A 132,163-nucleotide genomic window follows, 5' to 3' on the forward strand; every position below is an offset into this window, starting at 1 on the left:
GCGTGTGGAGGATGGCTGATCAATGTTTTTCTGTCACATCAATGTTTCTCTCTCTCCCTTCCTCCCTCTAAGCATATCATCAGGTGAGGATAATAATAATAATAATAAATAGATCTGTGAATGTAAAATACAGGACAATAGGAATAGAAGCAGAGAGGAAGTCAGATGAGTAGTGGGCTCTGAAGAATTGAGAATCTGATTTACTGTGTATGTATCATAGGAAGGAGAAAAGGCACAGATCAGGCACAAAGAAAAAGACAAAATAAAACATGAAAGTGAGGGATACAGATGATGGTAGAGTGAGAAGCAGTCAAGGACACAGAAACAGATGATCATATTACCAGGAAGGTAATTAGAGCTTGCCCCCAAAGGTCAAAAGGAATGGCACCCTCTATAAATCCCTCCTGTGTGTAAACGTCTAGCTCTTATTAGCAAGAGGGTTTCTGGGATGGGTGGGGAGTGACCCAGATGGTGGCCAATTTCATTTCCCACTCCCTCCCAGCTACAAGCTGATGAGTCTTATCAAAACACTACTTTCTGAGATCAATTGCCTCAAAGCAATTGACTCAATTGCACAAAAAGAAGAAAGCTATCCCGTACAGTGGGCAATTGCTTTCTATCCACTTGACACTGTGGAACAGAAGCAAGATAAATGAACAAACATCCAAAAGAAACATTTCTTAAAATTGACATGACCTTATTTCACACCAATAAAGGAAAGAAGAAGCGAGAGCCCAGAAAAGATAAAAGGAAAAGAAGAGAGTAAAATGAAAAAGAGGAAAAAAAAGATTAGAAATTAAAAGTAGAGAAGACAGGACCACCACTCTTATGTTAATATGTTAGGATTTCAAAATGATGGCCGTTAGTCCAATATTTTTATTTTTATGTATAAATTTATTTCCATTACAAAAGTAATACATGCTATTATAAAAAGTTCAGATGTTTAAGTAAGATGTGACAAACAAAATAGATATAAAACAAATAAGTTTACTTCTTATTTTATTAATGGACATTGGTAATTCAGTTTCTTATTATTATAAAGTAGGCTTTGAGACAAATTCTATTACCTTTGTACATATAATTGTATGTTCCTGTGTGTTTTCTCTTGAATATGTAATCTTGTGTACCTGTGTGAATATTATCTGTAGGGTAAATTCCTAAGAGTAGAATTGCTATGTTAAAAGATACACATCATTGCCTGGCTGGTGTGCTCAGTGGTTGAGCACTGACCTATGAACCAGAAGGTCATGGTTCAATTTCTGGTCAGGATACATGCTGGGGTTGCAGGCTCAGTCCCTAGTAGGGGGCATGCAGGAGGCAGCCAATTAATGATTCTCTCTCATCCTTGATGTTTTTATCTCTCTCTCCTTCTCCCTCTCTGAAATCAATAAAAAAATTTTTTTTAAAAAGATACTCATCCTTAAATATTGATAAGTATTTCCCTCTAAAACATCTATACCAATTTTTCTTCCACCAGTAATTATGAATACCTGTTTCCTCATGGCCTGAAACAAGTAATGAACTGGGGGTTGAACATCAATGTCCTTAAAATATACCTTGGTCATCCTTATGTGTTGCCAACTAATGTAAAGTCCCAGCTTTCTCCATCTTGATGGATTCTCTCCTATCTCTCCCTTCAAGGCTAAGACTTGGATAATTGAGAGGGAAGGGGAAGTGTAAAGATGTTTTGTTTACTGAATGAATTCTGCGTGTCAGGCATTGTATTAGCTGAGTTGTATTTGTTTTGTTTTAAATTTTCTTTTCTTTTTCTTTTTTAAAAAAAACCATATTTTTATTGATTTCAGAGAGGAAGGGAGAGAAAGAGAGAGATAGAAACATCCATGATAAGAGAGAATCATTGATTGGCTGCTTCCTGCACGCCCCCTACTAGAGATGGAGTCTGAACCCTGGGCATGTGCTCTGACAAGGAATCGAACTGTGACCCCCTGGTTCATAGGCTGATGCTCAGCCACTGAGCCACACTGGCCAGGGGCCAATTTGTTCTCTTTTTTTTTTTTAATTAAATTTTTATTGTTCAGATTACATTTGTTCCTCTTCCCCCCCCCCCCCATAACTCCCCTCCTTCCAGTTCCTGCCCCACCCTGCACCCTCACTCCCCACCCACTGTCCTCATCCATAGGTGCACGATTTTTGTCCAGTCTCTTCCTAAATCTCCCATTCCCCTTTCCCCCCCAAGAATAGTCAGTCCATTCCCTTTCTATGTCCCTGATTCATTATAATCACCAGTTCATTCTGTACATCAGATTATTTATTCACTTGATTCTTAGATTCACTTGTTGATAGATGCATGTTTGTTGTTCACAATTTGTATCTTTACCTTTTTCTTCTTCCTCTTCTTAAAGGATACCTTTCAGCATTTCATATAATACTGGTTTAGTGGTGATGAACTCCTTTAGCTTTTCCTTATCTGTGAAGCTCTTTTTTTTTTTTTTTTAATATATTTTATTGATTTTTTACAGAGAGGAAGGGAGAGAGATAGAGAGTTAGAAACATTGATGAGAGAGGAACATCGCCCAGCTGCCTCCTGCACATCTCCCACTGGGGATGTGCCCGCAACCCAGGTACATGCCCTTGACCGGAATCGAACCTGGGACCTTTCAGTCCGCAGGCCGACGCTCCATCCACTGAGCCAAACCGGTTTTGGCATCTGTGAAGCTCTTTATCTGACCTTCAATTCTGAATGATAGCTTTGCTGGATAAAGTAATCTTGGTTGTAGGTTCTTAGTATTCAGCACTCTGAATATTTCTTGCCATTCCCTTCTGGCCTGCAAAGTTTCTGTTGAGAAATCAGCTGACGGTCGTATGGGTATTCCCTTGTAGGTAATTGAGTCTCTTTCTCTTGCTGCTTTTAAGATTCTCTCTTTGTCTTGCTCTTGGCATTTTAATTATGATGTGTCTTGGTGTGGTCCTCTTTGGATTCCTTTTGTTTGGGGTTCTCTGCGCTTCTTGGACCTGTAAGTCCATTTCTTTCACCAGGTGGGGGAAGTTTTCTGCCATTATTTCTTCAAATAGGTTTTCAATATCTTGCTGTCTCTCATCTTCTGGCACTCCTATAATTCTGATATTAGTCTGCTTGAAGCTGTCCCAGAGGCTCCTTACACTATCTTCACACTTTCAGATTCTTTTTTCATTTTGTTTTTCCAGTTGGGTGTTTTTTGCTTCTTCGGATTTCAAATCTTTGGTTTGATTCTTGTGCTTCTCTGGTCTGCTATTGGGTATAATATTCTTTATTTCAGTCCGTGTATGCTTACTTTCTAATTTCTTTATCGTAGCATCGAGGGTCTCATTAGTTTTCACGAGGCTCTCCTCAAGTTTATTGCAAGCCCTCAAAATTGCGATTTTTAGCTCCATATCCTCCATTTCTGTCATGTTTTTTTGTCTCCGCATCTCTTATGCTTTCTTGGTGCACCCCCTTGTGGTCTTTGTGCTCAGTCTTGTTCTAGTTAAGCCTTAATTGTTGTAGTTAATACTAGAGGGATTTGACCACCAGGCCGACTGGCTGTGAGAATCAGCTGTGTGGAAAACTTCTGTCCTCTGGGGAGGTGCTAATCTAGCCTTTGCCTGAGGCGATCGGCAAATGGCTCTGTGCAGGGCTTGGGCGGGGCGGGATCAACAGGGCGGGGGGAGGGAGCAGCTATGGCTGCTCTCAGTCCGTCCTTAGGGGCTCCGCCTCTCTGTCCCAGCAACCGCTGCAAACCTCGGAGGGACCGTAGCCAGACAGTCCCGCTTCTCCCGTTTGAGTCTGGGTCCCTAGAGACTCGCCCGGATCTGTAGCCCAGAGTCTGAGACTCCCTCCTGATTGAAAACGACAACCGCGCCCTCAGCCACCAGCCCGCTTTGTGCACGCACCACCGCACCACCGTACCTTTAAATTTTCCACACTGAGCCTCCTCTGAGCCTCGTAATGCTGTTGTTTTTCCTTCTAGTTGAAAAGTCTCTCCTCAGCCAGCCTTCCTGTGGTTCTGGTTGATGTCTGTTCCGTCTTTTAGTTGTATTTTTGAAGTGGTTGTTTGTGGCAGCAGTCTCCGGTGTTTACCTATGCCGCCATCTTCCCAATTTTCTGTTTTAAATTTTCAACCTTCAAAATACCAGTATGCCATAGCAAATATCCTATAAACTAGATTTTGATACAAGTGATATTATTAGAGATAGAAAGACATTTTGTAATGCAATCCGAAATTCGCATGCACCAAAAACAAAGCCTTAAAATATGTAAAGCAAAAGTTGATGGAACTAAAAAAAAAAAAAAAAAAAAAAAAAAGAAATGAACAAATTCGCAATCATAATTGGAGATTTTAACACACCTCACAGTCACTAAAAGAATAAGCAGACAAGAAATTGATAGGAATAGAGAATATATGAATCACATGATTAACCAACTTGGCCTAACAGATTAGAACACTTTCCCACCAACTACAGCATACACACTTTTCTCAAAAGCATATGGAACATTTTACCAAAATAAACCATAAGCTGAGGCAAAAAGCAAGTCTCAAAAAATTTCAAAGGATTTAAATCTTAGTATGTTTTCTGACTATAGTGGAGTAAAACTAGAAATCAATAATGGAGTAACTAGAAAATCCCCAAATGTCTGAAAATTAAGCAACACATTTCTATATAACAGATGCAAAAGAGAAAGAGAGAGAGAACTCAAAATGAAAGTTAGAAGATGATCTGACTTTGGGTGGTAGGCACACAATTCAATATACAAATCATGTATCATAGAGATGTATACTTGACACCTATATGATCTTATTAACCAATGTCACCCAAAAAATGTAATAAAAAAGAAAATATTTGGAATGAAATATAATTAAAATATGGCATATCAAAACTTACATGGTAAAGCTAAAACAATATTAGAATGAAACTTAAGAAGTACTACAGTTTTAAATAAACTGTTCCAGAGAATAGAAAAAGAGGAAACATGTCCCAACTCACTTTATGAGGCCAGTTAGCCTTAATACTAATATCTGGCAAGGACATTATAAGAATGGAAAAGTAAGACCACTATCTCACATGAACATAGGTGCAAACATACTGAACAAAATCTTTGCAATTTGAAAAAGATACAACATCATGATGAAGTGGAATTTATTCTAGAAATAAATAAAGAAGAAAAATCACACTGTCCTCTCAATAGATGCATAAAGAGCATTTGATAAAACTCACCACCTATTCATCATTTTTAAAAATGAAAATCTTGGGAAACTAGGAATAGAAGACTTTAATCTGATAAAAGTATCTACAAAATATCTCTAGATAATAGTATATTTAATGGTATAATATAGAATTCTTTTCCACCTGAAGTTGTAAACAAGAAAAAAGATATTTTCTCCATTTGTAATCAACATTTACAGGAGGTCATAGCTGGTGTAATAAGGGAAGGAAACAAAATAAAAGATATGAGATTGGAAAGGAAGAAGTAAACAAGCTATTATTCACAAATTACATAATTATTCTATATAATAAAAGCCTAATATGCTAAGTGTCCAGTTGTCTGTCGGTCATTCAGCCAATCAAAGTGTAATATGCTAATGATATGCTAAGGCCACTCAACCTCTCACTATGATGTGCACTGACCACCAGGAGGCAGACACTCTGACTGTAGGTTAGCTTGCTGCTGGGGTCCGGTCGATTGGGACTGACCGAGATGAGCCGGACATGCCCTGGAGCCCTCCTGCAGTCCCTTCCCAGCCGGCCAACCTCCTGCGTCCCTCCCTGGCCCCAATCCTGCACCAGTGGGGTCCCTCAGCCTGGTCTGTGCCCTCTCACAATCCGGGCTGAGGGACACCCCCTCCCCCAAGTGCACAAATTTCATGCACCAGAGCTCTAGTTAACATATAAAATACAAGAGAATCTACAAAATACATACTAGAAATAATAAGTGAATCTAGCAAGCTCACTAAATATAAGGTCAATACATAAAAACCTATTATATTTCTATATACCACCTATAAACAATTAGAAAATGAAATTTTATAAAAATACCACTTACAATAGCGCCAAAAACATCCCTAGAAATAAATCTAATAAAAGATGCACAAGGCTTCTACCCTGAAAACTATAAAATATGGTTGAGATTAATTAAATAAAACTTAAAATGAAGAGATATGCCATGTCCATAGATTAAAAGACTCTATTATAGAGATGTCTGTTCTCCTCAAACTGATTCAATGCAATTCTATCCAAGCCTTCAGAATTTTGGGGGGTAGAGTTTATAAGCTGGTTCTAAATGTTATATTGAAATAAAAAGGATCTAAAATAGCAAAAATAATTTTAAAGAAAAACAAATCTGGAGTGTTCACACTACCAGATATCAAGACTTACAAAGCAGCAGGAATTAAGACACTATGACACCAAGATAAGGAGTCACATAGACCATAGAACAGAACAGGGAGCCCAGAAAGACCTGAACATCTGTGGTCACATAATTCACAACAAAAGCACAACTGCAATCAGTGGAGGAAAGTGTTGTCCTTTCAATAAATGATCAGGGCCTACTGCTGTCCATAAAGGAAAACAAAACAAGACAAAAATCCTGAATTTACATAATATACACAAAAATAATTTGAGGTAGATCACAGACCTGAAAGTGAAAGGTAAAACAATAAAGCATCTAGTACAGAATATTGTATAATATCTTTATGAACTTGGGAAAGCTATCTTAAATATGACCACATAAAACATTACCCATAAAAGAAAAGATTAAATTGGACTCCATTAAAATTAAGAATCTCTGCTCATTCAAGGGTACCATTAAGGCAAGCCACACCCTTGAGAAAGATATTTGCAATACATATATCCAATAAAGGACTCAATACTAAGAATGTATAAAGAACTTCTATAAATCAATAAGATAAAGACAACCTGACTAAAAGTTGGGCAAAAAAACTTGAACAGGGCCCTAACTGGTTTGGCTCAGTGGATAGAGCATTAGCGTGAGGACTAAAGGGTCATGGGCATGTACCTTGGTTGCGGCAACATCCCCAGTAGCGGGTGTGCAGGAGTAGGAGTCAGCTGATCGATGTTTCTCTCTCTCATCAATGTTTCTAACTTTCTATCCCTCTCCCTTCCTCTCTGTAAAAAAAATCAATAAAATATATTTTTAAAAAAACTTGAACAGGGGTACTTCACAATAGAGGATATCAAAATGAAAATAAGTATATGAAAAGGTATGTAACATCTATAATAATAAAAGCATAATATGCTAATTAGACCGGACATCCTTCCGGATGACCTTCCGGACAAAGCTGTGGCAGCGGGGGCTGAGACAGAGGCCTGCAGCTGTGAGATTCTTGCACGAGTGTCATGCATCAGGCCTCTAGTTAGTTACAAAGAAAAATGTAAATTAAAACCACATACAATATGATTGCACTTGTACCAGGGCAGCTAAAATAATAAAGACTGGCAGTACCAGGTACTGGTAGAAATGTGAACAACTGGTACAATCACTTTGAAAAGAGTTTGGCAGATCAACTAAAGTTAGGCATATATACAACCTGTAACCCAGCAATTCCACTCTTGGTACATATCCAACTAAAATCAATGCTTGCACCTATGGCAGTTTTACTTATAATAGCCCAAACAGGAAATAATACACATGTTCACTAACAGGAATGGGTAAGTAAATTGTGGCATATTTTTATGATGAAGTACAATGAAAAAAATAACATATTACTGCTACCTAAAATAACATGGCTGAACTTTATGCAGAAAATGTTATGTGAAAGTAGCCAGACACAAGAAGACATACTGTATATTTCTGTTTATATGAAATACAAAAACAAATAAAATTAATGTGGCAATGGAAGTCAGAATAGTGATTACCATTTGGGGGTTTTCCCTAGAAGAAAACATAAGAGAGATCCAGCATATCTTTGGTGAAAGTTTGTCTCTCAGGGTGTTAACTGCCTTTTCCTCAAGTTTCCTCCCTGTCACCTGGCCCATCCAAACTGCCTCCAAGAAAACCAGATTCCAGGTACCATGGTGCAATGCTTTATGTGAGCAAAAGCCTCCGAGAATCTGTTTAAACTGGACTTGGGCACCAGAGATTGAGGCGCTGCCACCACAGCCTGCCCAGTGGAGGCCATGCAAAACTAGGCCCTCTCCCTGGGGAATCAGAGACACGCCTGTGGTGTTACAAGACAAAGAGACTGTGGCAGCAGCAAGGACTCTCCATTGAGCAAGCAGCAAAGGCCTAGCCAGCAGGGAAGGCCAAGCACGTAAACTGGATCCGTCACACCAGATGACCCTGTCATAGGCAACTGCGGGAGCTACAAGAGTTTAGAGCCCTCAGAAATAAAGGGTTGAGTTACAGCAACAGGCAAACAAACAACACAGATCAGCCAAAATGCTGACTAAAAGAGGGAGATTGGTGATGAAGATGAAGGAAGGAGGAAATAAATATCTATAATGGCCTTGATTCATGCTGTAGCATTAGGCACTACCATTTATTTCAATAACACTTGCTCTAGGTTTCTCAGGAGATTGCAGTTGGCCACCACCTGGAGGAGAATCTATGAATGATTGGACCTGTACTATCTCTCAAGGTATAAGTGAAACTGCTTGTACACACACACACACACACACACAAACCCAAACTCTACATTATAATATTGGAGCTAGACATGAAGGAAGGGTATGAGTGGATCTGAGCAGTTCAAGCAATGAGTTGTATTGGACTCGTCTCCTGGAACCTCCCTGGGCTTGGCTTCCTCTAATCCAGTGGTTCTCAACCTTCCTAATGCCATGACCCTTTAATACAGTTCCTCATGTTGTGGTGACACCCAACCATAAAATTATTTTCGTTGCTACTTCATAACTGCAATTTTGCTACTGTTATGAATCGTAATGTAAATATCTGATATGCAGGTGTATTTTCATTGTTCGCGACCCACAGGTTGAGAACCGCTGCCTAATCTACTGGATCCTCGGTCACTTGCTCCACCTCTATCATTACACACTCCTTGCAGGCCTGAGTGGTTCCACTGCCAGAGACCAACCAGGCATCACTGGGAATCCTTGACTCCTCGTACACCTCAGGGCATGGGATTTCTCTGTACAGTAGCTATTTGAAGGACTGGATGACCCAGCCTAGGAAGTTCAGGGGAGTTGATCACCTGTAGGATATGAGAAGGAGGCAAACACTTTCCCTTCCTCCCTCCAATGGACTGTCCCAAGGCATGGTTTCTTTGTATAGCCTGTTAGGAGACATCCCAGATGGCAGGGCAGGTGCACCAGCAGGTTGACTTGCTGGGTTTCTTCATTGTACCCCAATAGTAAGCTTAGTAACACTTTATCTTTCATTGCTTCTCAGCCTTCCCTTACTCATTTCCCCTTTCCCTCATTCTCACTGCTCTGGTATCAGACTCTCAAATCATTAACACATAAGCTTGCCTTATGTTTTTTAGGGAACCCAGGAAAGATACCTGTGGTTGGGGGTTTGAGATATTTTAGAATCTAAAATTTTTATATCATATGCATAATAAATGCATACATTTCTTGAATAAATTATTTTTATATAAAAGCATTTTAGGATCATCTGGACAACCACTTTGAAATTGAGTACATCCACTCTATTAAATGCTTCACTTTTGATTGCATAAATATTACATACTTAAGCCCAATTATTAGTGGTAAGTAATAGTTTAATTTTTATGAGCCAATGTCAATGAAAAGGGACAGACAAGTTGAAACTGATGCTTAGCATCCTGTGAAGACCAAATAAAGTGATGGGATGAAGGGCTATTTCAAGTAATCTGAATACTACAGGAAAGTGGTGAACTAATTTGAGTTTTCATCTGAAGTTTGGCAAACTTCAATGAATGTAGGTAGTAGCTGGCAGCCCATAGTTCATGTTCTGAGAGACATTTAATTTCAGTAAAATAATGGTGTTAATTTGAATTTCAGTAAAATAATGTAATTTGAATTTTATTGAGCAATAGAGGTCTGATGAGGAAACTTGAGTTTGCTTTGCACAGTGATATATAAGTTTTTATCTATTCTCACAAATAGGAAATATTCAATAATATCTATGTTGTTTGTTAATGCTTTTGGTACAAGTGGATTATCTAAGGAAGCACCAAGAAGTGCTAAGGTTATGTCAAGATCGATGAGGATAAAAATGACCACATCGAGGGATAACTGGCTATAAGACTCACACTTAATTAATAGTTATTGAATGCATAAAACAGCCAGGCCTTCCTGGGGCAGGCAGAGGTTGGAGGGTGACCTTGTGTGGGCCAGTATCCCTGGTTGGGCAATCATTTATAAGAAGTAAACATCCTTCAGTGGCTAAGCCGCTTGACACCTGTGAATCCTTCTAGGGAACCGGATGTGGTCTTCCCACCCTCTTTCCCAGCATCTGGCAAAGGTGAGGGCAAGGCTAATGATCCTCTCAAATAAAATATTTAAAGTACACAAAATTTAAGACTAAGGCATTGTTCCTCATATTGGAGACAAATGAAAAAGTGAAACAATTTTGGGCCAAGGGGTTAAAGTCCTGTGATAAACCACCTCTGATAACTTGGGAAAATGTGTGTCTCTGTAGTCATATAAATAGGGGTAAAGAAGGATGCCTCTAGAACCAAAATTTTTCCAAGAGAATAATCACAGGGAGATGTGTAGTAATGGGGCCGTTTAAGAGTTCTGTTTTCATCTTGGTCCTGCACCTTCTGGAAGGGGCCCTGAGCAATTCACTCATTCAGCTGAATAACAACGGCTATGAAGGCATTGTCATTGCAATTGACCCCGATGTGCCGGAAGATGAAACACTCATTCAAGAAATAAAGGTAAGGTGGAAACGGTAACTACCCATGCTTTAAAAAATTTAAGTGTAATGTGTGGAAGGGCAAGCATGAGTTCTCTAATGCATCTGTGTGATATTGGCAAAGTATTTTTATGTCTAAGTCTCAGTATCTTCGGTTGCAAAATGAAAATAGAATAGTTAACCATTAGGATTCTTCTGAGGGAGAAGATAATAAATGTAATGCACTTAGCTAAAAGTTTCATACATTGTTGGTGCTTAATCAACGATTTTCCTCATTTATTGGTTGTAGATGATTCCGCTAAGGCAGAGCCAGCAGTATTTGGTAGATATTGTGAGATGTCCAGAGAATAATTCCTTTGCCTGGCTCATGTTAGATTTCTCCTTTTTTTCTTCTAATTACAACTCTTTTCTCTGTGATTTTAATAGAGAAGCCTGGGATACAAACCTCTAATTTAAGAACAACCCTGATCCTTTCAATGAGAGGAAACTCTGCATTTTACCAGCCCCGATGCAAGGGATCCTCTTAGATTGCTGAGCGGCCTTGCCTTACTTATTACTTCTTCTCTGGGGGAAGGAAGAACTATGGAGGAAGACACTTCCTGTCCAGGGCAGAGGGTCTAACTGTTGTAAGGTGGAGAGGTCATGTACAACAGCAAACAACTAAGAATAAGAGGGAAATGCCTTACAAATAACTACCCAGGGATCTGACTGTAGCACATCCAGAGGCAGTAGTGTGTAATGAGGAAAAGTACTGGTGTGAAAAATGGGGCAATAAGCTTGGCAAAGGGTATGTGGGAACTTTGTACAATTTTTGCATGTTTTATAAGTCTAAAATTATCTTGAAATATGGTAAAGAACTTTAAAAATGCATGCATAGTGTCTGGCACATAATAAGAGCTCAATTAATAGTGGGCATAACCATAATTCTTCTAGATGGAAAGGGTTCAATTTTTTAACCAAGCCAAAGTTCCTGAGTGCGAGCCCAAAAGTTAATATCACAAGAGTTCCATTGGTTGCCCCCAAATGTTCCTTGCTCTGAGCAGAAACAAACCCAGAACGATGGAGTTTGGAGAGAGAACCAGCTCTACCATCCGGAGGAGTTTGGGGCTAGAGAACCGCAGTAGTTGAGGAAGGAGGGGGATCTTATCTGTTTAACCAATCAGATACTACTGCCACTGGTGAAAGGGAAAGCTGTACCTTTTGAAATCTCTCAACAATCAGATAGCTTGGGTAAGTTTTTTATTGCATCTAACCTTAGAAATGGCATCAGCAAACATGGAAGTGCCCCTTGGAGCAACAGACAAGGAAAGTGTGGGAGAAAAATATAGCCAACAAGTTTCTGTCTCTGGCTAGACAGTCAGGAATGTGCCAGAAGAACATAAATTCCTTATCCAGAAAGGCAATGCTAATGCACATTTACATGGTGCTTTAGAGCTTCCAGATGCTTTCACCTCACCCTTTGGGGGTTTCCCTCCTGAGAAATCTACTTCTTATCACAATTATTAAATTGGTTTTCTGGTATGAGTCTTACTAAATGAGTTGGGTTTGAGATAAGTTGGTTTCCACATATTGTAAAGCATATGATTGTCTAACCACTGTGCTATATCCCTGAAACTACTACAAAATAACATTGAATGTACACTATAATTGAAAAATAAAATAAAAAAGTTAAGGGCAATAGTGTACTCAGAACCCCTTACTAAGTAGTAAATAAAAGTGAGTTCCTTGCTACTAAGGTTCAGCTCTGCAGAGTTAAGGACCCTAATTGTGAGCTTGTCTGCCCTTCCTGGCCATCGCTCACTCTGTTTTCTGAGGGGAGACTCTCCCCTGGTGCTCTTGTGGGAATAGAAGCCTTTAAGTCAGCTCTTAAATACTTGCTTCTGTTCAGGGTATTATGCTAAGTGAAATAAGCCAGTCAGAGAAAGACAAATACCATATAATTTCACTCACATGTGGAATCTAATGAACAAAATAGAAACAGATTCATAGATGCAGAGAACAGACTGACAGCTGTCAGAAGGGAGGGGGGCTGGGGGGCTGTGTGAAATAAGTGAAGAAATTAAGCAAAAAAAAAAAAAAACCCTCATAGACACAGACAACAGTAAGGTGATTACCAGAGGTAAGGGGGATGGGAGCAGAGATGTACACTTGAAACCTACATAATTTTGTTGACTAATGCAACCTCAATAAATTTAATTTTAAAAAATTGAATGACAGTCCCTAAGGTTTGTCCACCTACAAATTGCATCCACTGCAATTGCCCTGTCAGTGTGAGGTGTAGAGGCAGAGGGAGCACACTCCATAAAATGAGGGAGGGAGAGTCAGGAAGAAACACTCTCTGTGCTCTGTCCCTAAAACACACTCTCTCTCTCTCTCTCTCTCTCTCTCTCTCTCTCACACACACACACACACACACACACACACACACACACAAAATACACAATGGGAGCAGTGTATGTTGGAGGTATCCTCAGTGTATGTGAGTCCAGGAACCTCTTGTCTTGGCACTCCTGGACAATTTGCCATTTATCACAACCATTTCATTCATCTATCCATTTATTCATTCATTCATTCATCCAACAAATATTTACAAAGCTGGTACCAGAGGAAAAAGAAACCATTTCTATACTATTATGTCAGGTACCAGAAATCCAGTGGTGAACAATATACCATCCTTATCACTAAGGCATTTCCAGCCAACCCTATAAGCTGTCATCCTTGACCTCTCCAGGCCTCAAAAGTTTAAATGTCTATTTGGATATGAGGTTGCCTTCTCAAAATCAGGAACAGAGGCCAAAGCAAAAAACCATTATTGATGTTTCTGTTAAAACATGGAAGACAAGTGCACTTCATGCTGCTGCTGCTGCTTCCTAGGAGACATTGAAAATTCACATTTCACTAGTCGGATTCTAATATAATACTCTAACACAGAGAGCTTTATACCTACTTTTTAACTTTTTGGTGATTTTGACTCCGTGTTTTTATTTTTAAAATGATACATTGTTAAATCTGCCAGTGGTTAATAAAAATCTCGCTTTTTGGAGTAATGAAATGCAAGTCATCATAAGAAGCTTTTTAGAAGGAACAAGGCAACCATTTTTACTATCTGAAAAGAGGGAAACTGAAGCTCGGAAAATAATATAAATTCCCCAAGTTTATCCCCTTAGGAAGGGGTAGAGAGGGATTCACCCGGCACCAATACCCACGTGCTGCTTCCCCCTGTGAATGGGGACTGGTTCTGTGCCTCATGCCCATCTCATGTATAAGAGAAACTGCTTGTACACACACACACACACACACACTCACCCAAACTCTACATTATAATATCGGCGTCTAAGCACTCTGGTCTGCTCCAGGAAGGACTTTCCTCCTGCAATGGTCCCTTTTTTCTCTGGCTTTACCAGGGTTTTTTCCCCCCCATTATCACATGCATATGTTGTAATAGTTCCCATTAAAAAACAACAACAACAACAACAACAAAATTCCCTTGCCCTGAAGTGCTCCTTCAGCTATTGTGTCTCCATTCTTCTTTAATTTACAAAAAACAAAACAAAACAAAAACAAATCTGCTTGCGCTGTTGTCGATATTCACTGCCTCCATTTCACCTCCCATTCTCTTGAATTTACTCATATGGTGCTATCATCTCCATTCCACTAAAATGGCTCATCCACATTGCCAAATACTTTAGTCAGTTCTTATCCTCACCTTTCTTTTTTATTATTATTAAATTCATTGGGGTGACTTTGGTTAATAAGATTATATATGTTTCAAGTGTATATTTCTATGGTGCATGATCTGTATATTGTATTGTGTGCTCACCATCCAAAGTTAAATCTTCTTCTGTCACCATATACGCAGTCCCCCACGCCCTTTCCCTCTGGTAACTCCCATACTGTTGTCTCTCTATGAGTTGTTGTTCGTTTTTCCTCTCTTAATTGCTCAGCATCCTTTGACACCGATAATCACTCCCTTCTCCCTGAAACACCTTTACCCCGTGCCTGCTGATTTCCTTCCCATGCACCAGCTACTCCTGAGTCTCCTTGGCTGACTCCCCCTCTTCCTATCACTAAATGCTAAATGCCCGTGGCTCCCAGGGCTCAGTCTTCAGCCCTCCCCTTTCCTCTGTCCACACTCACTTTTGAGGGCAGTGATTTTCAGTCCCAAGCGACCCTATGCCTTTTCCAACAATAAATCTCCTTTAATACCCTCTCTACTGACTTCATAATGCATCTCAGGGGCATTCATAATTAAACTCCACAGCTCCTTCATTTTAGAGAAATAAAGTTGGGTGTAATTTGAAAATAAATTATATAATTGTGCCACTTCCTTATATCTGACAGTACTACAATAAAAATAAAAACTACCATAACATTTAGCTAGTCCTAAAATTATTGCAGGATCCAGCAGGTGAAGTCATATTCATTTTAATTTGAGTTTCTCTCCAGTATAATTTGGTGTGAGACCTTGATACTTACACACTCTAATTCTCAGTTTCTCCCTTAAAGGTTTATTGATCCTCAAAGGATCAAATGAGATGACACTCACAGCTAACATTTCACAAACATTTGTGCTAAGTAAACATGGTTCCCAGGACTTTCTTGACTTCACTTGATCCCCACAATATCTTATGAGCTAATCACCATAATATTTTCCATTTTATAAATGGGATAGATAACTGAGGCTCAGGAGGGCTCAAGGAAATTGCCAGATGATGCACAATAAGTATTGGAGCCAGGATTAGTGTCAGCCTCTGAAGTCTGCATTGTCAATCATCACACTCTGACACAGAGCATGTGATAAGTACTCAAAAAAGGTTGGCTATTATCCTATACGAGGGGCCCAGTGCATGAATTCGTGCACCTTGAAAGGAACTGTGAGCTGTGAGGCTGCGGTGGGCACAGGGGTGGGGCGGGTCTGGCCCATCCTCTGCACCCCTGCCTGGACCCTCCTGCCACAGACCCCGGTCCCCTGTCTGCTGGCAGCCCCACTCCCACCGCCATCGCTCCCAAGCACTGACAGCACTGGCCCTGCTTGTACCCGCTGATAGCGCAGAGCGATTGGGGCCGGCACAAGCAGTGGGTGTGAGCAGCAGCTGCTGCCCTGATCATCCCTCAGGAGCAGGGGAAAGTGGAGAAGCCCTCAGGGGCGATCGGGGCCAGCAGCCACTGCTCGCACCTGCTGATGGCACTGAGGGATCGGGACCAGTGCCAGGTGCCGGCAGTGGGTGTGAGCAGGGCTGTCGCTGGCAGCTGGTACAAGAGGCGGCTGCTGGCCCTGATCACCCCTCAGGAGCAGGGGGAGGTGGAGAAGCCCTGAGGGGTGATCGGGGCCAGCACCCGCTGCTTGCACCGCTGCTGGTGCCCGGCGCCGGCCCCAATCACTCGGCACCATGAGTGGGTGCGAGCAGTGGCTCCCGATCCCGCTGAGGCTGACACCCGCCTTGTTCTGTGTGCGCCCCCTGGTGGTCAGTGCATGTCATAATGACCGGTTTTTCAGTTGTTTGGTTGTTTCAACGTTCGGTCTATTTGCATATTAGGGTTTTATATATCCTATATAATAAAAGGCTAATATGCAAATAGACCGAGTGGCAGAACAACCGAACAACCGGTCGCTATGACATGCGCTGACCTCCAGGGGTGTGCATGGAACATGGTGGGCGTCGGCAGCAGGCGGCAAAGCGTGGAACATGGCAGCTGTCGGCCGAGGCAAGATGGTGGAGCAGGTGAGCGGGGGCGCCAGACCAAGGCAAGGCACCGGTTACTGTCATTGAGCAAGCCTCTGGTGGTTACTGAAAATTCTTTGCTCCCACACACTGCAGTCCTGCCTGGCACTTGCATCAGCTGCCAGCGCAGGAGCCACTGCTCTCACCTGCTGCTGGCACCCGGTGCTGGCTCCAATCACTCAGCACCATCAGTGGGTGTGAGCAGCAGCTGCTGGCCCCTATCGTCCCTCAGGGCTTCTCCATCTCCCCCTGCTCCTGAGGGGTGATCAGGGCTGGCAGCTATCTCTCGCACCCTCTGCTGGCAACAGCCCTGCTCGCATCCACTGACAACACCAGTCCCAATTGCTTGGCACCATCAGCAGTGCAAGTGGGGCTGGCACCCGTCAATGCATGGGAGTGGCAGCAGCAGGAGCGAGGCTGCTGGCAGATAGGGGACCGAGGGCCATGGTGGGAGGGCCTGGGTGGGAGTGTGGAGGGTGGGCTGAGACCTGCCCCTGTGCCCATTGCAGCCTCGTGGCCCACAGTTCCTTTCAAGGTGCACGAATTTGTGTACTGGGCCCCTGGTATCCTATATAATAAAAGCCTAATATGCTAAGTGTCCAGTCATCCAGTTGGCCATTCAAGCAATCAAAGTGTAATATCCTAATGATAGGCTAAGGCTGCTCAACTGCTCACTATGACATGCACTGACCATCAGGGGGCAGACAGTTGGCTGGTTGACCAGTGGCTATGACGTGCACTGAACACCAGGGGACAGACGCTCAGACCAGTAGGTTAGCTTGCTGCTGGGGTCCGGCCAATCGGGACTGAGCAAGACAGGCCAGACATGTCCTGGAGCCTTCTCGTAGCCCTCTCATTGCCCCTCCCTGGCTGGCCAACCTCCCATGTCCCTCCCCGGCCCCAATTGTGCACTGGTGGGGTCCCTCAACCTGGCCTGTGCCTTCTTGCAATCTGGGACCCCTTGGGGGATGTTGGAGAACCAGTTTCGGCCTGATGGCAGAATGACTGGTTGCTTTGATGCACACTGACCACCAGGGGCAGATGCTCAACACAGGAGCTTCCCCCTGGTGGTCAGTGAGCTTCCACAGGGGGAGCGCCACTCAGCCAGAAGCCGGACTCACGGCTGGCAAGCATGGCAGCGGTGGTGGGAGCCTCTCCTGCCTCAGTGGCAGCGCTAAGGATGTCCAACTGCCAGCTTAGGCCTGCTCCCATGGGCCTAAGCCATCAGTCGGACATCCCCCGAGGGCTCCTGGACTGCGAGAGGGCACAGGCTAGGCTGAGGGACCCCCCTCCCACCCCCCAGTACACGAATTTCGTGCACTGGGCCTCTAGTAGATAATAAAAGACTAATATACAAATTGACCGAATGGCAGATCAACCGGTCGCTATGACGCGCACTGACCATCTGAGGGCAGACGCTCAACACAGGAGCTGTCCCCTGGTGGTCAGTGGGCTCCCACAGGGGGAGCGCTGCTCAACCAGAAGCTGGGCTTACGGCTGGTGAGCGCACTGGTGGTGGCGGGAGCCTCTCCTGCCTTCGTGACAGTGCTAAGGATGTCCTACTGCTGGCTTAGGCAGGCTCCCCATGGACATCCCCTGAGGGCTCCAGGACTGTGAGAGGGTGAAGGCTGGGCTGAGAGACCCCCCCCCTCAAGTGCACAAATTTTGTGCACTGGCCTCTAGTTATCAATAAAAGGTATTTCTACATCTCCCCTTCCAGTCTTATAAATAACTGGTCTTTACTAACTAGTTTTTCTAATGTGAAATACAAATGTAAATTTGAATGATTGATAATTTAGTCTACAGTCCTAATTGTGCTTGCTAGATATGTTTTCTTTTTCCCCCCCAGGACATGGTGACTCAGGCATCTCCATATCTGTTTGAAGCTACAGGGAAAAGATTCTATTTCAAAAATGTTGCTATTTTGATTCCTGAGAAATGGAAGACAAAACCTGAGTATATGAGACCAAAACTGGAGACCTACAAAAATGTGAGATTATCAAGTTCTTTTTTCAAATTCAATTTCCTTCAGTGATTTAGATTTTTTTTCATCATAATATTCTAGAACCAAATGAAATTGGTTCACAATACTCCAGTGTAAATAAGGTCAATTCATTTGCTAAAATTTTGTAATGATGAAAACATTTTCTTAAATTTCAGGCTGATGTTCTCGTTGCCGAACCTAATCCTCCAGGAAACGATGAGCCCTATACTGAGCAGTTGGGAAATTGTGGAGAAAAGGGTGAAAGGATTCATTTCACTCCTGACTTCATAACAGGCAAAAAGTTGCCTCAATATGGACCACAAGGTATGGGTAGAGAAGAAACATTCCACTGTGTTCCTCATAACTTAATAATTTTATATTCAAAGTAGATCAAACTAGCATTATCTTTCCGAGTAAGCACATATAAGCCAAATAACATTACAGCATGCATTTTCACTGAAAGCAGGGGTTCAGAATAGTGTGTTTCGCAGTTAGAAATTTAATTTATTCATATTCTGCATAAATGTGTAACTATGGTGTTTTTAATTTTAAAAAGTTATTAATATCAGAAAATAGCTGTAATCGTTTATTGAAATGTTATTAGGTTTCTATGGATCTGATAAGGAGACTGCTGAACAAATTAAACCTCCTGCCTGTAATTCACATAGTAGCCACCAGATGGCGGAGACTCACAGTGCTCTCAGACTTATGCTCAAGCAAATTGAAAAGGAGGTTGTTAAATCAGATTCTGATTCAATAGGTGTGGGGTGGGACTCAACAATTTGCATTTTTAACAAGCTCCCAGGTGATGCTGATACTGCTGGACTATGGACCACACTTTAAGTAGCACAGAGAATATCCTTGCAGTTCAGCTTGCAAAAAAAAAACTGTAACTACAGAAAAACATCTTGCCGAAACCGGTTTGGCTCAGTGGATAGAGCGTCGGCCTGAGGACTGAAAGGTCCCGGGTTCGATTCCGGTCAAGGGCATGTACCTGGGTTGCGGGCACATCCCCAGTAGGAGATGTGCAGGAGGCAGCTGATCGATGTTTCTCTCTCATCGATGTTTCTAACTCTCTATCTCTCTCCCTTCCTCTCTGTAAAAAATCAATTAAAAAAAAAAAAAAGAAAGAAAAACATCCAATTTTCCTTCACAAAATAAACTCTTTACCATGCCCATGAGCTATATAGAACAATCTTTAGAAGAAAATATTAAAACAAACAATAAGGAAGTATATATAAAATATGTACGCTCCAGGTATAATCAAATGAGATTAGTATTAGCTAATTAGGTTACTTAAGAACTACTACCAGGTATCTTTATTATCTTGAAAGTATTAGAACCAGCTTGGTTTTCTTCACTTAAACAAAAGGGCCCTGGTACCTCCATGCCCCACCCCACATTCACTAGAGCACTACTGACTTATCAGAAAGATGTATCAAATATACCTCTTGTGCTTCGACAACACTCTATTTCACCTCCATAACAGAACCAGAAAATTCCCAATGTTTGGCTCAATCAATAGGTGCTGAATTGATATACTAATTGCCCCATATCACTTCTGGGCCCAATCCAGCCATCTGAGTCATCAGACAGAATGGCATTCCTTCATAATCTCTCCTTTCTGTACTGTGACTCCACTTTGTTCTCTCCCATCTTCCCTTACCTCTAAGAGGCCATCCTCTGCTCCCAGCACCTACAGAATAGGGTCCAAATCCTCAGCGTGGGATACTAGCATTTCCTCAGGTGTACCCCCTCACCTAACCCTCCAAATACAGCCTATCTGGGAATTTACATTCCAGGAAAACTGAGCTGTACATAAGTCACTAATTCCTCTAAATTTAACAAATACTCACTGAGTACCTATTAAGTTCTGGACACTATGCGCCCAGGAATGACAATGAAGAAGTCATGGAGCCTGTCCTCATGGAGACAAGCGTTTAGTGTGGGAGACGGGCAAGAAAGCAGCAACTATAATAGAACGGAAGTGCCAAATGGAATATAATGACAGAGTAAAGGAGGGATACTGGGCCTAGTCTGGGGATCTAGGTGGATATAAGCTTGATTTTGAAAGAAGAGAAGCAGCTATCCAGACAAAGCTAGGGACAGTATCCCGAGCAAAGAAAGAATACATGAAAAGAACCAGAGATGAGAAGGGGCCTCGAGTGGCTCTGGATAGTAAAAGCAGTGCAGGAATTCGTTGTGATTATAGAGTTCTGGAAGTAGGTGGAGAACAGCAAGAAATATGGGTGCAGAGAAGAGCAGAGCTGGGGTCACCAGGGACCTCATATTAAGGAGCGAACTTAACCCTGAACATCATAAGGTAGCCACTGAAGACGAGACATGGAGGGCACCTGGGTGGCTATGGCAGTAACTCGGGAGTAAGTGGCAATAAGGTTGTTAAGATGGGAATAGAGCAGCGGTGAGGTAGGCAGACCTTGGGGTTTGAGCCACTGGGGGTACTGCCTGGCTGCCCTACCAAAGCTCCAGACCCCACAACAGCATGCGCCGCCGCCCTCCATCACTGCACTTGTCCCAGTAAGGATTTTAGTTGTCTGATTGGCAGGTCATCCGCTGGACTGCATGCTATGCAAAGGACAGAGCAGTTGTTTTATCTTTGTATAAAAACTCTCTGGCACTTCCTATGTGCCTCGTATGCATTTTGTGAGCTAAAATAAGTGGTTACATTTTTCAGAAATGTGGAGTTGTCATATTAGAGTTTTCTTTCTAAGGAAGTCAAAACTTTAAAAAATTAACATAGCAAAGCATAATAAAAGTCGGGAGAATTACTTTCTCCCAGCATTAGAAAGCAATTTTGCCATTCTTACTGTGACTGGGTCTTTAAAACATTTTCTCACAGGAAGGATATTTGTCCATGAATGGGCACATCTACGATGGGGAGTATTTAATGAATACAATAAAGACCAGAAATTCTACTTATCTAATGGAAGAAACAAAGCAATAAGGTATGGATATATTGACTTGACTTTTCCCAAACTATTTTAAATCACAACCCATTTTTTCTTGATTACTTTAAAAATGTCCATTTTTTTGACTTGTTTTCTGTCTCTCATTCTCTGTTAGTGCCTCCTGTTGCAGAGTTCCACAAAACTACCACTTTTGCTTAGCTTACAAGCACTTCAATTAGTTGAGTTCTCTATTCTTCAGTTACAAACCATTTGCCTTTGTGAGTGTGCATGTACAATTATAAGAAATCCACAGGTGCTATGTTCAGTGACTCCATCTTCCTGTATCTGAGTCAGTGAAATTAACAAAGCTAATGGGGCTATTCAATCCCTTGAAAGCAGAATGATATCTGTGTGGACTTTGTCAGTATGAATGGGCCTGGGAGAGACTGTGGAACTTATCTAAAAGACAGTCCAAATATTAAAAGAAAGCAGAAAACTTCTCCCAGTTTAATTAACTATGTGATGCCAATGGAAAGCAAACTGAACACTTGGAAAGTACCCTTGGCTGCCATGATTGTATGGGTAAATTCTTGCAACCAACAGTTTCAGTGAACTGTTTTAGTACAAACATAAAAGATAGGGAACTTCACAATTTATTTAAAAGAGCTAGCACACTTCAGATACTAAAACCCGATAGAAGACATGAAAAAGACTTCTGCAGATCAGATACAACTTTCTAAAAATATTTTAAATAAAAGAACAGTAAGTTACATCTGACAGAATCAAAGAACTAACAAACACACCAAGCCCACATAAGAAGTCTTCCAGAAATCCCAAAATGCTGTGATATTAGGTAAGTAATTAATATAGTATTTTGAGTCAAGAAGACAAATAAACAATTTTTCCAATAGATTCTCAAGAGGAACTTGAACACTTATGCCCGAGTCAGAAAATAACAACTGCTTTTTAAAGAGTGGAAATTGGTACAACAGCCCTCTCCACTTTTGCTTCCAGTTTCTTGCCTGATGACCCCGTAAGGAGATGTGCTCAGCTTTGGTTTGGTTACTCTTTATTTGCTACTTGCTTCCAAGCAGAGCTCAGCCTTGGCCTCCCATTCTCCCAGAGGGACATTACTGCTCTCCACTCTTCCCTTTCTTCATTACATTCAGACTCTGTCAACTTGGTCCACTTCCATTATATTTCCCCTCATTGTTTTATCACTTCAGACATAAAGAGACTAAGTGCCACGTAGCGCCACACATAGTGTACCAGATTCCTGTAGCTGTTCCCTCTGCACTATACAAACTACAACCCAGGGCCACTTCCCTGATGTGATCATTCGTTGGATTAACCTCGCAAATCTCAGCCAATGGATGTCATTCCACATCTGACATGTACCTTTCCCACTTCTCTTTTCTAAGTTTCTATTCAGTTAGACACTGTATATGCCTTCAAGAGAAAGCATATATTAATACATATTCCTTTCTAGAGATATTCTAGAAATTTCTACATATGTAGCATATTCTTCCTTCCACAGATAACATTAGCAAATCTGGCTAATTACCATGTCCTCTGAAAAATAAATTTTATTGTAATATATTAATAATTTATTGATTATTATCTTCTAAATTAAAAAAAATTATTTTAAGGCCTAGAAGCAATCACAAAATGATAATACTGCCCACAATAGAAGGCTATTTTCTTAATATGATACAAAACATTAATTGAAAGCCAACAGCCTACATCATATTTAATAGGAAAATCCTAGAAACATTACCAGGGATAACATAGGATGGCCCCTATTAGTGCAGTTATTGAACCTTTTTTAGAAAGTTGTATCCAATGCAATAGCACATGAAACCGGGGAGGTTAAAAAATGGGAGGGTGGGGGGGAAAGCTATGAGAAAGAGAGAAAACTGCTTTTATGCAGATGATATGTAGTCCACTTAGAAAGCCCTGGGGAATAAATAGAAATTAAAGACAGGAGAAGTCAATAAGGTGACCAGATACAAAATGAAAATTCAAGTTGTCTTCCCAAATATTAACAATAACCAGTTCAAAAATATTATGGACAGAATACTCCATTGAAGATAGAAATTAAAGGTATAATGAAGTGTAAAACTCTAAAAAAGGTAGATATCATATTTTAAGAAAACTATAAAATCCTTCTAAAGGCTTTAAAAGAAAATCAAGAAAAACTGAGATATTTTCCCATTCATGAATGATTTAAATTCAACCCAAATTAATATATAGGTTCTATAAAACTAGTCAAAAGCACATCAATTTTTACCTCATTTTTTAAAAATATCAGAATTCACTCAATAGATAGTACCTAAGAACATTTTTTTAAAAAGTAGTAATAAAGGGAATTTTTACTTACTGAATTTTATATATATATAATAAAACTATATTAACTAAAGCAATGTGAATTGACAGACACATATACAATAATTTACTATTTAATACAGCTAGAATTATAGATGTATGAGAAAAAACAGAATTTCTTAAGATATCAGGACAATTTGAGATGTGTGGGGAAAATATTAACAGATCTTCTTCCAATTGAATAGACTCATTAAATATAACTATCACAGTCACAATGACAACTAAAGGAAAATTAATAAAAATCATACTCCTATGTGGTGAAGGTCTTTCTACGCATTCAAGAATTGTAGAAAGATATAACTAAAAGATTAATAAATTTGGCTATATAGTCATTAAAAATTTTGTTGTATATAAATGAAACATAAACTAAACAAAAAGGTAAAAAATAAAAAACATTATTTGCAAAAATTAATAAAAAACACCTTTTAAAAGCATAGTATTGTAACACATGAAGAACCTTTGAAAACCAGTAGGAAACCAATAACATAATAATATAGAAATAGATACAGGAGGAGAATAAATAATCCAGAGAAGAAATAAAAATGGTGAATAAACATATAAAAAATATTCAGACTTACTAGCAATCACAGTGGTGCAAATTTGACAAAGATGAGAATCGTTTATTACCTAGTAAGTAACTGCTAGTGGGTGAGAGCTCCCACAGATGGTTGTTAGAGACATAAATTGGCACAAGTATGGAAAACAATTTGGTGACACATATCAAATCTCCAAAGTATTTCCTTTTTCTTGATCCAGTAATTTCATGTTTAAAGCCCATTATAAGGAAAATGGTAGAATAAGCTGAATCAGCAATCTATAAAATATTCACACTTTTGATCTGATGATTTAGTCTGAGAACCAATCACATTGCAAACTTGGAAATAGAGTCAAAATTTTATGTGAAATTTTATTTATTCATTGAAGTTTTATTTTTAGTCCTGACAAGTTGGGGGAAATCAAATGAAATAAATTAAGCTAAATTTATTTTATAGTATGAGAACATGCAATTATTAAAATTACAGTTTGAAAGAATGTTATAAATTATAATTAGGTGTCACGTAGGACTCCCTCCACCTCCCGCATGGAGTAGGGTTCAGTATCTGAAAGAGGGGCCACACACAAATGAGAAAAAAGACACGAGATAATTTTGCAATATTGGAGGACCAGGCGGGCAAGTCCAACTCAAGGAGAGGGACTTCCACCTGAGCTCAGGCCACTCCGATCTTTTATTGAGGTCGGGGTAGCCTTAGGTAAGGAGATTTCAATGACACATGGATTAGCTCATCAGTAGACAATTTCCAGAAATAGGCAGGGTGTCTGATTAGCTCATCAGTAGATGATTTCCAGGAATAGGCAGAGTATCTGATCAACAATAATCAACAAGGATCTACACAAGTATCTAAGGAATTAAGTGAACTAAGGTGGGGATGATGCTTTAGTTAGATAACTGGGTGGTGTCTTAATTAACTAGGTGCACAGCCCTGACCTTTGCTAGGACTTTCAAGGGCTACTAGCTTTTGGGGGGTCTCTGTCTAAATTCAGCTAGTGAAGACAATGAATGGACTCCGGCAATTAGGTATTAAATTTTTAATTATACTAACATACTACGTTTTTCAAAAGCCTGAAGCAAAACTCTGTGTGCCATGTTATGCTGATACAGAGAGAGGAAATGCTTCAACATGTTGACAGTAGCTTATTTCTGATTGTGGAACATGATGGTTTTCTTTTCTTCTTTATACTTTTTTGTAATTTTCCAAATTTTCTATAGTGTTCATATATTGTTTATATACCCAAATAATAAGATGTTAGAGAAAAGCATTCCATTTATGATAGCAATAAGACTCACAAGCATATAATATAAAGGAAAATCTAAAATACTTAGGGACATATAAGAGTTATGTAAAAACTATGGCATAAACTAATGAGAAACACAAAACCCAAGCCTTTTGAGGGAAACAGAGGCCAGATTTTCCAGGAAGGAGAGGACTACATTAGGCGGTGCCTCAGGTCTGCAACCCTTGTTCATCCTAACAGCAACCATAAACCAGACTTCGCTTTTCTGCTGCAGAGAAACAATTTCTGATACTATCTGGGGACTCTTCAGATACATTCTGGCAAACAGAAATAATTTTTCTGTTTAAGGATGTATTTGTCTCTTGAATTATGAGAGGACATCGTGGACAAGGTCATCTGTAGAACTCGACCACAGAGTCTAGCCCTTTGAAATAATTATGTCACTTGAGTATCCAACCTTAATATATTTTCAGGTGTTCGGCAGATATTACTGGTAAAAATGTAGTAAAGAAGTGTCAAGGAGGCAGCTGTATGACCAAATCCTGCAAAGTCGACAGGGTAACAGGGCTGTTTGAAAAAGGATGTGAGTTCCTACCTGATCGTGAGCAGACAGAGAAGGCTTCCATAATGTTTTCACCAAGTGTTAATTCTGTGAGTATCTTTTTTTTCTCTCAACGCTATGAATTCAATGAGGTTTTTATCCCAGATGCTGCAGGAGAGGATCAAATTTTAGGAAGGCATCACTGAGCAGCTGATTCTCTGTGGGACCAGCCAAGAGTGCACAGTCAGGGTAAAATCCTGTCTCCCCTTCCTCTTCTTCAGGTTCATTCTTGCTTCTCCATCCTCTCCTTCCCACTAGCTTTTAGTTTCAGTGTTTAGAATGACTTCAAATATCCTTAAAGGCAGACAAACACAGTTTTTTCATTAAATAAGAAATTTACCCAGGGGGATTCTTTTAATTAGTTAATAAGGACAAGACCAGTAGCCTTTAATTTAATTTTCAGAGATCTCTTTTCAGCCTGTCTATTTACTTTTAGTTGTTAAGTAAAATTTTCTCTCTCTTTTGTTTGTTCTTTTTGGGGGGCTTTGTTTGTTGTTATTGTTGTTTATGAGTTTATCTGAACCACGCTGACAACATATGCAAGGGAGCAAGATCTCAACTGCTCCTGAAATTTTCTCTTTTTAAGAGTGTCGGTGCCCTTCCCGAGTTTGTACATAGTTTTAATAGCTTACAAATATTTCTTAATGGTTTTTTAATGACAAGTTGGCCATAAGATAAACTTGAAAAAATTATCCTTATTAATGCTAAATATATTCATCAATGAATTTGCACAAACTAAGATTAAGTGCTTCAGTTAACTGATTTTAGTGAGGAGTCCCTCTTATCTTCCAGTCTCTTACATAAAGTGATGTTTTCCTTTTGGAATAGAGCAGCGGTTCTCAACCTCCGGGTCGAGACCCCTTTGGCGGTCGAACGACCCTTTCACAGGGGTCGCCTCAGACCATCCTGCATATCAGATATTTACATTATGATTTGTAACAGTAGCAACATTACAGTTATGAAGTAGCAACGAAAATAATTTATGGTTGGGTCACAACATAAGGAACTGTATTTAAAGGGCCAGAAGGTTGAGAACCACTGGAATAGAGGGTGAAGTAACTTGTCAATAACATGATACACCATGGTTCCTAGGCCCATCCTTCACTCTGGTTTCGCAGTGAAGTTCCAGACTTGCTCAGGAATTCCCCAGAGGTTCCCAGAGTATATGTTCTAAATTAACCAAGCTAGAGTTGAAGTTGAAGTTGATGCTTAGTGAAGTTTGGGAACCTCTGTCTGGGGTTTTATGCAGAAGTTTTTCAGATTCCCTTACTCAAAAGTAAATAGAATGATAACATGGAAACACTACCAAAATGATCTCAAAAATGCAAAGAGAAAATTGTTTTACAGCTAATGTTTGCATTCTAAATTATAGAATCCCAGGCATTTAAGATTTTTAATTAAATGATAATACTATAAAATCACTGAGAAGGAGGACCTAAATTATACCTACTTTAGGTATACTATGCTTCCTTTTTTGATCCCCCAAATGCTAGCAATGTAAATGCTTAATAAAAGGAAAAAACACTATCACTTATTGGCTGCGTTAGTATTGACCCTATTGCATATGTTCTTATGTAATTCTTGCATAGTAACTACTACCATTTTGTAGATTAAAAAACTGATGTGCAGGGTTTTTTTTTTATATTGAGCTTTTATTACGTGTCACATACTGGACTAGGTTTTGAGGAAGCAAAATTTAATAAGACAGGTTTCTGACATAGGTGGATTTACAGCTCAGTAAATGCATTACAATGTTGCAGGGGCCTTACTAAAGTTTCTATAGGGCACTGTGAGGGCACAGGGTTGAGTGAAAATTTCGCTTTTCTTTGGTGGAAAGGTAGAAAATGAGAAACTATTTTGAAAATGAACTTTTGGCTGAAACATGAAGGTGTGGTTCACAATGCAGAGGACAGAAGAAGAGGCATCCTTTACAAATGGGGATCATGAGCCAAGTCAAGATATACAACAGCCTGATAAGGCTACCGTGGGGGGAATCAAAGACTTGGACTGCACAGCCAGAGTGAAGTGGAGAGTGAAGGAAAAATGCATTTTATAGAGATTGCTGTCTGCTATGTGACATAGTACAGACTACTTCACAATTAAGAGCCACCAAAGGGTCTTAAATACAGGAGTAAGAAGGAAGATGCCTCTGGCAGCTATGGAGTGGACCAATTGGAAGGGGAGTGAACCATGTCCAGCACAGCCAGGGGTGAGCCTGAGGAGGGGCAGTGAAGGATTAAAGAAAACAGACAAGAGAATACAGTTGGGCCCAGGTAGATCACTGCCTGGATGAGGAAACAGTGACACAGACTGTAAGCCGAAGATTTATTTTATAGTCAGATCACACAAAGCAAAACAAGGGGAGTGGTCAACATGTTTACAATGTCCTTATAAGTTTCAAATCTGTTTTGTTACTTAAGCCTTGTTTTGGCAGCACTTGCTGCACCTCCCACAGCCCATTAGCTACCTAAGAACAAGGGAGGACTATAAGGTCAAGCTTAATTGTGCTAGGAGGGCTCTGCCCTCCAAGCTGGGACTTGTATGTGGCTCTGCCACAGGTCAGTCCGAGGCTTGACCCTATAGCCGCTCCCTACAGGGGAGCCAGGGAGAAAAGTCAGATAGGAGACTGCAATAGTGTGATGAGAGACCGTGAGGGCTTGAATGATAGAGAGTCCATTGGAAAAGGAGAAAAGATGATGAACTGGAGAGACAGTGAAATTGTTATTTTGTAGGTGGGGGAAAGCTAGAAAAACTCTCAGGTTCCTGAGTTAGAAGACTGGGTGAATAGTGGTGGCATCAAGCTAGGAAATACATGAGGAGGAGGAACAAAGTTGGAGGAAAGGTGACAAGGTGACGAGTTCAATTATGAACATGTGCGGTTTGAGGAGCTGGCAGAACACCCAAGTGGATTTTGGAGAGAGCTGAATGTTGGGTGTTAAAAGTTGGAATGTGAGGTGTTGGCAAGTGATTGGGAAGGAAAGAAGTGAGTGGAAGTGAAAGGATGGAAAGATAAGATGGTACCACGAGAGAAACGTTGAAATGCAGGTGTCTTGGTGATAGTGGTGATGGCTCAAAATGGAAAAGTAGGAAGGAAGCCAAAAGCAAGCAAATGATTGCTGTGAAGCCCTAAGGTTTCCACAAGGTTGAGCGCATGTTTGGAGATAGGAATTCTAATTGTGACTGTGATTTTCTCCAGCAGTGCTCTGCAGTGATTTGGAGACTGGACCAAGATTATGAGTGAACAAAGCAGACTGGGGAGGAGGGCAAGGAATTAACATACTTTAAATTAATCAAATCATTAAAGATTTTAACCGGTAGTTTATTGTTATCTATGTCATTTTACTGACAATTTCAGGTGGTCGAATTCTGTACAGAAAAAAACCACAACAAAGAAGCCCCAAACCTGCAGAACCAAAGATGCAACCTGCGAAGCACCTGGGAAGTGATTAGTGGCTCTGAGGACTTTAAGAAAACCACTCCTATGACGACACCACCACCCAAACCCACCTTCTCATTGCTGCAGATCGGACAGAGAATTGTGTGCTTGGTCCTAGATAAGTCTGGAAGCATGAAAGTACGTGCAATGAGTCTCAGTCTCTGGATGCAGATCTCACATTTGCATACAGTATAATCTAGCCAGCCCAGAGAGTGCGATGTTACAGTGCTCACACTGCCATCAGGAATGCCTACTGCCACTTTAGTCAACAAACATTCAGCATCAAGTGTCTCATTTGCCAAATTAAATTAGCTTTCGATTTGTGAATTACACGGCCTTAACATATATGTTTCCCTGACAGTGCGCAGGTCTACAGACCTGTTTCTAAAGCCTAATGATTGAACTACAGCCTAATCTGGTTTTACCTTTTAGGGCTATTTTTACAAAGGCCCAAAAATTCTACTCCAAAATACTACTAAATATAAAGGAGGAGATTTCTCCCATAGAAGGATATGCCTTGAGTAAGCTTGCTGCCATTTACTCTCTGTTGAGACAACCCCTTCCAAATTCCCTCTGGCCTGTTCTGTTATTAGTCTGCCCACCTAAACACAACCTGACTGCCTGTCTTCTGCTTCTCCATTCAGAGTGGTGACCGCCTAAAACGAATGAATCAAGCAGGCAAACTTTTCCTGCTGCAGACGGTTGAGCAAGGGTCCTGGGTAGGCATGGTGATGTTTGACAGTGCTGCCCAAGTCCAAAGTGAACTCGTACAGATAAACGGTGGCGCGGAAAGGGATGTGCTCATCAGAAAGTTACCCACAGCGGCCTCAGGAGGAACATCCATCTGCAGTGGACTTCGATCAGCATTTACTGTGAGACAAGTTCCCCTATTGTGGCTCGTCAATGTTTACAACTCATGGTTAAGAAATCCCTCCTTTCCAGTGTTTCCATACATGCCTAGTATCTGGTTGAATTAGACAATGTATGGTAGAGCAGTGGTTCAAATGATACAAAGACACAGCCCTGCAAAACTATTGTTAATTAGTTCATTCATGCTTTCGTGCTTTTCTACATCAATGCATTCCTGCTTTCCTACATGCATGCCTGCATTCAAAATATTCATGTGTGCCTACTATAAGCAAGGCACTGTGTTGGGCTTTAAGAATACCATGAGGGCCAAAGAGACACCACACATCCTCCTGTCACAGAGCTTATAATCTTATTGGGCAGATACATTAACCACATAATCACACAAATAAGTTAATATGCATAAACTATCATGACTGCTATGAAGGAAGGTACACAGGGACACAACAGAGTATCTTCTATGAGAAAAAAACATGAGCTCTGAGTTATGGTTAAATTTTGAGGTAGCTTAGCACTCCAAACTTCTGGGCACAGAAGTACCTCCTTTTGTGCAAGCAAATGGTTTATTTATTGAAGCAGGAGGCCTTAGGAAATATAACTATAAATGTATTGGGGGTCTATCCAAAGGTCCCATCTGACCACACCCCATCCCTCTACTTAGATATCAATATCTCGCCATTTTCAATAAATTTAAGTAAAAATTTCTCCAGCTAATATTTAAGGCATTCACAAAATAATCTCTACTTCCCTCACAAGTCTTAAGTACCAGGGACTCTCTTCCAGATGTTTAAGCAAGTGAGACCACCTGTCCTTCAGAGCTCCTGCACCTTTGCCAGGCTAGTTCCCCACTTAGAGTACTTTCTCCTCCCTCCTGTGCACCTCAGAGCACTCTGGTTCTTCAAAGGACCATACTTCTTGACATCTTTCCTGATCCTTCTAACTGTGTAGAATTGCTCTTTCTGAATCCCATGACCTTTAAAAAAAAATAGCTCTTATGACTTCAGGCTCTTCTCTCTCTTATTTTCTAATCACGTGCTTCACTTAAGCAAACTTTAGGAGTAAGATTTTTCTTTTTACCTCCGAGGAAGCTGGCACAATATCTTGTATGCAGGAGGTTCTCAAGAAATAAAACTGAATTGAGCCATCTGATTGCAGCTGATGCTTAATTGCACTAAAGACAGAATATAATATTCTGTATTATTTAGAGGCTATTTAGCTCCACGAAACAAAGCTAGCAGGCTTAAGGGCTGAGAGTCTCAGCAACGACTCAGGCAGTTCTGCCCTGTGCCTGCTGTGGACACAACACATCTTTGGGGCTGTTCCACATTCCCAGGCAGCAGCAGAAACATTGAATTTCATGTGAACAATGGCTCCAACATTCCCTCAAATGCAGTCTGTCCCTCTGGCCCTTTTATTCCACCTTGAAGGCCGGTTCCCTGAAAGTAGTTTCTATTGTGTACACAGTCAGCTGGAAAACCCTTAGCCAGATGCCTGTGTGCATCTGGGTTCGTTTGCCTCTGCCACTCATTCAAGCTTTGATTAAAGAAGCAAATGAGGGAGGGAAACTGACAGTGAAATCACTGATGTATACTGAACTCCTGTTATGCAAACCCTGAGGGAGATGACTAATGCCAGATGGCCTGGCGATGAGGAGAGAATGGTTCTGCATTTTCCACTCGGATGGGTGAGAGAGTGTGAGGGATACAGTTGAAGTTTAAATGCTTCTCTTGCCCTATGGAATCTGAATGGAGGGTCAGAAGGAGCTTGTGGGTGACTTCAGGGTGATGAGGTAAAGGCCTTGGATCCTACACTGTCCTCAGGATCCCCACTGGTCCTTGCTAGAGGACCCTGGACAGGTCTGTCCTGGGCTCCTGGGAGTGGTATCTGGTGAGGTGTGGCCGCTGTGATTTGCTTGTTCTCTTGGCTTGATCAGGGCCCAGTGGTCCTCCCCAGCTAACTCAGCCCTGCCCTGGCTCTCACTGTTGGAGCAGAGCCCTGAGCATACCTACATCCTCCATTCAGCCCCCAAGGAAGGCTGTGCACCTTTTTTCCCCCCTTTATCGATTAAGGTATTGCATATGTGTCTTTATCCCCCCATAGTGCCCCCACCCCACCCCCACTCATGCCCTCAGCCTCTAAGGCAAGATGACCTGTTCTCTTGCCTGCCGACTCTCACGTCAGCTGTCTTCTATCTCCCCAATAGTGTGTGTGTGGGAATGTCTGCACGTTTTCCATGACCTGTAGTAGTGATGGGGAGTGTTGACAAGGGAATCCAAATTAAGCTCTTTCTCTAGCTTCTAAGATCCTACAGCTCAGGCAGACCAAGCCCACGGCCATGGCTGATAGGCTCCTGGGCTCTGGGCTCTGGGCTCTGGGCTCCTTCACACAGCAACAGTCACAGTTCAGCTCTCTTCCCTTGTGTGGCTGCCCCTCTCAGAATTCAAACAGAGCGGAGAGAAAGTCTTCTCTGCTCCCAGCTTTCCTTTCAACCTACTTAAGACGCATTCCCTTTCTGAGAGTCTGGTCCAGAGAAGGGAGGCTTGATTGCTTGTTTCCCCTCCTTCTGGGTCTTCCTTCCACTCTTTTTAGAAGAGTGGGACTCATGCCTCCCTCTTCTTAAACGGATAACACTGTTGTTTTATGTGATTTTCCTTCCATCATCATCTTATTCAATATTGTCCTCTCTACACCACATAACAAACTGTAGTCCGTGTCTAGCAGTTACAATATAGGTGTCATAGGACAAATAGGAACTGAGATTACTAGGAATAAAATGTTTTGCTTTAATCACAGGGTACATTAAATTTTTTTATGGCTATAATTTCTTTTCCTTTATTGATTAAGGTATTACATATGTGTTCTTATCCCACCATTGCCCCCCATCCCCCCCGCTCATGCCTTCACCCCCCTGGTGTCTGTGTCCATTTGTTAGGCTTATATGCATGCATACAAGTCCTTTGGTTGATCTTTCCCCCTTACCCCTGCCCTCCCCTACCTTCCCTCTGAGGTTTGACTGTCTGATTGATGCTTCTCTGTCTCTGGATTTGTTTTTGTTCATCAGTTTATGTTGTTCATTATATTCCACAAATGAATGAAATCATGTGATATTTATCTTTCTCTGACTGGCTCATTTCACTTAGCATAATGCTTTCCAGTTCCATCCATGCTGTTGCAAATGGTAGGAGTTCCTTCTTTTTTTTTTTTTTTTTTTTTACCACAGCATAGTATTCCATTGTATAGACGTACCACAGTTTTTTTAATCCACTCATCTGCTGATGAGCACTTAAGCTGTTTCCAAATCTTAGCTATGGTAAATTGTGCTGCTATGAACATAGGGGTGCATATATCCTTTCTGATTGGTGTTTCTAGTTTCTTGAGATACACCCTGAGTGGCACAAAGGATACATTAAATTTTTTAACAGCTCATGTGAGCTGGGTATTGACCAATCAGAACCAATGTCAGCCATAAAACGTTGGTATGGTCAGACAGGTGAATATCATACAAGCTAAAATCTACCCTAGGTCTAATATTCCCCCAATATTATCCCCATTAAAAGAGGATGGTTTCTGAGGGTTTCTTGGAACCCCTGAAAGCTCTTGAGGAGAGATTATGTGAAGGAAACTTCTCTCCTGCGTCCCCAGGGCTGCTCACCTCTGGAACTGCCCTGAGCCACACTTTATAAAGCTCTCACTGCAGCAGGTTCGTCACGAGAAAAGAGCACAGAAAAGTGCCATGAATGTTTCCCATTTAAGAGTGTGTCGTTTCAAAAGAGAGAGACATTTGACCATCCCCAGACACTTTTGTTATTCTGGAATTCCTTTCCTTGTTCTCTATACATGCAATTTTCACAAACACTTTGGCCGCCCTGAGTTTGGTAACTCACACTCTTAATTATGTCCTTAGGTGATTAGGAAGAAATACCCAACAGATGGAGCTGAAATTGTGCTACTGACTGATGGGGAGGACACCTCCATAAGCACATGCTTTACTGAGGTGAAACAGAGCAGAGCCATCATCCACACCGTTGCCCTGGGGCCCGATGCAGCGAAAGAACTGGAGGAGCTGTCTAAAATGACCGGTGAGGGGCAATCTGCTGAGCCCCCCTGTATTGTTGCTTCCACTGGACTGTGAGCTCCAGTGAAGTGGGGAAGAGGGGAAAGGTGGGAGAGGGAGAAAAGGGGTCATTTACTGGCCAAGTGACTACCTTATCCCCAAATAACCATTATAACCTACTCCACCCATTTATTGTAAGGCCTTGGTTCTAGGATTAGGGCAGTCTGGAGAAGATGGGACCATCATGGCACCCTAATGAGGACCTGGGACTCTCTTCCCAGGAGCTTTATAAGAGCTGGAAGGAATCTACTAGGTTAGCCAGGAACCACTCACTTCCAGTTGGCAGCTTCCAAGAGACCCACGGGAGACACCAATTACATTATACCATGACACAGTGCCCTGTTGGCAATAGAAAGCACAAGGAGGCACAAAGAAGGGAAGGAGAGGGCCCAGAAAGATGACATCTGAGTTGGGACTTTTAACAAGGAGTAGCAGGGGGAGAGCAAAGGGTCTGCTCAGCCACATGGAAGGTCACTCTGAAAATGTGGAATACGAAGCACTTCTCTGTAAAACATTAATCAATTGTGCTTCTAACACAACAGATGGTAAAAATAGATCCCATATGCCCCTGGCTTCTTTAGCGGAATGGATGGGCACGATTTATTTTTATGTATTTATTTTACTTAGGACCAGCAGTATGGATAGCAATGATTATGCTGAGTTTCCTTCTGAGGCAGCTAAAATGACAGGGCGGTTTGCTCCTAATACTAGCTGCCTTAGGCTGGGTTTCTGAGAGGCAGAAACTGAGGCAGGGATTTAGGCGCATGTAATTTACAGAGGGAGACCTCTCATGAGAGGGAGGGGAGACGTAGGGTAGTACAGGGGAAGGAGCTAGGTATGCATCCGACTGAACTTGGAGTCCAGCTGAAGCCTGACTCCACAGAAGACTCGGAGCTGGAACTGCATTGCAAGCTTGGTCCAATTTTAAAGCAAGGGCACTGGCCTTTTGTGCCACTGTGTCCATCAGTCCATGGCTGTGGACTGTCAGGGCGGGGCAGAGATGAGGGGGAAGGTTATTTCCTAGCTTGGGGCTTGGGTGTCCCCTTTTGGTAAGGCCATTCTCTGGAAAATGGGGCAGCTATATGCCATTAGCAGCTAACAGAGCAGCTGAGAAGAGATGCAATCACCTAGATAAAGGATCTAGGTAGAGCACCAATTGTATTATCAACAGTTATTATCAAAATACTTTCCTTAGACTGGATGACATTAATAGTTTAAAAGTACTTTCACATCAACTATCCTAGTTACACCTATTCTAAATAGCCCAAAACTGCTTGGTGTAGAATAGTATCATTTTTTTACATATTGTACTTTTCTATAATGGTTCCTCACCAGCTGTTATTTCTTCCTTTGTCACATGCATAGCTTTTCTGATTTAGGAGAAAACTCAAAAGTCATCCTTCTTAGGATTATGTCTAAAATAAGAATAAATCAATAGGTTTAGAGTAAGACTTCGTGGATTCTCTACTATGAAAGTGCATGGTCCATAGGTTGATGCTCAACCACTGAGCCACACCAGCTGGGGAAAATATGAATTTTATAATATCAGTTTGGGCTTGTCAGCTTCATGGTTGCTTTGCACATAGTTAAAGTTGCCATACAACTGAGATGTTGCTGGAGTTATTATTTAGTAGGACTAAAAAGCTAGTATCAATTTCTGAGTTAATCTGAATACTTATTTGATGTTCATCTATTAATACTTTAATAACACAGTAGAATATTTATTTTGTGTATTCTGTTACCTTAAGAAGAGCAAAAATGTTGCGCATACTTGATTTCTACCAAGTAACTTCTGACGATGTAATTTCTTCTCAGGAGGTTTGCAGACATATGCTTCAGATCAGGCTCAGAACAACGGCCTCATTGACGCTTTTGGGGCCCTCTCATCAGGAAATGGAGCTGTCTCCCAGCGCTCCATCCAGGTCAGACTTCTTCCTCTGCGAGTTTTCATGTTTATAAATAATGCTAGCCAAGATGGAGAGTTTACTGGTTAAAAGTTTTAAGTTCTACTTTCTTCTACTAGTGACTTAAAATTAAAATACATGTTTCAGGCTGATATTAAACATTAGTCCTAAAATGCAACACTACTCATTTAAACAAAGCAACAGTGTTTACTTGTTTGAAAATAGTACTAAAGTGACTTCCTCATAAAAACCAGCAACATAAAATATAATGGGTCCAAGCATTCTTTTTTAACATCTGTTAACAAGCACCCATAGCAATATAATTGGCTCAGAATTTTCTTCAGAGTAGATCATCTCAATACAAATTTTCCAGGAAAAGTGTTCAGGGATTACTTGCTCTATTTTTCCATTACCACAAATCTCTAATAGTGGCCAAGATTTTCATGTAATGGATGGAAAGTGCTTTGTACTGTGAAAAGCCCACGCCGTCAGTCCAGACACCTGGATTCTTGTCCAGGGTCGGTCATTAACTCTATGACCACAGGCAATGAACTTCATCCATCTGGGCCTCATCTTCTTAGTCAGATATAAACCCGAAAACTTCTGTTTTTCTGAAAAATCAGGCCCTTCTGATTCTAAAATTTCAAGAAAACAAAATTTTCTTTTAAAAATTATGGTACTATGCCAGAGCCGGTTTGGCTCAGTGGATAGAGCGTCGGCCTGCGGACTGAAGGGTCCCGGGTTCGATTCCGGTCAAGGGCATGTACCTGGGTTTCGGGCACATCCCCCGTGGGAGATGTGCAGGAGGCAGCTGGTCGATGTTTCTCTCCCATCGATGTTTCTAACTATCTATCTCTCTCCCTTCCTCTCTGTAAAAAATCAATAAAATATATTTAAAAAAAAAAAATTATGGTACTATTTAAAAAAAAAAAACTGGACAAACATTTTAAAATGCTCTTCTCTAATAGTGCAAAAATTACTCACATGATTTTTTTGAACTAGAGAGAGTAAACAATCAATACTCATACTTGTGTGGATTATAACTTTTATTGTGAAAGTTTGGATAAAAGTAAAGGAATGCCTGATGTCAAAGCCAAATAATGATAAGAGTTCAAAACAACAGGCTTTCTGGTCTACCAATATAGCAATTATTCAGTCAAAGAAGAAAGCAATTATACTCCGTTGGGTTATCCTAGTTCAAATTTAGAAAATGAAACTCAAGAGCCTGGTTTAGAAATGGGAGGAACGTGTCTTAGAAAAGTAATTAAACTGATGAAAGGGCAAGTTCACAATCAGGCCATTTCTGCCCATTTGTATTTTATTTAAGAAACCTAACAGGAAGAGTGATGAAGAAAGGAGTGTGATTCATTTACCCACTTGTCATAAGAATCAGATCCAAGATCATAATCTTCCTATGGAACTAGAAATTCTAGCTCCATGACTAGGCCACCCTATCTTCTAATAAGAGTTCAATTTAAGGACAATAAGTAATAATCTAGGCCATAATCCTCAAAATCACACTTTTTACAAAAGTCTTACTAACCCTTCCCCATCTTAATCCCAGCTTCTCAGCTCCATTCTACTCCCCAAAACAGACAACCTTGGCAACTGACTTAATTTATCTTCACAGGGACTGCGGAAATACTCAATTTAACACTTAGTTATTTGCAATCCAAACAATCCATACCTGGGTGGAAATAAGTCCCAGTCATAGTTATAGGGTAGTAAGTAGGATGAGCTCTGTATACCAGTAGGTATAAAGCAAAACACAATGTGAGAATATCAAAGGACTGACAGAAACAGTCCTCTGTGGGAGCTCACAGGAGGGAGCAATTACTCTCAGCTGGTAAGTGAGATGGACATCAGAGAAAGCTCCGTGGAAAAAGTGACGTTTGAAGTGAAATTTAAAGGATAGGTAAGGTTTAGACAAATAGAGATGAGCACACATACTTCCAAGAGAAGTGAGAGTGTGATAAAGTCGCAGAGTCGCTTAGGGAAGTGGTCTGGTTTGGGTGCAGGAATCAACATTGTGGAAGCTAAAGCTGGAGAGGGAATTTAGAATTAGATCATAATAGCAAAATACCAAACCAAGGACCTAAGCACTCAGGGCTTTTTAATGGAACAACTGAATGTTGGGGGGCAGAATGGAAGAGACCCTGTGATGGGAGCTGTAGTCTCCAGAAAATAAAGAGTTGTTTTTCTGAACAGCTTGAGAGTACAGGAGTAACTCTCCAGGCCAGTCAGTGGATGAATGGCACAGTGATTGTGGACAGCACCGTGGGAAACGACACCTTGTTTCTCATCACCTGGACAATACAGCCTCCCCAGATCCTTCTCTGGGATCCCAGCGGAAAGAAACAAGATGGCTTTGTAGTGGACACAGACACTAAAATGGCCTACCTCCCAATCCCAGGCACTGCCAAGGTATGGACTCAGCATTTCCCCTTCTCACAATTTGACAAGGTAACGTTTTTATAGAATAACCATAGCTTTTTAAACGTGGTTAGTTGCTAAAAGGAAAGTCAGTGTTGAATGAAAGAGAGCACCACAAAAAATCTCCATCCAAAGGAGATCACTCAATATGACAGCAAGTCAAAAGAAAGGAAAGCCGTGTTGTTTTTCTCCAGATACTAAAAGGAGAACCTTCAAATTACATGGTGGTCACGATGCAACATCATCCTTAAAGAGTCAGGTTCATGAAAACTGTTTCTTCTACCCCCCAAACCCAGCCATTTGATCCTGCCCTTCAGAAACCAAGGCAAAGATAAGAATAGTTTTCAGACTTCATTTTCCCCAAGTAGGGCTTTCTTGACAGTAAGAACCATGTAGTTGGCTCAAGCATACCAAAGTTTCCCTTGGCTGCGAGTAGCAAAGACCATCCTAGATATGCTTTAACATGCTCGTATGAGATAGGCTCCTCACAGAAGTCAAGTCTGTGTCACCCAGATCCTAACTGGAAATGTCTCCATTTGTTTTGGTCAGGTTGGCATTTGGAATTACAGTCTGCAAGCAAGCTCCCAGACCCTGACTTTGACTGTCACCACCCGCGCATCTAGTGCTACCTTGCCTCCAGTTACAGTGACCTCTAAAATGAACAAAGACAAAGGCAATTTCCCTAGCCCTATGGTAGTTTATGCAAAGGTTCACCAAGGAAACATGCCGATTCTGAGGGCCAGTGTCACAGCGCTGATAGAATCAGCAAAGGGACAAACAGTTACCTTGGAACTATTGGACAACGGAGCAGGTAACCACCCAAGAAATTGCAAAACACATCTTCCTTTTCCAAGAAGCAACAGCAGGAGGGCATGGCCTGCTGAGGACACTTAGAAACAGGGAGTGCAGCACTGAGGGTCTGGTTGGGAGAGCTTTCTGCTCCCCCCACCAATTCCTGTATTTCTAAATGTTGGACAACATGAAAAAGGGCCTACTTTTAGCTTCTGCAAAGCCCAAACATATTGGTGGCTCAAGCTCAATAGCTCAGAGATTCTAGGGAGTTATCAGAGGGTATTCATAAGCTCCAAAAAATTAATAAATTAATACCTATCTTACATTAGGGTTTTGTGTGATCAAATATATATATATATGTGTGTGTGTGTATATGTTTTATCTGTACCCCACACTGTTGAGATATCACTATCCCTACATTACAAATGAAGAAACTGAGGCTTTCACATTCGGAAAGCAGCAGAGATAAATTCAAGTACAGTTATATGTGACTCCTATATCTATGCAGACTCTATATTATCTTGTTCCCAAAATGAAAATCCTGCCCATTATTTTTTTAATTTAAGAAATCTAACAGGAAGAAAAGAAGAAAAAATTCTACATTTCTTTTTAGGCAAAACTTTGCTGCTTACTGTGATGCAAGTAATCTTTTTAGGACAAAATCTATAAATGAATTTCCTTCCTAAATCCACCCTGGGAGAAGCTATGAATTTTTGAAAAATAATCACATAACATTTTTTTTCTCCTCAGTAACATACAGCAATTCAGTTCAATACAACAGCTACCTATCGAGTAGTTAGCCTGCACTGTGTTGGATGTAATACACACGACATGATCTCTGATTTCAAAAAGAAATTCAACAGTTCAGGAAGATAAGGTGTACACATATGAAACTATACACACATACACATCACACACACATGTAAAAGAAGTAGACCTCGTCCTTTACGTAGTCAAATCCTAAACTCTCTTGAAAAGCATGCTGGATTCTCTTTACTTTGAAAATGTTAACTCACCTTTGATTTGGAAATATACAAACACCCAGTTACTTTTAGGATATTCATTAATTCCTTCATTTCCCTATCAAGGTGCTGATGCTACTAAGGATGATGGTATCTATTCGAGATATTTTACAGCTTATGATACAAATGGTAGATACAGTGTAAAAGTGCGGGCTCTGGGAGGAGTGTACGCAGCCAGACAGAGAGTTATGCCCCAGCAGAATGGAGCCATGTACATACCTGGCTGGATTGAGAATGGTAAGTAATCTGTAATGACACACCTGACTTGAGTAAAAGGTTTGCGATCAAGAGGAAACCATTAAGCCTGCGGGGAGAATGGCGCAGGATTAAATTAGGGTTTCTCAGCCTTGGCACTATTGATCTTTTGGGCCACATAATTGTTTGTTGTGGGGGGTGGTCCTGTGCTTTGTCGGATAATTAGCAGCATTCCTGGCCTCTACTCACTAGAAAACAAAAACAACCCTCACAGTCATAACAATCAGAAATGTCTCCAGACATCACCCACTGTCCCCTGGGGGCAAAATAGCCCCCAGTTGAAGACACTAGGTTCAATGTATTTGTTGACTGCCTCAGTTCAAATTCCAGCCCTTTATTAAGTCAATTATTTTAAATTATTTTTCTTCATTTTCCTCAGTTGTAAAATAGGGATATTAATGGTTACTACCACATAGAATGGTTATAAGGAATAAACAAGTAACTATATACCTAATAAGCTATTGCTGGTAAACAGTTAAGTATTCAATAAATGTTCATTATATCTAATAAATTTAAAAACATTTTGTAATGAAGCTCTTTCCACTGACATAGGCATTCCCAAAGAATAAAAATAATAACAATTTAAGGCTTATTATCTACATCAATGTTTTCATAAGCCCACCTTCTCCCTTCCTTCCTCTCTTCTGCTCAGACCAGGAAGAATAGTAGGTGAATATATGCTTCTCGGTACTTGGATGTATGCTTAGGAAAGGGAGAGTCCTGAGACATGTAGTGTCTCCTCATGCAAATGTGATCATAGGAAAAAATGCTTTAAAAGATACCATTGCTTGAAAAGCTCTGTCTAAAATTTTAGTTTATTTTATTCCCATGTGTCCTTCTTTTTGTGTTAGGAGAAGGCAGGAGGGAACTGATTTAGTGGCTGTATCTGGCCTATGCTCAGTGTCTTAATTACATTATTACATTTCATTCTCCTAATTATCCCATTTTATAGATAGAGAAACAGAGGCTAGAGAAGTTATTGATTCACATAACTAGTAGTAATAGCACCAGGCTTGGCATTGGGAAGCCATGTTCTTCCCTCCATATCTTGATGAGCCTTAATAACAAGAGAGATGGTCTCTACTGGTGAATCCAATACTAACCCTTCACCTGCCGAGGTACCTACTTCATGTTTGCCCAAGACCAGATTAATGGGTAATTTTTAAGGGCTAAAAAAGTAGAGTTTATGAGAAAGTGAATTTGCTACAAAAACTAGGTTTCCATGCATTCACTGAGAAAATCAGAAGTCGTTCAAATGCATAAAATTTTAGAATCCCTAACACAGAACATTTCATGCACAGAACAAATAATCAAGGCAATTCTTAAAGGTCCAGGTGATTAATTACCAAATAAATAGAAAAGATAATGGAACCCACAGTATTGTTTAGGTGGAAGAGACTTCTTGAGGCAATCTGAGGAGGTTTAAAAAAGCAGTAGTATTTATACTGCTTGTGGAAGAGTATGATCAGGATAGGCTAAAAGTTGGGAAAAGAAACAATTCCAGGACAAATGTCATGAAAATAAATTATGAAAGTCATTCCACTAAATATCTGTGAGATAAAGAACTGGGATTCTCTCTTTGCTTCTTCCTCTCTGATCTGGGATCTTTACACCAAATAATTAAAATGAATTTTGTGTGTGGGAGAAAAGAAGGGGAAGGGAAAAGTAGGAAGAGGGTAAGCCAATAACAAAACAGAGGAAAGTGTAGCCAGTTTGTGCAGCTTACCATGTATTGAGGAATATTTTAATGCAGGTGAAGTAAAATGGAATCCACCAAGACCTGAAATTAATAAGAATGATCTTCAAGGCAAGCAAGTGTGTTTCAGCAGAACATCCTCAGGAGGTTCTTTTGTGGCCTCCAATGTCCCAAAGGCTCCCATACCTGATCTCTTTCCACCTTGCCAAATCACGGACCTGAAGGCAAAACTCCAAGGGGACAATCGCATCAATGTGACATGGACAGCTCCTGGGGATGATTATGATTACGGGAGAGGTAAGCTGAATGCGGTGTGGAACCTGTGAAGCAGTTTAGCAGCCCAGCAGAGGTGCAGAAGGGAGGGAGGCAGGCAGGTGTTTTGTGATGCATGTGGAAGACAGGGCAGGACTGTTCTCTGAAATTAAGCGGGGGGGGTGGGGGGGGGGGGGGTGTCAAGGGCAAAATGGGTAAAGTAGCTCCAATATACGATAAATAATGGAAATTAGACTTTTGGTGGCGAGCATACAACAGAGTACACAGGTGGAGAATTATAATGTTGTACACCTGAAATTTGTATAATATTATTAACTAATGTTACCTCAATTTAAAAAATTTATTTAAACAAAGATTTAAAAATGGGAGGTTTAGAATCTGAAGAGCTGGCCTACTTTAGGTGTCAGAGGTTTTCAACCAGGAAAAGGCTATCTTCAGTTTTTTCCTGAAATCTTGCCAAAGTGCCCTTTAATAAGCCCCATGATTAGTAATGACTCCTCGAGAGGATTGAGAATAAAGCACATATATCTATGGAGCAGAGCTCTCCTTTGGAAGAAGCCTGTAAAGGCATCGTTTTCAAGGCTGCAGCCTTGGCATCACACGAATCCTTATTAGACACTGTACAATTTCACCCCCAACTGAACTAGAATCTGTATGCACATTAGAGTTTAAGAAGCTCCGGTACCAAAAACTCCTGTAGAAATAATAAAATAATAATCAAACAACCTCCTGTCTTGGCCAGGTACTATGCTCTAAAAGACTGACTAAACCTGACCCAGCTTACACTTATTACTCTGTTGAGATACATAGACAAGAATGTAAAAAGATACTACTGCTTGTAAAAATGAAGCATCAATTGCATTTGCCCATTGGAACTTTATGGGATGGTGATATAAAGTTTCTAACAGCCTTTTAAAATTTGAGAATTGCAAGTTATGTCTTTTTTTTTTTTTTTAGCTTACAAGTATATCATTGGAATAAGTACAAGTATTCTTGATCTCAGAGACAAGTTTAATGAATCGGTTCAAGTGAACACTACCGATCTCATTCCAAAGGAGGCCAACTCTGAGGAAGTCTTTGTGTTTAAACCAGAAAGCATCCCTTTTGAAAATGGCACAGATCTCTTCATTGCTGTTCAAGCTGTTGATAAGGTCAACCTGACATCAGAAATCTCCAACATTGCACGAGTATCTTTGTTTATTCCCCCACAGACTCCTCCTGAGACACCTAGTCCTTCTCTTCCTTGTCCTGAAATTAATGTCAACAGCACCATTCCTGGCATTCACATTTTAAAAATTATGTGGAAGTGGCTGGGAGAATTGCAGCTGTCAGTAGCCTTGGGTTGAGTTTTCATGAGGTAAATAAAGCATCCATCCTTTGGATCGTAAAAGTTTCTAAAGTGTATTTTATACTTCCTGCAGGGGATGAGTTAATGAAGTAAAAGGCTAAACAACTGGATATGTATGTATAAAAACTATCCATTCACATCCAAAGGTTTAATCATCACTTTGAATACTAGAAAGGAATGCTTACATTAATAAATAAAAGTAAGTTTTAATTCATTTTAAGGAGTGTTGCCAGTTAAAAAGAACAAGTAATTACATATGAAAGATGCTATAAATGTCCAACTAGATCAGTGATGGCGAACCTATGACACACGTGTCAGAGGTGACACGTGAACTCATTTTTTTGGTTGATTTTTTTTTGTTAAATGGCATTTAAATATATAAAATAAATATCAAAAATATAAGTCTTTGTTTTACTATGGTTGCAAATATCAAAAAATTTCTATATGTGACACAGCATCAGAGTTAAGTTAGGGTTTTTCAAAATGCTGACACGCCGAGCTCAAAAGGTTCACCATCACTGAACTAGATCAAACTATCTTTTTTTTTTTTTTTTTTTTTTTTTCCAGTCTTCATGTCATCTTTATTTTTTTTTTATTTTTATTTTTTTAATTCGCTTGAAGTATTACAAAGGGTATTACATAAGAATCCTCCCCCTCCCCCCGCCCTTGACAAACCCCTACCCTCCCTTACCCCCCAGTGTCTTATGTCCATTAGTTATGCTTATATGCATGCATACAAGTCCTTCGGTTGATCTCTTACTCCCCTCCCTCCTGCCCCCCAACTCTGTCTGGCCTTCCCACTGCAGTTTGACAATCAGTTTGAGGCAGCTCTGCCTCTGTATCTATTATTGTTCAAAAGTTTGTAATGGTCTTTATTATCCATGAATGAGTGAGATCATGTGGTATTTTTCCTTCATTGACTGGCTTGTTTCACTTAGCATAATGCTCTCCAGTTCCATCCATGATGTTGCAAATGGTAGGAGTTCCTTCTTTTTAACAGCAGCATAGTATTCCATTGTGTAGATGTACCACAGTTTTCTAATCCATTCATCTACTGATGGGCACTTAGGCTGTTTCCAGATCTTAGCTATGGTGAATTGTGCTGCTATGAACATCTGGGTGCATATATCCTTTCTGATTGGTGTTTCTGGTTTCTTGGGATATATTCCTAGAAGTGGGATCACAGGGTCAAATGGGAGTTCCATTTCCAATTTTTTGAGGAACCTCCATACTGCCTTCCATAGTGGCTGCACCAGTCTGCATTCCCACCAGCAGTGCACAAGTGTTCCTTTTTCTCCACATCCTCTCCAGCACTTGTCGTTTGTTGATTTGTTGATGATGGCCATTCTGACAGGTGTGAGATGGTACCTCATTGTTGTTTTGATTTGCATCTCTCGGATGATTAGTGACTTTGAGCATGTTTTCATATGTCTCTTGGCTTTCTGAATGTCCTCTTTTGAAAGGTGTCTATTTAGATCCTTTGCCCATTTTTTGATTGGATTGTTTATCTTCTTTTTGTTAAGTTGTATGAGTTCCCTATAAATTTTGGAGATTAAGCCCTTATCAGATATGACGTTGGCAAATATGTTTTCCCACGAGGTGGGTTTTCTTGTTGTTTTGTTGATGGTTTCTTTTGCTGTGCAGAAGCTTTTTATTTTGATGTAGTCCCATTTGTTCAGTTTCTCTTTAGTTTCAACTGCCCTAGGAGCTGTATCAGTGAAGAAATTGTTTTGGCATATGTCTGAGATTTTGTTGCCTTTGTATTCTTCTAGAATTTTTATGGTTTCCTGTCGTACATTTAAGTCCTTTATCCATTTTGAGTTTATTCTTGTGTATGGTGTAAGTTGGTGGTCTAGTTTCATTTTCTTGCATATGTCTGTCCAATTTTCCCAACACCATTTATTGAAGAGACTATCTTGGCTCCATTGTATGTTCATGCCTCCTTTGTCAAAAATTAATTGAGCATATTGGTTCGGGCTAATTTCTGGACTCTCTATTCTATTCCACTGATCTATATGTCTGTTCTTGTGCCAGTACCAGGCAGTTTTGAGAACAGTGGCTTTGTAATACAGCTTGATATCTGGCATTGAGATCCCACCTACTTTGTTCTTTCTCAGGATCGTTGCAGCTATTCGGGGTCTTTTTTTATTCCAGATGAATTTTTGGAGAGTTCGTTCTAGATCTTTGAAGAAGGCCATTGGTATTTTAATGGGAAGTGCATTGAATGTATAGATTGCTTTGGGTAGTATGGACATTTTAATGATGTTGATTCTACCAATCCAAGAACATGGTATGTTCTTCCATCTGTTTATGTCTTCCTCTATCTCTTTTTTCAATGTCCTGTAGTTTTCTGAGTAGAGGTCTTTAACCTCTTTAGTTAAGTTTATTCCTAGGTATCTTAATTTTTTTGGTGCGATGGTAAATGGGATTGTTTTTCTGATCTCCCTTTCTGAAAGTTCACTGTTGGTGTATAGAAATGCCTCAGATTTCTTGGGGTTAATTTTGTATCCTGCTACATTGCCAAATTCATGTATTAAGTCTAGTAGCTTTTTGATGGAGTCTCTAGGGTTTTGTATGTATAATATCATGTCATCTGCAAATAAGGACAGTTTTACTTCCTCTTTTCCAATTTGGATGCCTTTTATTCCTTCTTCTTGCCTAATTGCAATGGCTAATACTTCCAGTACTATGTTGAACAGGAGTGGTGAGAGTGGGCATCCCTGTCTTGTTCCTGTTCTTAGGGGAAATGGTGTTAGTTTTTGTCCATTGAGTATGATGTTGGCTGTGGGCCTGTCATATATGGCTTTTATTATGTTGAGGTATGATCCTTCTATTCCCACCTTTCTGAGAGTTTTTATCAAAAATGGGTGTTGGATTTTGTCGAATGCTTTTTCTGCATCAATTGATATGACCATGTGGTTTTTTTCTTTCAATTTGTTTATGTGATGTATCACATTTATTGATTTACGGATGTTGTACCATCCTTGCATCTCTGGGATGAATCCTACTTGGTCATGGTGTATGATCCTTCTGATGTACTGCTGGATCCAATTTGCTAAGATTTTGTTGAGGATTTTGGCATCTATGTTCATGAGGGATATTGGCCTGTAATTCTCTTTCATTGTGATGTCTTTACCTGGTTTTGGTATTAGGGTGATGCTGGCTTCATAGAATGAGCTTGGAAGCGTTCCTTCCTCTTGAATTTTTTGTAGTAGTCTGAGGAGGGTAGGTTTTAGTTCTTCCTTGAATGTTTGGTAGAACTCCCCTGTGAAGCCGTCTGGCCCTGGGCTTTTGTTTGCTGGAAGCTTTCTGATGACTGCTTCAATTTCTTCCATAGTTATTGGCCTGTTGAGGTTTTTAGATTCTTCCTGATTGAGTTTTGGAATGTTGTATTTTTCTAGGAATTTGTCCATTTCCTCCAGGTTGTCCAGTTTGTTGGAGTAGAGTTGCTCGTAGTATTGTTTAACAATCATTTGTATTTCTGTGGGGTCTGTTGTTATTTCGCCTCTATCATTTCTGATTTGGTTTATTTGGGACCTCTCTCTTTGCTTCTTGGTGAGCCTGGCTAGGGGTTTGTCAATCTTGTTTATCCTTTCAAAGAACCAGCTCTTGGTTTCATTGATTTTCTGTATTGTTTTTTTGGTCTCTATTTCATTGATTTCTGCTCTAATCTTTATTATCTCCTTCCTTCTGCTCACTCTGGGGTTTTCTTGTTGCTCTCTTTCTAATTCTTTGAGTTGTAGAGTTAGATGATTGACTACCATTTTTTCTTGTTTTTTGAGATAGGCCTGTAGAGCTATAAACTTTCCTCTCAGGACTGCTTTCATTGTGTCCCAGAGGTTTTGGATTGTTGTGTTTTCATTGTCATTAGTGTCCAGGATGTTTTTAATTTCTTCTTTGATGTCATCGGTAACCCAATCAATATTTAATAACATGCTATTCAGCTTCCAAGTGTTTGAGTATTTTGGGTTGTTTTTATTGTAGTTTATTTCTAACATTATGCCATCGTGGTCTGCGAAGAAGCTTTTTATGATTTCAATCTTCTTGAATTTGTGGAGACTTTGCTTGTGACCCAATATGTGGTCTATTTTTGAATATGTCCCATGAGCACCTGAGAGGAATGTATATTCCGCAGCTGTGGGGTGAAGTGTTCTGAAGATGTCAATTAAGTCCATCTGATCTAGTGAGTCATTTAGGATTGCTGTTTCTTTGCTGAGTTTTTGTCTAGCGGATTTATCCAGTGATGTCAGTGGTGTATTAAAGTCCCCTACTATGATTGTATTGTTGTCGATCTCTCCCCTGATATCTTCCAGAAGTTTTCTTATGTATGTGGGTGCTCCTGCATTGGGTGCATATATGTTTACCAGGGTTATATCTTCTTGTTGTATTGATCCCTTTAGTATTATGAAGTGGCCTTCCTTATCTCTGGTTATGGCCTTCACTTTGAGATGTATTTTGTCAGATATAAGTATTGCTACCCCAGCTTTCTTTTCCTTTCCATTTGCGTGAAAGATATTTTTCCATCCCTTCACTTTCAGTCTGTGTGAGTCCCTTCTAATGAGGTGGGTCTCTTGTAGACAGCAGATGTATGGGTCATGTTTTTTTATCCATTCAGCCACTCGATGTCTTTTGGTTGGAGCATTTAGTCCATTTACATTTAAAGTTATTATTGAAAGGTATTTGTTTGTAGCCATTTCTTTTTTTGTGTGTGTGTGTGGCTGTTTTCTTTCTGAGCTTGATATTTCTTCTTTTTACACCAGTCCCTTTAGCATTTCTTGCATGGCTGGCTTGGTGGTGATAAACTCCCTTAGCCCTTTTTTGTCTGTGAAGCTTCTTATTTCCCCTTCAATTTTGAATGATAGCCTTGCTGGATAGAGTATTCTTGGATTCAGTCCTTTGCTTTGCATCACTTTGTAGATTTCCGCCCATTCTTTTCTGGCCTGATGTGTTTCTGTTGAGAAATCATTTGATAATCTAATGGGAGATCCCTTGTATGTTACTTTCCGTCTCTCTCTTGCAGCCTGTAAGATTCTCTCTTTATCCTGAACATTTGCCATGGTAATTATGATGTGTCTTGGTGTGGGTCATTTCGGGTTCACCTTGTTTGGGACTCTCTGGGCTTGTGTGACTTTTTTCTTCCCCACCTCAGGGAAGTTTTCTGATATTATTTCTTCGAATAGGTTTTCTAATCCATGTTCATCTTTCTGTTGTTCTGGCACCCCTATTATTCGTATGTTGTTTCGTTTCATGTTGTCCCAAAGCTCCCTTAGGCTCTCCTCCTGTCTTTTAATTTTTTTCTCCATTTGCCGTACAGTTTGAGTGTGTTTTGCTTCCTTGTCTTCTAATTCACTAATTCGGTCCTCCGCTTCTCCCAGTCTACTGTTGATACTTTCAATGGAGTTTTTTATTGAAGCTATGTCACTCTTCATTTCTTCTTGGGACTTACTTAAGTTGTTGATTTTTTCATCTGTTTCTTCTAGCTTCTTGCATAAGTAGTTGAGTTTTTCATCTGTTTCTTCTTGCTTCTTGAACATGTGGTGCATGTACTCTAGGAACCTTATTCTGAATTCTTTTTCCGTCATGTTGCATATCTCTGTCTCACTTAGCTGCTTTTCTGGCGAGTCCTCCTTTTCTTTCCTTTGGGGGTTTCTTTGCCTACCCATGTTTGATCTCGCTGACATATGTAGATGTTGAGATGTTCAGTGGCTGCTCCCTGGGTGGCAGGGGCTCCTTGGGTTGTGGTTGCTGCTCAGACGGTTGCGGTAGCAGCTGCTTTCCAGTTGGCAGCAGCTCCTCTGGTGGGTGTTGTTCACAGCTGTGTTGGCTCTTCTGGCTGGTGGGGGGAGGCTTCACGTACAGTTGCTGTTCCACAGACAGAGGGTGTGGTGATCAGGAGGCTGCGGTGATCAGGGGGCTGCTGTTGCTTGGATCTGCGGTCTGGGAAACGCTCTTCTCTTACCAGCACTGCATGGTCTGGGAAACGCTCCTCTCTTATGGGCACTGCATGGTCTGATCAGTTCCTCAGGATGCCCCCTTTAGTCTCAGTTCTCCGCAATCACAAAATCCAAATCTCAAATCTCCTGGCGCCAGCAAACCCGCGGAACTCCTTACCCTGGTCAGGGTCTGTGTCTGTCCCAAGAGACGCGGCTGTCTGCCATGCGGTCTCCCTCCGAGCCTCTGGGCTCAGGTCTGGCAAACTTTCCTGCCCAGATCCCTGGTTTTTAACCTTTCCAGGGGAGGTCTGCCCTTCCAGGCTGCAAGCCGTCTCACCAGCTGAGTAAATTTGCCAATTCAGGATGGGTGTTATTAGTTTCAGCTGCTTACTCCGTTTGCTCCGGGACAAGACCTGGGACGCGTCTGCCTATATCGCCGCCATCTTGCTTCCTCCTTCCCAAACTATCTTATATAATAAAAGGCTAATATGGAAATTGTCCCCTCGGGAGTTTGACCGACCAGGAGTTCAACTGCTCACTATGACATGTGATGACCACCAGGGGGCGGTGTGGAACAAAGGAAGGCTCTGACCTGCAGCTGGCAGCTGACAGCTGGCAGTCGGGAGAAGGAAGGCCCTTGCCTGCAACTGGCAGCCGGGAGAAAGCCCTGATTGGCCCTGATCACCGGCCAGGCCTAGGGATCCTACCTATGCATTAATTTTGTGCACTGGGTCTCTAGTTTAAATATATATCATAGCTTGTTATAGAGAAAATTTGAACCAACATCATCAGGAATATGTATTATTTACTCTAGGTTTGAGCAAGTATGATGCATTTAAGGAAGAGACTACATGTAGAAAGAACAGCATTTATATTCCATAGGCATAGAAATGTATTTTATGTGCATAAAATTATGAATCATTGGTGATTAAAGTCAGAGTGGTGGGAGATGGGGTGGGAAAAGTAGATTCCTATCAAGTGTAAGGGAAAGAGATTGAGTAGTAAACATTTTTTTGTGCCAAGGGCTCTACTAATGCCTTACATGTATTATGTTATGTAATACAATTCAGTTCATTCAACATTCATCAGCTGCCTATTATATTCCAGGCCTATGCTAGGTCTTGAATACAGAAAGATGAGTAAAATTTGGCCTTTTTCCTATAGGCAATAAAAAACATTTGACAATCTTATTTTTAAATCAGGGAGCATATATAATCAGAACTATGCTTGAAAAGGGGGACTTTGAGGACCACATGAAGGACTGAACAAAGGTGGGAGAGTCTAGGAGCGTGATAGACAGAGGAGGAAAGAGAAGAAAAGGGAAAAGGAGCCAAACAGACTTAGCAGTATAGTAGTCCCCATCAAGAACTAATCACAGACACTAGTGTCTCCAACAAAAAGTATTCAGATGAAAGACTTCTTAAATTCTCCATTTAAGCCTGGTCAGTGTAGCTTTCAGTGGCTGAGCTTCGACCCATGCACCAAGAGGTCACCAGTTCTACTCTACTCCCGGTCAGGGCATGTTCCTGGATTTCAGGCTCGATCCCCAGTAGGGGGTGTGAAGGAGGCAGCCAATTTGTGAAAAGCCACATCCCATGTGGCTTAGGGTTCAGGATCTGGAGAAGGGCCTCATGCAAATTATGAGACTAGACAAGAAATATGAATTTGGAAACAGGGGGCCAGGCAGAGAGTCTTTCTGAAGAAGAAAGGCTTCACTGGTGCCCAGGCCCTGCCAACCTTCCATTCAATTCTAGATACACATATTGCCCTTAGTCAGGCAGGCAATTCTGGTAGCAGACAGACTATCTTAAAGGTCAGTATATATTAGTAAAGATTTACTTTGAGACTGTTTGGTCAGGAAATTGATTGAGCCACCATTGTCTCGACTAAACAATCAGTGCATAGCTTTGGCCCTTGCCAGAGCTCAAGGTCCACCAGCATTCTGGGCTCCTTTTTTACACTTTCCTGATAGCGTAGACAATGGGTAGCTTCCAACACCAATTGATGTTTCTGTCTCACTCCCTACCCTTTCCTCTCTCTCTAAAACTCAATAAAAATATATACTTTAAAAATTTTTTCCATTTCATTAGCATAATGAGTTCAAGCTGTGGGTGACTCTCTGATTAAAAACAAAAATAGGAGATTGTTTCTGCATATACCCCAATTTTATTTCTTTATTTATATATCTTCCTTGTTTCCAAACAGGCCTTGAGGTACTTTACAGATACATACAAAACATAAAAAATTATTTAAAAAGGAAGTGGAGTGAAGTAAATATATAATGAAAACTAAAGGAAAGTTCAGCACATCCAGGCCTAATATAATGTTCTGTACAATTGCTACAGCTTTGTCACACATTACATTTTGAGCTTCCCAGCTGGCATAACAAAGGAGACAAAAAAGTAACAAGATTAATTACAATGAAAAACAAACCTGAGGCTCAGGAGAATGGCTTTTTCTAGTTCAGACCCATGAGAAGTTTCATCTATAGATCCTCAATAAATTAGGGTACTGTGATGTTAAAGACAGTAGCCTGAGAACATCCAGACAATAGTCACAACAAGTGGAATATAGCACACTGATCGCAAAGTCCTTCACCGTAACCACACTTCACTGCAGGGTTACAATGGAGTGACACCCCAGCACTGTTCAAAAAAGACAGTTATAAAGGGGCTCAAACAATGCAATTCTAGCAAGTAGCTCTTAAGTTTGCTCCAAAGATAAAATCTGTAGTGAGTGGATTACATGTACTTCAGGCCATTTTCTATGAGTAGTTTTGTTTTTTTTAAATGTATATCTTTATATATATATATAAAGGGCTAAGCAACCAGCTGACCGGCCAACCGGCTGGTAGGTATGACAGGCATTGACTATCAGGGGGCAGATGCCCGACGCAGGAGCTGCCAAGGGACAGCAACTTTGCAGGGTGCCCTCTTGCGCTCCGGGACCTCTTGGGGGATGTCAAACTGCCGGTTTTGGCCCAACCCCCGCAGGCCAGGCCAAGGGACCCCACCTGCTGGAGGGACCCTGCTCACTTTACAGATGCCCTTCGAGTCCCGGCACAGCCCCAGGTGTGGCTGGCCAGGGAGGGACTGAGAGAGGTTGGTTCCAGGGCATGTCCGGCCTGTGTCGCCCAGTCCCGCTCCACTGGCCACCTTCTAATTAATTTCCTTTCAATGTGCATGAATCTGTGCACCAGGCATCTAGTCTTATCTAATAAAAGAGAAACATGCAAATTGACCATATCTCTGCTACACTCACAAGCCACGCCTACCAGCCAATCAGAGAGACTACATGCAAATTAACCAAACCAAGATGGTGGCCAAGATGGCCACCGACAGCCAAGGAGCTGGAGCAAGCAGGAGGCTTGGTTGCCCCGGGGATGGAGGAAGCCAAGCTTCCCGCCTGCCCTGGCTGGCTGTGGGCTCTGCTCAAGGCAACAAAGTTTCAATTATAGAAGATAAATAAATCCCCGATACCTGCTTCCAGCCAGCCTCCACTGGGAGCTTGGGTGGTTGGGGGACATGGCCAGCCTACAAACAGCCATCAGCCACTCACCCAGACTGGCCAGGCACCACAGCAGGACACCCCAACCTGAAGAAGGTGTGGCCAGCCTGCAAACAGCCATCAGCCCCTCATCCAGGCTGTCCAGGCATCCCAGCGGGGACCCCCATCCTGAAGGGGCTGTGGCCAGTCTGAAAACGGCCCTCAGCCCCTCACCCAGACTGGCCAGACACCCCAGTGGGACCCCCACCCTGATGAGGGACACCCTTCAGGGTAAACCAGCTGGTCCCCACCCATGCACCAGGCCTCTATCTACACTAATAAAAGAGAAACATGGTAATTAGCGTACGACCGCTACCCTTCCCATTGGCTAATCAGCATATCCTTATGCAAATTAACTGTCAGCCAAGATGGCGGCTGTCAGCCATGCACTGAAGTGAGAAGGGAGGCTTCCTTGCTCCAGTGACTGCAGACTCCAATGTTCCCCGCCTGCCGCTGCCGGGCTCTCAGCTGAAACTCTAAGCAACTATGTACTATGTTGCAAATAAGAAGCTAAACAAAACCCCAGAAACCGGCTTTCATTCAGCCGGGCTTCAGCCAGCCTGACCACAACATTGTATCAATGTTCTCAGCAGCGAGGCCTCAGAGCTAAAGCTGGCCCAGAATAAAAAAGAAAAAAAGAAAAAAAGGAGCGGTTGGGAGCTTCAGTCACCCGCTTCCGGAAAACAGCCCTCAGCCCCTCACCCAGACTGGCCAGGCACCCCAGTGGGGACCCCCACCCTGATCCAGGACACCCTTCAGGACAAACCAGCCGGCCCCTACCCATGCATCAGGCCTCTATCCTATATAGTAAAAGGGTAATATGCCTCTCGGCACCGGGATCAGCGGAGCAGCGAGGCTCCCGGCACCGGGATCAGCGTGACAGGGGGCAGCGCCCAAACCCCCTGATCAGCCCTGCTCTGTGCCTGATAGGGGGGAGCTCCCCAATCCCCTGATTGCCCTGCGGCTCTGTGTGTGACAGGGTGCAGCACACCAACCCCCTGATCAGCCCTGCTCTGTGTGTGACAGGGTGGGGTGCCCCAACCCCCCCCCCCACCCCACAGGCCCTGCTCTGTGTGTGACAGGATAGAGCCATAACCTCTCCATCGGCCCTGCCCTGAGTGTGACAGTGGCGGCGCCCCAACCCCTGATCAGCCCTGCTCTGTGGGTGATAGAGGGTGGCGCCCCAACCCCCCTCCACGGGCTTGCTCTGTGTGTGACAGGGTAGAGCCATAACCTCCCCATTGGCCCTGCCCTGAGTGTGACAGGGTGCAGCGCCCCAACCCCCTGATCCACCCTGCTCTGTGTGTGACAGGTGGCTGTGCCCCAGCTCCCCTATCGGCCCTGCTCTGTGAGTGATAGTGGGCAGCACCCCAACCCCCTGATCGGCCGTGCTCTATGCGTGACAGGGGGCAGTGCCCCAACCCCCTGATCAGCCCTGCTCTGTGAGTGACAGGGGGCAGTGCCCCAACCCCCTGATCGGCCCTGCTCTGTGAGTGACAGGGGGCAGCGCCCCAACCTCCTGATCGGCCCTGCTCTGTGCGTGACAGGGGGTGGCGCCGCAACCTCCCCATCGACCCTGCCTTGAGCGTGACAGGGGGCAGTGCCCCAACCCCCCAATCGGCCCTACCCTGAGCATGACTGAGGGTGGCATCACAACCTCCCGATTCGCCCTGCTCTATGCATGACGGGGCGGCGCCCCAACTCCCCAATTGGCCCTGCTCTGAGCCTGACCAGGGGCTGCACCTAGGGATTGGGCCTGCCCTCTGCTACCCGGGAGCAGGCCTAAGCCAGCAGGTCGTTATCTCCCAAGGGGTCTCAGACTGCGAGAGGGCACAGGCCGGGCTGGGGGACCCCCCCTACCCTCCGCCCCCCGAGTGCACAAATTTTTGTGCACCGGGCCTCTAGTCCTATATAATAAAAGGGTAATATGCAAATTGACCCTAACAGCAGAATGACTGGGAATTTCTGGTCACTATAATACATACTGACCACCAGAGGGCAGATGCTCATTTCAGGAGCTTCCCCCTGGTGGTCAGTGCACTCCCATAGGGGCAGCTCTGCTCAGCCACAAGCCAGGCTGACAGCTGCCAGTACAGCGGTGGTGGTGGGAGCCTCTCCTGCCTCCTCAGCAGCACTAAGGATGTCTGACTGCAGCTTAGGCCTGCTCCCCGCTGGCAAGTGGACATCCCCGGAGGGCTCCCGGATTGCCAGAAGGATGTCTGACGGCCAGCTTAGGCCCAATCCCCTAGGGTGCAGGCCTAAGCCAGCAGGTAGACATTGCCTGAGGGGTCTCTGACTTCGAGAGGGCACAGGCCGGGCTGAGGGACACCCCCCCCGCCGAGTGCACAAATTTTTGTGCACTGGGCCTATAGTTTATTATAATAATGGAAGAGCAGAGAGTTCTGAGGCTAGGAAGAGACTGATATCCTAAAATGCAGTATTGTTTGTTGAGGGCACATCCAGGTTGTTTGCCAACAAATGGACAGAGGGTCAGATTAAAACCTTCTTCTGAAAGTTACGAAACCAAACTAGAAGCACATGCCTGACTAGAGAGCCATTCACCTGCCCCATTTGGATAAATGAGTCTGAGGCTCCAAACTCAGCCCCATGAATATGGCTGCCATGAGTTTTGCCTTGAAAATTCCTAAGTCAGAGAGAAGGCAGGGGAGGGTTGGTGGGTGGGAGGTAATCAACCAAAGACCTTGTATAATAATCTATGGACATAGACAATTAGGTGGTGAAAGCCTGGGGGAAGGGGAGCGGCCAGGCTAAAAGAGGTTAATGGGGGGGGGAAAGGGGACATATGTAATACTTTCAAAAATAAAGATTTTGAAAATAATAAAATAAAATAAAATTTCTAAGTCACTAATTAAGATTTTTAATTTCCATTTGGGTAAACTCAGTGGAATGTACCTTGGGATATCATGAGGAACTGCACAGGGATATATAATGTTACTTCAGAGAAATGAGGTAAATATCAGTATGCAGATAAGATAGAAAGTAAATAACAGCAAAGGAAACATTCTTATGTACTCTGGGTTAAAGACCAGCTTATTGCAAAGTGAAAAATGGGTTGTTGCATATCTTACCTACTAATATACAAACATGCAAATTGACCATACTTTTGCTATGCCTTAAGCCATGCCCACCAGCCAATCAGAGTGACTATATGCAAATCAACCCAACCAAGATGGCGGCCGGCAGCCATGGAGCTGGAGCAAGCAGGAGGCTTGCTTGCTCCAGTGATGGAGGAAGCCAGCCTGCCGCGGGCTCTGAGCTCCACTCAAAAGCAACAAAGTTTCAATTATAGAAGGTCAATAAACCCCAGATACCTGCTTGCAGTCACCATGGCCACGGAGCTGGAGCGAATAAAGAAAACAAAAAAAGGAAAGGCTGGGAGCTTCAGTCACCAGGGGGCTTGGTCAGCCTGAAAACGGCCCTCAGCCCTTCACCCATGCTGGCCAGGCACCCCAGTGGGGACCCCCACCCTGAAGGGGGTTTGGACAGCCTGAAAACAGCCATCAGCCCCTCACCCAGGCTGGCCAGGCACCCCAGTCAAGCCTCCCTTCTCTGGACCAGACCCTCACCCTGAAAGGGGTTTGGGCAGCCTGAAAACACATCCAGGCCCTTCCATGAGAATAAGGAGCCTGTGGGGCAAAGTACAAATAGAGATCCACATACCATAGGTCTAAGTTTGCAAATATTATAAATCAGGTTAACGAGCTGTTAAAATGTGTAATCTCCTATTTTGACAAATATACCCTCATAATGACTTGGAAGGCCAGGTTCCAATTTGAAACTCTTGGACCCCTCCCATATCCTGTTGGAACATGGTGGCTCAGGGACAGATGAGCCATGGAGCACTATCTTCTTCCTATCCTCCCCAACTCCACTCCTTACCCTCACTCACCCTCAGGTACCTCACCCACACGGGTGTGGCCCCATCAGCCCACACACTACATCAACAGTTGCCCTTTATCCTCCCTCCTGTCTGGGCATTTATGTACCATTGAGCAATCAGCTCTAGGCAGGACTGACCCTGGCATCCAAGTCAGTTCTAGTCTATGCAGGTCATGAAAGGATCATGACTTATCAGGGAATATCAGATGTCAGGTATTTGCTGTGTGTTCTCAAAGGGGTGAGAGGTCACTCACTAGGTGGGCACAACCCTTGGCCCTATGGACTACTCACCCCATAGAAAGAGCATGGGGCCAACTCATTAATTTGGGGGACCAATGCAAAATGAAAATGCAGGACAACCTTGTTCAACAGCATTGAAAATGCTGTGATCAAAGCTACTAAAATATAAAGACTTGTTCCTTTCTTCTATAGTTTTTCTCAGCTTGTCATGGTGTTTTCTATTTGTTCTTTAAAGTTGTTCTAAATAAAGAAAAATTGCTATTTTAAAGTATTCATATGACTTTTACCATTCATCTTTATATTGTGCAATGCCAGTTCTAAATGTGAGTATAAGACATTGAACTTGTATATGGAATACACAATTTATTTATTTTTATAGCTCATTCTTGCATGTGTATGTCATTCTTGCTAAAGCAGTAAAAACACTGCACAAAACTGACTCAAGTGTTTTTATTTCATGTATTGCTATATGCTACTTACCTTAGGCTCCCTGATAAGGAAGGAAGGGCTGAAAGAAAAATATACTATGGGTTGTCCTTGTTTTCTCTTTTCTTCTCGGTCATCATCTTCAACGTAACTAGTTGGATACAAAGGGAAATAGCATAAGTAATAAAGGATACGATACAATTTCTGGGGCATTTGTGTTTCTCAGAATGTCACTGCCTTCTTTCTGCATTCAAACAAAGTTCTTGATCAAACTGGAATCACAGCTTCTCTAGGCTGACCAGAAACTACTTACTCAGCCACAAATGAAGCAGGTTCACTTTGTACTCGCATTTCAGCTCAGAAGGGACTGGCACAAAATATTCAAAGTGACGAAATGCAAGAACCTACAACCAAGATTACTTTACTCAGAAAAACTATCATTTAGAATGGAAGGACAGATAAAGAGCTTCCAGACAAGAAAAAGCTAAAGGAGTCCATCACCACCAAACCAGTATTACAAGAAATGTTAAAGTGTGTTCTTGAAGAAGAAGAAGAAGAAGAAGAAGAAGAAGAAGAAGAAGAAGAGATTAAAAAAATGAATAATAAAATGGCAATAGATACATATCTATCAATGATTACTTTAAATGCAAATGAATTAAATGCTCCAATCAAAAGACATGGGGGCTTGAATGGACAATAACATAAGACCCTCACATATGCTATCGATCGGAGACTCACTTCAGATCAAAAGACAAACAAAGACTGAAAGTAATGAAAAAGAATTTTTCATGAAAATGGAAATAAAAAGAAAATCCTAGGGTAGCAATACTTATATCATACAAAATAGACTTTTAGACAAAGGCTATATAACAAGAGATAAAAAAGGACCCAGCAATTCCATTTCTGGGTATTTATCCAAAGAAACCCAAAAGAGTAAATAAAAAAGACATATTCATTGATATGTTCATTGCAACATTATTTATAACTAGAGGCCCAGTGCATGAAATTTGTGCATGGGTAAGGTCCCTAACGGCTGCCACTGCCAGCCGGGGCCTCCCTTACTGCAATTGGCCAGCCGGACCTGCCCCCTAGTCAAACTCCTGGTCAAGGGGACAATTTTCATATTAGGCTTTTATTATATAGAATAACTAAGACACAGAAGCCATTAAAAAAATGAAATCTTATCTGCAACATCGACGAACTTAGAGGTACTATGCTGAGTGAAATAAACCAGACAGAGAAAGACAAATAACATTTGATTTCACTTATATGTGGAACCTAAAAAAATATAATAAATGAACAAGTGGACCACATAGATACAGAGAACATTTTGATGGTTGTCAGATGGGAGGGGGCTTGGCGGGATGGGTTAAAAAGGTGAAGAGATTAAGAAGTAAAAATTGAGGAAGAATGCGAATCCCGGTGGCCTCCTAGCAACACGAGGTCAAGTGACACAACCAGCTGATTCTTGTAGAGGAAGATGCTGTGGCTGGGTCTGTGGCAACCACGACTGCCAGGCCGGGTACTGGAGCCGAATAGTCATTGTAAGGATGTCGGGCAAAGACTGAATTGAAATCTTTCCCTGTCAAATGGCACAGACCATCATGAAGGCTCGATTAAAAGGAGCACAGGCAGGTCGAAACCTCCTGAAGAAAAAATCTGATGCCTTCACTCTTTGATTTTGGCAGATCCTAAAGAAGATCAGAGACTAAAATGTTGATGGGTGAAGTGATGAGAGAAGCTGCCTTATTATTTCCTGAGGCCACATTCACAGCAGGGAACTTCAGCACCACAGTTATCCAAAATGTAAATAAAGCCCAAGTGAAGATTCAAGCAAAGAAAGATAGTGTACCAGGTGTTACTTTGCCAGTATTTGAACATTATCATGAAGGAACTGACAGTTATGAACTGTCTGGTTTAGCCAGAGATGGGGAACAACTGGCTAAATTAAAGAGGAATTATGCTGGAATTCGCCTCCCTGCAGACTTCCTTTGTTACTCGGAATAGATGAAGCTGTTAAGATAACAACAGTCATGTAAACGCCATTGAACATGTCATCATTCCCAAGATTGAACATACCCTTGCTTAAATCATCACAGAGCTGGATGAGAGAGTGTGAGAAGAGTTCTATAGGTTAATGAAAATACAGGAGGAAAAAACAAGATTCTTAAGGAAAAAACTGAGAGGGACTTGAAGAAAGGGAGGGTAGCTGGAGAGGTGATGGAGCCTGCCAATCTGGCTGAAGAGAAGAATGGATCTTCTTTTTGAATAATTTTTCCTGCTCTGGTTCTTTCAGAAGTCCTAACATGACACCGTTTTAGTTCAGTGTGTAGGTTTGGTTCATATGGCTATTTATTGTTTGGCCTAATTTCAATGGTGGTAAAATTTCCCTGCATGTCCATTTAACCCAGTGGTTCTCAACCTTCCTAATGCCATGACCCTTTAATACAGTTCCTCATGTTGTGGTGACCCCCAACCATAAAATTATTTTCGTTGCTACTTCATAACTGTAATTTTGCTACTGTTATGAATCGTAATGTAAATATCTGATATGCTATATGTGTTTTCCAATGGTCATGACCCACAGGTTGAGAACCGCTGAATGGGATTACTTTTGCAGAATCCTAATTTACCAACCATTGATAACAGATGAGATTTAGAGAACCTACCCAGGAACTTGTAGAATTTATTCTGCAGAAGTGTCTCCCTACCCCAATTATAAATGGTGAAAAGTGATCGGCTTACCAAGCATATTAGGAAATTCCCCTTAGGAACCAGTAGTGGTCTCAGGCCAATACAAGTAGGCCAGCTACTGTAGGAGCACCCTCCATTCCTCCCACTCACACCCCCTGGCGCTGTTATCGGAGGGAGCTGCAGCCATCCTGTGTTTCTGTGGAACTTCTCCAGCTTTAGGAAAGCCTTCACTTAATTTTACTTTCCATGACAGGTCTCTGTTCTCTCTGTCATGGTACAGTTTTGCCAATTTGAATATGACTGTAGTATAAATAGTAAAATGATTTTTTTTTAAAGAAGTTAAAATTGATAGTTACAAAATAACCATGGTGATGTAAAATACAGCATAGGGAATATAGTCAATAATATTGTAATAACTATGTATAGTGTCAGATGGGTACTAGATTTATTGGGGGGCACACTTTGTAAGTTATATCAACATTTAATCACTGGGTTGGACACCTGAAACTAATATAACATTGCACATAAATTGTAATTGAAAAGTAAAAATTATTTCAAAATAAATAAACATACAGTATGGTCTTAATGATTCAAGAAATTATATATATATATATATATATATATATATTAATAGGTAATTAAAATTTCCTTCTCTAAATGTTGTAATGTCTTCTAATTTTTTACAATAAGCACATATTATTTATGAGCAGTACAAAGATTTTCACATATGAAAAAGAAACAATCTCAGTAATACAAAAGGCAAAACATGATTGGGGGAGAGGGGGGAACCACAGAAGGATAATGTCAGAAATTCAAAATGGCAACAAAAAATGGGTACTTGGAAGACAGAAAAAAGCAATAAATGAGGAAAAGGAGAATATACAGGTCTGCAGCATAAGGACAACATTTCAGCAGTGCCTTCAGGGGCCGATGTGTCATGCTAAGGCCACATGGGACACCACACACCTCAGAGATTAACTAATTTTCTTCCTGAAGGAGAAACAATTCAGCTGCCTCCAGTACATCTTTGGACCACATAGAGGTGGCCTTTGGCTACTCTAGTTTCATTACAATTCAAATGGATAGTTGCGGCTTTAAAAATAGTACAGCCATGTGTTCAGAAAATGAAAGAAAAATGCTTCAACATAGAGAAGCCATATTCCTTAAAATTACTGTACCACTAGAATAATACAGTCAATGAAATTGCAGATCATGTAATAATAATAATAACAACCCCAGAAAGTGAATTGATATCACCATAGGACCCTGACTTAGATGTTACCATGCTCAATGTCCAACAGTTTAAGAAAGACCATCTGGGGAAAACACAATGGGAGTAGGGAACAAGGAGGAAACAGGTCACTGGTTTAGAAAATGAGAATTTCCAGGAGCCAGTAATTAGTGTTTGGGCTATGAAATAAGAGTAGAGGAACTTGTTATAAAAAATGATGGGACAGTAAAGGGAGTTGAAATGTCTATTCCTTTGCATATGTGACAAACTATTCCAGAGAAAAATAATGAATGATATTTCTCTGCAACACTTGCTCAAAAAGAAAATTCCAAAACTTTTTAAAAACATTATATTTTATGTTTTAAACACGTAGGATGATCTTGCAAGTATTTCCATGAATTACTTACTGCTACAACCTAAAACCAGGTCTAATTCTCCCAACCTCTGAAGAAATAGAGAACAATTGTCCCTGGTTAATGTGTCCCATGCTCCTCAAATTTGAGTGTGTACATAAATCACTTGGGGAGCTAAATGCAGATTCCTATTCAGTAGGTCCAGGGGCCCAAGATTCTTAATTTCTGTCAATCTCCACATGATCTGGAGGACCTCACTTTGGGTGGCAAGGATTGAGACTGTCCCCACTTCTCATGTCTTTGCTATTTGACCCTGCCCTCCTTGCTATCGTGGATTCACCCAGGATAGGCACCTGACTCAGGCAGATCAGGGTGTTCTCCTGGCTGCAGATGACTCCTCGGGATGGCCACTTGACTCAGAACAAGCTCATCAGAGCTCTTCTCCAGGACTTTTGAACCCGAAGTAGGGAGGATGATTAATGTCTCCGTGGCAGCAGACTATCTGTTGTGAGACTCAGGACTGGTCTCTGTCCATCTTTTTCCTGCTGAAAGAGGGAAGCTGGTATGAGATGATGAGGCCAACAGGCCAAGAAATGAGCATATTCACATCCTTAGCATTCCCAGCTCTAGGGCCAACTTCACCTTTGCAGTGTAATGTGAGTTTTGCCCAATAGCTTTCCAATAAATAAATAAATAAGTATGCAAATAACTTATTTGAATTGGTTTTCTGTCACATGCAACCAGAGTGCTGCTTAAAATACTCATGCAATTAAGATTTTAAAAAATAACTTGTTTCATTTGATTCCCTTTTTTGGAACTGGAAAAACCAACCACATTCATTGTAGACTTTATACACAGAATCTATTTTCTAAATTTTTGTTTCTTGCCTATTGGTCTGAATCTAGTATCGTCTAGAGCCTGGAACATAATATTTGTTGACATGGATGCCTTTAGTCATTTTATTTTATTGTATGACAGGCATCATGCTGGAGACTGGGACCACATAGTCTGTGCTCTTCCAGTGACATACAGTTTAGTCAAGGAAACAGACAAACTAATTTGATGTGATGAGATGTGATATCATATACATAATTATAGGAGAATAAGGGGGAAAGCACTATGGAAGAGATTACACCTTATATAAGTCTTGAAGGACAAGTAGAAAAGAAAGAAGGAAATTCTAGTCAAAAATTGCCAATAGACAAAGGCATAATGTTCTGTTTGGAAAAATGTGAACCCTCCTGTTTGCCTAAGGCAGGAATTGTAGAGGGCAGGTGGCTGTACTGGGAGGCAATGGGGAAGTACCTAAGCTACAAATCAAGGAAGGTCCTGAATAAAAGATTTAGGACTTTACCCTGTGGGGGGATGATAGTAAAAAAGCTACAGCAGTACAATTTCATGCTGTAGAATATATTGGGATCTATCAGAATAGAAATAAGGAGTTCTATAAAAACAGAGATTGCAGTTTTTGAGTTAATCAGTTATTGTGTAAAGTTATAATGAGGTAAAATAAAATTAGGGTCAACTGATTTTTTTCTTTTTTACTACTTACTGTTACAAGTATCCTATCTTTCTTACATTTCTTTACACATATATAATGCAGGAATTGTTATAACATTACCATTTTACATATGTCTCTAAGGATAGCATATTATTTCATCTTTTCAAAATCTAAGCTGAGATTCTGTCTTACCAAAAGAGTTTAACCAATTCACACAGGTTTAATGATTTTTTTAGAAATTATTTGCCATCTTTTTCCATTTCACATATTTTTTTTGTGTGTCTTCTGTTCCCCTCCTTTCCGAACTTCCATCGAATAGATTAAATTTGACACTGCTGGTTTAAAAATTACACATTATGATTTTTGTCTTCTGATAATTATCTCAACTTATTAAGATCCATTCTTATATGTACTATTTATTTCTTTCTCATAGTAATAGAATTCAAACACATATCTATATTCCCCTTATCCCTTTCACTTCCAATAGAAATGCCTTAGCAAGCCTTTGTCTCTAACTGGATTCTAACACCAACCGCCCTCATGTTGGCATTTTCTAGTTTAAATTGTGAATTAATAAATGTTTGTTGTTTTATTTATTGCTTATTTAGATAATAAATTTTACTAAATTATTTATTTCTCATACCTTATTATTTTTTATTTATTTTGCTTCTTGCTGGAGGATTTCCTTCAAGAGTGTTTCCAGAGTGTGTATTAGATGGCCTGAGGCTAACCTGAAATATTAAGTTTAACTTTTTTCTTTCAACACTTGGAAAATCTTATTCCATTTCTTCTTTCACCTAGGGTGGTTGGTGAGGAGTCTGGGCTGGATGTGTACTTGGTCATCATCAGTGTACAGAGGATAAGGAAAACCATGCGTAAGAGTGAGATCCCCATATGGAACATAGAGAGAAAGAAGAGAAGGGAGCCAAAAATGAACTCTTGGGAAGAGTCTACACTCAAATGGGGGATAAAGGAAGAGGCATTGTGAACTAGACTGAGAAGGAATAGCCAGAGACTTACAAAGATTATCAGGAGTCTGTCTTGTAAACCAAGAAAGAAGGCAGTTTCAAAGAAGAGGGAATGATCAACATCAAATATTACTGTTATGCCCAGATTTCAAGATCCCCAACAAACCACATTAGGGGGCCAGCCAGTCCGATGCAAAAGCAGAAGAGTCTGTATTTCAAGCTAGCTTGAGCTCCCCGTCCACCAGACTCACCGACACAATGGCAAGCCAAGTGGCCAAGAGACAGAACCTCGCATAGAGACGGGTTTTATAGGGGGGGTTGGAGTAAGGGGAGGAGAAAGGACTGTGCTCTGCCGATTGGCCAGGCGCAAGTCGGTGTCTTGTTCCTGGGTGTGGCTAGCAGAGGCTTAGACTTCCAGGAAGAAGCTCCTTGCCAAGCACGTGGCCAAGGTAAGATGGAGGACGTAGCCCTTACCCTGGGGCAAGATGAAGGGCCTAGCCCTCGCCCTTTCAATTACAAAGAGGTCAAGTAAGATGAAATACTCCAAACTGGTCACTGCATGAAACACTATATCTAAGTTACTAGATTCTCTTTTTTAAAATGAAAAGGGATTCGAGTAAGAAGGCAATAGAGAGGGAGATACAGAAAAGAGAGTGGACAAATGATGGATACAAGTCACTAGTAGCAAGGAAAGAGAAACTGGTTTCCAGATCTACCTCTACAAGGCATGACAGGAGGCTTAGCACAAGGAAGCTAAGGATAGATTAAACACACGGACAGAGAGATCCAAATGAGAAGGAGGAGGAAATGTAGTCTCACCCATTGAATCCCAACCTATTTATACCCCAGGTTCTGTGTTAATGGTGAAATAAGTCAGTCAGAGAAAGACAAGTATCACGTGATCTCACTTATATGTGGAATCGAATGAACAAAATAAATTGACAAACAAAATAGATCCAGAGACATGAAAGCATGCAACAGACTAAGGATCCTCAGAGGAAAGTGGCGGGGGGGGGGCGGGGGGGGAGATCAACCAAAGAACTTATATGCATATATGTATAATCCATGGACACAGATAATAGTGGGGTGAAGGCCTGGGGAGAGGACAGGAGTGGAGGGAAAAGGGGGACATCTGTAATACTTTAACAATAAAGATAAAATTTTAAAACTAGTTAATAACTCATAATAGAATTCAGTGTTGCCTCCAGAAAATTACATAAGGATGAGTAACTGCTTTGCAATTCAAAAAGAAGCTTTCATCTTTTAAAATGAAAATATCCCAAGTATTTTTTCCATGAAATCATAGACCATATTCCTGCCTCAATAATATTAATCCAAATCCTCTTCTCATAAGAAAAAAAAATTGGCTATTATTACTCTATTAGCATGTTACTGACCCACGATTTAAAAGTCCCATGATAAGAGACCTCTGTGTTGCCATAGTTAATCAGAAGTCTGACCCTCCCTGAAGAATTCAGTTATTCAGCTAAATTCTTGGAGAAGAGAAGAATCTGAGATGAGATGTTAAAAAGAAAAAAACCATAACATTAATATCCCATTTTCTTGACTTGCCATATTCATTATCGCTGTGAGGAATACAAGATACTTCTCCCGTTGATAAATTTAACATGGGAAAGGACAAATCTCATTTTTTTGTGGCTCTTGAAAAAGTGTTACTCATTCAGCTGTGAACTCCACCCTTCCTTATCACAGCAATAAAACATCTATCTGAGACATAAAGAAAGTATCCTCCTATTTGAATTTTTAGTTTAAAGATATTGTCTTTCTATGATTTTTTTTTTTTTTTGGTTAGTTCTCTTTTGAGTTTCTAATGAGTTCTGGATAATTTTGCTTTAGGACTAGACATTCTTAATTTATCGTCACAACTCCTAAAGTGACTCCCTTCCTCCTTTTTTAGAAAGTCGTATTATATTATTTGTCATATAAAACAACATTGCCTTATTGTGAAGTAATTAAATCCATGGACACTAGGGTAGGAATGCTGGGTACAGAGCCTGACTCTGCCATTTATGAGCTACTCGATCTTGGCAAGTTCCTGAAACTCTGTGTTCCCCATGCTTAATGCAGATCATATTCAGGCTTATCCTTACAGAGTTGTGGTGAGGATTAAGTGAAAGAATCTCTGCCCTGGTTGGCACCAAATAAATATTATCTACTAATATTATTCATTCTGCTTTCAAAGAAACCAGTACACTACCAGACTCTTTTTTGTTGTTGTTGTTTAGTTATAGTCCACATTCTATCAGACTTTTTTGACATGCTTATATAAAAGCTAATTCTATTCATTATTTTCTGGGCAGGAGTTGTTAAAATTTTACTCTAACTTTATCAAATCTTCCTTAATTTATCAAAGTACTTAAAATTTTTTTAATTTATATTTCAAAGACATCTTACCTAATTTGGTGTTATTTACATTTAATAATATTACATTTTCTTCCATTATTTATACTTTTGGTAAATAATTAAAATAATTAAGTTGCTTTGTAAAACTGAAAAAAAACATTAGCATTATTTCTTCTATTCATTTCATTATGAAATTTTATTAATTTTCACATTGTACTCTGCAGAAAATACAAAGTATATGTTCATATTTAGGAAATTAAGCAAAATTAGAAAATATAGAAAAAACTTCCCAAGTAAAAAATTAAGAATGTATTTTATAAAATGATCGGATTACTTCTATTTTTCTTATCACTTTTACAGTAACATACAATAAAATGATTACGTAAGTTCAAATATTTGTCTCATATGTAACATGATCTTTGTGCAGTCTACAACCCATAATCAGCCCCACCTATAAGGATTAGGAGTATATATACAGAGAGAGAAGGGACTAGCAAAGCCCCTTCAGCCAGGATCAACTGGAGAGGAGCAATGGTGTTATTCAGAAGTTTTGTCTGTCTCTTAGTCCTATACCTGCTGCAGGGGTCTGATACTTCCTTTGTTCGGCTGAATAACAATGGCTATGAAGGCATCATCATTGCTATAAACCCTGGTGTGCCAGAAAATGAAGCACTAATTGAAAAAATAAAGGTAAGAAAGAAATGGGATCTTCTTCTGTTTGAATTCTAGAAAAGGAAAAAAAGTTAGTAGTTAATAAACATTACAGAAACTTCTGAATGCTCCAGAAAGTTTAAAAACAGCATGTGCAGTGGGGGCAGTGGGAATTGGAGGCTGTACACGGGGTTCTCCACTATCTCAACGTAAGACCAAATACAAGGCACAGGACCTCCCCGATCCTGTTTCTTCATGTGTAGATGAGCAGTTGGACTTGTCTGTTCTTTGTTTTTGTTTTTTTAATGTATTGGTTTGAGAGAGAGAGAGGAAGGGGAGGGAGAGAGAAATATTCACATATTTGTTGTTCCACTTATTTATTCATTCATTGGTTGATTCTTGTATGTGCCCTGACCAGGGATTGAATCAGCAACATTGGTGTATGTTGACAATGTTCTAACGAATTAAGCTACCCAGCCAGGGCTTGGACTTGTCTGTTCTTTAAACAATTATTGAATGCTTATAGCAAGACAACAGTAAATGAAAGAGCCGCTTCCCTTATGCAGTGTACATTCTTTTCAGATACAGATAATTAAACATGTAAATGTATAGCAGAACAGTTGGTGGTGAGTTGCTATGGCATAAAAATAAACCAGCAAAGCGGGGTAGGCACTGTTGGGGGAGAATGTAGGGAAGACAGGGAAAGCCTCAATGTTGATGTGACCTCCAAGCAGAGACCTGAGATGAGTGGGGGAGGAAGCCCATTGAAAATCTTGGGTACGGAATAGAGGGAGCAGCAGCATGGAGGTGATAGCATGCTTATTTGGACCAAGGAAACAACTGTAAATGAGCAGGAGGAAGGGTGAGAGAGTTGAAGTTGGAGAGGTAGCAGGGCCCAGGCCCATGGAAAAAATTAGGCTTTTACTCTGCGTGGGACAGGAATCCATGGAAGGATTCTGAACAGAGGAGAGGTGTGCTCCCTCATACATGTTCTAAAACCACACTGACTGTAGTGTTGAGGAAACTTGGTAGAAAGATTCCACTTGTCACTAATCCTGTATAAGCTCTGCACAGCATGGAGGTATAGAGGGACATCAGGTGGGAAGCTGTTGTAGGGGAGAAGTGATGGTGATTAGGAACAAGGATATTCTGGTAGAGATCTTTAAAGTGGTGTGATTCTGAACATATTATGATGGTGTCATAGACAAATATTTTGATGATTTAGATGTATGTGGAATAGGGGAAGGTAGGAAGGAAAGATAGGAGTCAAACAAGACTTCAGGGTTTTGGCCTATACACTTGGAAAGATGGGAAAGAGAAGACTTCAGTGATCATCTGGCAGCTGAGATATCAGGAGCTAGTTAGGTATATTTTGCATTGAGATGCTTATTATATACCCTCGTAGATGGAGATAGGAATCAGAGTACTGGAGGAAAATCTGGGTGCAGATAAAAATTGGGGAGTCATCAGTGTGTAGGTGAGATTTAAAGCCAGGAGAACCAATGAGTTCATTAGGTAGTGTGGACAGTGAAGAGAAAGACAACAGAACTGAACCAAGAACTGTATTTCTAAAGGTTCTTTCAATAGTAACATTCCTTGTAATGAAGAGATTGGTGTTATAGCCATGTAGATTTCCCCTGTCCCTGACATCAACATCTACTAATTCCTTATATTCAATTCCTCCTGTGGCCTTATGCTCACTGTTTTAGCCTTCTGCATGGGTACTGTTATCCAGCAAATACTGATAGGCATGACCTGAATTGTGAGCAGGTGATTCTGTAGGTGCCATTTATCACTCATTCTGTATAAACTCTTTAAAGTATATATTGATTTCAGAGAGGAAGGGAGAGGGAGAGAGAGATAGAAACATCAATGATGAGAGAGAATCATTGATCAGCTGCCTCCTGCATGCCCCCTGCTGGGGACTGAGCCTGTAACCCAGGCATGTGCCCTGACTGGGAATCGAACCTTGACCTCCTGGTTCATAGGTCAATGCTCAATCACTGAGCCACACTTCCCAGGCTGTATAAACTCTTGTAGCATAGTAAAAAGTCACTTACTGATACCTTTTGAATTCCAGGGGAAGATGAATATCCATTACTAAAGAACACAGGCTTGAATAGCAGTTAATGCAGCTGATTCTGAATGATGGCTTCTTCGTGTCCAGGGACAGTAGATCAGTTTCAAATACTTCTGAACCTCAGAAATCAGCATTTGGAAGACTTATTTGTAGGGGTAAAAAGAATTGCTAAAATGGTCCTCTGCTGAAAACATAGCTAAAAATTCAATTGTTAACAGACATTCCTAGATTACACAATGTTTCCTAACATTCATTCAGTCCTCTACAAAGTCCTTGCATTTACAATATCAGAAAAGCATGTAAAACACTATCGTCCATATTTTACAAAAGAGAAAACTGAGGTTTGGGGAAATTAAATGATTTTTCAAGGTTTTCCTAAGTAGCACAATCAGAGCAGAGATCCAGTACATACATAGGTTTTGAAGGCTTACAAACCGGAGTTTGAGTTCTGGCTTGTGTAAGATGACAAAAATCACTCTTTTTATGTAACCAGTGAACCAACATGTGAACATAACTTTACTCCTGGAATAATATCTGATCACGATAAAATTTATCATGAATCAATTCATAATTTATGACATGAGATGTCAATTGTCAACTTTCCTTATTCCTGTATTTATGTCTTTTTAGTTTGAGAGTACGTAGTTTTGGAAACACTGATATCTTAATCTTCTTTAATACAAATATAATACTATAGGAATTCTGAGAAACAATTTAGAATGAATATTATAGGAATTCTGCTTGAAAAACTTGAAGGAACAATTATCTGCCACCCTACTATGCTCCAGGAGATCACAGTCATCTGATATAGGGTCTCTGAAATACCTCCATGACCTGAGAACAAACCACTATTCAAGAATGTCTAAAGGACCATGCAGACTCCAAGTAAATAAAATCCTCTGGAGTTATACAATGCACAGTCCACACAACTGTATATTAACAACCTTACATTTCCAGTTGTTACTATAATTCAGACCACCATATATACCTTTTAAAATTTTTTGAGATATAATTGACATATTATATTAATTTCATGTGTACAATGTAATGATTTTATATTTGTACTAGAGACCTGGTGCACAAAAATTTGTGCACTCAGGCGGTGGGGGGGGGGGGGGGAGGTCCCTCAGCCCGGCCTGTGCCTTCTTGCAGTCTGGGAACCCTCGGGAGATAACAACCTGCTGGCTTAGGCCTGCTCCCCAGGGGATTGGGCCTAAGCTGGCAATCAGACATCCCTCTGGCAGCCTGGCAGCCCTCGGGGAAGTCCACTTGCCAGTGGGGAGCAGGCCTAAGCTGCAGTCAGACATCCTTAGTGCTGCTGAGGAGGCAGGAGAGGCTCCCACCACCACCACTGTACTGGCAGCCGTCAGCCTGGCTTGTGGCTGAGCAGAGCTCCCCCTGTGGGAGCACACTGACCGGCAGGGGGCAGCTCCTACATTGAGCATCTGCCCCCCTGGTGGTCAGTGTGTGTCATAGTGACCAGTCATTCCCAGTCGTTCTGCTGTTGGGGTCAGTTTGCATATTACCCTTTTACTATATAGGATAGAGGCCTGGTGCACGGGTGGGGGCCGGCTGATTTGCCCTGAAGGGTGTCCCGGATCAGGGTGGGGGTCCCGCTTGGGTGCCTGGCCAGCCTCGGTGAGGGGCTGATGGCTGTTAGCAGCTGGTCACACCCCCTTCAGGGTGGGGGTCCCCCACTGGGGTGCCTGGCCAGTTTGGGTGAGGGGCTGAGGGCCGATTTCAGGCTGGCGGGCGACTGAAGCTCCCAGCCTTTTTTTTTTCTTTTTCTTTTTATTCTGGGATTTATTTACCTTCTATCGCTGTCACTGGAGCTGAGAGCCACCTCCAGCTCTGAGGCCATGGTGGCTGAAAGCAGGTATCTGGGGTTTGTTTAGCTTCTATAATTGCAACATTGTTGCATCCAGAGCTCAGAGCTGGACCGCGGCAGGCGGGGAGCCTTGGCTTCCTCCATCACTGGAGCAAGCAAGCCTCATGTTCGCTTCAGCTGCGTGGCTGCCAGCCACCATCTTTGTTGGCAGTTAATTTGCATTTCCTGCTGATTAGCCTATGGGAAGCGTAGCGGAGGTATGGTTAATTACCATGTTTGTCTATTATTAGATAGGATAGTCACCAAGCTATGCATTTTATTACCATGACTTATTAATAACTATAAGTTTGTAACTTTTGACCCCTTCACCCACTGAGCCACCTTTGCCACCCAAAAGCATCTGAAAACTACCAATTTATTCTCTGTACCTATGAGCTCAGTTTTTGTTGTTGTTGTTTTTCTTTTTTTATTCCACATATAAGTGAGATTGTACCATATTTGTCCTTCTCTGATTTATTTTAGGCATAATGCCCTCCAGGTCCATCCGTGTTGTTAGAAATGGCAGGATTTCCTTCTTTTTAGTGGCTTAATAATATTCCACTCTTTATATACACCACATTGTCTTTATCCATTCATCCATATATGGACACTTAGTTTGCTTCCATGTCTTCGCCACTGTAAATAATGCTGCAATGAATATGGGGGTACATATATCTTTTGAAATTAGTGTTTTTATTTACTTCTAATAAATAACCAGTAGTGGAATTTCTGTATCAAATGTTAGTTCTATTCTTAAGTTTTTTCTGGAACCTCTAGACTGCTTTTCATAGTGGCTGTACCAACTTACATTTCAACCAACAGTGCACAAGCATTCTCTTTTTTCCACATCCTTGCCAACACCTATTATTTCTTATCTTTTTTATGACAGTCATTCTTACAGGGGTGAGATAAGGCCTCTTGGTGGTCCTACTTTGCATTTCCTTGATGATAGTGATATTGAGCAACTTTTCATGTACCAGGTGGCCATTTGTATGTATTCTTTGGAAAAAAGTCTCTTCAGATCCTCTGCCTATTTTTCAATTAGTTTGTTTTTTGTTTCTTTGTTTGGGTTTGTTTTTGTTTTTTTGCTATTTGGTGTAAAAAAAAAAATTATTGCCAAGACCAATGTCAGAGAGCTTATGTTTTCTTCTAGGAGTTCTATAGTTTCAGATCTTTAATGCATTTTGAGTTAGTTTTTGTATATAGTGTAAGATAGTGGTTGAGTATCATTCTTTCACATGGGTATTCCAGTTTTCCCAACACCATTTTTTTTAAATTAAAACAAAAGTACTTTTTCAATCCTTACCCGAGGAAATTTTTAGGGAGAGAGAGTAATATCAATATGAGAAACATTGATCAGTTGCCTTCTGTACATGCCTTGACCCCTGACCTGGGATTGAACAAACCAACAACCTTTTGGTGCACAGGACAATGCATAACCAACTGAGCCACTCCTGGTGGGCCACGACACCAATTATTGAAAAGATGGTCCTTGCACAAGTGTATATTCTTGGCTCCTGGTCATAAATTAATTGATAATATAAGTGCGGGTTTATTTCTGGACTTCTGATTCTTTACCATTGAACTATGTGTCTGCTTTTATGCCAATACCATACATTTTTATTACTACTGCTATGTAGTATAGTTTGAAATCAGGAAGTGTGATGATTCCAGCTTTGTTCTTTCAAATTGCTTTGGCTATTCAGGATCTTTTGTGTTTTCACAAAAATTTTAGGATTAGTTGTTCTATTTCTGTGAAAAAAAAATGGCATTTTTCATAGGGATTGAATTGAATCTGTATATTGTATTGGCTAGTATGAACATTTCAACACTATTGATTCTTCTAATCCATGAGGAAGGAATAGCTTTCCATTTATTTCTACCATTTAGATTTCTTTAATCAATGTCTTCTAGTTTTAAGTGTACAGAAATTTCATCTCCTTGGTTAAAATTATTCCTAGGCATTTTATTCTTTCTGATGCAACTATAAATGAGATTATCTTAATTGCTCTTTCTGATAGTTCCTTATTAGTGTATATAAATGAAACATATACTTTATATTGATTTTGTATTCTATAACTTTACTGAATCCATTTATGAGTTCCAACAAGTTTTTTCTGTGTGTATGTGTGTATTCTTTAGTGCTCTCATATATAATTTCATACCATCTCCAAATAGTGATAGTTTTAATTCTGCCTTTCTGATTTTGATGTCTTTTATTTCTTTTTCTGGCCTAACTGCTCTGGCTAGGACTTCCAATACTGTGGCAAGAGTGGGCATCCTTGTCTTGTTCCTGACCTTAGAGGGAAAGCTTTTATTTTTTCACCATTGAGACTTATATTAGCTGTGGACTTGTCATACATGGCCTTTATTATTTTGAGGCACATTCCTTCTATACCCACTTTGTGGGGAGTTTATCACAAATGGGTGTTGAATTTTGTCAAATGCTTTATCTGCATCTATTGATATGATCATATGATTCTTATTCTTCATTTTGTTAATCAGGTATATCATGTTATTTGATTTGCAAATGTCAGACCATTCTTGGATCCCTGGAATAAATCCCAATTGATCATGGTGTATGATCATTTTAATGTATAGTTGAATTCAGTTTGCTAATAGTTTATTAGAGTGTCATAGATAATTTTTACATCCATATTCATCAGGTATATTAGCCTATAACTTTCTTTTCTTGTGTCATTCTTATCTGGTTTCAGTATCAAAATTATGCCGGCCTCATAAAATGAGTTTGGAAGTGTTCCTTCCTCCAATTCTTTTTTGAATGTTTGACATAATTTGTCTGGTCTTGGACTTTTGGGCAGGGGAGTGATTACTGATTCAATCTCCTTACTAGTAATTGGTCTGTTCAGATTTTCTATTTCTTCATGATTCAGTCTTTGTATGTTGTATATTTCTAGGAATTGTTTCCATTTCTTCTAGGTTGTCCAATTTGTTGGCATTTAATTGTCTCATATAATCCATTGTACTTCTGTGGTATCAGTTGTAACATTTCCTCTTTCACTCTGGTTTTATTTCAGTCCTCGTCCTTTTCTTCCTGGTGAGTTAAACCACCATTTACATTTTTATCTCATAGGCACAAGAGAGAGCCATCACTTCAAGCAGAAGATAACAATCCATTGAGACCTAAATATCCCAAAACACAAGGAAGGGGGTGGGAGGTGTATCCTTAGGGAACAGGTAGAGAATTCTTTCATCTGCTTTAGGCTAGTGATGAGGTAACTTCCAACCTACCACAGGAGCTCTTCAAAGCTCTTTTCCTGACTCCCAGCTAGTCTTCTGGGCCTTCAGTTCTCTGAACTCATGGCTCTGAACCCAATCAATTTGCTGTTCTTTTCAGTACATGTGAATCAGCACTCTGGCCTGTCTTCAACAGGAAATAAAATAGAGCCCTGGAATTCCTGAAGAAGGACAGTGCTATCCTGGGCTTATGCTAGGTCAGGAGTATCACAGAGGACAAGATCCTTCCTTGAAAAAAATATCAGTATAGACTGGGATGTTGCCAGCAAGATGACGAGGTTGACATCATCATCTAGCACCTAGGATTGCTTAATTATTCAGTGGGTTTGATCATGTTAAAATACCATAAATCCCTTTTATTCATCTATTTCCCTCACTACATAGTAAGCGCTAGGGTGGGACTATTTCTCTTATTAATCACTGCATTTTGGGGTTCAGGATACTGAGCAATATGGGATGATATTATTTTCACCTTGATAACAGAGGAACAAGTTATGTCTATGATCAACAAGCTCTACCTATAAATTTTTCCGTCACCCCACCCCCCAGGCTCTAACTCAACCAAGCTGCTTCTATTAGGGGAATGGATGTGTAATAAAAAACCTCTCCTATGACTCATGTCTACACACTGTTCTAAACTTTCATCAAATAAGGCTATTTTCTACTAGATTTATAAGCAATAATGATATCAACAGTTTTATGACTATGTGTAGAGCACATGTTTCATGCTTATGCCAACCTTAAAGATAGGTAGTAATAGTCTATTTAAGAGATAAGGAAATTGGAGCTCCAGTGGCGCAATCGCTTAGCGCGCGGTCCTTATAAGAGATAAGGAAACTAAGGTTCAGAGCATTATTTAAGGGGGCCAAAATCTATCACCCAGAAAGTGCTAATGCCAGCATTGGAAACAAATAGATGACTCTAATGTCTATCATAGTATGCAATTTCTCTTAACACTAAATAGAAGCATTTGCCTTTCGATGCAGAATTAAACCCAAAACCTTTACATGTGAAGGATTAAGCTATAATTTTGGACTGAAAGGTGGCAGGGTTGGAATTCTAAGGCAGAGACTCTGCTCACTGGTCAGTGGCTTTTTCTATCCACTCTTGATCTTAGAAATGCCTGTAATGAACCTCTGCTCATTCAGTTCACTGCCATATATTTTTTATAACAGGACATGGTGACTGCAGCTTCTACTTACCTATTTGAAGCCACAGAAAGGAGATTTTTTTTCAAAAATGTATCAATATTAATTCCTGATACTTGGAAGGAAAAGCCTCAATACAAGAGACCAAAACATGAAAGCTACACACATGTAAGAATTAAAAAAGTCTCTTAAAATATTATATCTTCTGGTGCTCCTCCATTGAACTGCAAATTGATTGTTTTAGAGTTTTTTCTGACTAAATGTTATCATTTCTATTTCTGATGTTTTAAAAATCTTTTTAAACATTCTCAGGCTGATGTTTTAGTTGCACCACCTACCCTGCCAGATAGAGATGAACCATACACCAAGCAATTCAAACCCTGTGAAGCAAAAGGAGAATACATTCATTTTACCCCTGACGTTGTACTTGGAAAAAAACAAAATGAATATGGACCAACAGGTAAGAATTAGGTTAACATATATTTTGCAATGATTCCAATAAGCAGATGTGTACCCAAGTTAAATGTACAAACCCTAGAGCCAGAATCTATAGGTTCAAATCCTGGCTCCCCTATTTATCAGCTCTATGTGACCTTGGACAAGTGAGCTAGACTCTCTGTGCTTATTTCCTGTAAAATGGTGAATAGAGGAACTATTACTGTATAGAATTGTTGTGAATATTAAATTAGGTAATCCATGAACCTGTTTTCAGTAGAGTGTCTACAGAAATTTGAACACAGCAATAATAATAAATATTTTTCTTAAGCATACTTTTCAAATCTTAATATTCCAGTTCTCCACAGCTGGATATTAATCACATGCCACCTTAATGGAAGGCAGATGTGTGAAAAGCTGAAAAGAGACAAGATTACAGTTCCTGGCCAAAAGAAAACACTCAGGGGCTGTAATTGCTGATACTATTATTCAACTTATTTGGTTGAACTAGATGTACCTGTCTGTTAGTGATCATTTTTACCTATAAAAATGGTAATTTCATCTAGTTCAGTCTAAAAGTTAAGGTCATTAGTTCAGATGAACTTAAAGCGCATCATTTCACATGTCACTACACAGGAAAACATTCCTGAACCCACATAGCCCAAGGTCACCTCTCTTCCACTGTCCCTTCAATGAGCATTCATTAAGTCCCTTGTTTTTGTCAAACACTCAAACCTGGTTCTCATTACCTGTTTCCCAACCAGTCTTGAAAGCTCCATCATCTCATGCCATCTGAATTTTAACTCTCCCCATACTTTAGTCCAATCACATTTCTTCCTCTTGGCACCTCTAACCTTTGCTTCCTTCTAACTATAATATTTTCTTTACATGGCAGGTCCAGCAAAGTGTAAATAGCTCAATTCCCTCACCACTCTTATCCTTATCTTTCATTCAACTTGCCAAATCCTCTCTACTAAATTTCCAGCTAGTTTACTTTTGCTCCTGTTAATGTTTTCAAGATTGTGAAAGAAAATTACAAAGCTAATTGGTATCATTACAAAAATACATTTTTCAAACTTAGTGAAGCCCTCACAGCTACTCAACAACGTTGTACTTGCATCTTCTCAACTCCCTTTCTCATTCCTAAGCAGCTGTTCTAAAACTTGTACCATTTTTCTCAAGATCTGTAGCCACTTTTTTTTCAATCCCATCAATCAACAGATGCCTTGATTGAGAAATAGAACCCCTACCTTTTTCTCTACTTCCAAATTCATGTCTACCTGCACCTATATTAGACAAGAAGGATTTTCTCCAATTTTAAAGCTAACATCCCCACTTGAGCTCTTGCTCTTTTGTCATACCCCCACCTCAGCCCTATTCCATAACGGGTAACTTTCCCCCTTGCTCTTGAACAGGAGCTTTTCTTATAATGTGATACATGTGTTTGTGAAAAACTCACATGCTGAAAAACAATGTTCTAAAAACAACATGACTCTTGAACAACAAGATGAAGAAGAGAGTCCTCAAAATATATGCAATTTGTAATAAATATAGTAACAACAATAGCAATAAGTACCTGGAAAGAACATTTAAACAATCTTGGCCATAGCTCAGTTTGGCTGGAAGCTGCCATCATAGTAGATATTAAAAGTACAGATGCAAGCACACACATACAGTGAAATGCTATTAGAAACGAGAACAGGGCTAGTAGGAATTGAGAAAATGATATAGATGTGAATGAAATTCTGTTAGGGATGATGCTTTTCCTGTAATAAAAAATTATATACATTTAAGGTATACAACATGTTTATTTGCTATACATATACATAATGAATGGTGAAATTATTACTATAGTCAAGCTAAGTAGCATAACATCTCCTCATATAGTTACGTGTGTGTGTGTGTGTGTGTGTGTGTGTGTGTGTGTGTGTGTGGTGAGATCCGAATTCTACTTTCTTAGCAAATTAAGGTGGGCTTGGGAGGCAGGGCAACCTGCCATGAGCTGTGAAGAAAGCAAGTGTAAGAGTAGACCACTGTAAAAAGGAAGCCAAAGTGCAGGCAATTTTATGTTTTCTTAAAATTCACCAAATTTTTATGATCTGAGGAATTTAAGTGATATGAGGGGTATTTTCCCCTCCTATACTGAAGGTTATATATAATTCCAAAATCACTAATCTGACTCCAGTTGCTTAGAAAATCTTACACCAGTGCTTTTAAATTTTAAAAATTAAGAGGAATAACTTAGGGACCAGTTTCTGATTCAGTAGATCTAGAGTAGAACCAAGATTCTACATTTCTTGTTAGCTTCCCCATGAAGCTGATACTGGTGGGTCAAGGAAAACATTTTGAGTAGCAAGGACTTAAAGAAGAAAAATGACTTTTGCATAATACTGACATTTTCCTCTAATTTTCGGATCTTATGAGTTCATTTGAGTTAGAGAAACACATGGTAGCAGAACAAACTATATTTCCATCTTTTCCTTCTCCATTTCTATTTCCTTTGAAGTTTTTCCTAATATTGATAAAGCAAAAAGTCTACTTATTTTTTCTTTCTGCATTTCAAGCTATGGGTGTACCTTAATTCTTCCATTTATTCTGAAATTATTAGAAAACATTTTTTTTTATTCTGACTCCTTCTAAGTCTATTCTAGTAAAGGAATACATCCTACTCATCTTTATATTTCCTAGTACCTAGTATAGTGTTGAAAATATAATTAATAAAACTTAATTTCATATAATAAATTAATCACTTCATTTAGATAGCCTCAACATTATATATAAACTATAGCTATAGATTTTATTTTTCATTATCAAATGCCTTAGGAACATTTGTAGACATTTTTAAACATTTAATTGTGCCCTCATGAAATTTTAGTACCACAAATTTTACCTATATGTTTATGTTGTTAGTAGGAGTGAACTTTGTAGAACCAAAAAACCATTATAATATGTAAGATTTTTGTTCCCCACCCCCATTAACCAAAACCTAAAGCCCAGTCTATTCTGTCCATAGCATATACATACATACACAAAAAAAGTTTTGTTGATTTAACGTTATAGAGAGATAATATATTATATACCATATTATAATTCAATATAATGTTATATGCTTTTTTACAAGCCAAAATATAAATATTGGCAGTTATTTAAAACCTAAATATAATTATTTTTATTTAAAAACCCATTGCTTAAAATATTTGAAGGGCAAATTTTGTCGCTTGAATTATGATCATATATTTGAAATATTTTCCCACAGACAGACTACTTGTCCATGAATGGGCCCATCTCCGCTGGGGAGTTTTTGATGAGTACAATGACGATGAACCTTTCTACAGTGCTTCGTCTAAAAGAATTGAAGCAACAAGGCATGATCATTTACATTTTCTTCAGTTACTTCAGGCTATCACTTCCTTAGTTTGATTTATATTTATTTGAAATGCCAATCATTCTTTTGTCCCAATGCAGGTAATAGACATTATAACATAAAAACAGTGTCCTTTTAAAAAAAAGAAAATGTATCTAAAAGTGGCTAATTTCCCATTTAAAATACACATAACTTCAAAAACATTTGGAAGCCAAGTTGATATATTTTTATACCTCTCCACCATGGCTACCAGAACTCATTTACATTAAAGTTGGTCTCTGTGTAAAAGGTTGTACTATATGCTGGAAGATCAAAACAAGAATGGAAAAATGGTTAATAAATAGTGGTAACTGCAGGCTGAGTAAAAAAATCAACCAGCTTCAAGGAACCATAACAGAAATTTCCTGAGATTTATAAAATTCACTTTAAAAATACCAATCTAGCATCACAGTTAATAACAGATAATCCTCTTGGTTCTGAGGTTAAGAGTGCAGAATGGGTGGAGGAAATCTATCTAAAATTGTCTGCCATCAGTTTACTCAATCTTAAATGCCCTGCTGGGGCTTGGGACTTATCAAAAATGTATAAACTCTAAGATATATGATTTCAATTAAAGCCCTTTATTAGCCATAGCACCACTTTCAGGATACATATTTTAGAGAATATCACATTGATTACATCTGTTTCATTATATTCCCCTTAAATGTCTAGTTTATACTGTGCAAAATTCATCATGATTGTTAGTAGAAATAACATCATTATATCCACAGAGTTTTGAGGCAATAGTAGCATACATATTTGTAGGAGACTCTCTAAATTACTGAATGAAAGTTAGTCATTTTTTTAATTAATTAAATTATTAGTTAAGGTATTACAAATAGTAGTACATATGTCTCCTTCTTTTCCCCATTGACCTCCGCCCCGCCTCCCCCACCCCCCGGCCACTTGCCCTCATCCCCCCCATTGTTTCTTAAATATGAATTGGAAACACATTGGATAGGTGGGATATATTCACACGCCAGCATGTTTGTTATAATCACTGACACCTGTGGCCAATTCCATGCAACAAAACATATGTCTAAATGCCTCCACCATTCTTTGCTGTCCTAGGCAATACTTCAGTCTTTCTTTCAGGCCAAATTTCATTTGGATAAAAATGCTCCTTGAATAATCAAAATACTTATAGTTATGCCACATCCCATTGTTTTAGAGGTAGCTTTGGGGGGTGGAGGGAAATCTATAAAGAATTTTAAGCTAAGGTGGTACCAAGAGTAAATGGTTTCACAAGTTATCTTGCCCAGATGCCTGCAATTCATTTAATTCCACAAGGATGGCAGGAGAGATGTTTGGAAAAGGGGAGCCTAGAGTCATCAGTGTTAACAGGTCAGCAGCAACATTTTAATCTCAGCAGATAGCTCAGCCATTACATACACTGGGAATACCACTTAAAATTTCCCTCTGAAATTTCTTAGAGAACTGCTCTGGTAGAAATCCTTACACTTTACTGTCAAATAAGAATAAAAACCTTGATATAAGGATCATTGTGAATAGAAACACTTAAGATTTTCAAAAAGTTGTTACTGGTTAGGTTGCCTCAAAGACTAACTGTCACTTATTTTCAGGTGTTCCACAGGTATTACTGGTGTGAATAGAGTTTATAAATGTCAAGGAAATAGCTGTGTATTTAATAAATGCAAAATTGATCCTAAGACAAAACTATATGAAAAAAATTGTCAATTTTTCCCTGACAAAGATCAAACTGAAACGACATCCATAATGTTTATGCAAGGTATTACTTCTGTAAGTATGTCAATTATTTGTTCATATAGTATATTTATAATCAAAGGGCATGTTATCACGTTTATAAAATATCTGTGCAGGTGGCCTGAGGGATTAAATGTATTAATACAGAGTTCTTTGAACATTGACTGGCATATAATAAGTACTCAACTATTGCTATTTATTATTACTACCATTGAAAATCCACTTTAGTATTCTATAATTCCTCAATGAATCAAATTTCATTAAACAAAACGCCTATTTGCATAGATTTTTTATTTTTATCAAATTTTTAGTTGAATGTTTAAATGCATATGTAACACTTTTTTTCATCTTATTAACCTTTTAGGTTGTTAAATTCTGTAATAAACAAAACCATAATGAAGAAGCTCCAAGCCTACAAAACAAGAAGTGCGAATTCAGAAGCACATGGGAGGTGATCAGCAATTCTGAGGATTTTAAAAACACCACACCTATGGTGGAATCACCCCCTTCACCTGTCTTCTCATTGCTAAGGATCAGAGATAGAATACTGTGCTTGGTTCTTGATAAATCTGGAAGCATGGGGGTATGTTCATGGGCCCATTTTTCCTAAATATAGTGACTAATGGATGATTGAATGCCTAAGAACACTGAACACTACCTCCACCTGGGTTGTTCTAAATTGCATGGTGGGATAAGACCCGTCATGTCCTATGATTACAACCTCAGGATGGGCAGTGAATATTGTAATGAAAGCAGGATGACAATACAGTTGAAAAGACTTAACATGAAAGACTCTTTTTTCCAGAAAATGGAAGGTTTACTGAGGAGAACTTTTAGGCCCATTAGTAAAGATTAAGTTAGAAGATCAGAAGGAGAGATTGAAATACAGAAATGTTTTCTTACCCGCCTCTTTGATCTCCTGGAAATAACTGACAGACTTGAGGATACAGTGGATCGCTGAACTCCATTCAGAGTCAATCTTATTTATCATCTATATAAGTGACTCTTTATGATCAAAGAGACAAGCAAAAAGCACCACCATAAGGAAGCTATGGTCAGATTCAGCCACTTAGGCCTTCTATCACTTAGTAAACAGTAGGCATTGTGCTAGGCTCTAAGAATAGAGACCCATATCCTTGAAGGGTTCACAGAGAAAACTTTCCCTTCCCCATTACCACATTAACTCACACTCCTCCTTTAAAATTTGGTACAGGCGCCCACCTCCTGGTAGGAGATGGACTGGTCTTCCAGGCTGAGCTAACATCCCTTCTGCTGGTTTCCCACAATAAACTGTGCAAACCTCTATTCTACATATAATATTGAAATTACACATTTCTCTCCCACTAGACTAGGCGCTCCTCTAGTACTTGGAACCATATCCTCTAGAAACCATGTCCTCTCGTACTTGAAACCATTTCTTATTCATCTTCATCTCCCTTTTGTCTAGAACAGGGTTTATCACATATAGGTGCTTAATAAATAATTACTGAAATGAATGGACTATTAAAGAGCAGGCATAATGTGATGCGCCATCCAGAAGAATGGCACATTTGAGACAGGACTGAGCATACTGAAGACCAAAAAGAATGTATTCAACAAATGGGGGTTTGCGTGGTTACAGAAAGGACAGAGAATCATCCACAATAGCACAGGGTTTCAGAAAGAGCATCAGTGCTAGACACCAGCACATAGAAGTGTTCTAGGAGGTGTCGTTGGGAAGAGATGACAGAGCCTGGTTTAAAGGTAAAGCAAAGTGGCAAAGAGAGCCCTCAAAGATGGGGCTGAAGAAGTCTCTCACTTTGACTTGGATCTAGAGAGTTTAGAAGGAAATTTTGGCATGTGTTAGGGGAGGAACTACAGATAAGTTGGTGTTGAGGGACTGGAAAAGGCAAATGTATGAAGAGATTTACTTCCTGGGCATTCACCTAGGTAAGAGGGATTGAGCCTTAATGGGTCACCACAGAACCAATGCCAATTAACCTATTGGTAGAGAAATGTTGGGGAGAGGTTAGGAGCAGAAGTAGGAACAGAGCCTCTCAGAAATTTGCTGCAACTCAAGAAACTTTTTAACTTTTGAGTTGTCTAGTCTCCAGTGGGTAGGGAGATTTCAGTCTCTAGTTGGAGTCCATGACAGTCTGGTTTGATATTGTGGGACATAGGGAGTGATTACATCTTGACATCCCAAGAGTAATTAGGAAGCCTCTAAGATGTGAGTCATCACCCCTCAATTCCAACCCAAACCCCAAACCTGCACCTGTAATTTGGGTGCTAAGCAGCCAAGAATCACTTCTAGTTAAAAGACTGTGTTCCTTACCATATGGTTCATAATACATGTAACTATGTTTTTAAAGTTTATCAATTAAAAAATTGCTTTCTTTAATGACACCAATTACTAATTGAAAATTCTTATTAAATTTTGTTTACTCATTTTATGTAATCTACTATTATTTTCCAGTCAAAACCAATTGGTTGTTTTTCTTTTGTCCTTTTTCATTCAGGGTTATAACCGCCTAAATCGAATGAATCAAGCAGCAAAATATTTCCTGCTACAAGTTGTTGAAAATGGAACTTGGGTGGGGATGGTGCATTTCGATAGTACTGCCAACATCAAAAGTAAGCTAATCCAAATAATAAGCACCAACGAAAGAAATATGCTCGTGAACAGCTTGCCTACAGCAGCTAGTGGGGGAACTTCCATCTGCGCTGGAATTAAAGCAGCATTTCAGGTGAAAATCATACTGCATATAGTATAGTTTGTTTTTTATCATTAGAACATTTTTCTATTAGTGCTGCTGCACATAATTACTCACTAATTTTAACATAAATAATTCTAAGAAATACAGAACTAAGAACTTTAAAAAGTCACTTGATTTTCTAAATGGGTCAGTGAATCAATGAATAAACTGATGGATAAATATATTACTACTAGAAGCCCGGTACATGAAATTCATGCATGGGGGAGGGTCCCTCAGCCCAACTTGCACCCCCTCCAATCCGGGACCCCTCAGGGATTTGGCCTAAACCAACAGTCAGACATCCCTCTCACAATCCAGGACTGCTGGCTCCTAACCGCATACCTGCCTACCTGCCTGATTGCCCCTAACCACTCTGCCTGCCTGCCTGATTGTCCCTAACCACTCTGCCTGCCTGCCTGATGCCCTTAACTGTTCCCCTGCCTGCCTGATCACCCCTAAGTGCCTCTGCCTGCCTGCCTGATCACCCCTAACTGCTCCCCTGCCTGCCTGATCACCCCTAACTGCCCTCCCCTGCTGGCCTGATCGCCCCTAACCACCTCTGCCTTGGACCCCGCCACCATGGCTATGCCTGGAAGGACGTCCAGAAGATGTCCAGTCTAATGAGCATATTACCCTTTTATTAGTATAGATAAGAATGCCACTAGAATATAAGTCCAATAAAGTCAGAAACTTTATGGTTTGTTTATATGTTCTTTTACCTTGCAATAGTCAGTGCTCAGTAAATGTTAATTAAATAAATGAGTGATTGAGCATCAAAGTCATCAACTTTTAAGGCAATGAAACAAGTTAAATGGTGTGATTCTACTTTGGGCCAATCCTCATTTCAGTCTCTGTGACACTCAGATAATCTGAAGTTTATCTTCTAAGCAGATGTAGCAGGGACTGTTAGTCATAGGGTAAGGAATACTGGTGAGAACATGAGTTTTGACATCAAAGTACTGCCTGCTATTTACCAGTTTTGTGGTCTTAGGCAACATTTTCAGTATCTTTGACTTTCAATGCCTTATCTACAAATATAGGCAAATAAGAATGTCTACTTCATAGGATTATCATGATAATTAAATGCAATTATATATTTACATACATAGAATAATATTTATTATATTGCACAGTAAATATATAATTTACAACTATTATTATAAACCTTATTTTCTTCCAAACTGTATCTTGAGCTTATAATTAGTATCACACATGTCATTTTCCTGCTTAGAAATCTTCATGCTTCCCTCACAGTCTATAAAATTATATCTGAATTCCTCAGTCTGATGCTATTCAAAATGTCTATCACCCCCTCAGTAAAACTGCTCTCATCTCTTTCTCCAGCCTATAATTCTCAATTCTCCTTTCTGATGCCCTATGCTTTAACCCAGTGGTTCCCAACCTTTTTTTGGCCATATTCCACCTAAGGATCTCTAAAATCCCGATGCCCGCCCCCCCGTGACATATAATTCTTATTATTCAAAAAGTGAACTCATATTCATGTGGAGGAAGTTTAAAAGGCCATTAACTTGGTCTGAACAAGCTTCCAAAGAATATGGCATTCATGAGAGAGAAAAATAAAAGAAAGAAAGGACAGCTGAAGTACTAAGGAAGAAGTCACTAGGAAATTGTTAAAAATAATAATAATAATCATATGAAGTGAAAAGAAAAGGTAGCAAATAAAGTCTCAAAACATATAATAGAGAACTGAAATGCATAAATATCTCACAATATGTATTTACATACTGTGTATGAGGCCCTAGAACAAAAAAAAATCACTGTTAATAACTTATTCTCGAATTTCCCCCATTCAAAATCAAATTACCCCCTTGTGGGACGTGTGCCCCATGTTGGGAACCACTGCTCTAACCCAATTACTGCACACATTGTTCTCCAAGCCCATCATGTACTAACAGCCTCTGTTCATTTGTCCAGGCAATTCCTCTACCTAAAATGTTCCCTTCTTTTCATTTTTGCATGTTAAGATTCTACCAATTCTTCAAAATTCTTGCTCCTTCATGTAGCATTTCCTGCTATTCTCAACCCTATTAAATCGCTCTCATTTATAATTTGCATGGCATTTTAGTGTAGCTTTCAGCATGAAGTCCTACTTAAAACTAATTATCATTACTAGCTGTAACACTAAGCATGATTCTTCATCTCTATAGTCATTACCTCATTAGTAATAAATATATGCTTATAATGGAGTAATAAATAAATGTTTGTTCATGTTTTAGTTTATTTAAGATACTAGAGGTCTGGTGCACAGCATTCGTGCACTGGGGTGGGGGGTTCTCTCAGCCCTGCCTGCACCCTCTTGCAGGGAGTGGGCCTAAGCCCCAGTCAGACATCCCCTGAGGGGTCCTTAGTGCTGCCACTGAGGCGGGAGAGGCTCCCGCCACCACTGCTGCCCTTGCTAGCATGAACCTGGCTTCTGGCTGAGCAGCGCTCCTCCTGTGGGAGCACACTGACCACCAGAGGGCAGCTCCTGCATTGAGAATCTGCCCCCTGGTGGTCAGTGTTCATCATAGCAACTGTTCGTTCCATCATTCAGTCGATTTGCATTATATAGGATATTTATTATATTAAGTAGAAGGTAAACATTAATATATTATAATTTATTCAACATATATATGTAGCAAGCAAAGCTTCCTTGTTCTTATGGCTCATGGAGTTTCAGTGGGGAACCGATAGTACATAGGTAGATAAATGAATAAAAAAATAACTATAGATTGTGAAGATAGTATTGTGAAGAAACCAAACAAGGTGATGTGACAGACTAACTGGGAAAGGAAGGGCAGTGCCTACTTTAGGTGAAGAGGCCACTGAGACTCTCTCTGAAGAGTAACATTTGAGCTATGACTTGAAGGATGAGAAAGCCATTGTTTCAGGCAGAAAGGAAAGTGCAAAGTCCCTTAAGAAAGAGGTAGAAAATAACTGAATTATTCTAAAAATTGATAGAGCTAGTGGCACTGGTGTTTGATAAATGAGGGCGGGTGAAATGTAGTTGGCAGGTAGATAATGGCTAGATCTTTCACAGCTTAAAAAAATAAGAAGTTTTATTTTATTGTAAGCACCACAGAAGGGTTTTAAGCATTTAGATCACTGCCCCAGCCGGTTTCACTCAATGGATAGAGTGTTGGCCTGCACACTGAAGGATCCCAGGTTCGACTCTGATCAAAGGACATGCCTGGGTTGCAGGCTTGAGCCCTAGTAGGGGGCCCGAAGGAGGTAGCCGATCAATGATTCTCTTTCATCATGTTTCTATTTCTCTCTCCCTCTGTCTCCCTCTCTGAAATCAAAAAAAAATTTTTAAGTGGTCATCAGTGATGATTTAGGAAGATGATTCTGGTTGCCCTGTATAAAATGAACTGTGGAGAGTAAGAGCAATAGTCAGGTAGTGGTCTAGCAACAGATTGGAAGCTTGGACTTGGATTGAATTACACATTATATAAAATACATTTAACACTTAGCAAATGTTCCAGGACATGTAGCACTGTAATACTATGTTTTTCTATTGAACTACGGAATATATTAATTATGTCTTCATCAATCATCTCTATCTCCTTAGTCACTCACCTATACCTCAATACATATTTTTTTCATTTAATTCCATTCTTTCCAGGAATGCAGGAACCATGTAGTTCCTGTTGAATCTTCAGCAGTCAGGACAATGACTAACATATATTAAATGCTCAGTGAATAACTAACACAAGAAAGGGAGAGGTGAACAAAAGAGAAATCTACTTCATCTTTGGATATTTGTTTTTCAATGAAATGTGTAGGGGGGAAGTGATTTATATAAATATTATGAATGTATAAAAACATTTCCTACTTTCCAGTTTGGTTTTAGTGCATGTCAGAGCATATTTCCCCAAAAATGCCATATATGTATGTGTGTGTGTCATTATTTGCCTCAAAACATGCAAAAATTTAAACGAGGATGTTCATATTGTTCTCCAACCCCAAGTTTATTAGGAATTTCTACATTCCAAACCCTTTTCTGAAAATCTCCATTCTACGTCCACGAAAGCCACTGATAAATAAGTCATATTTACCTCTTGGCCTGCACTGTTTCTCAAAATGGTGCACCAAGAAGCCACTGCCAATTAAACATGTCAGAGAAGATGAAATGTATTTGCTATCCTGTGACAAATTCTCTTTATCCTTTTCTACAGGAGCCTAGATTCAGAAATCTGAGTGTAAACTAATTGGCTCTATAGCAGTGGTTCTCAACCTTCTGGCCCTTTAAATATAGTTCCTCATGTTGTGACCCAACCATAAAATTATTTTCATTGCTACTTCATAACTGTAATGTTGCTACTGTTATGAATCGTAATGTAAATATCTGATATGCAGGATGGTCTTAGGCGACCCCTGTGAAAGGGTCGTTTGACCGCCAAAGGGGTCGGGACCCACAGGTTGAGAACCACTGCTCTATAGGAAAAGGGTTCAAGCTACCAATAGAATTCCATCTCAAGAAACATAATTCATGTATTCCCGGAGCACCATCGATATACTTAGTTTTGTGCTTGTTAGATTTAGAAGTAAAATAAAAGTTTTATAACAAGATTCCTAATCTTGACCTGCTTAGAACTTCCTATACTCTTTTTCTATAAGTATACTGAGGTTTTCCTAATTTGCAATCATAATGTGTTTTTTTAATGTTGAAGTGATATCTTAATTCATTTAGCTGTCTATGCAACAGATTTTATACACTAAAGCCTTGTCAGAGGGAATTCTGGTCAAAGAAAGAAGAGAAATATCTAATGCCACACTCTGCAATTATATTTTTGGTATCTGGTTGACCTGACTTCCCAGGTTGAGATATCATTGATACTTAACCCAAGTAAGATGATCCTAAGCCCTGCTCCCTCATAACTTCACTTGAGCAAACATTCCCTAAAGCAGACAGACAGAAAATAGAGTCATGTTGAAGTTATCTTGGGGGTTGCTGACTGCAGATCCTACAATTTTAAAACAGAAGCTTTCTATTCTTTTCTGGGTACTTTTTTATCTTCTCTGTACACCTTTTCCTAATATCCCATAAGTCTAATTGATTTAGGAACCTGTGGTAATTATTCTCTGATTATGTTTACAGACAATAAGAGAAATATACTCCCAACTAGATGGATCTGAAATAGTGCTGCTGACTGATGGGGAGGATAGCTCTGCAAAAAGTTGTCTTTATGAAGTAAAAGAAAGCGGGGCCATTATTCACTTCATTGCTTTGGGACCATCTGCTGATCACGCAGTCATAGAGATGAGTGATGTAACAGGTAAAATATGACCTATATATTCTAGTCCTTTAATAGCAATGTGTAAGTGTAGAGACTGACAACTCAACTTCTCTTGAGTTCTGAAGGCACTGTGCCGGGAACTAGGGCCCAGAGTTAAACTACACCTGATCTCTGTGTTCAAGATGCTCAGAGTCCTGCTGGCTAGCGAGACAAATAAAACTACTAATCAGGTACATATTCAGAAAACATTTCTCCAAAACGGGGGGAATCTCTAGAAGTCAAGCACCATGTGAGCTGAAGAAGCCATTAATTCTCCCAGGGTTGTATAAAATCTGAGAAAGAAGGCATGAGAGACAAAGTGACTTCTAAGCTGGGACTTGAACAAGATGTTGAATTTCTCTAGAGGAAAAAGGGGTTAAAAAAGATGATCAGGTCATGAGTAAAGAAATCATGTTGGGATGACAATGAAAGGCACATGGAGGGATAGTAAGAAATCCATGAGATGAGAGATTACTTTGGCTACAGGTATAGGGGGGGAATGGAATTCACAGAGGTTCAGAATGAATAGATGTTAATAAATTTTTAGATAAACATTTACACTGGTAGCTGTGATCTTAGATACAGAGACAAATGATTAAAATAGACAACATGTGCCTTCTTAAATATAGTAGAGAATACATAATTTACAACTTTATGGATATCAATTATTATATATTGAGTTGGCTTTTATTATTACCAAATACATACTTGCTTTTCAAAAAATTCTTTATTGTTTAAAGTATTTCATATGTCTCCTTTTCCCCTATTGACCTCTTCCCGGCTGTTCCCACACCCCAGCATATGCCCTCACCCCTCTACTGTCTGTGTCCATGGGTTATGCTATATGCATGCATAAAAGTCCACTGGTTGCTCTTTTCCCCCCCGCCTCCCGCTTCCCCAACCCTGGCTTCCCTCTGAGGTTTGAGGGTCTGTTTGACGCTTCTATGACTCTGGATCAATTTTTGTTCATCAGTTTATGTTGTTTATTATATTCCACAAATGAGTGAGATCATGTGATACTTATCTTTCTCTGACTGCCTTATTTCACTTAACATAATGCTCTCCAGGTCCATCCATGCTGCTGCGAAAGGTAAGAGTGCCTACTTTTTTACAGCAGCATAGAATTTCATTGTATAGATGTACCACAGTTTTTTAATCCACTCCTCTGCTGATGGGCACTTAGGCTGTTTCCAAATCTTAGCTATTGTAAATTGTGTTGCTATGAACATAGGGACGCATATATCCTTTCTGATTGGTGTTTCTGATTTCTTGGGATATATTCTTAGAAGTGGGATCACTGGGTCAAATGGGAGATCCATTTTTAGTTTTTTGAGGAAATGCCATACTGTTCTCCATAGTGGCTGCACCAGTCTGCATTCCCACCAGCAGTGCACAAGGGTTCCTTTCTCTCTGCATCCTCGCCAGCACTTGTTTGTTGATTTGTTGATGATAGCCATTCTGACAGGTGTGAGGTGGTACCTCATTGTCGTTTTGATTCGCATCTCTCGGATGATTAGTGACTTACGCATGTTTTCATATATCACTTGGCCTTCTGTATGTCCTCTTTCCAAAAGTGTCTATTTAGGTCCTTTGCCCATTTTTTGATCAGATTGTTTATCTTCCTTTTGTTAAGTTGTATGAATTCCCTATAAATGTGGGAGATTAAACCTTATCGGAGATAGCATTGTCAAATATGTTCTCCCATGCAGTGGGCTTTCTTGTTTTGTTGATGGTTTCTTTTGCTGTGCAGAATCTTTTTATTTTGATGTAGTCCCATTTGTTTATTTTTCTCTTTAGTTTCCAATGCCCTAGGAGCTGTATCGGTGAAGAAATTGCTTCGGCATATGTCTGAGATTTTGTTGCCTTTGGATTCCTCTAGTATTTTTATGGTTTCCCGTCTTACATTTAAGTCCTTTATCCATTTTGAGCTTATTTTTGTGTATGGTGTAAGTTGGTGGTCTAGCTTCATTTTTTTGCATGTATCTGTCCAATTTTTCCAGTACCATTTATTGAAGAGACTGTCTTGACTCCATTGTATGTTTTTGCCTCCTTTGTCAAATATTAATTGAGCATATTGGTTTGGGTCGATCTCTGGGTTCTCTATTCTATTCCATTGATCTATATGTCTGCTCTTGTGCCAGTACCAGGCAGTTTTGAGAACAGTGGCTTTGTAATACAGCTTGATATCTGGTATTGAGATCCCACCTACTTTGTTCTTCATTCTCGGGATCGCTGCAGCTATTCGGGGTCTTTTTTTTTAATTAAATCGTTATTTTTCTGATTATTACAGTTGTTCCTCTTTTTTACCCCCATAACTCCCCTCCACCCAATTCCCAACCCACCCTCTGCTCTTACTCTCACCTCACTGTCCTCCTCCGTAGGTGTACGATTTTGGTCCAGTCTCTTCCCATACTCCCCACACCCCTTTCCTCCTGAGAATAGTCAGTCTACTCCCTTTCTATGCCCCGATTATTATATTCACCAGTTTATTCTGTTCATCAGATTATTTATTCACTTGATCTTAGATTCACTTGTTGATAGATGTGTATTTGCTGTTCATAATTTGTATCTTTACCTTTTTCTTCTTCCTCCTCTTCTTAAAGGATACCTTTCAACATTTCATATAATATTGGTTTGGTGGTGATGAACTCCTTTAGCTTTTTCTTATTTGTGAAGCTCTTTATCTGACCTTCAATTCTGAATGATAGCTTTACTGGGTAAAGTAATCTTGGTTGTTGGTTCTTGCTATTCATCACTTTGAGTATTTCTTGCCACTCCCTTCTGGACTGCATAGTTTCTGTTGAGAAATCAGCTGACAATCATATGGGTACTCCCTTTTAGGTAACTGACTGTCTTTCTCTTGCTGCTTTTAAGATTCTCTCTTTGTCTTTAAAATTATGATGTGTCTTGGTGTGGTCCTCTTTGGATTCCTTTTGTTTGGGGTTCTTTGCACATCCTGGACTTGTAAGTCTATCTCTTTCACCAGGTAGGGGAAGTTTTCTGTCATTATTTCTTCAAATAGGTTTTTAATATCTTGTTCTCTCTCTTCTTCTGGCACCCCCATAATTCAGATGTTGGTACACTTGAAGTTGTCCCAGAAGCTCCTTACACTATCTTCATATTTTTGGATTCTCTTTTCTTTTTGTTTTTCCAGCTGGGTGTTTTTTGCTTCTTCATATTTCAAATCTTTGACTTGATTCTTGGGATCCTCTCGTCTGCTGTTGGAACTCTGTATAATATTCCTTATTTCACTCAGTGTATGCTTAATTTCTAGTTGGTCCTTTTTCATATCCTCGAGGGTCTCACTAGATTTATTGAAGGTCTCACTAAATTTATTGGCGGTTTCTAGAAAATTCTTGAAAAACCTTATAACCGTGGTTTTGAACTCTATATGCAGTAGTTTGCTTTCCTCTATTTCTGTCACTAGTGATTGTTTCTTTGTCTCTGCATTTTGGCTGCTTCCCTGTGTTGATAGAGTGGCTTTGTGTGATAGGTGTCCTATAGGGTCCAGTGGCTCAGCCTCCCCAATTACCTGAGGTGGACTTTCTTGGTGCACACCTTTGTGGGCTGTGTGCACAGTCTTGTTGTAGTTAAGCCTTGATTGTTGTTGGTATCACTGGGAGGAATTAACCTCAAGGCCAATTGGCTGTGAGAATCAGCTCTGTCTACAGTGGGAGAACTTCTATGCTGGAGACACCCTTCTGGGGCAAGACTTGCTTCAGTGGGGCTTTGGTGCTCACTAAGTCTGCCCCCTGTGTTTGTCCCTTATGGATCTAAGAAGTTGTAATCTGGATGGTCCTTCTCTGACCACTGGGTAAACTGGCTCTTGGATCTCTAAGGAGGTGCTAATTTAGCCTCTTCCTGAGGCTAAACAGTAGGAGCTATGGAGAGATCTGCAGATTCCTCTTCTTTGTTTGGGGTTTGGAGGTGCCCAGATGAGGCCCAGCTGTGAAGCAATGCAAGCTGCTGTGGGGCCTTGGGCCTTCTTTTGGATGTTCTGGGTCTCTCTGACCCAGCTGCAGTTTGTTAGGTAATTTTAGATTGCAAAGGGCCAGGCCTTTCATATGCAAAAGCCTCTTCACACAGCTTGGGTGGGGCAGGGTCTCAGGGAACTATCAGGGTGGAGCAAAGAGCTATGGCTGCTCCTCAGCCCTGCCCTAAGAGGCCCCGGGTCTCAGTGTCCCACCTTTGTGGGCTGTGTGCACAGTCTTGTTGTAGTTAAGCCTTGATTGACAGACAGTCCAGTTTCTCCCCATATGAGTCTGGGTCCCCAGAGACTCACCTGGAACTGGAGTTCAGAGCAGTTGGGAGCTTATGCCTCCCTCCCAATTGAAAAAAGACAACCACATCCTCAGTTGCCAGCCCTTTCTGCACGCGCCTCCGTACCTCTGCACTTTACTTCCGCACCTCATCTGAATCTCAGTGTGCTTTTCTCTTTCCTTCTAGTTGTAGAATTTCCACTCAGCCAGCCTTCCTGTGGTTCTGGATGATGTCCGTTTTGTCCTTTTAGTTGTATTTTTGAAGTGGTTGTGTGAGGCAGCAATTTCTGGTGTTTACCTAAGCTGCCATCTTGGTTTCTCCTCTTGGGGTCTTTATTTATTCCAAATGAATTTTTGGAGAGTTTGTTCTAGGTCTGTGAAATATGCTGTTGGTATTTGAATGGGGAGTGGGTTGAATTTATAGATTGCTTTGGGTAGTATGGACATTTTAATGATGCTGACTCTACCAATCCATGAACATGGTATGTTCTTCCATCTGTTAATGTCTTCTTCTATCTCTTTTTTCAACATCCTATAGTTTTCTGAGTAGAGGTCTTTTACCTCTTTAGTTAAGTTTATTCCTAGGTATCTTAATTTCTTTGGTGTTATGGTAAATGGGATTGCTTTTTTAGTCTCTCTTTCTGTAAGCTGACTATTGGTGTATAGAAATGCCATAAGTTTCTTGGTGTTAATTTTGTATCCTGCTACATTGCCAAATTATTTATTAAGTCTAATACTTTTTTGATGGAGTCTTTAGGGTTTTTTATGTACAATATCATGTCATCTGTGAATAAGGGCAGTTTTACTTCTCCTTTTCCAATTTGGATGGCTTTTATTTCTTCTTCTTGTATAATTGCAATGGCTAATACTTCCAGTACTATGTCGAACAGGAGCAGTGAAAGTGGCCATCCCTGTCTTGTTCCTGTTCTTAGGGGAAATGGTTTTAGTTTTTGTCCATTGAGTATGATGTTGGCTGTGGGCCTGTCATATATGGCTTTTATTATGTTGAGGTATGATCCTTCTATTCCCACCTTGCTGAGAGTTTTTATCAAAAATGGGTGGTGGATTTTGTCAAATGCTTTTTCTGCGTCAATTGATATGACTATGTGGTTTTTTCTCTCAATTTGTTTATGTGATGTATCACATTTATTGACTTGTGGATATTGTACCATCCTTGAATCCCTGGGATAAATCCTACTTGGTCATGGTGTATGATCTTTCTGATGTACTGCCAGATCTGATTTGCTAAGATTTTGTTGAGAATTTTGGCATCTATGTTCATGAGGGATATTGGCCTGTAATTCTCTTTCATTGTGTTGTCTTTACCTGGTTTTGATGTTAGGGTGATGCTGGCTTCATAGAATGAGCTTGTAAGTGTTCCTTCCTCTTGAATTTTTTGTAGTAGTCTGAGGAGGATAGGTTTTAGTTCTTCCTTGAATGTTTGGTAAAACTCCCCTGTGAAGCCGTCTGGTCCTGGGCTTTTGTTTGCTGGAAGTTTTTTGATTACTGCTTCAATATCTTCCATTGTTATTGGCCTATTGAGATTTTTAGATTCTTCCTGATTGAGTTTTGGTATGTTGTATTTATCTAGGAATATGTCCATTTCCTCTAGGTTGTCTAGTTTGTTGGAGTAGAGTTGTCCATAGTATTTTTTAACAATCATTTGTATTTCTGTGGGGTCTGTTATTTCACCTCTATCATTTCTGATTTTGTTTATTTGGGTCCTCTCTCTTTGCTTCTTGGTGAGCCTGGCTAGAGGTTCATCAATCTTGTTTATCCTTCCAAAGAATCAGCTCTTAGTTTCATTGATCTTTTGTATTTTTTTTTTGTCTCTATGTCATTTATTTTTGCTCTAATCTTTATTATCTCCTTCCTTCTGCTCACTCTGGGCTTTTATTGTTGCCCTCTTTGTAATTCTTTGAGTTGTAGAGTTAGATGATTTACTATCATTTTTTCTTGTTTTTTGAGGTAGGCCTGTAGAGCTATAAACTTCCCTCTCAGGACTGCTTTCATTGTGTCACATAGATTTTGGATTGTTGTGTTTTCATTGTCATTAGTGTCCAGGATGTTTTTAATTTCTTCTTTGATCTCATTGGTAACCCAATTAATATTTAATAACATGCTATTCAGCTTCCAAGTGTTTGAATTTTTTGGATTGTTTTTATTGTAGTTTATTTCTAATATTAGGCCATTGTGGTCTGAGAAGATGGTTATAATAACTTCAATCTTCTTGAATTTGGGGAGACTTTGCTTGTGACCCAATATGTGGTCTATTTTTGAAAATGTCCCATGTGCACTTAAGAAGAAAGTATATTCTGCGGCTTTGGGTGAAATGTTCTAAAGATGTCAATTAAGTCCATTGATCTAGTGAGTCATTTAGGATTGCTGTTTCTTTGCTTATCTTTTTGTCAAGAGCCGTGGTCGGCAAACCATGGCTTGCGAGCCACATGCGGCTCTTTGGCCCCTTCAGTGTGGCTCTTCCAGAAAATACCATGTGTGGGCATGCACGTACAGTGCGATTGAAACTTTGTGGCCCGTGCACAGAAGTCGTTATTTTGTGGAAGAGCCACGCTGAAGGAGCCGCGGTTTGATGAGTTGCAGTTTGCCGACAACTGGTCTAGAGGATTTATCTAGTGATGTCAGTGGTGTATTAAAGTCCCCTACTATGATTGTATTGTTGTCGATCTCTCCCTTGATATCTTCCAGGAGTTTTTTTTATGAATTCAGTCCCTTGCTTTGCATCACTTTGTATATTTCATTCCATTCCCTACTGGCCTGATATGTTTCTGTTGAGAAATCAGTTGATAATCTAATGGGAGATACCTTGTAGGTAACTTTCTGTCTCTCTCTGGCAGCCTTTAAGATTCTTACTTTGTTGTTGATGTTTGCCAATTTAATTATGATGTGTCTTGGTGTCGGTCTTTTTGGGTTCATCTTGTTTAGGACTCTGTGCTTCTTGAACTGTGTGAGTTTTTTCTTCCCCAAATCAGGAAAGTTTTCTGTCATTATTTCTTCAAACAGGTTTTCTATTCCTTGCTCAGCTTCCTCTCCTGGCACCCCTATTATGCAGATATTGCTTTGTTTCGTGTTTTCTCCCTCAGACTCTCCACCTGCTTTTTAAGTTATTGTTTTGTGTTTGTTTGGGGTTTTTTTTTTTTTTAAGTTACTGCTCTGCTTGTGTTGTTTCCTACCTCGTCTTCTAATTCACTGATGCAGTCCTCAGCTTCTTCTAGTCTACTGCTGATATTTTCCACTGTGTTCTTTATTGTCCTTTATGTCTTTCTTCATTTCTTCTTCATTTCCTCTTGATTCTTACACATGTTGTTGAATTTGTCATCCATCCTTTTGTGTCCTTATAACCATTGTTCTGAATTCTTTCTCTGACAAATTGCTTGCCTAAATTTTGTTTACTTCCTTTTCTGGTGATTCTGCCTTTCCTTTTGCATGGGGGTTCTTTGTCTCCCCATTTTTGCTGTTCCTTTGTGACTCTTTCTATATAGTAGATCAAACTTGTTTGTCACCCAGGTTTTTTTGAGTTTGTCTTATATAGTAATAAAAGATGTTTTGTGATAAAAAACAAACACAGAGATTACCAAACAAGATGAACCCAAAAAGACCCACACCAAGACACATCATAATTACCATGGCAAATGTAATTGTAATAAAAGATGTTTTGTGGGACCCCGTGGTGCAATCTCTCAGGTCTTCTGGACTGGGTATTTTAGGGATGCCCCTACTTGGGATATCCTAGGGATTCCTCGTACTTGGTGTAGTTTTTGTCCTGTTCATGGATGGAGTTTCCTACCAGGGTGTCTAGTTATGTGGCTCACTTTCTACCAGGTTGACTGAATAGCACAAAATACAACTCGACAAGACATGACACAAAGGAAACAAAACATAAATGTACTCATGACACTGATAACCCCAATAAAAGTGACCAACAGGGAAAAGAGAATTAGGAGAGGGAAAGGAGAACAAAAATTTTATTGCAAAAAGGAAAAAAATGTAATAGAGAAAAGAAAAAGAAGAAAAAGAAAAAATAAATGGGGAGAAAACACCACAAAACAAACAAATAAACCAAAAAAAAAAAATGCAAACAACAAACACCTAGAAAATGGGGTGCAGAATCTGTAGAGGCAGAGTTTATATACGGAAAGTAAGGTTAAGTAATTGAATGAATAGGGGAAGGACTATGGTTCAGTATAGAGTAGGTAGAAAGAGAATGAGTGGATAAAAAGAAAAGAAAAAAAAACAATAAATAAAATAATAAAAATATTTTTAAAAATTTTTTTTAAATGTACCTATTTTTTCAAGAGTTTTTGGAAAAGAATAGAGGAGAAAGCAGACAGGCTTGAGTTTAGTAAGTTAAACTAATTAAACAATTAGGAGAAGAAGAGATAAAAGAGGAGAGGGAAAAAAAGGCATTAAAAATTGACTAGCAAAGAAAGAGAAAAGAGAAGGGTGCATGGACTTGGAGCAGGGGAGAGGAAATTAGATACATGAGTAAGCCAACAAAGACCACAATAATAATAACATGTCAATAAAGCAGATAAAGGTCAATTTTTAACAAAGGATAAAAACAAAGGAGAGAGAAAAAATAAAGTGGGGACAGGAGCAGAGAAAACAGGATGAAAAAGGGAGAAGTGAGGAAGAAAAGGGTGGGCAAAAAAATAAAATAATGATCAAAAATTTAAATAGAATAAATAAAAATAATACAAAAAAGATTTTAAAAAACAACACAAAAAATAAAGAAAAGAAATTCTAATAAAAGATTAAAAAGTGAAGTGTCGTTCGCTTTGCTGAGTTTTAATGCCCCATGGGGGCTGGTTTAAGACCCCACTCTTCTGTTCTGTCTGCCACTTCTCAATTTCCTGTTGGATAGTCAGCACCGTGTTGAAGTTCCAAGAGATCCACCAGTCCCCTGTGTCTGTCTCCACAGCCTTGGTTGCAAGCAGGCAGGACCAATATGCCCGCTTTGCCTATCTGCCAGCTGTCAGTCTTAATCACTCAAGCACCTTATACACTTGCTTTTTAAATGCTTAGTTGTATAAACTTGCATAGTTTCAAAGTGCTTTAATGGCCACTGTAAAATTTATTTCTGTCTCAAGCCCCCAAAAGTAGTAATTCTTTTGGACTTGTCTCCATTGTTTACTGTTTTTCTATCTCCTCATTGCCAGCTATTGTCAGGATACCTCAATATGGCATCTCTTGAATCATCCTAGTTTTCTGATTCTGATCCACTGTGGCTGGAATACCTGAAGGCCAACATTGTTAAGAACCATATCAAAAATAAAAATAAATAATTCCCTTAAAGAGCTTTGTGAAGTCTGTGAGCTTTAATGTATGGAATTTTAACATCTTTTATTATTATTATTATTCCATGATTATTTGATGCATTTCAACCAGCTGAAATTTCTATAAGTGAGGTATAAAGTTAGCTTACACTTTCTGGTTTTGACATTTTTAAGTTAATGTTTCAGAGTTAACCTTTACACTTATCTGGTTTGGGTCTATTTTAGTAATATATACTGAAACTATTATTTTGTTTACTGTTACCTTAAAAATCACTAAATTGTGATAAGTACTATTTTCTAGAAAGCAACCTAATAAATATATTTACATTTTAGGAGGAAAGCATTTGTTTGTCTCAGATGAAGTCCAGAACAATGGCCTCATTGATGCTTTCGGGACCCTTGCATCAGGAAATGCTGATATTTCCCAGAAGTCTATTGAGGTCTGAGTTCCAATTCCAGGTTTTTGTGTTTGTATTTAGCCATACCAAGTAAAATAATTTGGTTATTATAATTTTGAGTTCTATATTTTCTCAAAGTAAGTTATTAATTAAAATCAAAAGTAAGTATGTAATAGAAATTCATGGCCATTCTTTAGATATGGCCAAATTAAGTAGTGAAATAGATTTTTTTTTTCTTTTTCTTCTTACATAGAGTTTGGTTAAGGAATAACATCAAAATGTTTAATTTTTCCCTAGTCAGTTTGGTTCAGTGGAAAGAGCAGCAGCGTGCGGACTGAGGGTCCCGAGTTCAATTCCAGTCATGGGCACATGCCTGGGTTGCAGGCTCAGTCCCCAGTAGGGGGCCTACAGGAGGCAGCGGATCAATGATTCTCTCATCATTGATGTTTCTATCTATCTCTTCCTCTCCCTTCCTCTAAAATCAATAAAAATATATTTTTTAAATGTTAAATTTTTCATAAAATATAGACTTTGCCCACTAATACAGCATCCATTTTTCTATGAATACATAAAAATATATCATACTTTCAAGATTTCTCTCACCCTTCACTGCTGTGAAATAAATTTAGGTTAGATGAATGAACTCAAGAACCTGAATTAGAAATGGAAGAAAAGTATCTTAGAAATTTATCCAAAGAAAGAGAATGAATAATCATTACAGATCTAAAAATTAGGGTTTCCTTTCTGTCTTCAACCACTCTTTTCACTGGCTTTCTATTTTATTCATCTCTCTTCTGAACCCAACTCATTTTTCACCTGTGCTTTAATAACACCCTCATTTTCTGTTACTTAGATTCAAAAACTTTGACTAAACTTTGATTCTTCATTCATGTCCAATGTAAAATGTCAATGCAGACTTTCAATTTCATTGAAAGTATTTTTTACAAAATTCTGTTTTTATCCCTATCCATTCCCACAAAATCTACATCTTCCAGTTCATTGGGTCTATGCCTACATTAAAACTTGACATGATCACCTAAACAAAACTATTTTCCTCTGGTCTCCAACAGTGAAGAGCACATAAATTATAGGATGCGGATTAGGATTGTATGTGCAGATTGATGTTGAGATCTGGTTTGTAGCTTCACCTTGCAAACAGATCAAAAATTCATCTGGGATCTAGCTTGGCAATGTATAGAGAATAAATTGAAGGAGAATAAAACTAATTTCTGAGGGTTTCAACCTGATTGACTTAGAAAATGATGATACTACTATCTAAAGTTCACAAGTAAAGAGGGAGAACTGATCTTGAAGATATTGTTTTGTGTTCTGTTTAAACCTTAGTGATTTTTAGTGGATGGTGGGACATTAAAATGGCATATCCTAAAGAAGTTCTAATATAAGAGTGGGACGTGGAAAATCGACCAGAAAAAAAAAGGTCATTTGCATATAGGAAGTGGTCAGAGTTTTAAACGTGGACTTCTTAAACTGTATGGAAGGGGCAGAAAGGTTTTGTTTCCCTCACTTAAAATGGCAGCTGGAATACAGAGGAAAGGTTGCTTCCCACTCTTTACTCAGTTACTGTCCCCTAGTACTGCTATTTAGTCAAAGCTTTCTAACTTTCTTACACCTTCTTGATGGGGAGTCTAAAAAAAGTCACTTACATTCAGATTAACTTGATATTACTTGGTCCACTTTACAGAGGACTGAGATTTTTGACATTGCGATGATGTTTCAATGGTAGAATTCACTCTCTTATCTCAGTATTGATATGGAGATATTTTAGGTTAGAATAGAAGTTGAATTTCCCATCATTTCCTGGAATGACACATCTGTAGAAAGCACTTTCTTTGTCAGTAGATAAAATTCTCTGTACTTGACTAAGAGCCATCCTCAAAATCTTGAAAAACTTTCTTTGAGGCTCCTCTCAAAGAAAGATCCTAACATGCACTTCTCAATATTCCAACCTTCATAAATATCCTTTTGCCCTATTTACACTCTTGCTGAACATGTTTATTGTTCAGGGCTACTAACTCTAGGATGTGTGAAAAAGTTCATGAAGTTTTCACATCAGGAAAATATCCATGAGGGCTTGTCTCATTACTTGCTGGTCCTCACCTAACTATGTCTCTACTCAAATACTAGTACTGTAGCCACCATCATGAAGATGGGTAAACTGAAGATCTCTCTCTCTCTCTCACACACACACACACACACACACACACACACACACACACACTACAGCTAATTCTTTGACATTGTAACACCCTTTAATGCTAAAATCTCAGGTGGGTGTATACAAAAACAACTGGGAAAAAATAATATAGCCATGTTTCCAACTTTAAAACCCATTCTCCTGCTCTAGTGGTTTTAACTCAGATCCTATATGTCCATACTTTCTGACTAACGACTGTCACATCCCAATCAGCTTTCAGAGAGATCACAAGGCTATGGAGGTATGCCCTCCATAAACTTGTTCTCAGGCCAGAAATTAAGGACTATGTGTTTTAAAAAAGAAAAAACAATAAAATTACTCTTTTCTCCAGTCACTAATTTTATAATATATATTTATACAGATTGAAAGTAAGGGATTAACACTCAATAATAATCACTGGATGAATGGAACTGTAATAATTGACAGCACTGTGGGGAAGGACACATTCTTTCTTATCACATGGGTAACACAGCAGCCCATTATTTCTCTCTTGGATCCTAATGGAACACCAATGAACATTTCCACAGTGGATGCTGCTTCCAAAATGGCCTATTTCAGTATTCCAGGAACTGCAAAGGTAAGCAATCAGCTTTTTTATTTCCACATAAATCTGTTTCCTAGCTAAAAATACATTGTTTAATATTCATAAATATGAGTACCAATACTTGTATCATCTTCAAAATGTAGATAAAATACAATGTACTTTCTATGCCTGCATGGTCCTGAAAATTATGGTGGCAGGAAAAGGAAAGAAGAATGTATGCATTAGGAGGAAGAAAGAGAAGGGGAAAATTAGATAGGCTAAGAATAACTTTAAGGAGGCAATGCAGGGAATCTGTACAGCTTATTAGTATTACCAGATCATAGAATAAAGAATTAAAAATCTCTGAACTCCATAAGGCCAAGACCAAGGCAAACTTTCCAAAACTTATTTTTCCCAGCTGAGATTTCACAAAGTTTGGACACCATGCATGACAATAGCTCGATGCCCTGTCCAAATTGCCTTGATTTTCATCCATTTTCCTTTAAAAAAAAATCTCAAAAATTTCACAACCCTGTTTATTCTGCAACATATTTCTAAGATTTATTTTAGAATTAGATAATGGAAACACAGAAAATAGCTTGATCTGATATTCTACTTCCATTGAATTTTTAGGTGGGTGTTTGGACTTACAGTCTTCAAGCCAAAGCAGACTCAGAAACATTAACTATAACAGTTAATTCTCGAGCAGCAAATTCTTCTGTGGCCCCAATCACAGTGAATGCTAAAATGAATAAAGACACAAACAGCTTCCCCAGCCCAATGATTGTTTACGCAGAAATTCTACAAGGGCATATACCCATTCTTGGAGCCAATGTGACTGCATTCATTGAATCAAGTAGTGGAAAAACAGAAGTTTTGGAACTTTTTGATAATGGTGCAGGTAATTTACAGTGTTTTCCCTTTTTAAAGAATAAGCCTATATTTTCATAACTCAGGATATGTTATGGGTCCAGTGACAGTATGGGGGAGTGAGAAACACCAAGAAAATTGATGCAGATTGTGCACAACAGGGACAGCAAGAAATTCTATTCAGGTAAAACCTGCAAAGTGATTAGCAAGTGTCTTGCACATAGTAATGTTCAATAAGTGTTTTTACTGTCATTATTGTTCGTCATCTAGACAACCAATGTCTATCACCAGATAGAAAGGTCTCACTCAACAAACTGAGAACAGCATCAAGAATTCTGAACAAGTGTTTCTTGGGGGCACATCATCAAGAAAGTCTGGCCAGAGAGAATGAAACATAGCAGCCATGAGGGGTTAAGGGATAGAACCTGGGCCCCCAGCAGGGAAGAGGGACAGGCAAGAGTAATTAATTCCCAAACTGCAAATACAGTCCTGGGAACTGAGGCTCAAGGGCAGGTAGAACTGCCACAAGACAGGAGGGGACATTACAACAGCATCAGTTACCAGGTTTGACTAGCATGAAACAAGACACAGTATGGGCCATGCTCTTTCCCTGCATGGGTGAGCAGTGCTTAAAGATCTTTTTCACACTCTCTGAGTTATTCTGGGAACTGAACATTCTTTTGAGAGTTCAGTGAGCAAGGAAAAAAAAACAACAACACCAATTTGATAGACATCTGGATTACCATGGATTTCTATCAGTATCTTATGCAATGTAATTAATTCAGACCATTTATAATCCTATCATCAAGAGCTGGCCGGTGAAAAATAGGGAGCTCATTCTAAGGGATATGCTTACAAAGAATATATGCTTGACTTGGAAAATGCATAAATTTCTCTTTTTCTTTACAATAATAATTCATTCCTTAATTTCTATAACAAGGTGCTGACACTTTCAAGGATGATGGGGTCTACTCCAGATATTTTACAGCTTATTCAGAAAACGGCAGATATAGTTTAAAAGTACGAGCTCATGCAGGAGCAAACACTGCCGCACGAAATTTAAGGCATCCACCAAACAGAGCTGTATATATACCAGGCTGGGTAGTGGATGGTGAGTAACTCATGATATCTGAAACACAATGCTGGCCGGAATACTTGTGAGATGATATGGTTAAGGCTTCAAACATTTTACAACTCAAAGTATAGCTTTTCCCATTTCTGGAATGAAGTTCTCAGTCATACTGAGATTTGCCTTTAAATTAACCTATGCTTTGGTACAGTGTCTGGCATTCAATAAATGTCAGCCATTAAATTAATTTGGAGCACCTTACCTACAGCAACAATAATATGCCAGATGTTCAACTAAGGGTGAAGGAAATAGGCTAATATGTTATGTACCTAAGCATAAGCCAGTGAGTAAACATTTATTTTGGATATTTTTATTAAGTCAAAAGAAAAATGTATTGAGAAAGGTGATGATAAGGATTGAGAATTTATTCCTTATTAATTTTCCTTTGTTTTGTCTCTTATCTTGTGGCTTTTCATGGGCTTTCTGTTGACAATTGGAATATAACCTGAAGTATTATCCCTTAGCACTTGCAACAGGGAGGAAGGGAAGAACATGGTACAGTGGTTAGAGGGAAACCAGAACCAATTTCTCCAGGTTTATTCCCAGCTTAAAGATAAATTGAGAAACAAAGAATTCCCATTAAAAGCATACATTGAATTTTATAATATTATTTCCATTCAGGACAGCCTTAATTCCTTAGCAATTCATTATCCAATTATATCCTACAATTCATTATCCTACAATATCCTGGCCAGGATACTAAAGAAAACAAGTTTTCCCACCAATTGGATGCTTATGATTTTGTCACTAAACTTAGTAAAACATATATATATTGGGGAAAAGTAGATTTATAGTTGTTCATGTGGAAAATAAAATAATAATAAATAATATAAGAGTAAACTCTGTTTTGCTTAGTAATATATATATATATATATAATACATATAAATATATAAACTCTGTTTTGCTTAGTAATATATATAATATATAATATGTATATATCATATATATTATACATATATACATATATATAATATATATATATATATATAATGGGGCAAAAGTAGATTTACAGTTGTTCATGTGGAAAATAAGACAATAATAAATAATATAAGAACTCTGTTTCATATACTCACAACTGTAAAATTACTTTTGCCCAACCCTTTTATATATATATACTAGAGGCCTGGTGCATGGATTTGTGCATTGATGGTGTCCCTCGGCCTGGCCTGCACCCTCTTGCAATCTGGGAGCCCTCAGGGATGTCAGAGAGCCAGTTTCAGTCCAATCCCTGCAGGCCAGGCCGAGGGACCCCACCTGTGCACAAATCTCTGCACCAGGCCTGGAGTATGCATAAAAGATCTTTGATTAATCTCTTCACGCCCTCTCCCCTCCCTCCTTCCCTCTAAGATTTATCAGTCTGTTCCATGTTTCCATGCCTGTGCATTGAGTGTCTGCCCCCTGGTGATCAGTGCGTGTCATAGCTACTGGTCAAATGGTCACTTACGCTTTTATATATATAGATTCAATTGAAAATACTAGTAGTGTTGTGCTCATTATAAACAAGGAAATTTTTAATGCAGGGAAAATTGAAGGGAATCCACCAAGACCTGAAATTAATAAGGATACTCAGACAAATTTGGAGAGTTTTACCCGAACAGCAATTGGAAGTGCATTTGTGGTTTCAAATATTTCAACATTTCCCTTGCCTGACCTGTACCCACCAAGTCAAATCACAGACCTTGAGGCCACACCTGACGGGGATATGATCAATCTAACATGGACAGCACCAGGAGACAATTTTGATGTTGGGAAAGGTAAGGATGAAGTGTCATGCAGTATTGATTAGGTGAAATATGCTCATGAAAAAACAAAAGTATAAGGGTAGATGGGAGAACAATTTTTAATTAATAACTCAGTAAAGTATTAATTTTATAATCTGACTAGAGGCCCAGTGCATGAAATTCATGTATGGGTGTCCCTCAGCCCGGCCTGCACCCTCTCCAATCTGGGACCCCTCGGGGGATGACCAACTGCCAGTTTAGGCCCAATCCTTCAGGCAGTCAGACATCCCTCTCACAATCCAGGACTGCTGGCTCCTAACCACTCGCCTGCCTGCCTGCCTGATTGCCCCTAACCACCTCTTCCCACCAGCCTGATTGCCACCTAACTGCTCCCCTGCCAGCCTGATCGCCCCAACTTCCCTCCCCTGCCAGCCTGATCACCCCTAACTGCCTGCTCCCCTGCTGGTCTGATCGACCCTAACTACCTCTGCCTCAGCCCCTGCCACCATGGCTTTGTCTGGAATAAAGTCAGATGTCCGGAAGATGTCCAGTTGACCTGGTCTAATTAGCATATTACCTTTTTATTAGCATAGATATTCTAAATCAATCAAATATAACACATTTTGACTGGTCCCATTTTCAAACCAAAAAAGGTAATAATGGCAGTTTAAAAATAAGAATTCAGCTTATATTGAAAAATTATTAAAGCTTTGGATATGAGTATAAACTTGGAATAACTAAACAGTATTTTGAGGAGAATGAATAAAAAAGGAATTTAACATGGTATGATCTAGTTTCTAAACTACATGTACTTTTTTTTTTTAGTTAAACAGTATATCATAAGAATAAGTGGAAGTATCCTGGATCTAAGAGACAAGTTTGATGATGCTCTGCAAGTAAACACTACTGATCTGCTACCAAATGAGGCCAACTCCAAGGAAACCTTTACATTTAAACCAGGAAATATCTCAGAAGAAAATGCAACCCACATATTCATTGCCATTCGAAGTGAGGATAATAGCAGTTTGACATCAAAAGTATCCAACATTGCACAAGTAGCTTTGTTTATTCCTCAAGGAGATACTGATGAAATACATCCAAATCCTAATCCTGGAATTAGCATTTCTTCTTTGGTGCTGTTAGTGGTTGGATGTGTGGTCCTTGTTAGTATTATTTTAAGTGTCACTATTTATATCTTTAAAAAGAAAAAAAATCCAAACAGACCTAGAACAGCGTTTTAAAAAACACATCAACAACAAAAGTGAAGGATATTTCTGAATTTTTAAATTCATCTTGTGTGATCATGAACTCCTAAAAATAACTTCAGAAGCTCTAGAAGGGATATTTTAACTATAAACACTCAGGAGTATTTGAAAAATTGTAAGCCAATGCTAAAGTTATTAACTTTGTTTACTCATTATTTTGTTTATCAGAAAAAGTGATGAATAATAACATTTTTTACATTCATGCCAGGTTGTTTGTTATTTGATACAACAGCTGTCTAGAATAATACTTCACACTTCATGAAAAAGTTAAAATTGTCTATGTGAATAGTCAAATACAAGTGTAAGAAAGCAAATAAACTATATTTGAGCAAAAATTAATTTAGTCTTGGAAGTTTTAAGTGTAAATTGATGTTATTGCATTTGCCCAAAGTTTCCAATTATATTCTACTATATACAAGTAAGGTCATGTTTACTGCCATTCACTGACATGAAGGATACTAGCAAAAATTCAGTTACCACGTGTCAAACCATAGTCTCCCTTATTTGAGTTCAATATAATCATATATACTTCAAATAAAGAAAGAAAACTAAATTTTAAAAAATATCTAATTATCACTGCATCATAGCCTAAGATTCACAACCATAGTAATGAATGAGATCAATTAAAGAGAGAAAGTAGGTTGGAATGAGCAGGTTCACATGGTAGGCCATCGCCAACCCTGCCAGAGATCCTAAAGATGCAAACAAAATGAAACATAGAGCATATAACCATGGGCCTATCATGGTACTGAAAGAATTTTCATCCAGGGAGTAGGTGGACTTATGAGTCCAAGTTTACAAGCATATGGTTACCTTCTTCCTCCAAATGATGGTTTTTTCACTTTGCAAAGAGTTTTGCCACCAGAACAGGCACGAAGATCAGCATCATCACTTGTATCCTTGTCTACTGTAGCCTTGGCAGGAATTATTTATAGGTTTGGAAGTAAAGCAAAATGAAAGCCATGTAAACTGAGACCTGGGGTCACTTTTAACAATCTTTAAACATAGAACAAACTTTTTGACCTGACATAATTAATTTAGTATAATTAGCAGGGCTGACAAAAGGGCCTTGTGGTTTAAATTGAAGGTAATAAAGCAAAGGAAGAGGAAATAAGTGGGAGACCTCTAATTACTGGGCAGTTTGAATTACTCTCAAAGCAATCTTTGGAAAAGAAGCTGTGCAATAGGGCACTGGGACATAGTGCTGATGAAGCAGAAGGTCTATTAGCACTTAAGTTCCTTTAGTGGGCAGGCACCTACTCAGCCAGTGCTAATGGTTATGAATGTACAGGTGAACCTGAAGAAGATGTAGAAAACGAGCAAGCATAGGACACCTGGACCTTTACCGAGAGGGGACTAAAAGCCTGAAATTTTGTGTTGGAAACAGAAATAATACACAACAGCTAGACTTCCCTTGTGTCCTTCCCACCCACCCAACCCACAGCTCTAGCAAAGCCTTCCAGCCTGGTTATTATTGCCCTCCCATATGCTCTGGTGTAATGACTATGCTCTGGTGACTCTCAGTAGTGGGCTCTCCCCTTCCAGGTCAGACGTTGGTTTAGATCTATTTCCAGGACTGCATCCAGTAGCTAATTGTGAATTAGTAAGATTCAGAAAAATAACAATGACTATCATCGTTGTAGCCCCTGTTCAACTAAGACTCCACGTTCAAAAACCAATAAGACTTTTAAGACAGCAACATCAAAATATTAAACCCAGTACAGGTACCTTCTAAGCACAGGATTCTACACAAATGTATGGATCATGCCCACTAAGCCCCCCTCTCTCACTATAGCACAGGATCTCTCATTGCTAGGATGTGATGTACATTTCAATTCCAGGAAAACCCCTTGCCACCACCCTACACTTCTAATTTCTACAGTCACATGGATGATACATGTTCATCCTTCAGTTCTTAGAAAAGGTATCACTCTTCTGGGAAGCTTACTTAACTCCTCCAGTCCCCCTCTGACCAGGTTAAATTTCTTTCACAATGCTGCCGGTGGAAATGGGATCCTTTTATGGGGTTGCTAAAAAAGCATTTCAGGAGACTCACTCATGGGAGGTTGAGGTTTCACGGTAAGATTCATTGTAGAAGCTAAACCAAAGGACTACCCCTGGGTTCCCAGTGTCTCATCTCTGTCCCACCACGGAAAAAGTTCATCCTTGTCTTCATCAGGCCCAGAAATAAGGCCAGTGTACAGACATTTTACACCCAGAATAAATCCAAGCTTACATAGTCAATTAACATTTGACAAAGTAAACAGGAACATACAATGGAATAAAGACAGTCTAGTCAATAAACAGTATTGGGAAAACTTGACAAATACATGTAAAAAGAACTATACCACCTTCTTACCTTCTTATACAAGAATATACTGAAAATGGGTTAAAGACTTAACCACATAATTAATGGAGATATAACTGGAAACGGCAGACATGCTCATGAAGGTTGATGGAAAAGAGCATTGAATACACCACTTTATTGTACACAGTGTTCTGTGTGCTTATATCAGGCAGAAGTAACCCAATCTAAGGGTCATAGACAGTCTCTCTGAGAATGTAAAATTTTATCTAAAACTTAAGGGATGAGTAGAAAATCACCAAGAGGTTAGAAGTAGTCTCCCAGGCAAAGGGAATAGTATGTGCAAAAAATTTGGGAGAAAAGCTTCAGGCCATTGAGAAACAAAAAGACTAGTCCGATCAGAGTGGAAGACAAGGCTAAAGAATTAGTATGTGGGTTTTAGTGGGGTGGGGACCTTGCAAGCCTCACTAGGATTCTGAACTTTATCACAAAGTGGTACAATCATAACTTGTTTTCAAAAGCTCACTAGGTGGTTTAACATATCATTAAAAGTGTCTGTGGGGACACAGAAATGGGAAAGATCAACTGATTTGGTAGCCTTCCCAGAGAAGAAACATTTGAGTTGAGCATTGAAAAATTCGAAATGAGCTTTGAAACATTCATGAGATTCAACCAGGCAGCAAAAGAGAAAGGGCTTTGCAAAAAGAGGGAACAATGACGAAGGCACCAGCATATAAAAAGAGCTGGGCATGCTGGGGAACCGGAAGCAACTATACAGTACTATGGTAGAAAGTGGAGAGAAGACAGTGGAAAATAAACCTAACAGGCACATCAATTACATTTTTATGTATAAATGGTACAATATGGAACAAATACCATATGTTTAAATATTTAAAAGTTAAAATCATGTTAACAAATTATATGAAATTTGTTTTCCCTACATACTGTCATATTCAAAAAAATGGGGAATGAGAGTATGTATAGTGTGGGTAAATATGGTAAATTTACTTTCATATAGGCCTTTATTTACACTTAACAGTCTAAATATTATTATATCTTAATGGGAGACTTGCCAAGTCATACAGTTCTAAAGCAAAAGTTCATCAACTTTATGACTAAGAAAATTACATAAATCTCGTCAGATCACAATGATTAAGAGTCACCTACCAGGTTCTACAGCTAGTTGTTTTTTTGTTGGTGGTGGTTTGTTTTTCAAGTAATTCCAGTAATCACTGCATATCTGACATGAATAATTGGATACAGATATGAAATACTGAAAAGTTTGTGAAACTGTTTATTAAATGTAAAAATTAAAACTGCTCTTGAGTGAGGTTAGCCCCACTAGAATTTTATAGTCTTGCAAGATATCTAAACAAATTATATACCATGAAAATCCAATTATTTCATTTTTTTATAACAAAGTCTAACAATATCATGGTTTCTTTCATCACTTCTGTTGATTCTTCCTCAAATTCTCTCATATCTACCTCTTGCTTTCCTTTCTTATTACTCTAGTTCATTTACACCTCACTGATTACAATAGACTCATGTCTGATGTTTCTGTTGCCTAATACTCCACGTCTATATTGAAGCTCATATATCTTTGCTAAAACATAATTTTTATCATGTCACATCTCTGCTGAAAATCAGCAAGCTTCCCCTTTCCATATGATAAAATTCAAACTCCTCACTAAATGTCCATCTTATCTAGCTCCTTTCCCTCCTTGTACTATTTTCATAGCACAAAATTAGGTATCCGTCTTTCAAGCCTCAATTTCAGTCATCTCTTCTTACCTTATCCCTGAGTCTAAATTCATCTCTCTCCCTTCTTTGAATACTATCTGAATCACACATTTTAGCATTTAAATATACAACATATGGAGGTGATATGTACATACAGTATATTAGAATTTAGAAAGTTGTATGTACAAAAAGTATAAAAGAACTAAATTGCAGAGAGAAACACTTCCTGCTTCAGGCAGAGGGACTGTGCTGAGGAAAGGCGAATCCACCTGAGCTTTTGTTTATTTTTTTAAATATATGTTATTGATTTTTTACAGAGAGGAAGAGAGAGGGATAGAGAGTTAGAAACATCCAGGGCATGTCCAGGCTGTCTCGTCCAGTCCCGCCCCACTGTTTGAGAGAGAAACATCAATCAGCTGCCTCCTGCACAACCCCTACTGGAGATGTGCCAGCAACCAAGGTACATGCCCTTGACTGGAATCGAACCTGGGACCCTTCAGTCCGCAGGCCAACGCTCTATCCACTGAGCCAAACTGGTTAGGGCAACCACCAAAGTGTGTGTCATAGTGACCAGTGATTCCCAGTCATTGTGCTGTTAGGGTCAATTTGCATGTTACCCTTTCTATATATAGAATAGAGGCCTGGAGCATAGTGGAGGCTGGCTGGTTTGCCCTGAAGGGTGTCCCGCATCAGGGTGGGGGTCCCGCTGGGGTGCCTGGCCAGCCTGGGTGAGGGGCTGATGGGTGTTTGCAGGCTGGTTACACCCCCTTCATGGTGGGGGTCCCCACTGGGGTGCCTGGCCAGCCTCGGTGAGGGGCTGATGGCTGATTGCAGGCTGGCCAGGCAAAAAGAGGGGGGACCATCACCCCTTGGAGGTTTGGCCAGCCTGGATGAAAGGGGCTGATGGCTGTTTTCAGGCTGGCCACACCCCCTTTAGGGTGGGGGGTCCCCACTGAGGTACCTGGCCAGTCTGTATGAGTGGCTGAGGGTTGTTTTCAGGCTGACCAAGCCCCACGATGGAAGCTCCCATCCTCTCCTTTTTTTCTTTTTTCTTTTTTTATTCTGGGATTTATTTACCTTCTATAATTGAAACTTTGTAGCTTTGAGAGGAGCTCAGAGCCTGTCAGGGCGGGTGGGAGGGAAGCCTCCTGCTCGATCATGCTCTGTGGCCACGGCCGGCTGAAAGCAGGTATCTGGGGTTTATTTATCTTCTATAATTGAAACTATTGCTTTGAGTGGAGCTCAGAGCTGGCCCCGTTGGGGCAACCAAGCCTCCTGCTTGCTCCAGCTCCGTGGCTGCCGGCCGACATCTTGGTTGGTTAATTTGCATATAGTCGCTCTGATTGGTTGGTGGGCATGGCTTAAAGCATAGTGAATGTATGGTCAATTAGCATGTTTGTCTTTTATTAGTGTAGATAGGCATAGAAATGTATTTTATGTGCATAAAGTTATGAATCATTGGTGATTAAAGTCACAGTGGTGGGAGATGAGGTGGGAAAAGTAGGTTCCTGCCAAGTGTGAAGGGAAAGAGATTGAGTAGTAAACTTTTTTTTTTTGCCAAGGGCTCTACTAATGCCTTACATGTATTATGTTATGTAATACAATTCAATTCATTCAACATTCATCAGCTGCCTATTATATTCCAGGCCTATGCTAGATCTTGAATACAAAAAGATGAGTAAAATCTGGCCTTTTTCCTATAGACAATAAAAAACATTTGACAATTTTATTTTTAAATCAGGGGGCATGTATAATCAGAACTATGCTTGAAAAGGGGGACTTTGAGGACCACATGAAGGACTGAACAAAGGTGGGAGAGTCTAGGAGCGTGATAGACAGAGGAGGAAAGAGAAGAAAAGGAAAAAGGAGCCAAACAGACTTAGCAGTATAGTAGTCCCCATCAAGAACTAATCACAGACACTAGTGTCTCCAACAAAAAGTATTCAGATGAAAGACTTCAAATTCTCCATTTAAGCCTGGCCAGTGTAGCTTTCAGTGGCTGAGCTTCAACCCATGCACCAAGAAGTCACCAGTTCAACTCCCTGTCAGGGCATGTTCCTGGATTTCAGGCTCGATCCCCAGTAGGGGGTGTGCAGGAGGCAGCCAATTTGTGAAAAGCCACATCCCATGTGGCTTAGGGTTCAGGATCTGGAGAAGGGCCTCATGCAAATTATGAGACTAGACAAGAAATATGAATTTGGAAACAGGGGGCCAGGCGGAGAGTCTTTCTGAAGAAGAAAGGCTTCACTGGTGCCCAGGCCCTGCCAACCTTCCATTCAATTCTAGATACACATATTGCCCTTAGTCAGGCAGGCAATTCTGGTAGCAGACAGACTATCTTAAAGGTCAGTAAATATTAGTAAAGATTTACTTTGAGACTGTTTGGTCAGGAAATTAATTGAGCCACCATTGTCTCGACTAAACAATCAGTGCATAGCTTTGGCCCTTGCCAGAGCTCAAGGTCCACAGCATTCCAGGTTCCTTGTTTACACTTTCCTGATAGCATAGACAATGGGTAGCTTCCAACACCAATTGATGTTTCTGTCTCACTCCCTACCCTTCCTCTTTCTCTAAAACTCAATAAAATATATATACTTTTAAAAATTTCTCCATTTCATTAGCATAATGAGTTCAAGCTGTGAACTAATTTTACTCATCTCTGATTAAAAACAAAATAGGAGATTGTTTCTGCATATACCCCAATTTTATTTCTTTATTTATAGATCTTCCTTCTTTCCAAACAGGCCTTGAGGTACTTTACAGATACATACAATAAACATAAAAAATTATTTAAAAAGGAAGTGAAGTAAATATATAATGAAAACTAAAGGAAAGTTCAGCACATCCAGGCCTAATATAATGTTCTGTACAATTGCTACAGCTTTGTCACACATTACATTTTGAGCTTCCCAGCTGGCATAACAAAGGAGACAAAAAGAGTAACAAGATTAATTACAATGAAAAACAAACCTGAGGCTCAGGAGAATGGCTTTTTCTAGTTCAGACCCATGAGAAGTTTCATCTATAGATCCTCAATAAATTAGGGTACTGTGATGTTAAAGACTGTAGCCTGAGCAACATCCAGACAATACTCACAAGTGGAATATAGCACACTGATAGCAAAGTCCTTCACAGTAACCACACTTCACTGCAGGGTTACAATGGAGTGACACCCCAGCACTGTTCAAAAAGACAGTTATAAAGGGGCTCAAACAATGCAAGTAACTCTTAAGTTTGCTCCAAAGATAAAATCTGTAGTGAGTGGATTACATGTCTTCAGGCCATTTTCTATGACTAGTTTTGTTTTTTTTAAATGTATATCTTTATATATATATATATATAAAGAGCTAAGCAACCAGCTGACCAGCCAACCAACTGGTAGGTATGACATGCATTGACCATCAGGGAGCAGATGCTCGACGCAGGAGCTGCCAAGGGACAGCAACTTTGCAGAGTGCCCTCTTGCACTCCAGGACCTCTTGGGGGATGTCAAACTGCCGGTTTTGGCCCAACCCCCGCCCCCTCCAAGGCCAGGCCAAGGGACCTCACCTACTGGAGGGACCCTGCTCACTTTACAGATGCCCTTCGAGCCCTGGCACAGCCCCAGGTGTGGCTGGCCAGGGAGGGACTGAGAGAGGTTGGTTCCAGGGCATGTCCAGCCTGTCTCGCCCAGTCCCGCCCCACTGGCCACCTTTTTATTAATTACCTTTCAATGTGCACAAATCCGTGCACCAGGCCTCTAGTTTATTATAATAATGGAACACCAGAGAGTTCTGAGGCTAGGAAGACACTGATATCCTAAAATGCAGTATTGTTTGTTGAGGGCACATCAAGGTGGTTTGCCAACAAATAGACAGAGGGTCAGATTAAAACCTTCTTCTGAAAGTTACCAAACTAGAAGCACATGCCTGAATAGAAAGCCAGTCACCTGCCCCATGTGGATAAATGAGTCTGAGGCCCCAAATTCAGCCCCATGAATATGGCTGCCATTAGTTTTGCCTTGAAAATGTCTAAGTCAGAGAGAAGGCAGGGGAGGGTGGGTGGGTGGTAATCAACCAAAGACCTTGTATGTATATATGCATAATTTATGAACATAGACAATTAGGTGGTGAAAACCTGGGGCAAGGGGAGGGGCTGGGCTAAAGGGGGTTAATGGGGGGCGGGGGAAGGGGACATATGTAATACTTTCAACAATAAAGATTTTGAAAATAATAAAATAAAATTTCTAAGTCACTAATTGAGATTTTTAATTTCCATTTGGGTAAACTCAGTGGAATGTACCTTGGGATATCATGAGGAACTGCACAGGGATATATAACGTTACTTCAGAGAAATGAGGTAAATGTCAGTATACAGATAAGACAGAAAGTAGATAATAGCAAAGGAAACATCCTTATGTACCCTGGGTTAAAGGCCAGCTTGTTGCAAAGTGAAAATGGGTTGTTACATAAGATAAAATAAACCAATGTTTTGCTTTAAGCCATCATTACTGCACAATGACCTTAGTTTTTTTAAGTGTCTGATAGGTCACTTAAGTAAATGGGTAAATCTGGTGAATAGATCCTATGCATTGGTAACTTAAAATTTTCAAATTAAAGCTTCTCTCCTACCTAGGCTTTCTCTTCTGGAAACACAGCTTTACCCTCCTTCCTCTGAGAATGTCTTCTCTGCCTCCTTTACTTAACTGAGCCTAAACTTTGTTTGATAATCCTCACCAAAGGGGTTTTTTTTTTTATTGATTTTTAGAGAGAGTGCAAGGGATGGGTAGAAACAGAGAAAGCGAAACATCAATGTGAGAGAAACACATCGATTGGTTGTTTCTTGCACGCACCTCGACAGGGGCTGGGGATGGAGCCTGCAACCAAGGTACATGCTCTTGACTGGAATCAAACCTGGACCCTTCAGTTCACAGGCCAACACTCTATCCACTGAGCCAAACCAGCCACGGCTGAACTTTTATTTGAAGACTCCCTTTCTTCTAGAAGAGTCTGCTGGGGAGAAGTATTCTCTAAGCTCTCCTCTGCAACTTCCAAACTAGGCATACTCTTATGGTCTCATGGCTTTGTTGCTGTTGTTTTCAAAGCTTCTATCTTATACCATTGAACTATGCCATCCTTCATCCCTCTCTTCACTGTCATCTACAATCTCACCCAAGACAGGCACCTGAGTCACAACACTCCTCCCCACTTAATCTCCTAAAATCACTCTACCTGGTGTCAGAACCTATATGAATAAGTTTATTCTTAAATATCTTAATTTAAAAAATTCATGATATTCACCCCATCTACACTAGACTTCATCAAACTATTGGACTTCATCATGAAAGGGCCTTTTATAAATAAAACGTGGGAGAATATTAGCAACTCCACATGGTTTGACCTTAATACCTACAAGACATACTACAATCTAGACATAGCAATGACCTAAAATCACTCCCCCAATGAAATCTTAAAATCCAGTATCTTACTCTGGCCACAACCTCTCCTCTGAGTTGTTCACTTACTACCCCAGCGAACTGGTTTTTTAATTTCATGGTGACCTCTCATCATTTGATTGACTCTTTTTACCCTGTCCATAATCGCCTCCTCTATAGAGCCCCTACATATCTTAGTGTGTCATTTCAAGTCCCTTCAACTGTCCAATAAACTTGTCTTCTCATGACACCTGTCCAAAACACCCCTAGCTTTGCATTAAGCATATTGTCTATGTACTTAAGGTAATTATTTATCCAGTCAGCCAAAATTTTAAGTATCCACATAGTACTGCAAGTGCTGTGATAGATGCCAAGGACACAATGGGTAAAGAAGCCAGGTACGGTTTCCACTCCCAAGGAGTTTATAGCCAGTTGACCTATAAACAAGCAAGCAGGCAATTAACAATGCAAGTAGGCACTATTGGAGCTCCAGTGGCACAATCGGTTAGCGCACGGTTAGCGTACTTATAAGACAGTGCAAAGCGGAGCAAGTAGGCACTACTGTATGAGAAGCATCCATTTCAAGAGTCCGGGGTTTGGGAGGCTTTTACATGTGGTGTCTGCCAGAGAAGTGATGATTCCACTTTCATGATGTCTGGCTATAATTATAAAACAAGGAGGTGAAACCAAGTGGGAGAAACCTCAGAAGGAAGGTAGGGGAGGGTGGGGGTAAGGGGGAGAGATCAACCAAGGGACTTGTATGCATGCATAAAAGCCCAACCAATGGACACAGACAACAGGGGGATGAGAGCATGAGTGGGGTGGGAGGGTAGTTATGGGGGGATGAAGTCACATATGTAATACCTTAATCAATAAAGAAATTAAAGATTGGGGGGAAAAACTCCATCTCTACATCTTACATGCTGGGCAAAGTCTACTGCCAAACGTCCTCTGGAATGATCCTAGAAACCTAATTCTTTCCATTCACTCAATGATAACTGGTGATATCAACAGCAGCAAAAGAATGAGAGAGAGAGAGAGAGAGAGAGAGAGAGAGAGAGAGAGAGAGAGAGAATGAGAATATAAGCACTGTGCTTTTAAAACTATACTTTAAAAAACTACCTGATATATGGGGCGGAGGCGGGGGGGAGGGAGAAGGGCATGTGCTGGGGGTTGGGGGTGGCCGGGGAGAGGTCAATGGGGGTGGGGGAAGGAGATTTACGTAATACATTAAACCAGTGGTTCTCAACCTTCTGGCCCTTTAAATACAGTTCCTCATGTTGTGACCCAACCATAAAATTATTTTCGTTGCTACTTCATAACTGTAATGTTGCTACTGTTATGAATCGTAATGTAAATATCTGATATGCAGGATGGTCTTAGGCGACCCCTGTGAAAGGGTCGTTCGACCGCCAAAGGGATCGTGACCCACAGGTTGAGAACCGCTGCATTAAACAATAAAGAACTTAAATTAAAAATCTATCTATATAAAACCCTAATATGGAAATCAATGGAACAACAGAACAACTAGGGAACAACTGGTTGCTATGATGCACACTGACCACCAGGGGGCAAATGCTCAACTCAGGAGCTGCCTCCAGCCCGCAGGCCCTGACCAGTGGCAGCGGGGGTGGGGCCGGCAAGCAGGTGGCACCAGGCCAGCCAAGGTGGGTGCGAGCGGGGCTCCCAATCACCCTGCCAGTCGCCCCACAGATTGGCCCTGATCACCAGCCAGGCCTAAGGACCCTACCCATGCAAAAACTTCATGCACCAGGCCTCTAGTAAATAAATAAAAATAAAAAATATAAATAAATAAATAACTACCTGACATATGGCCTGAAAGGATTCTACCTACCCCCAAATAATTCTACATGGTTTCAGATTTGTGAAGAAAGGCCAAAATCTTTCCAAAGAATACACTTCCCAACCATGTTTGTCAGAGGGATTCATAAAACAAAGAAAGAGAAGGCAAATCAACAAAACAGTGTACAAAGAGGTTCACATTGCATTTTCACACAAGCCATCAAAGATGACAATCTAGGTAAGAAGTAAATAATGAGGACAGGAAACTCATTGAATTATAAAGCCTAAGCAATGCATAGTTATTGTAGTTCAGAAAAATCTTCTTTAACTCAGTTCCTGGCACCCAATTAAAATGTGAAACATGATAAATGGTTCTTCTTAGCCTATCTTAACTGTCACAGAGATAAATCTTTCCTAAATTTCAAAAATAATTCCAAATGCATTAGGAGAAAAACGAAATGCAGGTGACTAGCTGCAGAAAGGTCAGCACAATTCAAACTGCAGAGGGCATGCTGGGCTCATGCGTGATTCAGGCAGGCACAGGACCCAGCTAATCCTACTCACAGGGTGTGGCTGTGGGACCCAGGGCAGTACTTTAAAGATCCAGGCAACCCATCTAGAGCAAGGCTTTAGTAACTGGGGTCTGTAAAGCAGAACACAGTACTGCCACTATCACTATAACCCCACTGACTGGAAGTGAGGAAGAGCTGTAGAGGGGAGAGAGGTGAGCAGTGTTTCAGGACCTTGGCCAAAGGAGAGAATGTGTATTCCGTATCTTTGGGGTGAAATGTTCTGAAGATGTCAATTAGTTCCATCTGATCTAGTGAGTCGTTTAGGACTGCTGTTCCTTTGTTGATTTTTTTGTCTAGAAGATGTGTCAATGGGGTATTAAAGTCCCCTACTATGATCGTATTGCTGATGATCTCTTCATTGATAACTTCCAGAGGTTTATTTTATGTATTTGGGTGCTCCTATATTGGGTGCATATGTATTTACCAGAGTCATATCCTCTTGTTGTATTGATCTCTTTAGAATTATGAAGTGGCCTTCCTTATCTCTTGTTATGGCCTTCACTTTGAGGTCTATTTTGTCAAATATAAGTATTGCTACCCCAGTATGGTATTACATTATTATCATTGTTATTTGTTATTTTATCTGATATTGATAGTGGCCAACATTTACTGGGTTTTTACTAAGTGCTAGGCACTAAGTGCTCTACACACTCACATCCAGGCCCTTCCATGAAAATAAGAAGCCCCTGGGGCAAAGTACAAATAGAGATCCACATACCATAGGTCCAAGTATGCAAATATTACAAATCAGGTTAGCGCGCTGTTAAAATATGTAATCTCCTATTTTGACAAATATACCCTCATAATGACTTCGAAGGCCAGGTTCCAATTTAAAACTCTTGGACCCCTCCCATATCCTGTTGGAACATGGTGGCTGAAGGACAGATGGGCCATGGAGCACCATCTTCTTCCTATCCTCCCCAACTTCACTCCTCACCCTCACTCACCCTCAGGTACCTCACCTACATGGGTGTGGCCCCTTCAGCCCACACACTACATCAACAGTTGCCCTTTATCCTCTCTCCTCTCTGGCCTTTGCACATCATTGAGCAATCAGCTCTAGGCAGGACTGACCCTGGCATTCAAGTCAGTTCTAGTCTATGCAGGTCATGAAAGGATCATGACTTATCAGGGAATATCAGATGTCAGGTATTTGCTGTGTGTTCTCAAAGGGGTGAGAAGTCACTCACTAGGTGGGCACAACCCTTGGCCTATGGACTACTCACCCCATAGAAAGAGCATAGGGCCAACTCATTAATTTGGGGGACCAATGCAAAATGAAAATGCAGGACAACCTTGTTCAACAGCATTGAAAATGCTGTGATCAAAGCTACTAAAATATAAAGACTTGTTCCTTTCTTCTATAGTTTTTCTCAGCTTGTCATGGTGTTTTCTATTTGTTCTTTAAAGTTGTTCTAAATAAAGAAAAATTGCTATTTTAAAGTATTCATATGACTTTTACTATTCATCTTTATATTGTGCAATGCCAGTTCTAAATGTGAGTATAAGTCATTTAACTTGTATATGGAATGCACAATTTATATATTTTTATAGCTCATTCTTGCATGTGTATTTCATTCTTGCTAAAGCAGTAAAAACACTGCACAAAACTGACTCAAGTGTTTTTATTTCATGTATTGCTATATGCTACTTACCTTAGGCTCCCTGATAAGGAAGGAAGGGCTGAAAGAAAAATATACTATGGGTTGTCCTCGTTTTCTCTTTTCTTCTCGGTCATCATCTTCAATGTAACTAGTTGGATACAAAGGGAAATAGCATAAGTAATAAAGGATACGATACAATTTCTGGGGCATTTGTGTTTCTCAGAATGTCACTGCCTTCTTTCTGCATTCAAACAAAGCTCTTGATCAAACTGGAATCACAGCCTCTCTAGGCTGACAGGGAACTGCTTACTCAGCCACAAATGCAGCGGTTTCACTTTGTACTTAATTCGAGTCTCCCTGAACTCCACTACATTGCGGATCTAACCAAATTCTGTAGTCATGAGACATCATGAATGTTATTATATGCAAATGGAGTGGCAAGAAATGGAAGACACACCTATTGCATGCATCTCCTCTACTTAAATGCATGATGCAACTCAAGAGGAAAAGGAGACATATGTAATACTTTAAACAATTAAATACATACATACATACATACATACATGATGCATTATCCCATCAGACTTCACTTACAAACATCAGCCCAAAGACAAAATCATTAAGAATTTCAAGACAACTACAGCAGAGCATTAAACCAAACACAGATCTTTCTGAGTGCAGGGTCGTCTCTAACAGGTCTCTCGTCCATGAAGCCAGGCCTGGGAGAGGCACAGCCAGCAAGGCGCCAAACCACAGCCCTCTAAAGGGAAGTCATGTCACCCTAAAAGGCTGTAGAGATGGGCAACTAAAGCTCAGAGTGAAGTAATCTGCCTGCAATCTGATATAAGTAGTATTTACAATGAAGTTATTCAAAATCTTGAGACCAACCTCCATAATGAGAAACCATACTCCCTCTTGAAACAGAAGCCCAGCTGCATGAACTGGGCCAACACTGTCCAAGCCTCAGATTTCAGGTGCTCTTTTCGCCATGACCAAGAAGCACTTCCAGGTTGACTAACTGGCAGGTTGACTCCAGAAACAGAGTTGCAATCACGCTAACACTATGTATAAAGCATTAGCCTGATGAAGAGGGAGGAGGCAAGCAACTTTCCTTAGTAGTAATAGTTGGAATACATAGAATAACAATATCAAGAATACTTATTATTTAGTAGTAGTAATAAGAATAGGTAATATTTATTTAGCACTTACTGTGTGCCAAGTACTAAGAGCTTCTGCTAATTAGTTAATTTTTTCCTCACAGAAACTTCATGAGTTTGATAACAGTATTATCTACATTTTACAGATAAGTAAGCTGAGGCAAAGAGCAGTCCAACAAATTGAGTAAAGTCACACAGCTAATCAGTGACAAGTCAGCATTTTTAACACAAGCAGTTCTGCTACTTTGAACCATCTCTCTCTAAACATAAATCCATCCCTATATTAGCGACATCTACTTGAAGGCAGTTGAAACTAAACCAACAGACCCAACAAAATGATCAGTAAATATTTCTAGAGTAATAATACAGGGAATTTTAACAGCATTTTAGTTTAACTGACATAAGTACAACCTCACATTAACCAGTTTTTTCTTGCATATTAGTTTTCAGAAAAGAATTTCCAAATACTGCCATTATAGGCCCAAGTTTTACCGTGTAGCCAACATTCTATATACAGGAAACACTGTATATTTAATTCAATTTCCTGCATACCTTCCTTATCTACACTTACCGAAAAGCCAGGAACCAGAAAATTAGGGGAAAACCCTGCTGACTAACAGAACTGTTACTAAGGACTCTTCTCAACATCGCTATTAACTTTTGAATTGAGTGCCAATCAAATTTGCTAACAATGTACAGAGTTCATTGCCTAGCTTGCTTGCTTGTTTTTCCTGTTTTAAGGCTGGATAATGTGTGTATCAAACTTAATGTAATGTAACCTAGTTGTCTAGTTAGGTTGTTTTGTTCCTCTATTTTACTACTAGATAGGGTTGCATCTATGTAGAAACTCATGTATCAAATGTGCATACCTGGTAGTGAATCAGTGCTTATGAATAACAAGCAGTGACCAAGGTTACCAGGAAGAATAAACAAGATTCTAGGCTCTAGAACTGATTGATTCATTACATTTTCTCATCTGAGAATGGGGGTGTCGTCCATCCCTAATTCTCTGTGTGCTGTGAGCCGTCCCACTGATTGGTAACAACAACAATAAAATTCATGTTACTAAATTTAAAAAATATATAGGACATATTTTTACTTTTCTAACTAATAAAGATATCATTAAATGTTAATACTTATAAAGTGTAATAGGATAAATATATCCTCATATACTACTATCTCATGGACTATAAGGGGAAACTGTCTTCCTAGAAAGCAATTGGCAATGTGAAGGGCCATAAATATCTTCACCCCTTGGCACATCAGTTTATGTCCAGATATCTAGCATGAGGAAATAACTAAAATTGTCAACAAAGTTGTTCATAAAAGCATTATCTGAAAAGTACCCAAACTGGAAATAATCTCAATATCTAACAATTATGATGTATTCATACAATAAAACTCTACTCAGGCATTTAAAATGAGATTTATGAAATATTCAATATCATAAGAAAATGCTTTAAAAATATCCAATTACTAGTTATGGAACATTGGGCAAATTACCTACCTGGCTGTCCTACTACTTCCTTATCTGTAATAGAGGATAAAGGCATCACAGGATTGATATGGAGATTAATTTTAAAAATAAATGCAGAATGGCTAAAATTGGGCCTGGAACATATGAATCACTAAGTCAATATTATTTATCTCATCACCTTCATTATCTTCATCCTCATTCCAAAAATGTCTCTCAATAGAATGCTTATATGTACCCAGTTTTTAAATGTATGCAAAAATAAACAGCATAGTACTCACAATCAGTACTCGCAATCTCCCACAACCCCATCAAAATGATAACTAAGTACAGAACAACCATTACTCAAGAATTTCCTGAAATCTAGAACAGCATTCCTATAACTGAGGCTATAAGGAAGCAGCCACATCGAGACTGGTAGGAGGGGTGGAGACAAGGAATAGTCTGGTCCCACACCCATGGGCGGTAGTTAAAAGTTGGGAGGGTTATTTTGGCTACAGAGGACCCCCTGAGAAGTGAGGGGTATCAGGCCCACTGCAGGCACCCCAACCCAGAGTTCCAATGCCAGAAAGAGAAATCCTAATACCTGGCCGGGTAGTTCAGTTGGTTGAGCATCATCCCATACAGCAAAAAGATTGCAGCTCAGGGCATGTATTGGAGGCAACCAATTGATGTTTCTCTCACACATCAATATTTCTCTCTCCCCACCCCCTTTCTCTCTCTCTCAAATCAATAAAGACATATCCTTGGTGAGGCTTGAAAAAAAAAGAGAGAAAGAGAGAGAGAATTCCCCATAACTTCTGGCTATAAAAACCAGCAGGGATTATGTTTGAGTGAGAAGGAGGGCTGCTGGACTCTCAGGCATTATTCTTAAAGGGTCCCACATACATGAATATAAACTCAGTAACTCTGAACTCCAGCTTTGGGGCAGCAGCCCAAAAGCCACCAGGGACACATGGGAAGGAACTGAATTGTCTGGCTTTGGGGTAAGAGTTGGAGGTGAAGCCTTTTCCCAGACAGAGAAGTTCTGGCAGAGGCCATTGTTCCTTGATGAGCCCTCCCCACACAGAAATGAAAGGCTAACAATGTTCCCTCACCTTGGTGATTCCCTGAGACCCAACTCACCTAAGTTATGGGCCCAACAGATCCTTTTCCGTGGCTTCTCCATACAGTGGCCAGTCTTGGCTCATGCTGTGGACTTTCCTAAAATCTCTCAAAGATTCACAAACCCCAAACAAGCAGTATCTGGCCTCAATATGCCCCATTCCTCTTGCTAAGTGACCCCATCCCCAACACTAGTGGCAGCCTGTCTTGGTTCGCAGTTTGGCCTCACCTAGGCACCTCTAAGCCCAGCACAAGTAGCAGCCAAATGCAGATCGCTCTGTAGCTCATGCTTGGTAGCCCTGAGCTGAGCAGAGGTGGCAGATGGTCTTGGTCTGTACCTCCCAGGAGGCCCCAGAACCAGTGGTCAGCTACAGACCACACCAGAAGACCACCCAACCACCTCCACAAATGACACACTCAAGGGGCAGACTCATTAAGTACCAGAACCCCACTGAAGCAGTCCTGCTCTATAGGGTCGAGCAGTTCCTCCCCTGAAGTCACAGTCAGTTCTCCCAACCTATCGGTCTGGGGGGCGGGGGGGGGGGGGCGGGTAATTCCCTCAAATTGACATGCCAACAGCAATCAAGGTTCAACTAAAACAGGAGGGTGCACACAGCCCACAAGGGGACATACCTGGAGTGCCCAGCTCGGGTGACCAGGAATGTGCCACTGGGCCCTATAGGGTACTTATTACATAAGACTACTCTACCAAGATTGGGAGATGTAGCATCTCTACTTAATACTTAGAAACAAAGACAGGGAGATAGGCAAAATGAGGAGACAAATAAACATGACCCAAATGAAAAAAAAAAAATACAACAGAACAAGCCTCCAGAAAAAGAACTAAATAAAATGGTGACAAGCAATCTACCAGAAGCAGGGCCAAAAACACTGGTTATATAGATGTTCAATAAACTTAGGGGAAGAGTAGATGCACTTAGTGAGAACTTCAACAAGGAAAGAGGAAACAAGGACAGGGATAGAAAATATAAAAAAGAACCAGTCACAAATGAAGAACACAGTTACTGAAATGGAGAATATATTACAGGGAATCAACAGTAGGTAGATGAAGCAGAGGATCAAATCAGCAAGTTGGAGGATAAGGAAGCAGAAAATACCCCATCAGAATAGCAAAAAAAAATCCAAAAATATGAGGACAGTTTAAGGAGTCTCTAGTCTAGGACAACTTCAAGCATACCAACATTTGCATCGTGAGGGTGCTGAAAGGAGAAGAAAGAGAGAAAGAAATTGAAAACCTATTGAAAAACAATGACAGAAAACTTCCCTAACATGGTGAAGAAAATAGACATATAAATCCAGGAAGTGCAAAGAGTCTCAAACAAGATGAACCCAAAGAGGCCCACGTCAAGGCACATCATAATTAAAGTGCAAAAGGTTAAGGACAAAGAGAGAATCTTAAAAGCAGCAAGAGAATAGCAGTTAGTTATCTACAAGGGAGCTCCCATAAGACTGATTTCTCAACAGAAGCACTTCAGCCCAGAAGGGATTGGCACAAAATATTCAAAGTGATGAAAAGCAAGAACCTACAACCAAGATTACTTTACTCAGAAAGACTATCATTTAGAATGGAAGGACAGATAAAGAGCTTCCAGACAAGAAAAAGCTAAAGGAGTCCATCACTACCAAACCAGTATTACAAGAAATGTTAAAGTGTCTTCGTTAAGACGAAGAAGGAGAAGGAGAAGGAGAAGGAGAAGGAGAAGGAGAAGGAGAAGGAGAAGGAGAAGGAGAAGGAGAAGGAGAAGGAGGAGAAGGAGGAGAAGGAGGAGAAGGAGGAGAAGGAGGAGAAGGAGGAGAAGGAGAAGAAAAGATCAAAAAATGAATAATAAAATGGCAATGGATACATATCTATCAATGATTATTTTAAATGCAAACGGATTAAATGCTCCAATCAAAAGACATGGGGGCTTGAATGGATAATAACATAAGACCCTCGCACATGCTATCTATTGGAGACTCACTTCAGATCAAAACACAAACACAGACTGAAAGTAATGAAAAAGGATATTTCATGAAAATGGAAATAAAAAGAAAATTCTGGGGTAGCAAAACTTATATCATACAAAATAGACTTTTAGACAAAGGCTATAACAAGAGATAAAAAAGGACCCAGCAATTCCATTTCTGGGTATTTATCCAAAGAAACCCAAAGCAGTAAAGCAAAAAGACATATTCATTGATATGTTTATTGCAGCATTATTTACAACTAGAAACCCAGTGCATGAAATTTGTGCATGGGTAAGGTCCCTAGCGGCTGCCTGCTGCCAGCTGGGGCCTCCCTTACTGCAATTGGCCAGCCGGACCTGCCCCTGGTCAAACTCCCGGTCAAGTGGACAACTTTCATATTAGGCTTTTATTATATAGAATAACTAAGACATAGAAGCCATTAAAAAAATGAAATCTTATCTGCAACATTGACAAACTTAGTGGTACTATGCTGAGTGAAATAAATCAGACAGAGAAAGACAAATAACATTTGATTTCACTTATATGTGGAACCTAAAAAAATAAAATAAATGAACAAGTGGACCACATAGATACAGAGAACATTTTGATGGTTGTCAGATGGGAGGGGGCTTGGCGGGATGGGTGAAAAAGGTGAAGAGATTAAGAAGTAAAAATTGAGGAAGAATGTGAATCCCGGTGGCCTCCTAGCAACACGAGGTCAAGTGACACAACCAGCTGACTCCTGTAGAGGAAGACGCTGTGGCTGGGTCTGTGGCAACCACGACTGCCAAGCCGGGAACCGGAGCCAAACAGTAAACGTAAGGATGTCAGGCAAAGACTGAATTGAAATCTTTCCCTGTCAAATGGCACAGACCATCATGAAGGCTCGATTAAAAGGAGCACAGGCAGGTCGAAACCTCCTGAAGAAAAAATCTGATGCCTTCACTCTTCGATTTCGGCAGATCCTAAAGAAGATCATAGAGACTAAAATGTTGATGGGTGAAGTGATAAGAGAAGCTGCCTTGTCATTCCCTGAGGCCACGTTCACAGAAGGGAACTTCAGCACCACAGTTATCCAAAATGTAAATAAAGCCCAAGTGAAGATTCAAGCAAAGAAAGATAGTGTACCAGGTGTTACTTTGCCAGTATTTGAACAATATCATGAAGGAACTGACAGTTATGAACTGTCTGGTTTAGCCAGTGATGGGGAACAACTGGCTAAATTAAAGAGGAATTATGCCAAAGCAGTGGAACTACTGGTGGAATTTGCCTTGCTGCAGACTTCCTTTGTTACTCGGAATAGACGAAGCTATTAAGATAACCAATGGTCATGTAAATGTCATTGAATATGATATCATTCCCAAGATTGAACATACCCTTGCTTAAATCATCACAGAGCTGGATGAGAGAGAGTGAGAAGAGTTCTATAAGTTAATGAAAATACAGGAGAGGAAAAAAAGATTCTTAAGGAACAAACTGAGAGGGATTTGCAGAAAGGGAGGGTAGCTGGAGAGGTGATGGAGCCTGCCAATCTTCTGCCTGAAGAGAAGAATGCGGATCTTCTGTTTGAATAATTTTTCCTGCTCTGGTTCTTTCAGAAGCCCTAACATGACACCATTTTAGTTCAGTGTGTAGGTTTGGTTCATGTGGCTATTTATTGTTTGGCCTAATTTCACTGGGGGTAAAATTTCCCTGCATGTCCATTTAATGGGATTACTTTTGCAGAATCCTAATTTACCAACCATCGATAACAGATGAGATTTAGAGAACCTGCCCAGGAACTTGTAGAATTTATTCTGCAGAAGTGTCTCCCTACCCCAATTATAAATGGTGAAAAGTGATCGGCTTACCAAGCATATTAGGAAATTCCCCTTAGGAACCAGTAGTGGTCTCAGGCCAATACAAGTAGGCCAGCTACTGTAGGAGCACCCTCCATTCCTCCCACTCACACCCCCTGGCGCTGTTATCAGAGGGAGCTGCAGCCATCCTGTGTTTCTGTGGAACTTCTCCAGCTTTAGGAAAGCCTTCACTTAATTTTACTTTGCATGACAGGTCTCTGTTCTCTGTGTCATGGTACAGTTTTGCCAATTTGAATGTGACTGTGGTATAAACAGTAAAATGACTTTTTTAAAAAGAAGTTCAAATTGATAGTTACAAAATAATCATGGTGATATAAAATATAGCATAAGGAATACAGTCAATAATATTGTGATAACTATATATAGTGTCAGATGGGTACTAGATTTATTGGGGGGAACACTTTGTAAGTTATATAAATATGTAATCACTGGGTTTGGCACCTGAAACCCAGAAACTAATATAACATTGCATGTAAATTGTAATTGAAAAGTAAAAATTATTTCAAAATAAATAAACGTACAGTATGGTCTTAATGATTCAAGAAATTATATATATATTTAATAGGTAATTAAAATTTCCTTCTCTAAATGCTGTAATGTCTTCTAATTTTTTTACAATAAGCACATATTATTTATAAGCAGTACAAAGATTTTCACATATGAAAAAGAAACAATCTCAGTAATACAAAAGCCAAAACATGATTGGGGGAGAGGAGGGAACCACAGAAGGATAATGTCAGAAATTCAAAATGGCAACAAAAAATGGGTACTTGGAAGACAGAAAAAAAGCAATAAATGAGGAAAAGGAGAATATACAGGTCTGCAGCATAAGGACAACATTTCAGCAGTACCTTCAGGGGCCGATGTGTCATGCTAAGGCCACATGGGACACCACACACCTCAGAGATTAACTAATTTTCAAGAATATTGTATTGGTCTTCAGAGGAGACCCCAAACATTGATATACAGAATAATGATTCTGGGTTTGCAGCTAAACTTATTCTAACATTATATAGATGTGACCACAGAGGGGCAAACTTAAGAAACTCTCAGAGAAAAGAGGTTTTCCACCCCTTTTCCCTATAACTAATTACCACATAAATTTACTTGAAATTGATTACGAAAAAATTTTAAATCTGGCACTTTCCTTCTGTGAAAATATTTGTGTATATCAATAAAAACTCATACTTTTGGATAAAGGTTTGGAATATATGATCCTGGTGCCTACAGGACAGCATTCATGAAGCCTCTTGCCACCTGTACTTACTCTTAAGTCCCATTACATTACCCAAGTTACCTTCAAAATGTCATACTCCAAATATTCTCCTTCAAAAATATAGGCATGAAAGTAAAGTGAAAATTAAGTTTTCAAACTAAATTGGTTAGGCTTCAGTTATCTGGAAAAGTCAGTTACATTATTTATCCGTGATTGATACCAGACAATCAAGGCTACCATAAACCCATACAAATAATAACAAGGCATACCAGATTGGCTGAGACTGGTTATCCCAGAACAACCCACCTAGCAGCCTAATGCATCTGCCAACTAGGGTGTCTTCACCTGGGACCATCTCAGCTTTAGGAAGTCATCCCCAAGATAGTTTCTGAATCTGATCGAGAAGGAAAAAGTTGCCAGTGAAAATGATCTGTATTGGTTCCTGGGTAATTTGCAGTAGAACCAGTTCCTAGTTATCTCAGGGACCTACTTCCTGAAGGAAAAACAATTCAGCTGCCTCCAGTACATCTTTGGACTACATGGAGGTAGCCTTTGGCTACTCTAGTTTCATTACAATTCAAATGGACAGTTGGGGCTTTGGAAATAGTACAGCCATGTGTTCAGAAAATGAAAAGAAAATGCTTCAACATAGACAGAGAAGCCATATTCCTTAAAATTACTCTACCACTAGAATAATACAGTCAATGAAATTGCAGATCATGTAATAATAGTAACAATCCCAGAAAGTGAATTGATATCACCACAGGACCCTGACTTAGAAGTTACCATGCTCAATGTCCAACAGTTTAACACACTGTATGCGGGTAGCTTTCATCAGGCGCTAACAGGTGGCGCGTGGCGCGGGCCATTTTTGCTAATTTTTTTGCGCAAATGGCAACGTTCAGTAAAATTATGATAACTTTAGTTTACGTATTTATACGTTACCCGCATTCTACTGCTAGTCTATAAAAAAAAAAAAGTATTTTAAGACGGCTCCCGCGGAGTACGCGCAATTCACGCGAGCCGACTTAACTCGTTTCCCGCAACCCATTAAGAAAGACCATCTGGGGAAAACACAATGGGAGTAGGGAACAAGGAGGAAACAGGTCACTGGTTTAGAAAATGAGAATTTCCAGGAGCCAGTAATTAGTGTTTGGGCTATGAAATAAGAGTAGATGAACTTGTTATAAAAAATGATGGGACGGCCCTGACCGGTTTGGCTCAGTGGATAGAGCATCGGCCTGCGGTCTTAGGGGTCCCAGGTTTGATTCTGGCCTAGGGCATGTACCTTGGTTGCGGGCGCATACCCAGTGGGGAGTGTGCAGGAGGCAGCTGATCGATGTTTCTCTCTCATCGATGTTTCTAACTCTCTATCCCTCTCCCTTCCTCTCTGTAAAAAATCAATAAAAATATATTTTAAAAAAACTGATGGGACAGTAAAGGAAGTTGAAATGTCTATTCCCTTGCATACATGACAAACTATTCCAAAGAAAAATAACGAATGATATTTATCTGGAACATTTGCTCAAAAAGAAAATTCCAAAACTTTTTAAAAACATTATATTTTGCCCTGACTGGTTTGGCTCAGTGGATAGAGCGCCGGCCTACAAACTGAAGGGTCCCAGGCTCGATTCTGGTCAAGGGCATGTACCTTGGTTGCAGGCACATCCCCAGTAGGGGGTGTGCAGGAGGCGGCTGATAGATGTTTCTCTCTCATAGATGTTTCTAACTCTCTATCTCTCTCCCTTCCTCTCTAAAAAAATCAATAAAATATATTTTTAAAAAACATTATATTTTATGTTTTAAACATGTAGGATGATCTTGCAAGTATTTCCTTGAAATACTTTCTGCTACAACCTAAAACCAGGTCTAATTCTCCCAACCTCTGAAGAAATAGAGAACAATTGTCCCTGGTTAATGTGTCCCATGCTCCTCAAATTTGAGTGTGTACATAAATCACTTGGGGAGCTAAATGCAGATTCCTGTTCAGTAGGTCCAGGGGCCCAAGATTCTTAATTTCTGTCAATCTCCACATGATCTGGAGGACCTCACTTTGCGTGGCAAGGATTGAGACTGTCCCCACTTCTCATGTCTTTGCTATTTGACCCTGCCCTCCTTGCTATCATGGATTCACCCAGGATAGGCACCTGACTCAGGCAGATCAGGGTGTTCTCCTGGCTGCAGATGACTCCTCGGGATGGCCAC

At 40.0% G+C, this 132,163-nt stretch overlaps 2 protein-coding genes and 2 pseudogenes across 2 annotated transcripts; all 4 read left to right on the forward strand.

Moving 5' to 3' along the window:
- The first annotated feature begins 10,639 nt into the window (after window positions 1–10,639).
- CLCA1 (chloride channel accessory 1) lies at window positions 10,640–44,370 on the forward strand. The gene is made up of 14 exons (XM_070405505.1): window positions 10,640–10,814; window positions 18,365–18,505; window positions 18,676–18,823; window positions 21,360–21,465; window positions 26,061–26,238; window positions 29,544–29,762; window positions 30,269–30,496; window positions 34,396–34,570; window positions 36,421–36,527; window positions 38,718–38,933; window positions 39,492–39,753; window positions 40,823–40,993; window positions 42,765–43,004; window positions 43,938–44,370. The coding sequence occupies exons 1-14, from the start codon at window positions 10,653–10,655 to the stop codon at window positions 44,324–44,326; spliced, it is 2,742 nt and encodes a 913-aa protein (XP_070261606.1). The 5' UTR covers window positions 10,640–10,652; the 3' UTR covers window positions 44,327–44,370.
- A 15,553-nt stretch (window positions 44,371–59,923) lies between these two features.
- On the forward strand, window positions 59,924–60,645 carry LOC139001874 (V-type proton ATPase subunit D pseudogene; annotated as a pseudogene).
- A 7,354-nt stretch (window positions 60,646–67,999) lies between these two features.
- LOC139003521 (calcium-activated chloride channel regulator 4-like) lies at window positions 68,000–108,067 on the forward strand. The gene is made up of 14 exons (XM_070405508.1): window positions 68,000–68,174; window positions 76,516–76,656; window positions 76,801–76,948; window positions 80,180–80,288; window positions 81,910–82,087; window positions 82,416–82,634; window positions 84,550–84,777; window positions 89,888–90,065; window positions 99,952–100,058; window positions 102,593–102,808; window positions 103,388–103,655; window positions 104,565–104,735; window positions 106,275–106,508; window positions 107,301–108,067. The coding sequence occupies exons 1-14, from the start codon at window positions 68,016–68,018 to the stop codon at window positions 107,714–107,716; spliced, it is 2,772 nt and encodes a 923-aa protein (XP_070261609.1). The 5' UTR covers window positions 68,000–68,015; the 3' UTR covers window positions 107,717–108,067.
- Window positions 108,068–127,707: 19,640 nt separating this feature from the next.
- On the forward strand, window positions 127,708–128,457 carry LOC139001876 (V-type proton ATPase subunit D pseudogene; annotated as a pseudogene).
- Window positions 128,458–132,163: the final 3,706 nt, after the last annotated feature.

This window comes from Myotis yumanensis, unplaced genomic scaffold (genome assembly GCF_028538775.1).
Source record: "Myotis yumanensis isolate MYYU_CA2020_CCGP unplaced genomic scaffold, mMyoYum1.0.hap1 SCAF_2, whole genome shotgun sequence".
In the NCBI taxonomy this organism is placed as follows: Eukaryota; Metazoa; Chordata; class Mammalia; order Chiroptera; family Vespertilionidae; genus Myotis; species Myotis yumanensis.

Excerpts from the sequence above, each read along its gene's own strand:
- LOC139003521 (XM_070405508.1), top strand. The coding sequence starts at position 68,016 with ATGGTGTTATTCAGAAGTTTTGTCTGTCTCTTAGTCCTATACCTGCTG. Across the intron at positions 76,949-80,179 it reads AAATGAATATGGACCAACAG|ACAGACTACTTGTCCATGAA; the intron begins GTAAGAATTAGG and ends ATTTTCCCACAG. Across the intron at positions 82,635-84,549 it reads ATAAATCTGGAAGCATGGGG|GGTTATAACCGCCTAAATCG; the intron begins GTATGTTCATGG and ends TTTTTCATTCAG.
- CLCA1 (XM_070405505.1), top strand. The coding sequence starts at position 10,653 with ATGGGGCCGTTTAAGAGTTCTGTTTTCATCTTGGTCCTGCACCTTCTG. Across the intron at positions 21,466-26,060 it reads GGAAGAAACAAAGCAATAAG|GTGTTCGGCAGATATTACTG; the intron begins GTATGGATATAT and ends ATATATTTTCAG. Across the intron at positions 40,994-42,764 it reads ACCTGGCTGGATTGAGAATG|GTGAAGTAAAATGGAATCCA; the intron begins GTAAGTAATCTG and ends ATTTTAATGCAG.